Raw genomic sequence first — 144,179 nt, forward strand, 5'->3', positions numbered from 1 at the left:
GGTAAATAGCCTTTTAAATCAGCGAGAGGGGATGTCCAGCGCCCATGTGAAAATGCCCTGCATGCTCAAGCAGCAGCAGCGCCGGCCCCATTGAAAACATAGGGAGAAGATGCGCTCCTCTGCCACAGCTATGGCAGGGTATTCCTTCATGCCTATGAGGAGTCCCCTCATCGCTGAACACTGCTGCTATCGCCCCATTGAAAGCAATGGTATGAAGGCACTGTTCTCCTTCATTTCTTCTGGCCTGGGATTGAAAAATCCCCGCTTCCTGGAAGCGTTGTCTCTGATTGGCTGAGTGCTGTGACCAATCACAGCCATTTGTGTGAAGCGATGCAACAGAGAGCAAGGCTCCGCTTAAAAAAAACGCTGTCCTATCTTTTACAGGTGCGAATTTTAAGCGCTTCTAAAAAAACAGACATGTGACCGCTTTCATTGGCAAGCTTTGGCTCTAATACCGGTAAAAAAAAATTAGCTCGTGTGACTGAGCCCTTCAAAGTAGTACAGCAAAACATATGAATTTGGTATCTTCATGATTGTACTGAACCACAGAATACAGTTATCATGCCATTTTTGTAGCAGTGTACGCTATAAAAACAAGACCCCACACAGATGGCAGAATTATGTTTTTCCCATTACACTCCACTTAGAAAAGAAATTTTCAAATGTTTTTCAGTACATTAAATAGGACTAGAAAAATACAACTCATCCTGCAAAACTCGAGCCCTCAGACAGCTGCGTTAACGGAAACATAAAAAAGGAGTTAGTTTTTGAAAATGAGGAGGAAAAAACGAAACATGAAAAAAGTCTGCATCACTAGTGCCGGGTTCACACGAATGTATCTGTGCAGCATAATACGCACACAGTATTTGCCCACGCCATATGCAGTAATTAGGACACACTGATTTTGATGGGTTCATTCACATGAACACATTTTGGTTACGCAAAAAAATTACGCAACATGTTTTGCTTTCTTGCACATTTGCGCGGAGAAAGAGAAAATATTGAACTAATTACACTAATTGCCCACCTCAATGAATGGAAGCATGGCTGCGTACAGTAAAACACATATGCTCACGCAAATACGCTATGCCCATTGCACAAATGCACTTATGCCTGTATGACACGAGACTAAGGGGTTACAGGGGGATTCAGCTGTTTGGACCCCATTGTTTCTGAGATTTCACCCCTGACACATCCCAAAGTCATGGCAGCAGTGAATGAGTTACAGTCTGGAGCAGGTTAGGAGCCTCATGTTGTACCCAAACAGACAGATAGCGTGGTCAAGGAAAGCCAAGGGGCAGTAACGAAGTGGTATATCTTGCAGTACAAGAGAGCAGGCAGGTAGCGTAGTCAGGAGTTAACCTGAGGTCGGTAATAGGTAGCAGCAGTTGTGTAGGGAGCAGCTATAGGTAGTAAGCTTGACTAAAGGCACAGAGCACAATAATCTCACAATAGTGCAGTAGAAGACACAGGCTTATATGGGAAGTCCAATCAGGAGCAGGGCGGAGCCAAGACAGTGAACTGGCTCAGGGGTACAGGAACCAGGCCAAGGTCCAGCAGAGGAACTGTCCAGAAGGCTGGATAACTCAGCAGGCAGAGCAGCCGCTTGGAGCACTGGAGCTCCTGGGTTCAAGCCCTGACAGACTGATGCATCTAAATGAATGTGTGGCCGTCACTCCCATGACCTTGGGATGCACTGCGGGTGATATCCCATGATGGATCCACCCCTTTACATATTTCAAAGTGTAACATAATACCATATTAGCTGTAAAGTGTGTAACCATGGATTGTGCATCTAGCCTGACATCCTTCAGTGAACTTCTCCACCACCTGGAATACCGAGTGTCCTTCCCAATAGTTCTACCGAGACATTAATTATCGTGGACATTGTTCAATTGTTAGAGTTTACATAATTAAAATAATTCACTTAATGAGAAAATACTCTTTGTATTGCTGCTTGTTAACAAAAAAAAAAGGAGCTGCTGATATTTTCTAAGAAAGCTTAATCTTCTGGCCACATGTAGAAAAGGCTTCACAGTCTACTAATTTCCTGGCTTGTAACATGAAAACAGCAAAGTAACAGTCTGTAACATCGACCACAGAGCAGCTTTAGTGGTTTTGTGCTAAATGTGCATCTAAATTCTCCCAGTTGTTTTCAAGTTGCTGCAGCTACCCAGCCAGTCATGTCCCTAGACCCGTGTCCCCTGAGGCAGGCTGGGGAGCAGGGAGGCATGAGCCCTCTATGCCGATAACCTAGCAAACATTTCGGGCCTTCAGGGCCATTATGCCCATTGAGATGAATTGGTGATATAGAGTCGCGGTGCGGCCACGGTGCATTCAGCAGCCTCATTCACTACTGTCACTGTGCAACGTCACTCTTTGTTTGCCTCCGTTCTGTCTGTCTGTTCAATGCCTTGCAATGCTTGAATACAACACTGCAAAGCGTCATTACTATCACAGTCAGCAGAGCGTGTATTCGCCCTTTCCTACTAGCTCAGGGCTGTTCTTGTGGCCTGTGAGTGTCCAACCCTACAAGTGGCTGGCTGGGACTCAGGAGCAGGAGCTAAAGAGGCCGGCTCAGAGATCGTGGGCTGAGTCCCTGCACCACCCTGACAATAGAATGTAATTTAAAGTAATAAAAAACGAAACATTATAGAACACACAGACTTAGAGGAGTTCCCAAAGTTAAATAAAAATGTCCAGAAGGGTTAAAAATAAGAAACTGCGGTGTACTCACTGCTCTGGTCCAGCGCCGCTGCTCCATTCCTCACCCCCAGGTGTTTTGTTTATTTGGCTGCACCAATGACGTTCTGTCACACACATGACTACTGCAGCCAATCGCTGGCCTCAGATGTATACAGCTGAAGACCGCTGAGGAGAGTGATTGGCTACAACAATCACATGTATGTACAGTGCAATAATTCCATTAGTTAATCTAGTTGCCCACATTGTCACAATGACACATACTAATTATTTTTCTGTTCATTAGTTCAGGGTCAGGCTGCGGTGACGCGACTATTATAGTAAGGCCTCCCTCACACAGACGTTTTTGTACAGTGTCTAGCTGTACAAGGCTCCTATTCAATTCAATGGGGCTGCTCACACAAGCGTCAAAACGCAGCGTATCCAACACTGCTTTGACAGCGATGCATGTTCTATCTTTGCCCGTTTTCGGCTCTGCGTTACTTTTTGAAATGAATGCGTAGCGGTTTTAGCTCTGCTAAAAATGCGGCAAAACTTGGTACCTCGTTTTTGGCAGCTCTACACTGCCTAGCTAGACTACCTGAGAAAAAAAAATCGATACTCACCTACCTGGTGCTATCGGGGTGCCCGCTGGTGTTCTCTGTAGTTCTGGGCCAGCTGCTGAGCACTTGTCAAGCCGGCAAAGCATCTATTGCTAGTGATGGGGATTTAAATCCCCCCTCCCAGCGTGAGATTGCTCTGATTGGCTGAGCCGGCTAACTGACAGCTGGCTCAGCCAAATCACAGCCAGCGCTGGATGCACCAATCACAGCCATTCCACCCAGTGCTGGCTCTGATTGGCCTTGCCAGCTGTCACTCAGCCGACTCAGCCAATCAGAGCAATGTCTTGCTAGAGGCAGGGTCTTCAAACCCTGTCACTAGCAAAAGATCCTGAGTCGGCTTGACAAGTGCCCAACAGCCGGCCCAGAATAGATTTTTTCTTTTTCTTGCATACTTGGTTGCGTTTTCAGCTTTGCTGAAAACGCAGCCAAAATGCTGGCTGGCATAATGCATGCTAGTGCTGCTGAAACCACAGTGAACGCAACGTTGAAAAATGCTGCGTTACTACAAGCACATGTGTGAGGGAAGCCTAAAACGGTGACCTTAATGGTCACATGCTATACTGATTGCATCATGGTTCCCATCGCTGAGCAGTGATGCCAATAGACCAGCACATGTCCATTGTGGCCCCTGATACAGAAACAAAAATGGGGAGAGCTCGGTGCTGATCCCAAAATGAAAGCAACACTACCAGCCATTATCTCTTAAAGATTTAAAACCCGGTACTCTGAGGGCTCCTACACACTTGCATTTTTTAACGCTGCGTTTTTCTAATGCGATTGTCAATGGGACTTTCTAATGTTTAAAAACGCATCGCAAGTTGGCGCTTTGCAATTTTTGTGCGATGCGTTTTTAACATTGGAAAGTCCCATTGACAATTGCGTTTAAAAAAAGCAGTGTTAAAAATGGGCCAGTGCTGTGTGCTTGCTCCCCCAGGCTAAAACTTGCCAGCCACCGCCTGTGTGTCTACCCAGACTTTTGTGGAGCCAGGCCAGGAGGTGTACATAAGAAGCCAGCACTAAGAATTATAGGAAGCTTTTCCCAACACATGGTGAGTTTCTATGTTTCAGGGGCATGAAAAGCATTTCCAGGAGTTGGAAAATATTTTTCAAGTTTGAAGATGACCTGTCATGTCGTCTAATTATCAAGGCCGGGTACATAACTTTGCAGCTGCAACCCCACTGACTATCACACCACTTCTTTTCTTTGTACACTCCACCTGCCTGTTCTCCTGCATGACTTCTGTCAGATGCTTCCAACTATTTGAATCTATCAAGTGGGTGGTCTCTTCCACTCATGGTCAATGAGCAACATTAGGCTTCCTCCACCAACTGACAACGATTCACAGTCAGCGAAGGAGGCTGCCCACTTAGGGTGCTTTCACGCCTGCACTGGAGACTATGCTTTCCTGCTCCGTACGAGGACGGATTCCACCGGCCGAATGGTTTTGTCTCTGGACGGAACTGAACAATGCTGGGCATAATAATAATAGTCTGACACTTCTTGTGCATACATGGAAGTAGCAACAGCATTGAGGACATTATAGAGAGGTACTGGGCAGCACAGGTGATTCCAGTAGCTGTAAGACAAATGAAACACTTACTATTAGCTGTAGCAGCACGTACTGGTTCTCTTTCTATCTCTCAGGGCTGAAACAGATGTGCATGATTTTGTCCCATAATGCCACCTATTGATATTACTACTTTTGTTTCCACTATCGGGATTCCCGGGCATTACTACGCGCGAGAAAAGATAGGGCTTGCCCTATCTTTCTCGCACGTAGCTAATACTACATATGAGAAAGATGGAGCAGGAACTATTTTCCTGCTTTTTTTCAAACTCGCGCACAATAATACAGAGTTTGAATAATCCGAAAACTATCAAAACCTGGTTCATGTGCTAAACGCTCCGTGGCGGCGAGTGTATTAGTGCACGCGCCCATGTGTTTTTGCCCTCACTCACTTGTCTTCTCCTCTATCCTCGCTTTCACCTTCCATAGACTTCTACTGGCAGCATGCAATCTGACCTATCCATGAGCTGTTAGTCCATCTTATATACCAAGATAGATCTTAGCATTCTTTGAGAATCAACATTTCAGGCCACATTCACAACTTTGGTGTTTTCTGTTTGAGGATTCCATTTTACAAATGTGAATATGCCCTTAGAAGGGAGCGTGGGGAGAGGAAACGAGCCTGATAAGTAGGGAAAGTAGTTTTTATACTTTCTTATATTCGCCACCACTATTAATATATGCAGAGTTTGTTGAAAGTTAAGTGACTATTAAAATACCAGAGAGGGTGTTGCATCATTTATATGCAATGTAATGGTATGTTTTTGGCTTTGGGTAGAATATTATTTTCCCTAAAGCCAAGTGAGAAATTTTAGAACTTCAGACTAGTTGCCTGCAAAATAAGCAGCTCATATTTTCCATTACAAATGTAAGCGGTCTAGTATACATTATGCTCAGACTAGTAGTCTTAAAAAAAAAAATCAAAAAACTGTCCCCTCCACATGTCAGAATGGATGGTCTTACGCCAAATCACTTCATCAAAAGTTTTTCCAAAGGGCACCGTGTGTCAGGCAGGAAATTGTGGCTTACCAGTTAGCTGAGTGCCAGGACGGAGCAGATGAACAGCCTGCAGCCTTACATAAAATTTTCATTCAACTTCCGCTGTAGAAAAAAATACGGCATGGCAGACAACCGAAATATTTTTTTTGTGTCATTGAAAAGATAAAAAACACAGACCACACATAAGGGAATTGGGGTTAATGGGATTTTCTCACCTTTAACATTTTGCTAGGATATAGTTCCAACTTTTGAGACACATTTCCAAGATTTGAGGCATGCAGTTTTTCTTCGCTATAACCTAGTGAAAAGTACAAATCGTGGTCAATGACAGCCAAACTGCCTCCATTCACACTGCCAGCACAGTCCTCCCCGTATAAACAGTCAAAGCACAACCTCCTCTGATTAGTTCAAGCAGAATGACCCCTATACACAATAACACAAGGGTCATTCCAGGACAAATCACCCAAGGGGTAATAGCAGACCCTCGACGGGTTTTTATGAAACTTTGCACATTTGTTTGTTACTAAAATATATCTAAAAGTCTTGGGGTCAAGAAATACAGATGGGGGTGGGGTGCGGGGGATTTTCCGCAGGTCACTGATATAGGGAGATAAGCAAGGTATCATTCTTTTCATACTAATATGTAGATTTATAACACTTTTTCTAACGCTGTAATTCCAAGTTAAACTAAAATTGGAACAAAATGCAAACTTGTTTTTTGGAACTTGGTGACTCCAGAAAAAGAGATGTATATACCGTACGTGCCCCGTACATTAAAGTGTCTTACCACAACATTGCAGGAAGGCGTTCTTCGTAATTTTTAAGAAAACAATTCTTGCTGGTGACCAACGTTATACTGACAACCATATACTGGTATCAGATAGAGCCAAACACACCGGAATATGCTTCAGATTAGGAGTTGGGTGAGAAATCTGCCTTTGGGCATACACTTTGTTCAACTCAGCTAAACAATCATTTATTAAAGCAATTTCTTTTATTATTATTTACATCAATTCTTGATGTAATTAATGCCATTTCTGTCTGATGGATCTGAAAGTTGAGATTTTTATTAAAATGTGCAAAGTTTTATAAAAATCAGAGCTGGTCGGGTGTTACCCCTTGCATGATTTGTCCTGGAATGACCCATGAGCAAAGTGCTGCACATAAAGGGTGCCAAGAGAGTACCCCAATAAAGGAAAGTATCAATAGAGGGACCGGCATGAACTGTGCTAACACACATTCCCCTGCATATATCTACATAGAATGGTGAGGTCCATTGGGGTACAGAGACTGAGGGGGAGTTAACACCTTATTTTATACTACAACCACAAGTTTGGTCACAGGTTGCCATCTGGATCGACGACAACGGCATCCAGACAAATCCTGGACAGAACTATAGGCTTGCATTGCTCAAACGGAGACCAATGACAACTGTGTTTGAGGTCCATAAAGCTCTGGAGAGAATTACTACACTATTATCTATGGCACAAATGCCAGAAAGGAACGGAATCCTGCTCTAATAGAGACCTTATGGGTTCCTGGTTCTGCCTGGATCCAGATAGAAGCCAGGGATGTAGTAAAGATGGGGAATGGACACTCCCTGCATGTTTGATATAACCTCTGTATACGGCTGCAGAATATGCCGATGCCATATAAGCAACATAAATACATGCACTAATAAAGCCTTATATATAAAAGGTACGGTGTATTGACGACGACTCACATCTTAAGAATATCCACATGTAACAGGCAGATTTTAATATAGATTTACCCCGTCATTTGCATTGTTAAAGCCTACTGCCTAAAAAAATCTGCGTCACAGTCCGCACGCAACACGAGGGTTTGGGTGCAGAATTTCATAAGAATTACCCCTCCTCATATCAAAAGGTCTGTCTCGTGCAGGACCTGAAGGGGCAGTGCCAGAGCTCATGCATTAACCCCTTCGGTGGTAGGTTTATTATTACCATAATATTACCTCACAGGGCAGGTTTTTTAAATGAGTCAACAATGCAATTAATTGACACATTTTTTTTTAGTTATTTACGAGTTTAAAAAAATTCACTTTTTTATTAGCAATTTAAATTCTATTATTTTTTCTGAACTTGGGAGTGTAAAGTTTAAAAAAATATTTAGTATAGTTTAGGAGATATGATGCTACAGCCGCCGGTCCCATTGAAAGCAATGGGACGCAGGCAACCCCAGCAGTGATTTTTTAGGGAAGGGCTTGGAATATAAGCCCTACCCTGAAAATCATCCCCAGCTTGTGTAAAAAATAAAATTATATTATATATATATACACACACTTACCTCTCCAGATGGTACCCTCAAAATCCTCCCTAGCTTGTCTAAAAATATTTAAAAAATAAAATTATACACACACACACACACACACACACACACACGTCGCAGCCTGGGTCCAGCGTATCGCCACTTGGCATCCCGGCTCTGTACTAAAGCTCTTTCAGCAGGCGCGGATTTAAAATCCCCGCCTGCTGAAAGAGCTGTGTCTGATTGGCTGAGCGCTTGGCCAATCACAGGCAGTACTCAGCCATTCCTTGAATGACAGCTGAGTACTGCCTGTGATTGGCTGAGCGCTGTGACCAATCACAGGCAGCGCTCAGCTGTCAGTCAATGAATGGCTGAGTGCTCAGCCAATCGAACACAGCTCTTTCAGCAGGCAGGGATTTTAAATTCCCGCTGGCTGAAAGATCTTCAGGACAGAGCCGGGGAGGCCAAGTGGCAAGACCCACTGGACCCCAACAGCAGCAGAGAGGGGAGTATATATTTTAATTTTTTTACACACGTTTGGGATGATTTTCGGGGAGGGGGTTATATTTGAAGCCCCACCCCCCCCAAAAAAATCATTGCTGCGGGGAGTTCCCTCATCACTGAACTCTATGACAGCACTGTCACAGTGTCCCATGATGAGGGGACTCCCCGCAGGGGTGAAGGAATCCTCTGCCACTGCTGTTACAGCAGTGGCAGCGGATTATGATCATTGCCCATTGTTTTTTAATGGGGTCCAATCTGCTCTAGCGCGTCACATGGCATGCATCAGAGACAAATTAAATTTTTTTCTCCCGAATGCATGCCTGAGGACGGAATCAGGCAAGGGGTTAAAACCCAGGAAGATTTCAGATGACAGCTCGGTGCTCTGCACTTTTCAGCACTAGAGCTGTCCACGGAAATCTTCCAGGGTTTAAGTGCATGGTCAGTGCAGCAAGTCCTAAAGGGGTTAAGGGGGTTATTCAGATTGGAATTATTTTTTTATAAACAGACCCAGAGAAGTGGAATAGCATAGAAAACCCAATGCCACCTTTCTGTAGCTTGGATCCACTAGTGCCTGGTCCCCACTGGTCTTTACTAGGATCTGCAGAGTACTGATATTCCAAATAGGACAAGTGACTGCTGCAATTAATCACTTGTCCAAGTGAGCCAGGCAGTAGTGTTGCTGATGTCACTACTGGCTCACTGAAGCAGGAGGTAAAGCCCAGCTAGGAACTATGCACCGCCAGAATGGGGACAGCGGGAGGTGATTATGACGTCTATTACATAATTCCACTAATCTAGGCTTGTTTTTAGAAACTGTCCTCCCTGGATCATCCCTTTAAAGGTTTTCTGACACAAGGCTCAATTTACAAGTACTGCCTATTTTAGCACTGATGTTGCTAATAAACACTCCTGTTACTTAATCAGACATCAGCACCCGCAGCTCCATGTTTAGGTTTACATACATGACATCCTGTTGTGTCATTTCCACATTCTCCGGCATCTGAGCATGTGCAGTTCCTGTTTGAGATGGCAGGACTATGCTGCAGCGGACTGCTGTCAGTTTTCGCTCCTGTCCACCTGTTCCTCTGATCAGTGTTCAGCTTGGGCATGACAAGCTATGGAGAGGACCGGAAGGCCAAAGCATGGATATGAACTCAATGGAAGGGCGAAAAGTGATTTATAATCGGGTCATATGATGGACGCTGGAAGAAGCAGGTTGGCGCAAAATAGGTGCAAGCAAGCTTATTGATGACATCTTAAATAATCCTTGTTATGTTTAAAGGGATAGTATTTAAAAAGTACAGGAATACCCCTTTAAGTCCCTACATCATGCACCCCCACACCCCAAGACCTGCACTAGGCAAAGGACAGTTTTATTCAGGGGTTTGGACTAAAAACGTCCCATTGGGGGGGATTTTACTGCCACTTTTTTCTGCTGTTTTTTTACTAATTGAAAGGGGATGTTGTGCAGTTCTTGACCAGCAGGGCGTGAAAAGGTGAGTGGAGGGTGTGTTATTAATTGGGGTTGTACCAAGATAAACCTATAACCCCTATTATCAGTGGGGTCCTGATCCCAAAAACAAGGGTCCATTGTCCCCCCTCCTACTCACTGCAGGCTTTTTGCACCCCTTGCAGTGAGGAGGAGATTGAATGGTGCAATGGCCGCATATGACTGGTGCTGCTCCAGTCATTCTCAATGGGCCTGCCAGAGATAGCTGAGTACAAGCGCTCGGCTCTATCCATGAGCCCCATTGAAATGCATGGAGAGGCGGTCACACGCCCAGCAATTGCTGCATTTAATCTGTCATCACTGCAGGTGGGAGCATACTTACAGTGTCAGAAAAGTGGGACGAGGGACCCCCATTATCAGGATCGCTGGAGACCCCAGTGGTGAAACCCCCTCTGATCAGTCTTTTATCATCTACCCAATGGATAGGTGATAAAAGTCTATCTTGGGGCAGCCCATTTAAAGGGAACCTCTCACTGCTTTCATGCTGCTCGAGCCATGGAAAGATATGCTGTCTGCCCCCGTGTATGGGTTATTCTGGAACCGCTCTCCCCGCCCGCAGCATATTCACTGACCGCTCTCTACCTGCTTGTGAATAGGGAAAGACTTGTCAGTCCTGCGAACATTTAGTCACCAAACACTCGGTCCATGTAAACCAACCATCAAAGGAACTATGTATAATATATCAGGGGTCAGTACAGAGATCTCTCCCATCATCTATTATACCCAGGACTGTAACAAGGGGGCGCTCTAATAACTATGTATAGATATATCAGGGGTCAGTACAGAGATCTCCTCCATCATCTATTATACCCAGGACTGTAACAAGGGGGCGCTCTAATAACTATGTATAGATATATCAGGGGTCAGTACAGAGATCTCTCCCATCATCTATTATACCCAGGACTGTAACAAGGGGGCGCTCTAATAACTATGTATAGATATATCAGGGGACAATACACAGATCTCTCCCATCATCTATTATACCCAGGACTGTAACAAGGGGGCGCTCTAATAACTATGTATAGATATATCAGGGGACAGTACAGAGATCTCTCCCATCATCTATTATACCCAGGACTGTAACAAGGGGGCGCTCTAATAACTATGTATAGATATATCAGGGGTCAGTACAGAGATCTCTCCCATCATCTATAATACCCAGGACTGTAACAAGGGGGCGCTCTAATAACTATGTATAGATATATCAGGGGTCAGTACAGAGATCTCTCCCATCATCTATTATACCCAGGACTGTAACAAGGGGGCGCTCTAATAACTATGTATAGATATATCAGGGGACAATACAGAGATCTCTCCCATCATCTATTATACCCAGGACTGTAACAAGAGGGCGCTCTAATAACTATGTATAGATATATCAGGGGACAATACAGAGATCTCTCCCATCATCTATTATACGCAGAACTGTAACAAGGGGGCGCTCTAATAACTATGTATAGATATATCAGGGGACAATACAGAGATCTCTCCCATCATCTATTATACCCAGGACTGTAACAAGGGGGCGCTCTAATAACTATGTATAGATATATCAGGGGACAATACAGAGATCTCTCCCATCATCTATTATACCCAGAACTGTAACAAGGGGGTGCTCTAATAACTATGTATAAATATATATCGGGTCAGTACAAAGATCTCTCCCATCATCTATTATACGCAGAACTGTAACAAGGGGGCGCTCTAATAACTATGTATAGATATATCAGGGGACAATACAGAGATCTCTCCCATCATCTATTATAAGAGGGCCTGTAACAAGGGGGCGCTCTAATAACTATGTATAGATATATCAGGGGACAATACAGAGACCTCTCCCATCATCTATTATACCCAGGACTGTAACAAGGGGGCGCTCTAATAACCATGTATAATATATCAGGGGACAGTACAGAGATCTCCCCCATCATCTATTTAAGCTGCCTGTCCACGGGCAGGTTTTCATTGCGGCGATAATCTGGCCACGGGGAACGCAGTAAAAGCTCTCCATAGCGTTGCTTGCCCCCTGTCCGCGAGCAGAGAATCATTGCGATTCTCCGCTTGCGGACGGCAAATTGCAGCATGCTGCGATTTGCCACGATTCTCCGCGGTCAGCCTACTTGTCAGATAGGCTGACAGTGGAAATCTGTCTGCCGGCTCCTGCTCCCGGGCGGCCGGATCTCCGCCGGAGGATACCGTAACGCCCGTGGACAGACAGCCTTATACCCAGGACTGTAACAAGGGGGCGCTCTAATAACTATGTATACATATATTGTGGGATGATACCGTGTTTCCCTGAAAATAAGACAGTGTCTTATATTAATTTTTGTTCAAAAAGGTTTAACTTTTTTACATGTATAGCTGCCTGGACACTATTTAAATTGACTTTTTTAATTAACTGTTAGCAGGGCTTAATTTTGGAGTAGGGCTTATATTTCAAACATCCTCAAAAAGCCTGAAAAATCATTTTGCATCTTCAAAAATTCTGGAAAATCATGCTATGTCTTATTTTCAGGGAAACAGGGTACAAAGATCTCTCTCATCATCTATTTATACCCAGGACTGCAACAAGGGGGCGCTCTCTACCTCTATAGAAAAGCAGATTTCTCCACCGACATAGAAGGGGGTTCTTTACTGTAAGAGCAGTGAGACTGTGGAACTCTCTGTCTGAGGATGTGGTGATGGCAAATTCGATAAAAGAGTACAAGAGGGGCCTGGACGCCTGAGTGATACAATATTATGTTATGGTCATTAATAACTGCAGGAGGGTCGGTGACCCGGGGATTATTCTGATTGCCAGATTGGAGTCGGGAAGGAATTTCCCCCCTTGCGGCTGCATCCACACGGCCTACAAACCATCGCCACAATGTGGGGCTCACGGTGTCCAATGGGTTCTTTACATGAGATGTTTTGTACCCTGATGAACCCAGCGGGCACCCTGGGCCTCACATGGTAGCCATAGCGGGCACCCTGGGCCTCACATGGTAGCCATAGCGGGCACCCTGGGCCTCACATGGTAGCCATGCTTTGTAGCCCGTGTGGGTGCTAAATGGGGAATATTGGCTTCTACCTCCTTGGGGTTTTGTTTCCATCCTCTGGATCAGTATTTCGGGTACCCGGCTGCACTGGAGGGACATGGGGCTTTTTCGGCCTTACACACTATGTTACTACCAGCCGATGGACGGGCACACTTGTTCATCCTCTGACCGGCTTGTACATACCCCTACTGTCTGACGGGCGGTGCGCCGCCCCATGTGAACAGGGGAGCTGCACGGTCGGCCTACGGGGACGGCACCTGCATCAGCGATCGCTCGCCCCAAAACTCGATTATTGGACCATGCGAAAGAAAATGCAATGAGCGCCGATCATACGAGTTACCATTGGCTGAGCATACGCAGAAAAAACCACCGGTGTGGGCGTGGCCTGAAACCACCGGTGTGGGCGTGGCCTGAGGCTCACAGACGCTCTGTACAGCGCTTCAAACTCAGCGCTAAACTCTAATTTCAATGCGGCTTCGCAGGCTGCGCCCAACACTAGAAACACCGCAAATTTGGGGCGGTCTGCTGTATTTTTGTGCGTTTTAGCTTTTTACTGCACCTCATCGCCCTCCACAATGATGGGGGGAGGGGGACCACTAAAACCACCGCTGAATGCTGTAGTAGGCAGTCAAAAACACTGTGCAAATCCGCGGTAAGACGTTGCGGTTTCGAACACGTGTGGGACAGCGGCCTGAACTTGCTTTCACCAGCGGCGGCCATGCTGCTGTGATCACAGGACTTCAGTAACCCTCTGTGAGGAGATCTGCATGGCGCTCACACCTGGATGAAATGCTTTACGGTACCAGTCCTGTAGCGCCATATTTGTGGATCACGGTTTACGAGAGTCTGAGGTAAATCAGGATCACAGCTTCAGGTTTAACAGATGTCAGGGATGAATAGCAAATAAGGGCAAGTAGATGACATAGCGAGGTAACCCATCAGGGAGCGGACTAATGTCAGCGCAGGCATTTACCCCAGTGTATAGACCTCGCCATGGCTGATAACACATCCTCGTCCGGTTACCTCAGGAAGGCATGCGCGCCAGGTCAGAAACGCGCTTCCCGCTCTCCAGCACTTGGACACGTGACGTGACGGGTCACGTGACGTGCCGCTGAACCTCGCACCTGCACAGACCTCTCCGCGCTTTCATCTACATCTATTTCTAGCAGGTGGGCGTGGCGAGCTGACGTCACGCTTCTCGCAGGGAGCGCTCTGCACTCGGCGACATGTCACCATGAAGTTGGGGGCTCGCCCAGTGTGGAGCATCCTCATTGGCTGAACTGCCTGACGATCAGGGATGAGAGGTATGTGAATGGGCACAGAATGACAGAGGAGAGGCAGAGGTGAGCGGGGAGGACCGGCGAGCCATCATTAGTGGTCGTTACTGCTGCAGCATCCTCACCGCAGGCACTACATACAGGTAGGTGTCAACGTGTCAGTGCTCTACCGCAGACTGCATCTATCAGATATCTATCGAATACATGTAATACATGTCATATCCATCTATCTAATATATGTCATATCTATCTATGTATCCAATATCTGTCATATCTATCTATCCAATATATGTCATATCTATCTATCCAATATATGTCATATCTATCTATCTATCTATCTATCTATCTATCTATCTATCTATCTATCTATCTATCTATCTATCTATCTATCTATTTATCCAATATATGTCATATCTATCTATCTATCCAATATATGTCATATCTATCTATGTATCTAATATCTGTCATATCTATCTATCTATCTATCTATCTATCTATCTATCTATCTATCTATCTATCTATCTATCTATCTATCTATCTATCTATCTATCTATCTATCCATCTATCCAATAGCTGTCATATCTATCTAATATCTGATATCTGTCATATCTATCTAATATCTATTTAATACATGTTCTATCTATCTGATTGTCTATCTATCAACCAGCTCCTGGCACTGGTGGCATGTACCCGGATTTATCGCTCTGTGCCCTATTTACATTTGCTAGTAAACCTTCACACCTTGGATGCTTATGGGAGTAAGTGCAGTCTGTAAAGCACCCAGTCCGCGCTCGCAGTGCCCCTCTTACTGCCCGCCCAGTGCCCTGCCATAGTTGCCAGCTACATGCCCCCAGACCCATGCCAGCTTGAAGCCCTGGACCTACATGGACCTCTAACCTGGCATTGCCTTCCTCAGTCCTGGCATCATAATGACAAGCACCTGCTTTTCTGTGCGTCAGCTCCTCTTCACTTTTTAGATTTCTTGCTGTCAGTGAATGGGAACATCCCCATTCATTTCAAGGAAAAACCTACGGACCCATCTCTTGTCACAGCTGAGGATTTGTTACATTGTATTCAGTGTAGACAATCCTCTGAGCTCCACAGATCAGCAGCACAAATCTCTGATACAATGTATCCGCGCAGGTATAACATAAACTGCTGGAAGAAGTGTTAGATCTGTACTGTTTACAGCCTATTGAATGTCCCCCATCACTGACAGCAAGCGGAGATCTGGAAATGGTGAGGAATTGTAATGCCAAGTACTGTTCGTATATAAGTATGTGATAAGACCCTCCAGCCCTCCCCCGCTTGCTGTGGTCTGTGACTCACCCTGCGATGTGACAAGGCACATGTAATAAGGGATTAGATCAGGTCGCCGCTATTACTCATCTCATACTGGGAAGTTCACAGTGGGAGTCACGTAGGGGTCAATAAACCCTTATTCCCCTTGGTTCCAGGTAGCAGTTATAGCTATACAGGATGCACTTGGGCACCGCAGTAATATAAGTGGGCAGCGTGGACGTGGCACAGTAATGTAATAATGCTGGAAGCTATCTAATCCAGAGATATGAAGATAGAGAGATACAGGGCCAAATTAAAGGGGTAGTGCAGGATTAGAAAAACAGGACTGCTTTATTCCTAAAACAGCGCCACACCTGTCTACAGGTTGTGTGTAGTAATGCAGCTCAGCCCTCTTCACTTCAATACCAGATACAACCCATGGACAGCTGTGGTTCTGCTTCTAAGAGAAAGCAGACATTTCTTTCTGTTCCTATAAACCCCTTTAAAACCGCCCTCCGGTCCCAGGACAGAGATTTGAGGGAGTTGTATTAGTGCCATGATCCTTTCCCTTCATCCTGCCACCGATCCGCTTCTTTCTAGTCCTCTTCTTCATTTTTCGATGTGGTTGTGGCACTCCTGTCATTACTCACTGTGCATCAGTAGTCAGATCCTTAAAGGGGTATTCCAGCAATTTGGCATTGGATGGGTGAAAACTGATAGATCAGTGGCGGTCCAAAAGCTGGAACCCCCACCAATCCTGAGAATAGATAGCCCCGTTAGCCATACTTCCGGTCATTACTGCATCGCAGTACCAACTTGAGTGAATCAAGTGTTGGCCGCGCATGCGCAGTGGCGCTCCATTCATCTTGGCTATTTACATTAGCTCCATTGAAATGAATGGAGCAGCTCTGCACATGCGCAGATGGCTCTCGATTCAGCATTGAAACTGGTGTGATCAGAAAAGTGGTAAACCGGGCTACCCAATCGGTGGGTGAAAACTAAAAAAAAAGCCACATTGCCGGAACACTCCTTTAATGCTGCGTTAGGAGTGGCCAGCGCTGCCTGCCAATCAGAGCAGCCTGTAATGGCCTAGACTACCGATGCACCACCAGGACTCGGTGTGCGTCTGGTGGTCCCTGGGTCCCTTTAACCTTAGTAGGGTTCCTGATAGGTCTTCACGTGTCCTTACACGATATCAACCACAAGCCTCTGGTCATGTCCGGCCCGTGGGAGCGGCGCATGCGCAGAGGACAGCTGCTGCGTTCCTTTTGCCCTGTGGTGGGCGCAGGCACCAGATTTCCGCTGCGCATGTGCGGCCCCTGATGTCCAGTGATGACAAGCAGCTTGTGGATGACTTCATCTACTTCCTCAAAGGAACAGGGCGGCTGAGGGGGAATACAAGTCGTAGCCTTCGCAGTCTGGATCCGCCCACCGGACTACTGAGAGCTAATGAGCATATGGCACAGGACTTCTAGAAACGACTTTACCAAAGATACGCAGGACTTCTAGATATACATTTGGAAATGCGCTTTACTGCTGATAACATGGCGGCAATGGTGCGGTAGGGCGAAAGCTGAGGACGGGTTCCCTTTAAATGCTACCTGAACCCATCTTCCTCTGCTGTGAGCTCTTCTTCCTCCTTCTGTGTCTGGGGCAGGAAGTGGCTGTTACCATTGTCTGTCATGCCAACTCTTTGTTATCACATGGCCGTCCCCTTCCTCCCTCTGTTAGGTCTGCCTGGTAGTCAATCACAGTGAGACAAACCTCCTAACGTCTCCAGACCTGCTTGATCTGATATCGCTGACCAAATACTTAGATGTGCTTTAGAGGTGTGACCAGAACATTCTATATAGAAGATATGGGTAACAGAATTATACAGTGAATGACCCCTTTATTGGAGCCCCTGTTCCTCTCACAATTGGCGCTTCCCTGTATGGTAATTCTCCCCGTGACCCCGGAGCATAAAATCACGTGACCAGTTTTCCGTGGATCAGTTTCAGTGTGAATCCACAATAGATGGGAAAATCCAGCGATCTGAGCAACTTCCAACGAGGCCCGGTCATCGGTGCTGGAGTAGCCGGTCCGGGATGTCACTGCCAAGCGTGTTTTTTTCTTGTAATGGTGTGGAGCGTATACAGAGAATGGCGCAATCGAGGAAAAACATCTAGCGAAAAGGGGATCCTGTGGGTGGAAACAACTCATCACCGAAAGGGGTCAGAGGAGGATGTCAGGAATTGTTATGACCATCAGGCACAGAGCAGCTGAATACAGCGCTGGATCTCCAAGTAACATGTCTGACCGAACAACTCGCCGTTCCTCCGCACGGATGGGCTATAACAGCAGATGACCAGTTCCAGCGCCATTGTGTCTGAGCAGCGGAAAAACATCCCCTGGTCAGATGGATCCAGATTTTTGCTGCCCTGTGCTGATGGGAGGTCAGAATTTGGCACAAGCAGCATGACTCGCTGACCCCTTCCTGTCAGCTGGTCAGAACATGTCAGCATCTCCATCTAATCTGCAGCAACTACAAGAAGCTTCCTGTCCGCAGGGGCCGATATTTCCGCAGAACGATATCATCATCCATGGAATCTAGACCATGATGAATTGCTGCGATTCCAAACGCCAAAACGTGCTACTAGATGGGGTCTCTAATAAAGGGGCCCTTCAGTGTAGATACGCTAATACACCCACCTCCGCCCCTCGGAGAACACTTCCTGGAAAAGATGCATCAGATTTGCACCCGGCTGCCCCATTCCAGCTGACGATCCGAAGCGGAATAGGGTGTATCGCCCCCCTCTATCTGATTGGTGTCTCTGAGACATTAGTGAACCCCCTTAATAAGCAGTAATGATATATATATCCCCCGTGGATGGCGCGTCGGGTGAGATGTGTAACACACGCTGAGAGGATGTCACACATCCGCCGAGGTGCCAGGGAAGCCCCTCATCCTCGGGACTGGCGCAGCTGCGGAGGAGAAGACGTCCTTTTGTTCTCTTACTAGGCACAACCCGTCTGTCCCTGCAGACAATGCCAGGAGGTATTAACCCTTTGTGACTGTCAGTCCCAGTGAGTGACACATCTCTGTTACATTGTATCATTGATTATGGTGCGTGTAATGTAGGTCAGCGCTGGTTGGCCGCAGGATGCAGTGCTGCATCTCCCCCCGTTACGTATGTAGCGCTGGGTACGTTACTACAGTATTTAGGGCTTATGTCCCCTATGGGGTGGAGCGGTCGGCCCCGACGGGGCTCTCGGAGGCTCTATGGTTGCTGTCTGCATTAATCTCACGGTCCTCGTCTGATGGGCAGTGCCAGGAGATCCCCGGCTCGCTGATTAGCTCTTCCCTGGCAGTTGAGCATCGTATGATGATGCCAGACGGCGCCCGCCTCCACCGGAAGTCTGATGGCTGCAGGTTACTGTCGGTCAAGCACCTGCCCCTGTGAGATCGCACCGCTGCTCCTCGGTATGATGGCAAGGGCTAAGGACGATTCATTTTAATAGAAGGGGAAATGTATAAAAATAAGAGAGGAAGGAGGATGAAATGATTGTATCTTGTTATAGTCATTGTGATGCCGCTGTATCTAAGCTGAGGATGTGTGACTGTGTGCTGAGCTGTGTATCTAAGCCAGACAGTGCCCCTATCATGTAACAGTATTGACTGTAATGAATGGCCGCCTGTCACACTGGTGTATCCAAGCCGTGTGTGATACTTTGTGCTGAGATAGCGTATCTAAGCCTGTCATTCTTTCTTTAATTCTCTCTGTTGAGCCGTGTATCTAAGCCTTTATTGTGTGATACTGTCTTCTGAGCTGATGTATCTAATCGTATGTGTTACCGTCTGATGAAGTGCTGTATCTAATCCTATCATGTGTGATACTGTCTGATGAAGTGCTGTATCTAAGCCTTTAATATCATGTGTGATACTGTATTATGAGCTATGTATCTAAGCCTTTAATGTATGATAGTGTATGATGATTTGTGTATCTAATCCTATCATGCGTAATACTGTCTGCTGAGCCGTGTATCTAATCCTATAATGTGTGATACGGTTTGCTGAGCTGGTGTATCTAATCCTATCCTGTGTGATACTGTCTGATGAGCCAAGTGTCTAATCCTGTCATGTGTGATACTGTCTAATGAGCCATGTATCTAATCCTGGCATGTGTGATACTGTCTGCCAAGTCATATATCTAATCCTGTAATGTGTGATATTGTATGATAAGCCATGTATCTAATCCTATCATGTGTGATACTGTCTGATGAGCTGGTGTATCTAATCCTATCATGTGTGATACTGTCTGATGAGCTGGTGTATCTAATCCTATCATGTGTGATACTTTCTGATGAGCTGGTGTATCTAATCCTGTAATGTGTGATACTGTCTGAAAAATACGCTCGTTATACATAGAAAAAATACACTCGTGTGAGCCCTTAAAGGGGCGTTACCACAGCGGGCCATCGTTAGGATGTGGCATCACTTCATGACTCTCTTCTGGGATGCCAGTTGAAAGGATGGAGAGCAGAAAGCTGTTTGGCCCTCCGGCCTCCCGCTGTGCATGGACCCCAGGGTGCAGCTACAGAGGGGGATCAGGTCCTAGTCACTCCGTGGCCCTGGTGCCCGGAGGGGCCTGAAGGCCTGTCTACCAGCTGAGAAGTGTTATATATGGCATACGGTTGGTACAGGTCCTACACTGGAGCTCAGGGCAAAACCTCTATCTGGGAAACCGCCCTAAACCCCCTTCCGCCCCAGGGGGTAAATGTACGCTCCAGGTGGGAAAGGATGGAAATGTCCCACCTATGGATGGCGTGGGCCCAGAAGCTGACCTGCGCCATCCGCCGCGGGAGTCGGCTCAGACTGACAGCCAGGCTCCTGCTACCACAGTGGGGGTCTAGTTCTGCCTAGACTCCTCTGTAGGACGTGAAGATGGCAGGCGAAGCCCCTCCATCAGGAATGTGGAAGATGGAGCAACGCCGGATTTATGAACTCGCATTTACGGGGTAAAACATGCAACAACAGTTTGTGAAGGAATCCTCTGGGCATCACCCAGCCGTAATCGCGTCGTACCCGAGAACCTCGCGTGGCACAGCGCCCGCCATGTGCTTTCTGATCTCTTTGGACCGATCTCTTTGTCCGTGAAAACTGCTTAGAATGGGATATGCCGCAGTTTTGTCCTCACGGACCGGCAGCCGCACTGGGAAGTAATTTGCCGCAGTTCTGCTAAACGGAAATTGCGGAATCCCTGTGTGATAATTGGTATTGGGGTGCGTCGCGTGCAGCGGATTGTGGCGGCGGATCAAAATCCACAGCAAATATGCATCGCGAATTTGGCTGCAAAACTCTACCAAAATTTGAACCGTTCGGTGCAGTTTTTGAAGTGGATCCGCAACTTATTTCACCCTTTTAGTCTAACTTCACAGGGGCGAGCGCGATATGGGCTGTGAATCGCGCCCCCATATCGCGCATCACCATGTGAATTCCCCAGCGGGGTTTTCATATCAAAAATCAGATCTTCCTGCGCGGCTGTGGAAGATCCATACCAATTTTTCTAGATGTACCTTTAAATGTGTATTTCCCTCTGATCCTCTGCTACGGATATGCCATAGCGCTGACGGATGCGGTGCCGCTACTGTAACCCACATCTGTGGACCTCTGGCCCCACTGCCCCTAACCCGAAAGAATGTGTTCGCTAGGGGTAGTGAGGACTTATGGAACCAGCTGAGTGTGCTGCCGCAGAAGATACACTGTATCCATCACTGTGCTACACTGCTTCTTTATCTCCCATTGACTTCTATGAGAGTTACGGAAACGCGGTCGCTTGTGTCCGTACGTCTTGAGCACTTTGTACAGCTGCGTGGGGCCAGAACTAGGGATAGGTGAAGGTCCCAGAGGTGGGACCCCTTTCACAGCATATCCTGCGCATGTGTCCTAGAATTCCCAGGTAGTACTATCCCTTTAAGTACCTTTTTTTTTCACGTCGGCTGTTGCTGAATTAGACATTTCTATTGTTTTGCAGATCGCTGATCACTATAGAAACCGCACAGCAGTCAGGTCTCTAAAACTTAGATAACCGTATAGCGCCACGGACTATTTTTACCCGGCGCGTGTCAGACGTCCATTAGTGTTACATGTTACAATAAAGCTCATCAGCTCCATTGTGCTGCATGTACGCAGCGATAAAAGTGAGTGCCGAACGTAAATTAGGGGTCTGGTCGCGCCGGAGAGAGCGGCGTGCGCACTTCCTTCTGGGCAGGCGGGTCTGATCTGAGATACAATTTGGCGCAGTTCTGAATTTATATATTTCAATGTGGAGGAGAAGGGAAGACGCTACTCCTATGGGGGCACAAGGTGATGCCCAAGTGCATCGTTACCCCCTCCCCGCCAGACTATGAAAAGGGCAATCATGCCGCCATATGGGCACCAATATTATTTCATTAAAGCGCCATTAACCCCTTCTTCTTTTTTTTTGTTTTTTTATTTTTTCTCCCACTTCCCAAAAAATCCTAGCTCCATGTATTCCCGACGACATCGCCGTATGCGGGCTCGCTGCTTTGCGGGAAGAGTTATATTTATCAGACAGCGCCCACTGTCATATCCGGGATACACCGGGGTCGGAGCGGAAGCCTCTGCTCTGACCTGTATGTAGCGTCCGGCGCTTGTAATTGCATGCTGGGGTCTCATTGAAATCAGTGGCGTCCCCGCTACCTGAAAAACCTGAAAAGGACACGGCCCCATCGCCGCAGCTGTCTGCGCGTTATTTTTGGTGGGATGAAATCTATTTTTCAGTGGTACTATTATGTGGTACATTAAATGGTACCTATATTATATGTAATGTACCATATAATGCACTAAAAACGTTTAAAAAAATTCTAAATGGAGTAAAAAATGGGGAAAAAAAAGCGCAATTCCGACAACTTTGGAGGGGTCTTGTTTTTGCGGCGTACAGCTCTGGCAAAAATGACACCATAACTTTGTTCTGTGGTCGGTACGACGGCAACAAGACGAAATATTTATATATATAATTTTTTTTATTTTTTGTTATACTACTTTAAAAAAATGAAATCTCTTTTGAAAAATATAGAATTATTTTCTGCCGCCATCTTTTGACAGCCATAACCTTTTTATTTTTCTGTTGTGTGGCGGCTTGTTTGGATTTTTTATTATAAGTATGGGGAAAGTTTTTTTAATTTTTTTTTTTGTTTTTTTTAAACTTTTATTACCTTTTTATTTTTTTTATTAGTAATAAAACTTTTTTAAACTTTTTTTTACATTTTTTTTATTTTCGTCTCCACAGGTGACTTGAACTTGCAGTCATTTAATCGCTCCTGCAGTGTAATGTAATACCATAGTATTACTTTATACCGCAGTCTGACAGGCACTCTATCAAGCCACGCCACAGGCATTGCTTCATAAGGCACCTTCAATGGCAGCTATGGGGCCTTTAGCGTCTTAGTCAGCCGACACCCGCATTGTATGGAGCAGGAATGACCGCTGATCCTGCACCAAGCAAACCCTGTAAATGTGCATCATAGAGTGCTTAAGGGGTTAACACTTATAATGCACTGAAAAAGTTTTAAAAATTTAAGGTAGAATGTAGAAAAAAGGTTGTTTTTACAGCTTACATAGCGCAGGCAAAATAACATGGTAGCCTTGTTCTGTGGGTCGTACCATTATAGCAATACCAAATGCGTTTTTTTATTATTAGTACTAAATATCTTTTTTTAATGACTTTCTATCGCCGCGTCCTGGCCATAACTTTTTTCCTTCGATGGGGTTCCATAAAGACTTTGAAGAAGACTATGACGTTTTTTGCGAGTTGAGCCGTAGTTTCTATTGGTACCATCTTGGAGTACAGGACTTTTTGATCTCTTTTTTTATTACGTTTACTCTTGGAGACGGGGGTGACCAAAAAAGCGCAATCCTGGCGCTGCGTATTATTTTTTCTGATTGCATTCACTGTGTGGAATAAATAAGGTGTTATTTTAATGGATGGGAAGCAGCAACCCCACATATTTTAAAAATATGTTAAAAATGGGGAGTGTTTTTTAACTTTTTAAAGACTGTATGTAGTTCACTCACATCACTTACCTAAACCACTTTTAGTCCCCGGAGGAGACTGAAACTAGCGATCATCTGATTACTTATACAATATACTGCAATACTTCAGTATTCATAGAATCATAGAATGGTAGAGTTGAAGGGTCCTCCAGGGTCATCGGGTCCGACCCCCTGCTCAGTGCAGGATCACTAAATCATCCCAGACAGATGTCTGTCCAGCCTTTGTTTGAAGACTTCCATTGAAGGAGAACTACCCACCTCCTGTGGTAACCTGTTCCACTCATTGATCACCCTCACTGTCTAATATCTAATCTGTGTCTCCTCCCTTTCAGTTTCATCCCATTGCTTCTAGTCTTTCCTTGTGCAGATGAGAATAGGGCTGATCCCTCTGCACTATGACAGCCCTTCAGATATTTGTGGACAGCTATTAAGTCTCCTCTCAGCTAAACATTCCCAGATCCTTTAACCATTCCTCATAGGACATGATTTGCAGACCGCTCACCATCCTGGTAACTCTGCTCTGAACTTGCTCCAGTTTGTCTATGTCTTTTTTATAGTGTGGTGCCCAGAACTGGACCCAGTATTCCAGATGAGGTCTGACTAAGGAAGAGTAGAGGGGGATAATGATCTCCCGTGATCTAGACTCTATGCTTCTCCTAATACATCCCAGAATTGTGTTTGCTGTTAGGTCTGCTACTCGTGTCTGCCGCCCTCTTGCGGTTCCGCGTAGATGCGAGCCTCACTCTGATCCTCCTGTGTGTATGGACTCTATATGTCTGTTTTCTTCCAGTACTGAAAGAATTAACTACTGTTTCCCTGAAAGTAGGTCCTACCCCAATAGTAAGCCCTACATTGGGTTTTGGGGGAGGCTTGAAATATAACCCCTCTGAAAATAAGACCTAGCAAACCTGCCTCCGCGCCCCCCCCCCCCCCAAAAAAAATCAATACTTATCTGGTCCGCTGCATCCCGATGGTCTCTGGCGGCGCTGTGGCAAACTGAAGAGTCCTCCCCGTCTGCCATCTCAGCTTCTTCTAGTGACAGGGTTTTGAATACCCCAATTACAGCCAGCACTCGATGAGCCAATCACAGCCATTAAGTGATGTCATTCACTGAGTGGCTGTGAGTGGCTCATCGAGTGCCGGCTGTGATTGGCTGCTTGCGCTCAATTAGCCAATCACAGCGCTCGCTTTTCTAGAGGCGGGGTATTCAAAGCCTCGTCACCAGAAGAAGCTGAGATGGCAGATGGGGAGAACTCTGCAATGTGCCGCAGCGCTGCCGGAGACCATCGGGACGACGTGGACCAGGTGAGTATAAGCCCCCCCGAAAATAAGACACTGTGTCTCTTTTGTGGCAAAAATTAATATAAAACCAGTGTCTTACTTTCTGGGAAACACGGTAGTTCTTTGTCCCTCAGCCCAGCTGTGGGGTTAAGAAAGACTGTGGGGCCGTTCTTATCAGGACATCTACCCTGCTTATAGGCAGGGGTTCCCCTTATTTCCCTTACTAACACAGGGCTAAATTTCCCATCTGACTGCCAGGGGTCAGCTACCAGCCACACCCGGAGTAGCCGAAGGCCAAACCGGTCGGGGGGGGGGGGTCTTTCCGTAACATTTGCCTTTTTTGCTGCTGCATCACACTGTTGACCCATGTTCAGTCTGTGATCTATTAGTATACCCAAGTCTTTTTCACATGTGCTGCTGCTTAGTCCAATTCCTCCCATTCTGTAAGTGCCTCTTTCATTTTTCTTGACCAGATGTAGGACTTTGCATTTCTTTGCATGTAGGACTTTGCATTTGTCCTTATTAAATACCTTTCTATTAGTCACTGTTCAAGCTTTCCTAGGTCTTTTTGAATCCTCTCCCTCTCTTCCCTAGTGTTAGCTATCCCTCCTAGCTTTGTGTCATCTTCAAATTTGATCGTTTTTTCCTCAATTCCCTTCTCCAGATCATTTATAAAAAATGTTAAAACAATACTGGGCTATCACAGAGCCGTGTGGCCCCCCCGTTGATACATTCTTCCAATTGGATGTGCAGCTATTTATGACTACTCTGAGTATGATCACTCAACCAGTGGTGAATCCTTGTTGATCCCATATTTGGTCAGTTTTTTCACTAAGTATAGTATGAGATACTTTGTCAAATGCTTTACTATGGTCACAATATACTATATCTACCACATTTCCCTGATCAACCTAGTTTTTGATTCTGTCATAGAAGGAAATTAGATTCTTCTGGCATGACATGTTTGTTACAAACCCATGCTGGCTCTGGTTAATTACTCCATTCTCATCCAAGTATTTGCATACATGCTGTTTAATAATTTGTTCAAAGGACTTTCCCAGTATAGAAGTCAGGCTCACAGGTCCGTAGTTTCCTGGATCTACCTTCTGCCCTCTTTTGAAGATGGGGACAACACTTGTCCTTTTCCAATTTTCTGGGACTTCTCCTGTTCTCCAGAATGTTTAAGGATTATAGAGAGTGCTTCAGCAATTACCTCCGCTGCTTCCTTTAGTATCCTAGGATGTCATTAATCTGGACCTTAAGACTTAAATTTTTGTAAGTTAACCAAGTGTTCCCTCACCATCTCTCTGTTTATAGATAGCCTGCATTATTTTATTCCCCCAATAGCAAAGGGAAGATCAGTTGATGTTACATCTACTTTCAGAGGAAACAGATATAAAGCAAGAATTTAAAAGTCCGGCCTTCTCAACATCAATTCACCATTTTCATCCTGTAAGCATCCTATAGCATCTTTGGCTGTTCTTTTGCTTTTGACTTACCCCCAAATCCCCTTTTTTATTGCTGTTGGCCTCTGTTGCCTCAATTCATTATTAGCTTTAGCTTTTCTGACACTTGCCCTACAGTTTCTTCAAGCTGCATTACATTCTTCTTTAGATATTCCACACACCCCCACACGCTTTTTATTTGATAAACATAGTTTACTTTCTTGTTCGCATGTGGGTAAGTTCTGTGTTCATCCATCCGGGTCTCTTTAAATGCTTCCCATTCTTCCTTCTTTTAGGGATTGTTAAGGACTGTGCTTTGAGAATCTCATTTTGCAATATTTCCCAACCTTCTTGGACATTTCTGTCCTTAAGAACATCCAGCCATTGGATTCTTCCTCTTTCTGAGTTCATTAAAATCTGCCTTACTGAAATCCAACCTTGAGGTCTGAGTTTTCTCAGGTCTTCCTCCACTTGTTATCTAAAGTTCAAGGATATCATGCTCACTGCCTCCTGAGGTCCCAGCCACCTGCACTCCCTCAACCATTTCCTCCCTGTTGGTAAGAATTAGGTCCAAGATAGCAGATCCCCTTGTTTTCTCTTCTACTTTTTGGAAGATAAAGTTGTCAGCGAGAGCGGATGAGAATTTGTTGGATCCATTACTTTTACCTGAGAGATTCCCAACAAATGTCTGGATGGGTAAAATCTCCCATGATCACTGTGTTGGGCTTTATGAGAACTTGGCCATCTGAGGTAGAAAGAATTTATCCATATCTTCTGCTTGTCCAGGTGGCCTATAGTAAATGCCTACAATGGCGTCCTTTCTGTTGTTCTCTCCTTGTATTGTTACCCAAACAGTTTCTACAGAACCCCCAGCTCTGAAGCTTGAATCTCTGTGGAGATGAATGTTTTCCTAACATACAACACAACACCTCCTCCCCTTTTATTAGGTCTGTTTCTTATAAATAAGTTGTACCCTTCAAGCCTTGTATTCCAATCATGTGTATCATCCCACCCAGTTTCGATGATGCCTATGACATCCTATTTCTCTTTTTGTGTTAGGAGCTCCAATTGTCCTTGTTTGTTCCCCATGCTCTGGGCATTTGTGTAGCCACATGTTAGTTTGTGATCGGTGTCTCTTGCTCCTCTACTTTCCTTCTGAATTTTTTGTCTCTGTTCTCTCTTTCCACTTCTAATAGCGAGGTTCCCAAATGTATTAATTAGCTGTATATTTTTACCTGGCCTTTCACTTCCCTTCCCATATTGTTCTAATTTAAAGCTTTAACAATATGTAAAGGGAAGTGAAAGGCCTGGCAAAAAGTATACAGTATTTTTGTATTTAATATTGCAGTCTATTGTATCTCTGTAGACATTTTATTAAGCCCTACCACAGGCGGAATAGGCAGAAATACATGGCATTCCTGTGAGGCCTTCATGAATGGTCCACTGAGGTCTCATTGTGGGGAAGGGTCTTCAGGAGACAGAGTTCCCTCTCTCTTTCGCACCATTTAAATGCCACTGTGCCATTGTCCTCTTGCAGGAAGTGGTTAATCAACATAGACGTTTGGACCTAAAATATACACGTTCATGAAAGGTGGACTCTTACTTTATGCTCAGGTATCAAAGATGCCCTTTAAAGAGGACCTTTTTTGAAAATTGCAGTCCAATCTGCAGGCAGCTTACTATAGAGCAGGGGTCGCTGAGCAGATTAATGTGTAGTTTGTTGGGAAGAGCTTCAATAGAACTTCTAATTTATGCATTGAAACCTCTGTTCATGCTGAGCTTAGGAGTCCGGTGGGCGGTCCTAATAACTAGGGCTGTCCTCTGGACTCCTAAGTCGAGAATGAGCTTTAAATGAATAAAACACAAGTTCTGCTGCATCTTTTTCCACAAAACTATATATTAATCTGCTCAGCTCTTGCTCTATAACATGCTGTATACACATCGGAACGCATTTAGAATGTGATGGGTTCCTTTAAAAGTCAGAGCAGAGTCTTGGTGAGGCATTCTAACATCCCTATGATAATATATTTCTTGTCTTCTGCTCTTCCACAGGTGATATTTTTGGCTCCTTCTGAAGTTTTTGGACCATTTATCCCCGCGGTGACAATAAACCCCCCACCCCAGAGTGTTTCATTGTGAAATGCCCCAACATCTCTCTCCAGAAAGTTCCTTCCATTCCAAGCAAGAACTGCTCTGTTTCTCTGAAACTTCTGGGACTGTCAGCGACTATGACCTGGCCACTCCCGACAGCAGTGACCAGGTTGATGCCTTGCTGTCAAAGACGCCCCCAGACTCTTACATTGACCCACTATACAAGGAGACCTCTACCAAGAAAGCATTGTACGATGAGGACCCTTGCGAAATTAAATTTATCCCATCGGAAAACGACAACTTATGCGGCTGGGGAGCGCTCAAACCGTCCTTCTTACAGGTCTTTAACACATCCAAAGGCGTGCTCTTCTTCCTGTGCGTGGCCTCTTTTCTCCAAGGCATGGTGGTCAACGGCTTCATCAATACCGTCATCACCTCCATAGAGCGGAGGTTCGACCTGCACAGCTACCACACCGGACTGATTGCAAGCTCTTATGACATCGCAGCTTGCTTGTGTTTGACTTTTGTCAGCTACTTTGGGGGGAACGGTCACAAACCTCGGTGGTTGGGCTGGGGGGTATTAATTATGGGAATGGGTTCCTTGGTGTTTGCACTACCACACTTCACCACTAGTGTGTACGTCGTGAGCCTGGCAGAGGACACTGGAGTATGTTACTCTAATTATTCTCACCAGGTCGCAGAAAGTGCCTCGAGTCTGTCCAACTACAGATACGTCTTCATGTTGGGACAGTTTCTTCATGGGATTGGCGCCACGCCGCTTTACACACTGGGGGTCACTTACTTAGACGAGAACGTTAAATCCAGCTACTCCCCTGTGTATATTGGTAAGGATCCATGTAAAGATGTGTTTTGTGTTTGTGCCTACAGCGATGTGTCTTGTCCTTTTTGGAATCTTATCGATGTCTGTACTAATTTGTAAGGCGAACATACTTTATATACACTGCTCAAAACCATCTGGGGAACACTTGGACATGGCTGTATAACCCAAAGTCGCCGACACTTCAGGGCAATCTGTGCGGTCAGGAAGCAGAAGTGATTGGGAATCCATTTCACCTGCTTTGGTGCAAATGAAAAGGGCAGCATGAGAGGAGACAGCAGGACACCCCAAAAAAGGGACTGGAGACAATTCCATTCTCTTTCTCCAGTTCTGCGTGTTACTGGTGTCCTTGTCATTACCGGTATATGAGACGCTACCTGCAGCCCCATCCGGTTGTACAGGTGGTCCGGCTCCTCCAGGATGGCACAGCTATACGTGTCGGAGCAAGAAGGTTTGCCATGTCTCCAGGCATAAGAGCTTGGAGTAGATACCAGGACACGGCCGTTAGATGAGAGCTGGACAGGTGGGCAACAGTTTGGAACCAGGCCCAGAGGAACAGGAAGAGCTGCCAGAGGCCTGCAAAAGGCCCTCCAGCAGCTACTGAGCCAACTGTTATACACAGACTCCATGGGGGTCCGACGTCCTGTAGTGGGACCCGTGCACACAGCCAGCACTGGGGAGCCCCATTGGTATTTGCCAGAGAACACCAGAATTGGCAGATCCACCATTGGTGCCCCATTTTCAACCTAGTTGAGAGCAGGTTCATGCTTTCACCCTTAGACGGGAAAGAGTCTGGAGGCGACGGAGATCAGCGAGATCCGATGTGTAATTTAAAGGGAAGCTGTCATGTCCCCAGTGGACAACAAATATAGTTATGGTGCTGTTGGGGGAGGTGACGGGGAGCCCGGTGATGTATTTTTTGTACTCACCCGCGATCCAGCAGTGTTCCCCCTCTAAAGACCGCACAATAGCTGGAAATCTGACTTTTTTTTAGAGTCTTTGGGCACGGTCTCCTATGCAAGAGAGCGTGGACACGGGATTCTGGAAAGGGTGAGATTTTCGGCCAGCATGCGGACTTCCGAGGGGGAACACTGCTGGATTGCAGGAGTGGGCGAGTATAAAAAATATATCACCCAGTTCCCTGTCTGCTTCCATAACCGCACCGTAACTTAGATTATGTGCCATGGGGACGTGACAGGTTCCTTCTAAGTGTTCCCTTCATTTTTTTGAGCAGTGTGTATGTGTAGGGTTATATATATATATATACGCACACACAGGGGTCCAGACTTTTTTTTTACGTTCTTATGTTGTGTCCTTGTATAAATTAAAAACAAAAATGAAAGTTTTCCCATCATTCTGCACTCAGTGCCCCATAATGACAAAGTGAGAACAGAATGTTAGAAATTTTTTGTGTTGACATAAGTATTCACGGCTTTCATGTCTCTTACTGAGGAGGCTTCTTTCTGGCCGCTCTGCCGTAAAGCCCAGATTGGTGGAGGCTGCAGTGATGGTTGACCTTCTGGAAGTTTCTCCCATCTGCACCCAGGATCTTTGGAGCTCAGAGTGACCGTTGGGTTCTTGGTCACCTCTCTTACCGAGGCCCTTCTCCCCCGATCACTTAGTTTGGGGGGTCGCCAGCTCTAGGAAGACTCCGGGTTGTTCTTCCATGTAAGTATTATGGAGGCCGCTGGGCTCTTGGGAACTTTCGGTGCAGTAGAAATGTTTTGTAGCCTCCAGATCTGCGCCTCCACACAATCCAGTCTCTGAGCTCTACAGGCAGTTCTGTCCTCCTCATGGCTTGGTTTTGGCTCTGATATGCATTGTGAGCTAATTTAATACAGGGAAAGCGATCCAAAGGTCCACAATAGGCATTAGATTTATATGAAGGTGACTCACCCGGTGTGAACAGCCTATCCTCCTCAGGGATGGCTGTCACACCTTGATCCAAGATGGCGTCGAGATCAAAATTAATCCACTTTTGGTTGGAACCTCTCGTCATACTTGGGACATCCAAGGATGCGGAGTGTCAATGGAACTGCCTGGGTGGAAGCCACCCCGGATGAGTATAAACAAACAAAATTAAAAAGAGGAAAAAAGTTCCAGCGCTCTAGAGGTTATGTAGATGATATATATATATATATATATATATATATATATATATATATATATATAAAAAGGTGGCATGCAAAGGAAGGCAATGACACTTACATTTTTGGGGGGGTCCAAGATCAAGAATCATCCTAAATCCCAGATGTGCTTTGGAATCGGTCACTGAACGGATGAACTCCACAATAACCTCTGGAGCGCTGGAACTTTTTTCTTCTTTTTGTCCATGTATTGTGAGCTGTGAGGCGTTATACAGGCAGCTTGGGGGGTCTATTACAGCCAGTCAACTGAACTTCCCAATCAAGAAGTAGAAACATCTCAAAAATGATCAAGAGAAATAGGAGGCTCCCAGAGCGAAACTTCAAATGTCAGACCAAAGGGTGTGAATACTGAGGTCAACGCAAAATGTTAGATGATCATTTTAAAAAAATGTCCACCGACGTCTACCATCCTGCTGTCACTATGGGGTACTGAGTGCTGGGGGACGGGGAAAACTTGGATTTTTTCTTTTTACATTTGCACAAGGCCACAACATAACAGAAAAAAAGTTAAGGGTCTGAAGACTTCCCGGACCCCCTGTATATTGTATAATATTCTGTATATACACCTTCATCATAGTATTAAGTGAAGATCATGTCATGATATCACCCCTTACTTGACCAGTAGAATGGCGGGGACGCTGACTTTTGGGAAAACTACACTTACCCCCTCCGCTGATCATACTTTATCAGGAGCCCCCAAACTAGCACTACAGACCATATGTAAATGAGGCTAGAATGGTCGAGTAGATGTTCCATGACTTGAAAGTAATCCATGGCTTCCTACATTTAGCGATCCTCATCCTCCCCCCTCTGCTCTTAATTGACTGCTAGCATCATACTTGAGTCATCAGGCAAGAGCCACAGGGAGGGATTGACAATCACATAATGCAGAAAGTCCTTGATTAAAGCCTCTTCCACATGGCCGTAGGCATTATTACGTGCGCCCGCCGGCGCCGTAAAAACGTGTAAATGGGCGCACAAATCTAACGGCTGGAAAGATAGTTGCAGGACTGTCTTTGTGGCCCGGCGCGAAAGAGCCCTAAGGCCCATTTAGACACAATGATTATCGCTCAAAATTCGCTCAAAAGCAGTCTTTTGAGCGATAATCGTTGGGTGTAAGTGTGTCCATCCTTCACTTTTCAGCTAATAAGCAGGACCGCAAGCTGTGTTCTTCCCAGGGAGCGCTGATAACAGCTGATTACATTGTCTCAGCTGTCAGCCCCGCAGCAGAACAAAGGGAATGTATTCAGGGAACAGCGGGTGGTCTGTTCCCTGAATACAGCTCCTGGCAGCTTACACGCTACTAATTGGTACTAATAGACATTAGTACCAAGTAGTAGTTTATGCAAAATGATCGCTCAAAAGCCATCTTTTGAACGATCATCTTTGTGGTATAAAAGCATAAATAACAAATGCACACTCTCTAAGAACGGACCGCCCCTCGGACTGTTCTAGCCTAATTTACATACAGTCTGCTACATACATCCTAATTTACATAAGTCTTGAGGGTGCTCATGAAGTGTGAGCAGCGGAGGAGCTCGGTGTAGTCTTCCCACATGTCAGCCTTCCTGCCATGCCACTGGTTGAGCAGCCAAAGACGCGGGGTGATACATAAATAAAACACTAATCTTGGGGTTCCTGATGAAGTATGAGTAGTGGAAGACGTCCGATGTAGCCCGTCCCCCATGTCAGCATCTTTGCCATGCTATGGGTTTGGTAGCCGCAGGGACACACTGGCAGATGTGCCTTAAAGGAATGTTTCCGAGCCATTCGATGACTGCGACTAAGTAAAATGCCACTTTTCACTTCCTGTAAACTTCTAGCTTTGAGCCAGAGGGGGTTGTGCCAAGAATGAAAGTGCTTTGGATTGGGACCACTATCTAATCAGTGGTGGTCCGATTGCTGGAACCATCACAGATCAGAAGAACAGGGGTCCCGATTATCCTGCAATGAATGGAGTGACGGTCACACATGTACAATACCCCTCCATGCATTTCCACGAGACTGCCTGAGAAAGCCGAGCGCTTGGACTTGGCTATTCCCGTTTGTTCCATTAAAATGGATGGAGCTGGAGCATTCATGCTTGACCGCCACTCCATTCATTGCAGAACTCTCGGGACCCTGTTCTCCTGATTTGTGGGGGTCCCAGCGGTCAGACTTCTACCAATCATATAATTATCCCCTAACCAACTTTCAATCTTGACATAACCCCTTAATGATCTGTATAACGAAGAGCTCTACAACTTGTAATATACTTTGTCTTACAGTTCTTTACTATTTAGATCCCTGCATGCTGTCAATGAATGGAAACTGGCAGGTCTGCTTGCAGGGGATGAATACCTCTGCAGATCTAACACGTCTTATAAATGAGTATTCGCTACGATTGTATCCACTCTAGAAAAGCTAAACCGCCTGCATGATACATTGTAGCAAACTATCAGAACAGGAGAGAGAGAGGGGGGTAACTGTAAGGGGCCTTTCACACGGGACGGAAGAGGCTGCACGACGGACCGCAGTAACCTTCACACCAAATCCGTAGGCTAGCTGCAGATTTTGATGCAGAATTAAAAATGCCTTGAACCCTGCTTGCAATTTGCTAAAATTTGCGATATTGAGAGCGTTTCTGCGCTTACATTCGCCTGAAGGAGCCCTTAGACCTGCGGATTTGGCCGCGTCCTGCGGCGTACTTCCATCCCTAATGGGTGCGGAGGAGGCTGTATCACCCGGCCATGAAGCCCTCTGTTACGTTACGCTCTTCTCTAGTCACATCCACAGCTGCAGCTAGAATCTTGCAGCCTTGGGAACGGCAGGTTATCTACGTTTACCACAATTACTATCTTATAACAGAAGCTCTGCCCGCAGCGCCGGATTTGAATGGAGGAAAAAAAAAGAGAAGCATCATGCAAAACCAGTGCAAACATTTACAGCCGCTGTGGTGTTATCTGCCGCCAACCGCAGAACTTCACAGATGACTCATCGGGGCTTATTTCTAGAAGCCGTGGAAGGAAGCAGCCAGTAATCAGCCCTGAATGTGCAGCGGTGGGTGACCGAGGGGAACAGAGCTTATCTCCACAGGTCCCAGACACAGAATCAAGCGTCGCGGCCTTAGTGTGGTATGAACTGACATAAGCTGAAGTCCTCATAACTATGGCGCTCTGCCAGGTGCCAACATGCTCTTTAATCCCTTCCTGCCCCGGGACGTAAATGGATGTCCTGGCTGGGAAGCGGTTCCCGTGCATGGACATACTTTTACGTCTTATGGATGGCTGAGCCAGCACCATCCGCATTGGGAGCCGGCCTCCCTCTCCAGCAGCGAGGATCGGTCAGTTCACTGATCCTTGCTGTTAACACCTTACTGACCACAGTCAATGGTGGCCGTGGCATGTAAAGGGTTGACAGAGAGGGTTTTCACGCCCGGACGATATACGTTGTCTCTTTCAGCAGGGAAAGGAGGAGGCTGGACAGGAGCAGTGCACTGAGCTCCCGCCCCCTCTCCGCCCCTTGTCACTGTTTACAATGAGAGGGGTGGAGCTAAGTTCCTCACCTTCCCCCGTCCCGTCCCACCCCCTCCCATTGCAAATAGTGGCGAGGGGCGGAGAGAGGGCAGGAGCTCAGTGCACTGCTTCCGGCCCGGCCCCCTGCAGAGAGGGACAGCGTATATCATCCGCACGTCAAAACCCGGCCGATATACGCATATCTGAATAAGCCCTAAACGTGATCAAAAAAGCTGTATGTATCATACCATGGTACCAAATAAACGTAAAGCTGGTCATGCAAGAAACAAGCCCGCACCGAGCTCCGCCCATGGAATATAAAAAGTTATGGGACTTTGAATGCAGCGGTATAAAAAAATATTTCTACATTTTCAAAAAAAAAAGGTGTTTTATTGTGCAAAAGTTGAAAAACAAAAAAAAATATATATATAATTTTGGAATTTTAGTAATCGGACCAGCCTGCAGAAAATATCATCTCGTTTATGCCACATGATTAACGCTCTAAAAACAACACTGGCCGAATTGATGTTTTTCAACACGTCTTCCCCAAAAAATGAATAAAAGCTCTGCAATACATTACATGTACCCAAAAAGCTACAGCTCGCCACACAAACAAACACGCCCTCATACGGCCGCGCCAACGGAAAAATAAAAAAGTTAGGGATTCTGAAAAGTGGATGTGAAAATCTACAAAAAATCGTGACGTCCTTATAGCCAAAATAGGTGGAGTCACTAAGGGGTTAAAGGGGTTTTACAGTTTTATGTATCACATAATGGGAAATTCTGTACATTTCTGAGGCGTATTGATTATTGCCCTGCGGCCTCCTAGCAGTGCAGTGCCCGGGCATCAAGCATCCCTGGACTTTTGGGCATCACTGGGTCACACTCCACCGAGGACACTTAGAGTGGTTTTGCCACGCTCCAGAAATTGGAGGGTTGAAGGCCGATCACAAATATGGCGGCACCCAAGATATGACCCCGGCCCTCGTCATCCGGGGTCGGCGCTGCTGTCGCTGCTCCTCACCACACTGAGACTGCTACCATTAGACTGTCCCAATAACTGCTTTTTGTTTCTGGTCACATGATGTTTGATCAGCGCGTTGGTCCTCCACCTGATGGGGGCGCTCTGCACGTCTCTAACGTCACATCCTTTGCTCTCCTACACATCGTGATACTCAGGAAATAACCCGCAACGGTGACTACACCTCTAATGAGTCAACATTTTATAAAACCTCCGCTTGTTGTCAGTGAACAAACACATTCTGGCTGAGTTAATACTTCTCACAGCTGAGGGTTTGCTACGGTTGTATCCAGTGTAGACAGTCTTCTAAGCACATTACCAACACCAAGTTCTCTCCTGTGCTGATAGTTTGTTACAGTGTATCAGTACAGACATTTTTTAAAGAGACAGTATCACCTATATATTCTTTTACTAATTATAACGAGATAGAATTTAAAAAATCTACAAGCAGAAGATAAAAACGGATTAGAAAAATGTTTTTCTATTAGCTGTATATAGCTATGGTGGCGGCCATCTTGCTGTAGTTAACAGCGTTTAGAGATAGGCCGTGCAGTAGCCTCATGGGCCATAGACACAATGGGCAGGAGGGGATTCACTGGCTTCTATGGGGGAGTGTCGTGGGCATGCTCTGTGACCTGTGCAGGGACGGGGAGGAGGTGAGCTATGATCACTACCCTTAAGACTTCTATAGGAGAGTGTTGTGAGCATGCTCTGTGACCAGGGAGGGGAAGGGGCTGAGCTATGATCACTACCTATAGACTTCTAAGGGAGAGTGTTGTGGGCATGCTTTATGAGCTGTGCAGGGAGGGGTAGGAGGTGAACTGTGATCACTACCTAGAGATTTCTATGAGAGAGTGTTGTGGGCATGCTCTGCAGGGAGGGGAAGCCATGCATCCTGTGTGCCGGAAACTCACAGCTCCATACACTGTGCAGTGGCCTAAAATGGTATTGCAGATGCTATTAGCATTCAAGTTAATGTAAACGTCACCTGCAGTACCGTTGTAGGCTGCAGCACGGTGTACGACAGCTCCAGTGAACAGCTGATCGGCAGCGATCCCCACTGATCAGCTAATGATGACCGACCCTGAGGATAGCTAGAAAACCCCTTTAAGCACTTGCTAGCAATATTTGTGTTAAATGGCCAATCCCACTAATTAGAAACGGGGTGCAAAATCGTTTGTCCGTGTGGTTTATGTGATGACATTGTCTCTGTAAGGTCAGTATATTGCAGCGTGTTCGCTCACGGCCCTCTTCTCTTCATATCCAGGTATATTTTACACGGCGGCCATAGTGGGACCGGCGGTGGGTTACCTGCTGGGAGGATTCTTCCTGAACATGTACACAGAATTCAGCAGCCCGTAAGTAACTGTGCGACTGGCGGCTTCCGCTTTTCGTTTCACACTGAAGCCTCTTCCCCCCCCGGATATCTCCGGCATTACTCAGTCCGGCATCACCTCATCATCTGACGGACGGTCATGGGAAATGTTCAAGAAAGATTAATAAAAATGGGAAGAGGGCAGGAAAGGGTTAAAAAAAACAAACCACAGAGCTCATTCACATGGGTGTATTCACGGACCAAAAACCGCCCATTCCCGGCATATTTCCGCCCTTCTGTGCACTTTTGGCAAAAAAAAAAAAAAAAAAAAACAGGCCACAGAAGGAGCCATTGTTTCATGCTTACTCACTGTGTTTGTACTAGGTAAATAAGGGAGAGGAACAATCCCTCTATTTGCATATTACCCAGAGGAGCATCAATGGCCTTATAAGGCCTCCTGTCCACGGGCGAGGTGTCATTGCGTTACCCGTGGTGATAATCCGGCCACGGGTAGCGCAGTGAACGCTTTCCATAGGCTAACTATGTCCACGAGCGGAGAATCATAGCCATTCTCTGCTCGCGGGATTCAAATGGCGGCATGCTGCGATTTGCCGCGGTGTGCCTGTCTATTAGATAGGCTCACCGCGGAGACCTGCCAGTTCTCCCCCGCAACGGAATATCGCTAGCAAAATTCTGCGTCGGCCGTGGACAGGCAGCCTAAGAGTGCATTCACACGAACGTATATCGGCTCGGTTTTCACGCCGAGCCGATATACGTTGTCCTCATGTGCAGGGGGGGAGGATGGAAGAGCCAGGAGCAGGAACTGAGCTCCCGTCCCCTCTCTGCCTCCTCTCCGCCCCTCTGCACTATTTGCAATGAGAGGAGGCGGGACGGGGGCGGGGCTAAGTGGTGTTAATTAGCCCCGCCCCCGTCCCGCCTCTCCCCATTGCAAATAGTGCAGAGGGGTGGAGAGGAGACAGAGAGGGGGTGGAAGCTTAGTTCCTGCTCCTGGCTCTTCCAGCCTCCCTCCCCCCCCCCCCTGCACATAAGGACAACGTATATCGGCTCGGCGTGAAAAGCCGAGCCGATATACGTTCATGTGAATGTAGCCTAAGTCTCCTCACTCACCTTCTAGGTCCTCTCCTTAAGGAGAAAAGATAGTGTTCCTGATGTATTAGGCAATTCACTTCTATGGCGTATTTTGGGGAGTAATCCGCACAAAATAGCACATGCGTATTTTTTCGCGTAACAGAAAATCGCATCAAAAATACTCTGCAGACAGTGAAATCAATGGGTTCTGTACACTCGGTGTTACTCCAAATCTACGCCCATGTGAATGAGCCTTAAGTCGTGGTCACTGCTTTGATCCAGCGCCGCCGCTCCCGTCCTCGGCGCTGGTCTTGTATACATTGACTGCAGCGGTAACATTTGGTTTACACATGTACCGCTGCCGCCCATCACTGGTCTCTGCAGTCTCGAGCCGAATACCACCAGTGATTGGCTACTAGGCAATATGTAAGAGCTGCAGGAGCATATGATATGTCTCATACAGCATGATCGGGCTCTATTACCTATAGGGCAAATGGTGCCCCAGCATCGGGCCCACCAGGCAGCGGGCATCTGGTGGCAGCACCATTATCATCTGTCCTCTGAACACAGTTGAAAATTTCAGTGAAACTCACCCAATGCCCACCTTCTACCCCTCTTATGTATCTCAGAGCAGCTTGCCATACTTCCGACATGCAGCGCCACCAGCCATTCACATTCTTTGTGCTCCCACTTCCCTGCACATGGCAGGAAGCTTCACGACCCCATTGGCATGGCAATTCAGACTCTGCCACCAGCTGCTGCCACTACTGCTCTCCCCAGCATAGCAGAAGGACATTGTAGAATGGGCACAGAAGGGGGTACACAAAAATGTCTCTACAAGGGGCACTATTTAGGCACTATTACCTTTTTGCAATGTGCTGGAGGGGGAGCTACTCATGAAACCTCCGCACTGGGACCACTGATGTGTTAATACGGCCCCGAAGCACACTATCTACACTACATACATAAAAGTATGTGAACCCCCGACCGTCAGTTAGCTTGTTCGACAGGTTCATTGTTCACATGGCCGCTGCAGCCAATCACTAGCTTCATTACTGATACTGCCATATGATTGGTGAGGCTGGTGATTGCCTGCAGCGGTCCTGTGAACAATGAGCAGTACATGATCACTGCCGGAGCTTTCGGGATCGGAGCGGCCAGTGCTGGAGTAGCTACGTTGGACCAGCGGTGAGTACTGCTTACTTCATTCTTGTCACAAACCAGGCTTTCACACTATGTGACATGGATGCAATCTAAGGGGGTCACTTACTTTCACTTCCTTTGTCCTGCACTCGTTCCAAGATGGAGCATAAGTCACACCCCGACACGGTCCTACATGCCCCAAAAATACTCGTTGCCACGCTGACTACTTTATAACAGGGCAAGTCAGCCACCAAGACGTCAGTAACATACTGGGTACGGGCACTTCCTGCACTCCAGCATTCATGGTACACTCACTGGGTCTATGGGGGGGGGGGGGGTATAGGCCAACAGGGACTGGACTTATTAAAGTTAAAGGCTTTATTACAAAAAGTATCAAGGCTTATAAAGAGGTAATCGGGCATACAGTAGAACACAGTTACAAAAATCAAGGGGCATAAAAGTAGAGTAGCGGACCTTACTAATATAATGACAAATCGTTATTGGCAGAGGAGATCTAATCAGATCAAAGTCACATTCATGACTTGGCCAAGAAACCAATGAATATTGATGAACCTGGCAGGACCTGTGAATGCGATAATATCATATTCCACAAGTTATTTTGTCCCATTCCCTGCCCATAATATATTCTTTTAGCATTCCCATTCACTGGACGTAAGGGGCCGAACCCCAAAAAACTGCCCCAGCCTGTTACCCTTCCTCCGCCAAAAGTTACAGTAGACGTATGCGTGCTGTGCAGGTAGGTAGCATTGGAGTGCAGTGTGTGGGACCTGATGCTAAATAAATAGCGTCCCCCATGCATCATCATTTGCCATCTGTAGTACTTTGCCATGTGGCAGAGGGGTCCTTGGGTCCCTCAGGCATTGAGCGCTGGAGTATCTGCACCTTCTATAGATTATGCTCTGAGCTCTTTTTGTACTGCGCCTTGGAGTCTGGTGATGCCAGTAACTGTTACGTCTATTTCCCATGAAGCTGCTGCCATCCATTTACATAGCTCTTTACTCTATTACAGCACTGATCTGACTCCTGAGAATCCTCTGTGGGTCGGCGCCTGGTGGATCGGCTTCCTGGGTGCTGGAGCAGCCGCGTTTCTAATCTCCTTTCCGATACTGGGTTATCCGCAGCAGCTGCCAGGTACAGCTACTTATCTGCAGCCTTTACCTGTCTGCCCCCTCCCTGTGTTCATAATATATAGAGATTCCTATACGGTGTGAATTCTTATAATCATAGCCTATAATCAAAGCTTACTTCTACTATATTTTTGTTATTAGCTTGGTTCTGGTATTGTATCTATGCACGGAGATTGGTTTGAACTGCGTTTATGTTATGAGTTTGGATCTGGGGCTGTATTTATGGTATGAGCTTGGCTCTCCTAATATATCTATGTATTAAGGTTGGTTTGTGCTGTATTCATGTACTGAACTTGGTTCTGGGGCTGTATTTATGTTATGATCTTGGTTCTGGGGCTGTATTTATGTTATGAACTTGGTTCTGGGGCTGTATTTATGTTACAAGCTTGGTTTTGTGGCTGTATTTGTTATGAGCTTGGTTCTGGTATTGTATCTATGCACTGCGGTTGGTTTGAACTGCATTTATGTTATGAGTTTGGATCTGGGGCTGTATTTATGCTATGAGCTTGGCTCTCCTAATATATCTATGTATTGAGGTTGGTTTGTGCTGTATTCATGTACTGAACTTGGTTCTAGGCCGTATTTATGTTATGAACTTGGTTCTGGGGCCGTATTTATGTTACAAGCTTGGTTCTGTGGCTGTATTTGTTATGAGCTTGGTTCTGGTACAGTATTTATTCACTGAACTGTTCCAGTGTAGGTATTTTTGAGGATTTTTTGCTTATGACCCCCTTACACAGCATGTCACTGATTGTAAAGGGGGATTCCCGTCGTGTGAATCCTATTTAATTGTGCTTGAAATCACAAAACCACGCTCTCACCCGTAAGATGTCTATTTCCAAAATGCTCCGTTCTCCTGATATTGCAGATATTGATTCCTCCACCCTCTGGTTGTTTACTGCTCGTTGCCAGGGAAACCGACCACCTCTTCAATGGAAAGAAGTGGGATGAAAGAAGTACGCAGGCGCCGGCCTCCTCTACTACCATATTCCCTTCCATTGAAGAGGCGGTCCGTTTTCCCGGCAACGAGCAGTAAACAACCTGAGGGCAGAGGAATCAATACCTACAATATCCAGAGAACGGAGCATTTTGGAAACATCTTATGGGTGAATACATTGTTTTATGATTTTGAACACATTGAGAAAGGATTCCCGAGATGAAAAAACACCCTATAACAGTGGTGGCGAACCTATGGCACGCGTGCCAGAGGCGGCACTCAGAGCCTTCCCAGCTAGCACTCGTCGCCGTCGGCCGCTCACCACATTAGTAAATACCGGCAGGGGTGCCACAGCTCTCCTGCTGGTATTCACTCAGCAGCGCTGCTAGAGGCGCTAATCCCGGCGCACACTGTGATGTCAGTGTGCAGCTGGGATCCTCCTCTCCCCTCCTCCTCTGACGTCTCCTACTTGGTTCTGCGAGAACAGGGGAGGGGAGAAGGTGTCCGGCAGCACGTCACATTGTGCTCCTGGGATCGGTGGCAGCAAGCAGAGGAGGTGGGGGGGGGGGGGGGGGGGGAATTTGGGTCTCAGAGGGGAAGCGCTATTACTACAAGGGCCACTATGGCATGTCGCTATTACTACTGGGGGCCACTGTGGGATGTCACTATTACTACTGGCTACTGTGGTATGTCGCTATTACTACTGGCTACTGTGGGATGTCACTATTACTACTGGGGACGCTGTGAGGTGACACTCTTACTACTGGGGGCTGCTGTGGGATGTCACTATTACTACTGGGATGATGTGGGATGTCACTATTATTACTAGGGCCACTGTGAGATTTCACTATTACCACTGAGACCACTGTGTGGTGTTACTATTACTACTGGGGGGCCACTGTGGGAGGTCACTATTACGACTGGGGCCGCTGTGCAGGGTCACTATTACTACTGGGGCCACTGTGGGTTGTCACTATTACTACTGGGGCCACTGTGAGATGTCACTATTACCACTGAGACCACTGTGGGATGTCACTATTATGACTGGGGCCACTGTGGGATGTCACTATTATGACTGGGGCCATGGTGCGTTGTCACTATTACCGCTGGGGCCACTGTGCGGGGTCACTATAACCACTAAAGCCGCTCTGGGGGTCACTATTAGCACTGGGGCTGCTCTGGGGGGGTCACCCTTACTGCTGGGCCCGCTCTGGGGAGGGGTCAATATCACTGCTGGGATATGTTTACACGAAGTGGAAATGCAGCAGAATGTCCTCAGGGCGAAGTCCACAGCATTTCCGCATTCAAAAGACGTCAAAATCTGCACCCAGTCTATTTTGAAACAGCCTTGTCCTTTTATGAAAGACGGGGGTAAAAATCATACGTGGTGATAAGCCCCGCCCCCTGAAGTGTTGGCACTTTACAATAAATAAGTGGGTTTTGGGTTGCAGTTTGGCCACTCGGTCTCTAAAAGGTTCACCATCACTGCCCAATAACATGGCTTCTTTCAGGCTCCCAGCGCTACGTGGTTATGAGAGTGTCGGAGGCTCATCAGGTGAAGGACGAGGCGCACAAATCAGACCCCGATTTTGGAAAGACAATTAAAGATCTGCCAAAGTAAGAGATTTCCCAAGATATTCCTGGCCATGTAAATAATTCTCAGTCTGATATTAAAGGGGTTCACCAAGGAGGGAGAGTGCCTGACCGATCCAGTCCAGGTCCGGCGGTGTTGGAGCTCCCACTCCCAGCTTGGTTTTGACATATACTGACATGGTATGGCTCTTCCGTTGCCCGTGACATCATAGCAGCGGGTTGACGGTTCGGTTCATTTCAATGACTAAGCCCGCCTCCTCTTTCACTGTATTGGGTGTGACGGAGAAGGGGGCCGGCTTAGTTATTGAAATGAGCCGAACAGCCAGCCTCCTGCGACAAAGTCACGGAAGGACTATACCATGTGACCCAGTGTCAGAATTGGTCTGGAAGTGGGGGATCAGACACCGCTGGACTGTGTTAGGGTCCCCATACACTTTACAGTTTAGTCGTCCGAACCCACTGATAGCGGCTGGAAGACTCTCTAATGTGTTGGGGGCGCTTCAACTTTACCCCGACTGACGATGTTGGAGGAAAGAAGGATCGGGGGTGCTGAATTTAAAAATTACTACATTGATGGCCTATTCTTAGGATACAATATCAGATCAGTGGGGGTTGTACCAAAATTTACTTTAATCACCAATCCATAGGGTAGGTGATAAAAATCTAATTGGTGGGGGTCTCACCTCTGAGACCCCCACTGATCCCGAGAATGGAGGTCCCATGTCCCCCTCTTCACTTTCTCACAACGACGTGGAGTTGAATGGAGTGCTGGTTGAGTGTGCGTGATGCCACTCCATTCAATGGAGGTGAAGGAAATAGCCGAGTACAAGCGCGCACCTGTCTCCGTCAGTCCCATGGGAGATGAATGGAGCGTCACCGCGCATGCGCAACCACTCCTCCATTCAGTCTCCTCCTCACTACACCAGGGGGTTCAGTGAGCCCTCAGTGAGGAGGAACGGGGACCCCGCTCTTGGGATCAGTCTCAGCCCCCTATCTGTTATAGATAGGTGATAAATGTATGTTTTGGTACAACCCCTTTAAAGGAACCCTCCGGTCTGGGTTATATTACCTGCCGTCGGGTTTTAATGCTGTTCTCCCTCTAATCTGCTGATTTCAGGCCCCGTTTTCAGCTATTCAAAATGGCCACTGAAACTACCTAGTGCACACTGTACGCTGCTCTGTGATTTGTCACTGCTGATCACGTGACGAGCACTGGCCAATCAGAAAGCAGGTGCAGTGAATAGCTATCCTAACACACGTCCAATGCACTGTGAGGAATGGGTAGTCAAAAGATTGTGGCGGCCATCTTGGACAACTGAAGTTGAGGCCAAAAACATTGGACCTGTGCGACAATGGCGCAGAAGAGCAGCGGCAGGTAATATAGCAGCCCCTTCCGGTCCCCGGACAGAATTATGTGCTGGGACTTGAAGCTCGCTTTACCTAAAGGGACCTTTCACACGGGACGGAATGCGTCACGATGTTTCCCCTATGGGGGTGGAATTCTGCACCCGTTAATATCGGCGCTTCTTTACCTCAAAACCGCGAGATTAAATTCCGTAGAGAAAAGCTTTTTTCTGCAGAAATAAGGACATCTTGTGGAATAGTTGCTGCGGATTTCTAACACAGGAGATGGAAATCCACAATTTAGGTGTACAGAACAAAATGCAAGAAATTCCGCAAGACGTCCCGCAGAACGCAGTTAAAACCGCAACAAAATCCGCTAAAATTGACAAAATCCACGTCTGCACCGCGTCCTGCGGACAATTTCGTCCCGCGTGAAGGTCCCTATGGAGTTACCTCAGACACACTGGGATTTGCTGCTAGTTTTCACCGTCCAGCAGGGCGGGGGGACATATGATTGGTCCGTCAGCTGAGATAAGACCTCTGCTTGCTTCGGAAGATGCGAACGTGGATCTGCTTCCCCTTAACCGACTCTCATCCGTCTTACCGATAGGTCGGTGTTGATGCTTCTCAAGAACCCAACGTTTATTTTCCTGTGCTTAGCCGGCGCCACGGAAGCGACTCTCATCACGGGAGTCTCTACATTTGGGCCGAAGTTTCTGGAGTCCCAGTTTAGTCTGAGCGCCTCGGAAGCCGCGACGTTTTTTGGTAAGTCGGATCCTGCTGTCAGTTCGCAGTCAGTCTGTGAGAACAGGATGGCGTGAGAAATCGAGGTCAGAAATGTTTGTCGTGCTGCATGATTTCCTGTGAAGTCGGCGGCTGAAACCACATAGCAGAAACCGAGCTGCGGGCGGAAATATCAGCCGAGCGCGAGAGATGACGATACGAAGGCTGCAGCTAAACGCCGGCCTCCATTGTAAGATGAGCCACATTTAAAGGGATTGTCCAGGGTTACAAAAGCATGGCCGCTGGCTTTCAAAAGGTTCGGTGTTGTAAATCCGCCCTGTTGAAGTTGGGGGGGTTCTGGGATTCCAGTATTGATAAGCTCTTCGCAGGATAGGTCACCAATATATGATCAGTGGGGGTCCGCCACTCAGGATACCCACCGATCGCTCTTGGCATCCACAGTGCATCCTGGGTAGAGTGCCGTACATTGTATAGTGCCTCTGCCTGGTATAGTAGCTCAATCCCGTTCACTTATATGGGACTGAGCTGCTCTTAGGTCATGTGACCAATGGCTTCTCCAATCAGATGATTGTGGGATCCCAAGCGGTGGATCCCCACCTATCAGATATTGATGCGCTTTAGCACATCAATATTAAAGCCTGGGAAAGTCCTTTTGAAGATGCTCTCTGCTTTCGGAGCAGCGCTGGTGAATATGAGAGCAGTTGTAGTGCAGAGGGCATTCGGAGAAGTGGTACGGCCATTTTGGAGGACTAAAAAGAGGTCTTGGAGGACCAAGAGCAGGTCCTATTTTTTCACACAACCAAGAAATGCGCACAAAGAATGCGACAAAGGAGAATGAACACGTTGACATCCATGGGCGTTATTCTCTGCGTATTGCGCCCACCATTTTGGCATGTGCCACTACGCCTGTCTGGAGGAGCCCTTAAGCAGCTCAACATTTCGGACTTGGAACATACTTGCTGTGTAGAGACGGAGATTCGCTTTACTGATTTTACTAGACGCCAACCGCATCTCCTAATCGGCCATCCAGAATGCCGTATAGACGCCGTACAATACCGCCTCCGTCAGCGGCGTCCCATACCGGTCGGGTGACTTATCGAGGGGACGTCCGTCTGTTTGCTCCTTTGTGCGGCTCGGAATGTATCTGCCAGTCCTTGAGGTGGGCGCCGAGGGCACAAAGGACTTAGCGGAGCGCGGATGCTGACGCCGTGCGGCTCTACGGACCGAACAATCGCCTCTTTATTCGGTGGCTGAGCAGCTCAGGGTTGCCGGCCGTCCTCTACAGGATCATCACTGTGCCAGAACACACGGGAGGAAACATTACCTCAACGGTCAGCCGAGAAGACAGAAGGAGGCCATATATCTTACTGCTCGTTAACCCCTTAAGGAACAGACACTTTGGGGATTTCACACCTTTGCTGGTTTTACTGCCCCATTTTTTTTCCTTCAGCTACTAAAATTATTTTTGGCTGTGTTTTTTTTCCAGGACATAAAGGGCGATTTTTTAAAATATCTTTTTCACAGATTTTTTTTCATGTTTTTTAGTTTTATTGGGTGTAAAAAGTGAAAATATATATATATTGTGAGTAGAGATGAGCGAGCATTGCCCTTAGCGAGTACCTGCCCGCTCGAGAGAAAAGGTTCGGGTGGCGGCGCGGGTGAGAGGTGAGTTGCGGCAGTGAGCAAGGGGGAGCGGGGGTGGAGAGAGGGAGAGAGAGATCTCCCCTCCGTTCCTCCCCGCTCTTCCCCGCCGCTCCCTGCCCGCCGCCGGCAGCCGAACCTTTTCTCTTGAGCGGGCAGGTACTCGCTAAGGGCAATGCTCGCTCGAGCAATTGTCCTTAGTGAGTATGCTCGCTCATCACTAACTGTGAGCATATCTACACCTACGCTCGTTTACCGGAACCCTGAATGTTGCTGCAAGTATCTACACGCCAAAAAAACCCATCACCGCCCGCGGGACTGTGCAGATACGCATTGAATACACGTGCTACATGCATATAGCGCATAAAGTCAATGACAACTGCTTGCGTGTATTTTTTTTTTGCGCACGTGAAAAACGCAGGTATCGAGCTCAGAAACACCAGGCTCTATAAATAAGGGGTTAATAAAGACATTTATTATATTGACCGCTACATAACTGTCCTCTCTTTTCTTTTCCCTGGCACAGGGTATCTGGTGGTCCCCGCTGGCGGTGGAGGAACCTTCTTCGGGGGGTTTATAGTCAATAAACTGAAGCTTCACTGCTCAGGGGTGATCCGCTTCTGTGTCTTATGTACCCTCCTAAGTCTGATGTCAATTTTCATCTTCCTAATCAGCTGTCCCAACATGCCTATGGCCGGAGTGACGGCGCCCTACCCCGACAGGTATGAACACTGATATAATCAGGCACCGGCGGTTTTATACAAAATAGGGCTCTGGGCAGCAAATAAAGTTTGGTCATCCCCCCAGGTCCATGTTAAGAGTTCTGCTAACTATAAGTTGTACATATTAACTACAGATACATACGGTATGTACCTGATACCCAAACATGTGATATAGGGGGCCAAGCAATACTGCCATGCAATGCTTAAATAATACCTTCTTGCACGCTAACCATCAAAGTAACACTCTGCCATATATCCTACACAATACTGACAATCAGTATTAGAAGAATTCCACTATACTGTGTCTAAATAATACCTCCATATAGTGTCTGATCTAAATAACACTACTGTATAATGCCCATATAACACTGCCATATATCCTACACAATACTGACAATTAATGCTCAAATAATACTGACATACAATGCCTAAATGATACCTTTATACAGTATCTAAATAAAACTACCATATAACACTGCCATATTTCCTGGATAATACAGTGTTCATATAATTCCACCATACAATGTCAAATACCTCCCTGTGGTATCCAAATAACACTACAATATAGTGTCAGTATAACACCGTCATATATTATACACATTGCTGACAGTGTTCAAGGAATACTGCCATGCAGTATCCAAATAATGCAATCCATACAATGCCTAAATAATACCCTCATACAGTACCTCCTCTGGATAACACTACCATTCAATGCCCATATACCACTGCCATATATCCTAAACAAAACTGACAAAATAATACTGCCATACAATGCCTAATAGAGATGAGCGAGCGTACTCGGTTCGGGTGTTTTTGGACTCGAGCACCGCTTTTTCCGAGTAACTGACTACTCAGACGAAAAGATTCGGGGGGCGCCAGGGGGCGGGGGGTGGCGTGGTGGAGCAGGGGGTAGCAGTGGGGATCAGGGGGGAGCTCTCTCTCCCCCCCCCCCCACTCCCCTCTGCAACCCCCCGCGCACCCCCGGCGCCCCCTGAATCTTTTCGTCCGAGTAGCACTGCTCGAGTCCAAAAACACCCGAACCGAGTACGCTCGCTCATCTCTAATGCCTAAATGATACCTTCATACAGTATCTAAATAAAACTACCATATAATGGCCATATAACACTGCCACAAATAAGACTGCATACAATACTTAAATAATAGTTTCATTCAATACCTAATTAACACTACTACATAGTGCCTATAAAACACTGCCATATATACCCTACGCAGTCCTGCCAATTAGTGGCCAAATTATACCACCATTCAGTGACCAAATAATACTGCCATATAATGCCCACATTACACTGCCATATACTTCATAGACAATGCTGCTAATCAGTGCCAAAATAAAGTTGGTATTCAGTATCCAAATAATGCAGCCATACAATGCCTGCATATTACCTTCATACGGTCTCTACAGTTAAAAACACTGTCATATAGTGCCCATTTAACACTGCCATATATATCATACACAATACTGCCCCAAAAAAACCACCATTCAGTGGCCAAATAATACTGCCATAATGCCTAAATTATACTTGCAGACATTTTCTAAATAATACTACCATATATTTCCTAGACAATGCCAAATAAAACTGCCTTTCAGTATCCAAATTATACCGCCATATAATGCTTTAAATGTGAAAAAAAATCATATCCATATTATTTTTATGGGAAGCTGTGAAACAATAAAGCGCCCTCTATCGCTATGCCACTGGTTGCCATCAAGGTTTTCCAGCCTCCTGAATGGCAAGCCTGCCCAGTTGTATGTAATATCACTTGATCCACTTAGTTTGGAGGTCTGAAAAGTAATGCTTTCTGCCCTTTTCCTGCAGCGCCCTCTATGGAAACAGCCCCAACCTGTCCGCCGCATGCAACACCGACTGCAGCTGCATGCAGGATCACTATAGTCCAGTCTGTGGAGCGGATGGCGTCATGTACTACTCCGCCTGCTACGCAGGGTGCTCAGGAAAGTACTTGGAGCGCCACAATGGGAAGAAGGTATTGTCAGCCCTGTGTGGGGATAGTTCTGGTAATCACATGTTGGAGATGCCACATGGCGCCATGTCTGATATCAGCAATGCTTTTCATAAAGGGGATGAGGTTAAAGGGGTAGTACGAATTTACAAAAACAAGCCTGCTTTGTTCCAGAAACAGCGCCACTGTTGCCTACTGGCTGTATGTGGTATTGCAATGCATTTTCAATATCAGTCACAACCATACACAAGGGTGACATCACCAATGGGAATAGGGGCATCTTCCAATACAGCGGGTACCTTGGGTCCAGGGTGCTGCGGGTACCTTGGGTCCAGGGTGCTGCGGGTACCTTGGGTCCAGGGTGCTGCTGTTAAAAAGTCGAAGGGACCGCAGCCGCTTCATTCTAAGTATCGGTGGCGCCACCGCCAGACATTGTTGGAGCGCTACATCTATGCAGAGGGGGAATTAACCCTTCAGTCTATTAGATTCATACTGTACAGACTCTAAGCTGTGATTGGGACGCTGTCAGTCTACCTGTGGCCGTATTTACACGGGCAGGCACAACATCAATATGGCGTTTGCAAAAATGCAATTTTCACTGCAAGCACAATGCGATTTGCGAGAAAATCACATGGCATCGCTGAACACGTATGAAAGTCACATGTTGTTTCAGAATTCATCACACTCGCATGTACGTTTAAGTGTGACGCGAATGTGATGCCCTTTTTTAAACTCGCCCGTAGGGAATAACGGGTGAGTTTTCTGCGAAATCACAGAAAAATAGAACTTGCTGCAACCTTTCTATCTCACTGCATCGCTGCGACAGATAAGTCGCCATGTAGTCACACCCGTCCAAATAATAGGTTGTATTTACATGCATCTCGCGATGTCAAAACTCGCGCGACAATATCTGCCGTGTAACTGCGGCCTTGTACAGATGTAGCAAACGTTAACTTGACACTTTATGATAATTTAAAGGGGTATTTCAGCAGTTTTTTCAGCAGTTGATGGATGGGGATCCGCCGCTCAGGACTCCCGTCCATCAGCTGATCGTCCGGCCCGCTATCAGCGCAGTGCGACACGGATGTCATCATCATCGGACAGGGGAGGAACTGCGGGCGCCGGCGTCACCCCTGTTGAGATTTATGTGAGCGCGCACTTCTATTGGACTTCCTGTTATGGACGAGAGCGGATCTTCTGATCTTAATGAGGAGCAGGAAGTGCAATAGAAGTCAGTGTCCGCACTACCTCCCATGTCCGATGAAGAGGGCGTCCGGCCCGCTACACTGAAAAAAGGCCAGAATACCCCTTTAACTACAATGTACTACAATGCTGTAAGTTGAGATATCACAAGGTGCCCGTCATGTTAAAGGGGTTTTCCAGGGAAATACTATGGATGACCTATTCCGCAGGATAGGTCATCAATAGTTGATCAGCCGGGATCCGTCACTTGGGACCCCGACCGATCAGCTGAGCAGGCGCATGCTGTCAGCGCCACAAATACACAGAGGTCAGAGTGAAAGCAGCAGAAGTCTCAGCGCCGATCTCCATGTAGTGGCCAGTGCTTGTAACTGCAGGTAAGCTTGCGTTGATTTCAATGAGAGGCATGCCTGCAGTTACAAGCACCGGCCACTTTACAGAGATCGGCACAGAGACTTCCACTCCAACTTCTATTGCACTTCCTGCTCCTCATTAGGGCAGAAGATCCAGTCGCGTCTGTAACAGGAAGTGCAGTAGAAGTGCGCGCTCACATTGATTTCAATGGGGGTGAAGCCGGCGCCCGCACTGAAGATGCCGCGGTTTCCAGCGATGTTTAACGGAACGCATGTGTGAGGCGGCCTAAGAGCACGGATCTACATCTGATCGGTTTCTTCTAATCTAAGATCCTCCTGCATTTCTTTTCCAGGTTTACCAAAACTGCAGCTGCATCGTTGCATCCAACATCTCGGCGGCGGACGCGCGGGCCGTATCGGGGAAATGTTCGTCTTCCTGCCAGAAGATGTCTCTGCTCCTAGTCTTCACCTTCACCGTCATATTGTTTACATTCCTGTGCAGTATTCCTGCGCTGACCGCCACGCTAAGGTATCTGCATGCGCAAGAGATAAGTAACTATTATGTATGAGGACTAAGGGGCCGCAGGATAGATGTAAGCCTTAGTTACCTGGGAGATAAGCAGCGCCATAGGTAGCTGGCAGCCATTTATCCTTGAGTCAAGCTGAAAGTGCAAATGTAGGAGGGGTATGAACCTGCATGTTCTAGATGTAGTTGACCTGCACTGAGTGACCCCTTTATTGGAGCCCCCAGCCCTTTATTAGAGCCCCCAGCCCTTTATTAGAGCCCCCAGCCCTTTATTAGAGCCCCCAGTCCTTTATTAGAGCCCCCAGCCCTTTATTAGAGCCTCCAGGCCTTTATTAGAGCCTCCAGCCCTTTATTAGAGCCCCAGCCCTTTATTAGAGCCCCCAGCCCTTTATTAGAGCCCCCAGCCCTTTATTAGAGACCCCAGTCCTTTATTAGAGCCCCCAGCCCTTTATTAGAGCCCCCAGCCCCTTATTAGAGCCCCCAGCCCTTTATTAGAGACCCCAGTCCTTTATTAGAGCCTCCAGCCCTTTATTAGAGCCCCCAGCCCTTTATTAGAGCCCCCAGCCCTTTATTAGAGCCCCCAGCCCTTTATTAGAGCCCCCAGCCCTTTATTAGAGACCCCAGTCCTTTATTAGAGCCCCCAGCCCTTTATTAGAGCCCCCAGCCCTTTATTAGAGCCCCCAGCCCTTTATTAGAGACCCCAGTCCTTTATTAGAGCCCCCAGCCTTTTCACGATTGGCGCTTCCCTCTATGGCAGTTCTCCCCGTGACCCCGGAGCATAAAATCATGTGACAAGTTTTCCATGGATCAGTTTCAGTGTGAATCCACATTAGATGGAAAATCCAGCGATCTGAGTGATTCCAACAAGGCCGGGTCATCGGGGCTAGACTATCCAGGGTCAGAATGTTACTGCCAACCGTGGGGAAGGGGGGGGGGGGGTTCTCATGCAGCAGTGTGGATAATATACAGAGAATGGTGTGAGCGAGGAAATGGGATCCTGTGGACTGAAACAATCACTGAAAGGGGTCAGAGGAGGATGTCAGGAATTGTTCTGACCAACAGGCGCTGCACAGTCAGGAGCGGCCGAATAAAATGCTGGAGCTCTGACTAACATTCCTAACATAACCAACACACAACTTGCCGTTCCTTATTACAGATGGGTTATAACAGCAGATATAACCAGTTCCAGCGCCATTAAGAAAAGCAGAAAGGTGGGAAAAAGAGACCAAAACTTGTATCAGTGATCAGTGTAAAAACATCCCCTGGTCAGATGGATCCAGATTTCTGTTGCTGATGGGAGGATAGAATTTGGCACAAGCAGCATGAATCGCTGACCCCTTCCTGTCAGCTCGTCAGAACATGTCAGCACCGCCATCTAATCCGCAGCAACTACAAGAAGCTTCCTGTCCACAGGGGCCGATATTCCTGCAGAATGATTTAATCACCGAGTGGGATCTATGCCATTACAAATTACTGCATTCTGACGGCCAGAGGAGTCCAATGCGCTACTAGATGGGGGGGGAGGGGGGCTTAGTGTACAGTCCTTGTGAGACAATGTAAGGTTAAGATTTGAAATCCATACCTAATTACTTATCCACTCCGAGCGTCCTGTATGTGTTGTGTAGGAGGACCGTATGCGTTTAAACCTTCCCCTGTACGTACCGTAAAGTCACATGGATGAAGAATAGCCGCGATCAAGTCGCGACCTTAATTAACGTATTCTTGTCCATTCACATGCATATCAGCAAAAATGTACGCCGCTGCACAGAAATCCTCGGATTGACCAATAATGGTTAAATAGCGCCAGCTGCCTTCTTTTCCCGCCGCTGGACGCAGCTAAACTCCCCCCCTCCCTTTTTTTACCACTTCCATAGAAGTCTATGAGAACTTCCAGCGTATCTCAGCAAGATCTATCTTTGGACGCAGCGTATAAAATCGGTCACCGTTTTTGGTTGCCGATGCGCTATTTTTCCCGACGCTCCTTTTTTTTACATGCCCAAAAATCATTCATCTGAATACGTTGGAATCCATTGCTTCAGATGGCTGCGATTTTTAGACGTGGCTACGATACTGCGTATATACGGCCGTGCGAATAAGGCCCCAGTGGGAGGATACGGCACTGCTCTGTGCCGTGTGACTCCCAGTCATGCCACGACTAACAGCTCCTTCACACCAGCGTATTTGCGCTCGCAGGACGCAGAGAATAAAATCCGTTGATTTTATGGGTTTGTTCTCATTTCCCGTTTTTCCTGTACGCACAATATTAGGGTATGCGCAAATCTCATGTGAAAGCGGCCTAGAAAAATAAAAATATTTAAAAAATCTGGCATCACCGTAATCGCACCAACCCGTAAAACAAAGGTCATAGGGCGCTTTTACTGCACTGTGAATGCTGTTAAGACCTCTCAAAAATGGCGCAATTGCATTTTTTTTTTTTTCATTTCTCGCTACTTACAACTATTACAAAGTTTTTCTGTACATTATCCGGTTCATCAAACATACAACTCGTCCTGCAGAACACGAGCCCTCATACCGCCATGGCAGTGGAGAAACGAAGACATTATGGCTCTTGGAAGGCAGGGACGAAAAGACGAAAGTAAAAACTCGATAACTCTCTGGTCTTGAAGGGGTTAATCTTAAGACACATTAAAAAATGGAAAATTCCTTTAAATGCTGTCGGTTGGCTGTGCCCATTAACCCCGTGTTCTCCCCGCTTGTGTATTCTAGGTGTGTCTCAGACAGCCAGCGCTCCTTCGCACTCGGGATCCAGTGGATATTAGTGCGGACGCTAGGTACGGAGGAGCAGAAGCACTTCCACTAATGGACTCCATATCCTTAATTACAGACTCAGCACTTCCTGCCTTTTATTCTCCCAGCAAAGTGCTCTCCGCTAAGTGAAAGGCCGGGACGTTACCGCGCCATTTCCATCTCCACTAGTAAAGAGCCGCCTGTCCCGTAGCCAGCTGTACCTTTACTGCTAGGACGGGCAGCGCTGATGGCGTGACGCCGGCATGGCGCTGCGACGAGGCTGCATCTTGTACTGCGATGGTGGCTGGTAGATAAAACGCACCGATGTAAGGCCACACGGGCGATAAAAACGGACAGGTTCTATGCGTTGGCGGGACGCACACAACTTGTGCGCTGTGAAAAAACATTTATAATAGGTGTTTGCATAGGAGGTATTCTCTCGCAACGATGCTGCAAGAGAGAAAGATCGCAGCACGCCCTATTTTTGGGGTGATATCACGCTCACCCGTGTACAGTCGAGACGGAGAATCTAGGGTGTGACTCACATCGCAAAGAACACAATAAGGCTGCCTTCACACGGCCAAGAAAGTGGCGTAAGATTTGTGTGTTGCGAGCCGCACAAATGTGATCTCCATTCTTTTGAATAGGGTCATACACATGAGCGCTCCCCCCCCCACATCGCGGCGCAGGAAGATATCGCAGCATGTGCTACTTGGGGTGTTTCCTTGGAATGCTTCACATCGCCCATTTTCAATGGGTTCTACAAAGTATGGCAAAGTGTGCGAGGGGCGTGCGAGTGCGATGCGAGGTTACCCTATTGAAAACAATGGAAAACACTTGACGACTAAAAGCTGCGGCGAAGGATCGCTACTTCTCTGATGTGATGCAGGGTGTTTTTAACAGAAAGCGCCTCGCATCTGTGGGGACATCGCATTTTGGTGAGTGCGATATTGGGATGAGTTTCACGGCGTAATATCGCACTCGCCTGTGTAAAGTTAGCCAATGGGCTTATTCACAGGAGCGTATATCGGTTCTCACGGCCGGCCGGTATATGCTACCGTTTCAGCTGGCTTTCCTCTCGACGTCTCTCTGCCACTCTCCTTCCCTCCGGTTGTTTGCAGTGGGAGGGGGCGGGACAGGGGTGGAGCTAAGCTCCCGCCCCTTGTCCACAGCCAGCTATGGGCGGGGCAGAACTCAGCTCCGCCCTCTCCCATTGCAAACAGCGGAGGGGAGGAGAGAGGCAGAGAGTCGGCGAGGAGAAAGGAAGGGTAAAGACAACTCAGATGACAACTCAACCGGCCATGAAAATGGTGGCCAATATACACTCCTGTGAATAAGCCCTAAAAGTGATAATAAAAAGCCATTTGTACCCCAAAATGGTAGCAATAAAAAAAACAGCTCATCACGCCCTGACAGAGCTCCGCCCACGGAAAAATAAAAAAGTTATGGGACTCTGAATGCAGCTGAAAAGCTGTTTCAAACACCTGCCAAATGGCACGAATTTTGAAGCACTCTTTCCGGTTCGGAAATCTTGCTGAATTTCCGTGCGGTCCCGCTGTGGACATTCCGCGAGATTTCTGTCCCACGCCTTATATAATGCATTATATGGACCAAAAAAACTACAGCTCACCACACAAAACACAAGCCCTCGTACGGCCGTGTCGGCGGGGAAAAAAAAGTTGTCAACTTTGGCTCATTCGCCAGGCTGCTGCACTTGCGTACAGAAATTAATTCTGCAGGAAACAAACAGCTCCATTCTTACTGTAGTGGCCAGGCTTGGTATTACAGGCCAACTTCCCATTGAAATGAATGGGAACTTTGCCTGCAATACCAAGCTTGGCCACTGCAGTAGGAATGGCGCTGTCTGCTTCCTGTAGAAATCAGCTCAGTTTACAAGCCTGGCAAACAGCTGATCGGTGTGGTCTAAGGCAGCGGACCCCTCCCAGTCTATTATTGATGATGTATCCTGAGAAAAGACCTTTAATAGTTTACAACCGGACAATGTCATGCGTCCAAAGTCTCCTTGTAGCCCTAGCCTCATAGGAATGTAGCAGAGCTGAATTAGTTCTCTGTTTCATGTGTGCATCACTGTTATGCTCAGTAGCGCAGTCCCATATATAACCTCAGATAACCCATCCTGGCAGCCCAGGAGGTGTACCAAAGGACAAACTTGTCTCTGCTGCATCTGTACATTAAGACTTGACACGGAGGATTGCATGTATGACCCTGGCTGCCTACATACATGTGTTCTCTGTCTATGATCATGACTTGACTACCTCCTTCTCTTCCTTCCTCAGGTGGCATCCCTGGACCCATCGCCTTTGGCTCCATGATTGACATTTCGTGCCTCCTATGGCAAAACCAAAGCGGAGAGAGGGGGTCGTGCTACATGTACCAAAATTCTGCTATGAGCAGCTATATGCTCATAGCGGGTCTCGTTTACAAGGTGAGCGCCATTATATGCCCTACGTGGGACATAGCTCCTCCCCTAATTTCACATTGTAAGACATTGCAGGCTATATAGAGCCCTGGCCTAAAGTATAATCGGAGGAGTGTCTGAGGATCTGCCCGCTCTCCTGACATGTCTGTGGTAGGAAATACTTCTATTCCCCGTGAAATAATTCTTAGACGCCTGTGTTGTTACTTTCCTCTGTTATTCCTCCTGGAAATGTCTGAATGAATTGGCCTTACAGCACGCCCCTTAATACACCCCCAACTCCAAAAAAGTTGGGATGCTGTGTAAAATGTAAATACAAAAAGTACGCAAAGATTTGGAAATCTCATCTAACCATATTTTGTTCCCAGTAGACCATAGAAAACATATCAGAGGGGGGAGGGGGACATTGTTCCATTTCATTAAAAAAATGAACTCCTTTAGATATTGATGGCAGCAACACATCTGACAATAGTTGGGGGGGCCGTGTCTACCATTGTGTAGCATCTAGAGATGAGCGAACACGTTCGGCCCCGCCCCTTTTTCGCCCGAACACCGAACCTTGCGAACACTTCAGTGTTCGGGCGAAAAAGTTCGGGGGCCGCCGTGGCAGCGCGGGGGGGTGCGGCGGGGAGTGGGGGGGAGAGGGAGAGAGAGAGGGCTCCCCCCTGTTCCCCGCTACTGCCGCCCGCGCCGCCGCGCATCTCCCCGCCCCCCGGCGGCACCCGGACACTTACGCGCGAACACTGCAGTGTTCGGCAAAGCGGGTGTCCGGGTGCGGATGTGTCCGTAACGGACACGTTCGCTCATCTCTAGTAGCATCACATCTCACAATAGTTGGGCGGGGCCGTGTCTACCATTGTGTAGCATCACATCTCACAATAGTTGGGCGGGGCCGTGTCTACCATTGTGTAGCATCACATCTCACAATAGTTGGGTGGGGCCGTGTCTACCATTGTGTAGCATCACATCTCACAATAGTTGGGCGGGGCCGTGTCTACCATTGTGTAGCATCACATCTGACAATAGTTGGGGCGGGGCCGTGTCTACCATTGTGTAGCATCACATCTCACAATAGTTGGGCGGGGCCGTGTCTACCATTGTGTAGCATCACATCTCACAATAGTTGGGCCGGGCCGTGTCTACCATTGTGTAGCATCACATCTCACAATAGTTGGGTGGGGCCGTGTCTACCGTTGTGTAGCATCACATCTCACAATAGTTGGGCGGGGCCGTGTCTACCATTGTGTAGCATCACATCTCACAATCGTTGGGCGGGGCCGTGTCTACTATTGTGTAGCATCACATCTCACAATAGTTGGGCGGGGCCGGGCCTTGTCTGCCATTGTGTAGCATCACATCTCACAATAGTTGGGGTGGGGCCGTGTCTACCATTGTGTAGCATCACATCTGACAATAGTTGGGGGGGCCGTGTCTACCATTGTGTAGCATCACATCTGACAATAGTTGGGGCGGGGCCGTGTCTACCATTGTGTAGCATCACATCTCACAATAGTTGGGCGGGCCGTGTCTACCATTGTGTAGCATCACATCTGACAATAGTTGGGCGGGGCCGTGTCTACCATTGTGTAGCATCACATCTCACAATAGTTGGGCGGGGCCGTGTCTACCGTTGTGTAGCATCACATCTCACAATAGTTGGGCGGGGCCGTGTCTACCATTGTGTAGCATCACATCTGACAATAGTTGGGCGGGGCCGTGTCTACCATTGTGTAGCATCACATCTCACAATAGTTGGGCGGGGCCGTGTCTACCATTGTGTAGCATCACATCTGACAATAGTTGGGGGTGCCGTGTCTACCGTTGTGTAGCATCACATCTCACAATAGTTGGGCGGGCCGTGTCTACCGTTGTGTAGCATCACATCTCACAATAGTTGGGCGGGGCCGTGTCTACCATTGTGTAGCATCACATCTGACAATAGTTGGGCGGGCCGTGTCTACCATTGTGTAGCATCACATCTGACAATAGTTGGGGCGGGGCCGTGTCTACCATTGTGTAGCATCACATCTCACAATAGTTGGGCGGGGCCGTGTCTACCATTGTGTAGCATCACATCTCACAATAGTTGGGCGGGGCCGTGTCTACCATTGTGTAGCATCACATCTCACAATAGTTGGGCGGGGCCGTGTCTACCATTGTGTAGCATCACATCTCACAATAGTTGGGCGGGGCCGTGTCTACCATTGTGTAGCATCACATCTCACAATAGTTGGGCGGGGCTGTGTCTACCATTGTGTAGCATCACATCTCACAATAGTTGGGCGGGGCCGTGTCTACCATTGTGTAGCATCACATCTCACAATAGTTGGGCGGGGCCGTGTCTACCATTGTGTAGCATCACATCTGACAATAGTTGGGGTGGGGCCGTGTCTACCATTGTGTAGCATCACATCTCACAATAGTTGGGGCAGGGCCGTGTCTACCATTGTGTAGCATCACATCCCACAATAGTTGGGGCAGGGCCGTGTCTACCATTGTGTAGCATCACATCTCACATTAGTTGGGGCGGGGCCGTGTCTACCATTGTGTAGCATCACATCCCACAATAGTTGGGGCAGGGCCGTGTCTACCATTGTGTAGCATCACATCTCACATTAGTTGGGGCGGGGCCGTGTCTACAATTGTGTAGCATCACATCTGACAATAGTTGGGCGGGGCCGTGTCTACCATTGTGTAGCATCACATCTGACAATAGTTGGGGCGGGGCCGTGTCTACCATTGTGTACCATCACATCTCACAATAGTTGGGCGGGGCCGTGTCTACCATTGTGTAGCATCACATCCCACAATAGTTGGGGCGGGGCCATGTCTACCATTGTGTAGCATCACATCTGACAATAGTTGGGGCGGGGCCGTGTCTACCATTGTGTAGCATCACATCTCACAATAGTTGGGCGGGGCCGTGTCTACCGTTGTGTAGCATCACATCTGACAATAGTTGGGGCTGGGCCGTGTCTACCATTGTGTAGCATCACATCTCACAATAGTTGGGGCGGGGCCGTGTCTACCATTGTGTAGCATCACATCTCACAATAGTTGGGCGGGGCCGTGTCTACCGTTGTGTAGCATCACATCTGACAATAGTTGGGGCGGGGCCATGTCTACCATTGTGTAGCATCACATCTGACAACAGTTGGGCGGGGCCGTGTCTACCATTGTGTAGCATCACATCTCACAATAGTTGGGCGGGGCCGTGTCTACCGTTGTGTAGCATCACATCTCCCAATAGTTGTGGTGGGGCCGTGTCTACCATTGTGTAGCATCACATCTCACAATAGTTGGGCGGGGCCGTGTCTACCATTGTGTAGCATCACATTTGACAATAGTTGGGCGGGGCCGTGTCTACCATTGTGTAGCATCACATCTGACAATAGTTGGGCGGGGCCGTGTCTACCATTGTGTAGCATCACATCTCACAATAGTTGGGCGGGGCCGTGTCTACCGTTGTGTAGCATCACATCTCCCAATAGTTGGGCGGGGCCGTGTCTACCATTGTGTAGCATCCCATCTCACAATAGTTGGGCGGGGCCGTGTCTACCATTGTGCAGCATCATCTCACAATAGTTGGGCGGGGCCGTGTCTACCATTGTGTAGCATCACATCTCACAATAGTTGGGGCGGGCCGTGTCTACCATTGTGTAGCATCACATCTGACAATAGTTGGGCGGGGCCGTGTCTACCGTTGTGTAGCATCACATCTGACAATAGTTGGGGCGGGGCCGTGTCTACCATTGTGTAGCATCACATCTCACAATAGTTGGGCGGGGCCGTGTCTACCATTGTGTAGCATCACATCTCACAATAGTTGTGGTGGGGCCGTGTCTACCATTGTGTAGCATCACATCTCACAATAGTTGGGCGGGGCCGTGTCTACCATTGTGTAGCATCACATCTCACAATAGTTGGGCGGGTCGTGTCTACCATTGTGTAGCATCACATCTCACAATAGTTGGGCGGGGCCGTGTCTACCATTGTGTAGCATCACATCTCACAATAGTTGGGCGGGGCCGTGTCTACCATTGTGTAGCATCACATCTGACAATAGTTGGAGCGGGGCTGTGTCTACCATTGTGTAGCATCACATCTGACAATAGTTGGGGTGGGGCCGTGTCTACCATTGTGTAGCATCACATCTCACAATAGTTGGGGCAGGGCCGTGTCTACCATTGTGTAGCATCACATCTCACATTAGTTGGGGCGGGGCCGTGTCTACCATTGTGTAGCATCACATCCCACAATAGTTGGGGCAGGGCCGTGTCTACCATTGTGTAGCATCACATCTCACATTAGTTGGGGCGGGGCCGTGTCTACAATTGTGTAGCATCACATCTGACAATAGTTGGGCGGGGCCGTGTCTACCATTGTGTAGCATCACATCTGACAATAGTTGGGGCGGGGCCGTGTCTACCATTGTGTAGCATCACATCTCACAATAGTTGGGCGGGGCCGTGTCTACCATTGTGTAGCATCACATCCCACAATAGTTGGGGCGGGGCCATGTCTACCATTGTGTAGCATCACATCTGACAATAGTTGGGTGGGGCCGTGTCTACCATTGTGTAGCATCACATCTCACATTAGTTGGGGCGGGGCCGTGTCTACCATTGTGTAGCCTCACATCTGACAATAGTTGGGGCGGGGCCGTGTCTACCATTGTGTAGCATCACATCTCACAATAGTTGGGCGGGGCCGTGTCTACCGTTGTGTAGCATCACATCTGACAATAGTTGGGGCTGGGCCTTGTCTACCATTGTGTAGCATCACATCTCACAATAGTTGGGGCGGGGCCGTGTCTACCATTGTGTAGCATCACATCTCACAATAGTTGGGCGGGGCCGTGTCTACCGTTGTGTAGCATCACATCTGACAATAGTTGGGGCGGGGCCATGTCTACCATTGTGTAGCATCACATCTGACAATAGTTGGGCGGGGCCGTGTCTACCATTGTGTAGCATCACATCTCACAATAGTTGGGCGGGGCCGTGTCTACCGTTGTGTAGCATCACATCTCCCAATAGTTGTGGTGGGGCCGTGTCTACCATTGTGTAGCATCACATCTCACAATAGTTGGGCGGGGCCGTGTCTACCATTGTGTAGCATCACATCTGACAATAGTTGGGCGGGGCCGTGTCTACCATTGTGTAGCATCACATCTGACAATAGTTGGGCGGGGCCGTGTCTACCATTGTGTAGCATCACATCTCACAATAGTTGGGCGGGGCCGTGTCTACCGTTGTGTAGCATCACATCTCCCAATAGTTGTGGTGGGGCCGTGTCTACCATTGTGTAGCATCCCATCTCACAATAGTTGGGCGGGGCCGTGTCTACCATTGTGTAGCATCATCTCACAATAGTTGGGCGGGGCCGTGTCTACCATTGTGTAGCATCACATCTCACAATAGTTGGGGCGGGCCGTGTCTACCATTGTGTAGCATCACATCTGACAATAGTTGGGCGGGGCCGTGTCTACCGTTGTGTAGCATCACATCTGACAATAGTTGGGGCGGGGCCGTGTCTACCATTGTGTAGCATCACATCTCACAATAGTTGGGCGGGGCCGTGTCTACCATTGTGTAGCATCACATCTCACAATAGTTGTGGTGGGGCCGTGTCTACCATTGTGTAGCATCACATCTCACAATAGTTGGGCGGGGCCGTGTCTACCATTGTGTAGCATCACATCTCACAATAGTTGGGCGGGGCCGTGTCTACCATTGTGTAGCATCACATCTCACAATAGTTGGGCGGGGCCGTGTCTACCGTTGTGTAGCATCACATCTCACAATAGTTGTGGTGGGGCCGTGTCTACCATTGTGTAGCATCACATCTGACAATAGTTGGGCGGGGCCGTGTCTACCATTGTGTAGCATCACATCTGACAATAGTTGGGGCCGGGCTGTGTCTACCATTGTGTAGCATCACATCTGACAATAGTTGGGCGGGGCCGTGTCTACCATTGTGTAGCCTCACATCTGACAATAGTTGGGCGGGGCCGTGTCTACCATTGTGTAGCATCACATCTCACAATAGTTGGGCGGGGCCGTGTCTACCATTGTGTAGCATCACATCTGACAATAGTTGGGCGGGGCCGTGTCTACCATTGTGTAGCATCACTTCTCACAATAGTTGGGGCGGGGCCGTGTCTACCATTGTGTAGCATCACATCTCACAATAGTTGGGCGGGGCCGTGTCTACCGTTGTGTAGCATCACATCTGACAATAGTTGGGCGGGGCCGTGTCTACCATTGTGTAGCATCACATCTCACAATAGTTGGGCGGGGCCGTGTCTACCATTGTGTAGCATCACATCTCCCAATAGTTGGGGCAGGGCCGTGTCTACCATTGTGTAGCATCACATCTGACAATAGTTGGGGCGGGGCCGTGTCTACCATTGTGTAGCATCACATCTCACTATAGTTGGGGCAGGGCCGTGTCTACCATTGTGTAGCATCACATCTCACAATAGTTGGGCGGAGCCGTGTCTACCATTGTGTAACATCACATCTCACAATAGTTGGGCGGGGCCCTGTCTACCATTGTGTAGCATTACATCTCACAATAGTTGGGCGGGGCCGTGTCTACCATTGTGTAGCATCACATCTCACAATAGTTGGGGTGGGGCCGTGTCTACCATTGTGTAGCATCACATCTCACAATAGTTGGGGCGGGGCCGTGTCTACCGTTGTGTAGCATCACATCTCACAATAGTTGGGGCGGGGCCGTGTCTACCATCGTGTAGCATCACATCTCACAATAGTTGGGGCGGGGCCGTGTCTACCGTTGTGTAGCATCACATCTCACAATAGTTGGGGCGGGGCCGTGTCTACCATCGTGTAGCATCACATCTCACAATAGTTGGGGCAGGGCCGTGTCTACCATTGTGTAGCATCACATCTCACAATAGTTGGGGCGGGGCCGTGTCTACCATTGTGTAGCATCACATCTCACAATAGTTGGGGTGGGGCCGTGTCTACCATTGTGTAGCATTACATCTCAAAAGTTGGGCGGGGCCGTGTCTACCATTGTGTAACATTACATCTGACAATAGTTGGGCGGGGCCGTGTCTACCATTGTGTAGCATCACATCTCAGAATAGTTGGGGCGGGGCCGTGTCTACCATTGTGTAGCATCACATCTGACAATAGTTGGGGCGGGGCCGTGTCTACCATTGTGTAGCATTACATCTGACAATAGTTGGGGCGGGGCCGTGTCTACCATTGTGTAGCATCACATCTCACAATAGTTGGGGCGGGGCCGTGTCTACCATTGTGTAGCATCACATCTCCCAATAGTTGGGGCGGGGCCGTGTCTACCATTGTGTAGCATCACATCTGACAATAGTTGGGCGGGGCCGTGTCTACCATTGTGTAGCATCACATCTGACAATAGTTGGGGCGGGGCCGTGTCTACCGTTGTGTAGCATCACATCTCACAATAGTTGGGGCGGGGCCGTGTCTACCATTGTGTAGCATCACATCTGACAATAGTTGGGGTGGGGCCGTGTCTACCGTTGTGTAGCATCACATCTCACAATAGTTGGGCGGGGCCTTGTCTACCATTGTGTAGCATCACATCTCACAATAGTTGGGCGGGGCCGTGTCTACCATTGTGTAGCATCACATCTGACAATAGTTGGGCGGGGCCGTGTCTACCATTGTGTAGCATCACATCTCACAATAGTTGGGCGGGGCCGTGTCTACCATTGTGTAGCATCACATCTCACAATAGTTGGGGCAGGGCCGTGTCTACCATTGTGTAGCATCACATCTCACATTAGTTGGGGCGGGGCCGTGTCTACCATTGTGTAGCATCACATCTCACAATAGTTGGGGCAGGGCCGTGTCTACCATTGTGTAGCATCACATCTCACATTAGTTGGGGTGGGGCCGTGTCTACCATTGTGTAGCATCACATCTGACAATAGTTGGGGCGGGGCCGTGTCTACCATCCTGTAGCATCACATCTGACAATAGTTGGGCGGGGCCGTGTCTACCATTGTGTAGCATCACATCTGACAATAGTTGGGGCGGGGCCGTGTCTGCCATCCTGTAGCATCACTTCTCACAATAGTTGGGCGGGGCCGTGTCTACTATTGTGTAGCATCACATCTCACAATAGTTGGGCGGGCCGTGTCTACTATTGTGTAGCATCACATCTCACAATAGTTGGGCGGGCCGTGTCTACTATTGTGTAGCATCACATCTCACAATAGTTGGGGCGGGGCCGTGTCTACCATTGTGTAGCATCACATCTCCCAATAGTTGGGGCGGGGCCGTGTCTACCATTGTGTAGCATCACATCTGACAATAGTTGGGCGGGGCCGTGTCTATTATTGTGTAGCATCACATCTGACAATAGTTGGGGCGGGGCCGTGTCTACCGTTGTGTAGCATCACATCTCACAATAGTTGGGGCGGGGCCGTGTCTACCATTGTGTAGCATCACATCTGACAATAGTTGGGGTGGGGCCGTGTCTACCGTTGTGTAGCATCACATCTCACAATAGTTGGGCGGGGCCTTGTCTACCATTGTGTAGCATCACATCTCACAATAGTTGGGCGGGGCCGTGTCTACCATTGTGTAGCATCACATCTGACAATAGTTGGGCGGGGGCCGTGTCTACCATTGTGTAGCATCACATCTGACAATAGTTGGGGCGGGGCCGTGTCTACCATTGTGTAGCATCACATCTCACAATAGTTGGGCGGGGCCGTGTCTACCATTGTGTAGCATCACATCTCACAATAGTTGGGGCAGGGCCGTGTCTACCATTGTGTAGCATCACATCTCACATTAGTTGGGGCGGGGCCGTGTCTACCATTGTGTAGCATCACATCTCACAATAGTTGGGGCAGGGCCGTGTCTACCATTGTGTAGCATCACATCTCACATTAGTTGGGGTGGGGCCGTGTCTACCATTGTGTAGCATCACATCTGACAATAGTTGGGGCGGGGCCGTGTCTACCATCCTGTAGCATCACATCTGACAATAGTTGGGCGGGGCCGTGTCTACCATTGTGTAGCATCACATCTCACAATAGTTGGGGCGGGGCCGTGTCTGCCATCCTGTAGCATCAGTTCTCACAATAGTTGGGCGGGGCCGTGTCTACTATTGTGTAGCATCACATCTCACAATAGTTGGGCGGGCCGTGTCTACTATTGTGTAGCATCACATCTCACAATAGTTGGGCGGGGCCGTGTCTACTATTGTGTAGCATCACATCTCACAATAGTTTGAGATGTCTGAGAGGTGAGGAGACCAATTACTGGGGTTTTGGGATGAATGTTGTTCCGTTCTTGCCTGATGTAGGATTCCCGCTGCTCCGCAGTCCTCGGTCGTCTTTGCCAGGACTTTTGCTTCATAGTGCGCTAAATGTCTTCTATTGGTGATTGGTCTGGACTGCCGGACGGCCGGTTCACCCCGGACTCTTCTACCGTGAAGCCCTGCTGTTGTGGTGGATGCAGTATGTGGTTTAGGATTGCCTTGCTGAAACATATAAGGTCTTCCCTGAAGGAGACGCTGTCTGGATGGGGCGTATGTTGTTCTATAACCTCTATATACAGCTCAGCACTGATGGCGCCTGTCAGGATGTGTAAGCTGCCCGTGCCATAGGCACTAATGCCATCCCAGAGATGCAGAACTGTGCACTGATAACAAGCTGGATGGCTCCTCTCCCCTTGAGTCCGCGGGACACGTTGTCCGTGGTCTACAAAAAGAGTATCAAATTCTGATTCATCTGACCACAGAACAGTTTTCCATTATAAATGCGCTTTGGCCCAGAGAAGACGCCGGTGCTTCTGGAGTGTGTTGCTATATGGCTTCTTCTCTGCATGATACTGCTTTAACCTGCACGGCGAACTGTTCACAGACAATGTTTTCTGGAGATATTCCTGAGCGCATGCAGGGATTTACACTACAGAACCATGCCTGCTTTACTGCAGGGACGCCTGAGGGCCATAGACTGTCATCCAATATTGACCGCCAGCCTTGCCCAGTGCGCACATGAATTTCTCCAGATTCCCTGAATCTTTTAATGATCTAATGTACTGTAGTTGTTGAGATATTCAAAGTCTTCACAACTTCACATTCAGGAACATTTTTCTGAAATTGTTCCACAATTTCTTGACACAGTTTTTCAGATTGGTGAACCTCCGACCATCCTTGCTTCTGAGAGACTCAGCCTCTCTAACATGCTCTTTTTATATGTCATGTGACTCAGTAGACAATTGACCCTCCAGCCATTTTTCATTAGTACCAGTTACTTTTCCAGCCTTTTCTTACCTCTGTCCCAACTTTTGTGATCTGTGTTGCTGCCATCAATTTCTAAATTTTTTTTTTTTAATGAAATGTAAAATGTCTCCTTTTCCCCTGTTTTTTGTCCGCTGTTCTATTGTGGATTAAAGATGAGATTTCCAAATCATTTCAATCTTTTTTTTTTTACATTTTATACAGCATCCCAACTACCATCGGGGTGGTAGTCTGATACTGCGCAAATCAGTGCTAACAGTGCCAGAGTATGTATGAACACACCTCGATCATAATGGGAAGGGTAACACCCTGCTGTCAATTTATTCACTAATTTCCAGGAGGAATAAAGGAGGGCTGAAGCAATCCAGAGTCCTACGGTGCACCAGAATTATGGAGAAATGGAATAATGGAATGCCAGGGGAATGTCCTACATTAGGGGCCCATTCACTTGGGGTATTTTCTATCCATGTGCTGTCCATATTTTTTTTACTGACTGAATACGGGCAGCACACGGGTCCATTAAAGTAAACATGAATATTCAGACGTGTTTTTTTCTGTGCAGACTGATGTTGTACACTATTGTTAAAAGTATTGGGGCGCACATATAAAGTGATAAAATTGGATTTTATTCCCATTTTTAAGTCCAGTGTCTGGCCGCCTTTCTCCTCATTGACTGGCCCTCCTAGACTACTTCCCATCAAATTCCCATAGATGTGTGGAGGGATTTGCCCCAGATTCCTCAAGGAGAGCTTTAGATGTGGGGGATGATAGCGTGCATAGATACAGCGTTCTAGTTCATCCCACAGATGCTCGATGGGATTGAGATCCGGACTGGTCAATGGAGTTTGCAGATATTCTGCTCCTCAGACCAAGCCTCAACCCTGCATACTGTAGGACATGGTGCTCGGTCATGTTGGTAGAGACACGGAGCTGTACCAGAGTATTACCACAGGACAGGTGATGCCACATTGTCCTGAGTGTCTCGGTACCCGTTGACGTTGAGGATGGACTTCACTATAACCAATGGCCCTCGTCCTTCCCAGCAGAAACGCCCAACGCCATAACCGAACCTCCTCCAAACTTCAATGTTGGGACGATGCAGTTGTGTAGAGGCAACCGTCACACCCAAGTGCGTCCATCCGATGGGAAAATATTGTCCTGTGATTCATCTGTCCACAACACTTTCTTTCATTCATTAACAATCCGATGCTCCGAGCCCCATCGCAGGCGCCGCTGTGCATTCCCTACTGTGATGCTGTGTGCAGATGCTCGTCCATAGTAACCCTTCACATGCCATTGCCTACAGGTTCTGGTGCTAATGGATGCTCCAATGTCCTGTGAGACCCCCTGAGCGAGGGCAGACGATGTGTGTGATGTCTTCACAGCTCCTACAAGACTTCGTTGTCCATGTTCTGTCAGTTTATGAGATTTCCCTGAACTTGGCGGCACCGCACACACCGGATGGTCTCCACCTCCCAATAACATGGCCAAGCTGTGATGTCCCATACTGATTGGTTCATGACATCCCCCCACCAAACCCCGTTGTCAGCTCTACACCTGGTGGCATACCCCCACCAGACCCCATTGTCAGCTCTACACCTGGTGGCATCCCCCCACCAGACCCAGTTGTCAGCTCTACACCTGGTGACATCCCCCCCAACAGACCCCGTTGTCAGCTCTACACCTAAAGACATCCCCCCACCAGACCCCGTTGTCAGCTCTACACCTAAAGACATCCCACCACCAGACCCGTTGTCCGCCCTACACCTGGTGACATCCCCCCCACCAGACCCCGTTGTCAGCTCTACACCTGGTGGCATCCCCCTACCAGACCCCGTTGTCAGCTCTACACCTGGTGACATGCCCCCCCTAGACCCAGTTGTCAGCTCTATACCTCGTGACATCCCCCCACCAGACCCTGTTGTCAGCTCTACAATTGGTGACATCTCTCCCACCAGACCCCGTTGTCAGCTCTACATCTGGTGACATTCCACCACCAGACCCCATTGTCAGCTCTACACCTGGTGGCCTCCCACTGCCAGATCTCGTTGTCAGCTCTACACCTGGTGACATCCCCCCACCAGACCCCGCTGTCCGCACTACATCTGGTGACATGCCCCAAGCAGACCCCGTTGTCAGCTCTATAACAGTGGGCATCCCACAATCAGACCCCATTGTCAGCTCTACACCTGTTGACATCCCACCACAGGACCCCGTTGTCAGCTCTACATCTGGTGACATTCCACCACCAGACCCCATTGTCAGCTCTACACCTGGTGGCCTCCCACTGCCAGATCTCGTTGTCAGCTCTACACCTGGTGACATCCCCCCACCAGACCCCGCTGTCCGCACTACATCTGGTGACATGCCCCAAGCAGACCCCGTTGTCAGCTCTATAACAGTGGGCATCCCACAATCAGACCCCATTGTCAGCTCTACACCTGTTGACATCCCACCACAGGACCCCGTTGTCAGCTCTAAACCTGGTGATATCCCCCCACCAGACCCCGTTTTCAACTCTACACCTGGTGGCATCCCCCCACCAGACCCTGTTGTCAGCTCTACACCTGGTCACATCCCTCCACCAGACCCCGTTGACAGCTCTACACCTGGTGACATCCCACCACCAGACCCTGTTGTCAGCTCTACACCTGGTCACATCCCACCAGCTGACCCAACTGTCAGCTCTACACCTTGTGGCATCCCACCAACAAACCCCTTTGCCAGCTCTAAACCTGGTGACTTCACCCTACCAGACCCCGTTGTCAGCTCTACACCTGGTGACAGCCCTCCACCAGACGCCGTTGTCAGCTCTACACCTGGTGAAATCCCACCACCAGACCCCATTGTCAGCTCTACACCTGGTGACATCCCACATCCAGACCCCGTTGTCAGCTCTACACCTGGTGACATCCCACCACCAGACCCCATTTTCAGCTCTATACCTGGTGGCATCACACCACCAGACCCCATTGTCAGCTCTACACCTGGTGACATCCCACCACCAGACCCCGCTGTTAGCTCTACACCTGATGGCATTCGCCCACCAGAACCTGTTGTCAGCTCTACACCTGGTGACATCTGATGGTTTCTGTACTGGGATCTCCTGTGTGATCCTCTCCTTTATACCTAACTATCTGATATGCCCGGCTTCGCCGGAGTTACTTTGGTACAGGTGGAACAGATTTACCTGTTGTTTGCATGGAAAAATTTATGAAGTCATGGTTACTTAAAGGGGTTGTCCCGCGAAAGCTAGTGGGTCTATACACTTCTGTATGGCCATATTAATGCACTTTGTAATGTACATTGTGCATTAATTATGAGCCATACAGAAGTTATTCACTTACCTGTTCCGTTGCTAGCGTCCTCGTCTCCATGGTGCCGTCTAATTTTCAGCGTCTAATCGCCCGATTAGACGCGCTTGCGCAGTCCGGTCTTCTTTTCTGAATGGGGCCGCTCGTGCCGGAGAGCGGCTCCTTGTAGCTCCGCCCCGTCACGTGCCGATTCCAGCCAATCAGGAGGCTGGAATCGGCAATGGACCGCACAGAAGCCCTGCGGTCCACCGAGGGAGAAGATCCCGGCGGCCATCTTCACCAGGTAAGTAAGAAGTCACCGGAGCGCGGGGATTCAGGTAAGCACTATCCGGTTTTCTTTTTTAACCCCTGCATCGGGTTTGTCTCGCGCCGAACGGGGGGGCTATTGAAAAAAAAAAAAACCCGTTTCGGCGCGGGACAACCCCTTTAAGAGGAACCGAGGAATAAAATATGTATACACATAGAAGAGCGCTAGATTCTCCTCAGGCTGCATGTACTGATATCCCTATGCAGAATATACCACTCCTCCTGCTCTCTTCACTTATTACCCTTAAAGGTAACATCCCTTTTTATACAAATTTAACCCCAGACTGGAGGTTGCAGCCCCTTCTTAGCCTTATAGGCATTCTCTATCCCAGCAGTCCATGGCCACTTCCTTATGTACTTAATAGCCTTTCAGTGTATGCACATAGAGGTGAGGTAGATTCTCCTCAGTATATACACATAGAGGTGAGGTAGATTCTCCTCAGTATATACACATAGAGGTGAGGTAGATTCTCCTCAGTATATACACATAGAGGTGAGGTAGATTCTCCTCAGTATATACACATAGAGGTGAGGTAGATTCTCCTCGGTATATACACATAGAGGTGAGATAGATTCTCCTCAGTATATACACATAGAGGTGAGGTAGATTCTCCTCAGTATATACACACACACAGGAGGTGAGGTAGATTCTCCTCAGTACATACACATAGAGGTGAGGTAGATTCTCCTCAGTATATACACATAGAGGTGAGGTAGATTCTCCTCAGTATATACACATAGAGGTGAGGTAGATTCTCCTCAGTATATACACATAGAGGTGAGGTAGATTCTCCTCAGTATATTTATACACAGAGGTGAGGTAGATTCTCCTCAGTATATACACATAGAGGTGAGGTAGAGTCTCCTCAGTATATACACATAGAGGTGAGGTAGATTCTCCTCAGTATATACACATAGAGGTGAGGTAGATTCTCCTCAGTATATACACATAGAGGTGAGGTAGATTCTCCTCAGTATATACACATAGAAGTGAGGTAGATTCTCCTCAGTATATACACAGAGAGGTGAGGTAGATTCTCCTCAGTATATACACAGAGAGGTGAGGTAGATTCTCCTCAGTATATACACAGAGAGGTGAGGTAGATTCTCCTCAGTATATACACAGAGAGGTGAGGTAGATTCTCCTCAGTATATACACAGAGAGGTGAGGTAGATTCTCCTCAGTATATACACAGAGAGGTGAGGTAGATTCTCCTCAGTATATACACAGAGAGGTGAGGTACATGTTCCTTATTATACAAACCATTTCCCTAGGCTTTATGGTTTCTGCGGATTCTCGCACAGTTTTTAATGTTTAGAATTGAATAATCAAGTTGTGACCCCTATACTTTTCCTTTTTATTACCTTAAGAATGGTCATGCCAAATTTTAAGTTTGTACGACACCGGGAAGTTAGAGAATTAGTGGTGAGTGAGTCAGAAAGATAGTGAGGGCTTTTGCCTTTTTATATATATATATATATATATATATATATATATATATATATATATATATATATATATATATATATATATATATATATAGATCGGTGGGGGGCCAATACTTTTGTCAACATTGTGTATCTCTTATAATGGCACTTGAACTCCTTTCAGTCCGGGAATGACATGGCGCTCTCTCTCTCTCTCTCTGACAGATATTAGGGTTGGTCTTCTTCCTTCTCGCTCTGTTACTATATAAACCTCCGCCGGTTTCCCCGGTGAGTAGTGTGGACAAAGCAGCCGCCAACGGGCATTCAGTGAAAGGCCGTCAAGGAGAAACTTTGGTGTCTTCATCGGGCAATCCATCCTGAGCCCCCCTACCCGCTCACTGTCTGCACTCGTCCTCCACCGCCTTCATGCATCACACGGCATCTCTCCGGTCATCGCTGCAGCGCTGTCGCAGGTGACGCTTTTCTACCGACCTCGTGAAAGGGCTACGCCTCGCACTGCGATGACATCACAGGACGCTGGACAATACAGACGCAGATCAGACCGCTCCTGTTTCTTTACCACTTAGTTCAGTGTAATATTATATGTTCAGGCGCTAAAACTATTTATGTTAATATTTTATTATAGTTTACCGAAATGTTATTTATTTAGTGACTTATAATGGAAGGACTTTCTGGTTTGATGCAGATGAAGCTCGTTCACCGAATAATGAAGAGTTCTACAACTTTCTAGTATTCAGAGGGGTCTCAGAAAGATGGACCAAATTTCAAAGCAGTATATTTCACGCTGGTAACATGGGGTGGCCGAACCTGCAGCCACCACTAGAGGGAGCTCACTGCATACAGATTTATATGGCAACCACTAGGGTCCGCTCACTGCACACAGATTTATACAGCTACCATTGGGGGGGGGGGACACACTGCACGCAAATTTATATACAGCCATCACTAGTGGGAGCTCACTGCACACAGATTTATATGGCCATCACTAGAGGGAGCTCACTGCACACAGATTTATATGGCCACCACTAGTGGGAGCTCACTGCACACAGATTTATACAGCCACCACTAGTGGGAACTCACTGCACACAGATTTATACAGCCACCACTAGTGGGAGCTCACTGCACACAGATTTATATGGCCACCACTAGTGGGAGCTAGTTCATTGTACACATAATTATTCAGCCACCACTAGGGCAAGCTCACCGTACACAGATTTATATGGCCATCACTAGTGGGAGCTCACTGCACACAGATTTATATGGTCATCACTTGTGGGAGCTCACTGCACACAGATTTATATGGCTACCACTAGTGGGAGTTCACTGCACACAGATTTATATGGCCACCACTAGTGGGAGCTCACTGCACACAGATTTATATGGCCATCACTAGTGGGAGCTCACTGCACACAGATTTATATGGTCATCACTTGTGGGAGCTCACTGCACACAGATTTATATGGCCACCACTAGTGGGAGCTCACTGCACACAGATTTATATGGCCACCACTAGTGGGAGCTCACTGCACACAGATTTATATGGCCATCACTAGTGGGAGCTCACTGCACATAGCTTTATATGGCCACCACTAGTGGGAGCTCACTGCACACAGATTTATATGGCCATCACTAGTGGGAGCTCACTGCACACAGATTTATATGGTCATCACTTGTGGGAGCTCACTGCACACAGATTTATATGGCCACCACTAGTGGGAGCTCACTGCACACAGATTTATATGGCCACCACTAGTGGGAGCTCACTGCACACAGATTTATATGGCCATCACTAGTGGGAGCTCACTGCACACAGATTTATATGGTCATCACTTGTGGGAGCTCACTGCACACAGATTTATATGGCCACCACTAGTGGGAGCTCACTGCACACAGATTTATATGGCCACCACTAGTGGGAGCTCACTGCACACAGATTTATATGGCCACCACTAGTGGGAGCTCACTGCACACAGATTGATATGGCCACCACTAGTGGGAGCTCACTGTACACAGATTTATATGGCCATCACTAGTGGGAGCTCACTGCACACAGATTTATATGGCTACCACTAGTGGGAGCTCACTGCACACAGATTTATATGGCCGCCACTAGTGGGAGCTCACTGCACACAGATTTATATGGCCATCACTAGTGGGAGCTCACTGCACATAGCTTTATATGGCCACCACTAGTGGGAGCTCACTGCACACAGATTTATATGGCTACCACTAGTGGGAGCTCACTGCACACAGATTTATACAGCCACCACTAGTGGGAACTCACTGCACACAGATTTATATGGCCATCACTAGTGGGAGCTCACTGCACACAGATTTATATGGCCATCACTAGTGGGAGCTCACTGCACATAGCTTTATATGGCCACCACTAGTGGGAGCTCACTGCACACAGATTTATATGGCCATCACTAGTGGGAGCTCACTGCACATAGCTTTATATGGCCACCACTAGCGGGAGCTCACTGCACATAGCTTTATTTGGCCACCACAAGGGGGTGCTAGTTCATTGTACACATAATTATTCAGCCACCACTAGGGCTAGCTCACTGCAGACAGATTTATACAGTCACCACTAGGAGGAGCTCACTTTACTCAGATTTATGGAGCCCACTGTACATAAATTTATATAGCCATCACTAGAAAGAGCTTAATGTATACAGGTTTATACAGTCACCACTAGAGGGAGCTGACTACACTTAGATTTATACAGCTACCACTAGGGGGAGCTCACTGCACACAAATTTATATGGCCAGAACTAAAGTAAGCTAACTGCATACAGAATTATACAGCCTTCCACTAGAGGGAGCCAATTGTACACAGATTTATAGAGCCACCACTAGAGGAAGCTCACTGCACACAGATTTATATGGCCACCACTAGAGGGCGCTCACTGCATATAGATTTATACAGCCACCAGTAGGGGGAGCTCTCTGTACACAGATTAATACAGTCATCGCTAGTGACTACATGAATCTGTGCAGGTTTTCACTCTCAGTGTGCAGATAGAAATATCCACATTCACTGCCAGCAAGCAGAGATCTTGATAATGGGGACAAAATTGAAATGCAAAGTATATTAGAAAGTTGCAGGACTTTTCATTCTGCAGTGATTACACTTCAGTTACATAATACAGGAAAACCCTTTAAATATCTTGTGTTTCAAGTGATAAGACTGTGTGGTAGGGTTTGGGCACACACCTATTAGGCATAGGTGATGAGCCACTCTTTCCTTGCATGGCACACATGCCAATCCCACATTCTTTGCTGCCAAAGCTTATATGGTTCCGAGCTCCAGCAGGGTTGTACATGTGAACTTCACTTCCTAGATTGAATCTCTTCTCATGACTTAAAAGGGTTCAGTTGTAAACTATTGATAGACCGGTACACTCGTGCGCTGAACTGATTTCTGCAGGAAACAAATAGCTCCGTTCCCACTACAGTGGCCAGGCTTGGTATTGCAGACTTTGTCCTATTAATTTTTAATGGGAACTTGCATGCCACAGGCACACCTTGATAGACGATCATTCATGGCAGCCCTGGGGGACCTTCAGAAGGCAGCAGGCATGCACCGTACATGTACAGCGCATGTCAGGAAGGGATTAAAATTACTTACAAATCACATCACAACTTGCATTGACTTCTATGAGATTGGAGGGCTTCACTATAATCTTTCATCGCATGGTCCCAGTTTTGGCCAAAGTCACTGTCCAGCCCTGCAATCCCATAGAAGTCAATGCAGGTTGTGATGTCGCCCCCAAGTAATTGCAGTCGTGATCTGCAGATTGCAAATAATGTAAAGGGTTCGATTATTTTTCGTTCTGCGCATCCCAGTTGCGGCTACTTGCAAGTTGCACTGTGATTGACGCATTGCTGCGCTACATGGTGCTCTTTGGTCATGCGACCCCTGTCATTGCCAGAGTTGCCGTGCAGCGCTAGCCTTAGGGCTCCTTTACATGGGTGTGTTTGCGCTCACCAAATTTGTGTGCGCAATACGCAGGGAATTGAATCCATTGATGTTAATCAGTTCGTACGCATTTCCCATTTTTGCATGCATTTGCGCACCACATGTCCCCATAGAAGTCAGTGGGATGTGCGCAATCTGCAGCGCAATTCAGGGAAAAAAAGAATGCATCTGGAATTTGTTATAGCCATTTAAATCAGGGTGGGGGGGGGGCGAACAAAAAGGACTGTTAACTACGCGGCACACGCACAAATTAACTTCGTTCATAGCACACATACGTTGCACATAAGCTCATGTGAAGGAGCCCTTAAAATGCGAATTTAAAATGATCGCAGGTCGCTTTTACAATGCCGAATATTTCCCACGGCGTGTGGATGAGATCCCCAGAAATCACATCCGCTCTGCTGCTGCAGGAAAAGGATGCCGATTTTTCGTGTCCAGTTCTGCTTTGTGCAGACGGCCTTTAAGAAGAGTCCATTCAGGTAAGAAACTGAGAATCTACAGAGATATCGCGATTCCAGTTTCCTGCATTGCTAGAAAAATCTGATTATTAACCCTTTGCAATCCAATTTTGGATTCAGGGTTTCCTAGGGGGTTTTCTCTTTCTGCCGTTATACAATGGCGTCATCTGCTGGCTAGAGCCAGTACTGCGGTAAGGGACATTCTGGAGAGGCCCCCGACAACAGAGCGGCCAGTAATATACAGTAAGATTAACCTGCGGGACGTCTTCCGACATCGGAGCTGTACAGCCTTCAATCAGAATGTCTTCAGACGTCAGACAGTGGATTGGAAAGGGTTAAAGCAGCTTGATATAAGAAAAAGCCTGGCCTAACTACTGACAGGGGCGCCATATTAATAGACGGTATAAAAGAACCATTTGTGAGCCAGCCGGGCAGCAACCCAACAGGCATTCAACTCACCTCCCTGTAGTTCCAGTCCGGTAGCCTCTGCTATAAGAAACCTCTCCCTTGGTGTCTGCATTTCTTGGGGTCATTATTACTACTGGGGCCGGTAACAGGGTAAGTATCACCACTGGAGCCACTAACAATGTCACTGTTACTACTGGGGCCCCTTAGGGGCTCAATGTCACCACTAGGGCCACTTAGGGGTTCGCTGTCACCACTAGGGCCCCTACCGAGTCTCTATTACTACTGGGGCCACTAATATTGTCACTATTACTACTGGGGACACATAGGGGTTCACTGTCATCACTGGGGCCACTACCGGGTCTTTATTACTACTGGGACCACTAACAGGGTCATTTCTACTATTGGGGCCACTATGGGGACACTTACTATTGGGACCACTACTTGTGGCTCTCTTACTCTATCGCTTCAGACAAACTCAATGGTTCAAATATGCGTTGGGTATCTTATACATTCCCGCTTTAAATGCCTGTACAATGAGTGTGTTTTTGCAGAGTAAGGGGGGGGGGGGGGGGAGAGGTGGGTACTATTTTACACTTTGTCTCAGGCAGCATAAAGGCTTAGGGCTCCCCTGACTACTGACAACCTTCTTCTCTTCCCCACTACAGCTGCTCATCTCAATGCAGAGTCTTGTCTGACAGTCTGGTTGCTATAGTTATACTACCTGACAACCAAAGTCTTCACTATGTGGTTGCTAGGCAGCCTGTTTCCCGGTAACCAGTCTGTCTTGGGGCATGGAGACTCCACTTTACCGAAACCAGGCGTTTGTCTGCCCCATACTGCCGTATTAATCGGATTTTTGGAACAAGTGAACCCCTTTAGGGCCGTGATCCACATTTGATAATGTTTCTCCTTTAAATGTATATGATGCAATATTTTAACCATTTTACAAACAGGTCCAATTGGCGGACGGCTATAGAGGCGGTCAGAAGCACAGCGATCGGCGTACCGACATGCACTAGGTGCGATCTGGGACGTGTTGTATCTTCTATGTAGAAGGCAAGGAAAACCAGTATATCTATGCAGAGTTTTATATTCCCAGTATTTTCTGAACATGTGTTACTATGTGTGTGTATATAAGTATCTATATATATAGGGGTTATCACCTACTGTATATGCATTTATTATGTTACAGCATAGCATACAGTAACTGTTCATGGTTTAAATTTAAACCTTATGTTTATGTGTATAGAGTTAATATACACAAAAAGTTAAGTCACTGTGTACATACATTACTGATCCTGAGTTACATCCTGTATTATACTCCAGAGCTGCACTCAGTATTCTGCTGGTGGAGTCACTGTGTACATACATTACTGATCCTGAGTTACATCCTGTATTATACTCCAGAGCTGCACTCAGTATTCTGCTGGTGGAGTCACTGTGTACATACATTACTGATCCTGTACTGATCCTGAGTTACATCCTGTATTATACTGCAGAGCTGCACTCACTATTCTGCTGGTGGAGTCACTGTGTACATACATTACTTATCCTGTACTGATCCTGTTACATCCTGTATTATACTCCAGAGCTGCACTCACTATTCTGCTGGTGGAGTCACTGTGTACATACATTACTTATCCTGTACTGATCCTGAGTTACATCCTGTATTATACTCCAGAGCTGCACTCAGTATTCTGCTGGTGGAGTCACTGTGTGCATACATTACTGATCCTGTACTGATCCTGAGTTACATCTTGTATTATACTCCAGAACTGCACTCACTATTCTGCTAGTGGAGTCACTGTGTATATACATTACTTATCCTGTACTGATCCTGAGTTACATGCTGTATGATACTCCAGAGCTGCACTCACTATTCTGCTGGTGAAGTCACTATGTACATACATTACTTATCCTGTGATGATCCTGAGTTACATCCTGTATTATACTCCGGAGCTGCACTCCCTATTCTGCTGGTAGAGCCACTGTGCACATTACTTATTCTGTACTGCTGCTGAGTTACATGCTGTATTATACTCCAGAGCTGCACTCACTATTCTGCTGGTGGAGTCACTGTGTACATACATTACTTTTCCTGTACTGATCCTGAGTTACATCCTGTATTATACTGCAGAGCTGCACTCAGTATTCTGCTGGTGGAGTCACTGTGAACATACATTACTTATCCTGAACTGATCCTGAGTTACATCCTGTATTATACTCCAGAGCTGCGCTCACTATTCTGCTGGTGGAGTCACTGTGTACATACATTACTTATCCTGTACTGATCCTGAGGTACATCCTGTATTATACTCCAGAGCTGCACTCACTATTCTGCTGGTGGAGTCACTGTGTACATACATTACTTATCCTGTACTGCTCCTGAGTTACATCCTGTATTATACCCCAGAGCTGCACTCACTATTCTGCTGGTGGAGTCACTGTGTACATACATTACCCATCCTGTACTGATCCCGAGTTGCATTCTGCCTTGGAAACAGCTTGTCCACACATACACCCTAAACACCTTCCCATGCCGCTATTCTCTGGAGCAACTTTATACAGACATTGAACAAGTAGGGAATTCTAAATGATTTGAGGTCTGAAGACTCCACCAGCAGAATAGTGAGTGCAGCTCTGGAGGAGCAGTGCAGGATAAGTAATGAATGTACACAGTGACTCCTGCTTCTTTGTATACATTATATCTACATGTATAATGGTGTACAGAGGTGAATTGGTCCTTAACGCTTACTTATTGTGTTTCTGATGAAGCCCTGGGCATTACACACGTGTATCATGAACTGTGTACAGTAGATAGATCGGTGTTATTTATGTATTGTGCAGGTTGGTGAAGAATGAGAAGTCACAACTTTTTTACTTTTGATTATTTCTCTTGTATTTATCATTTTGTAAAGTTTTGTATCTTATAAAAAAGTTCTGAAATGAGTTTTCAGTGTGTTTGGTTCTGAAATACAGAAGGATCGAGGTCTATAGAACACCTTGCACTTAATTGTTTATAGATAGATATGAGATAGAGAAAGAGATAGATATGAGTTAGATAGTTATGCAATAGATGGATACATATGAGACAGATAGATATGAGATGGATATATATATACAGAGAGAGAGATGAGATAGATAGATATAAGATAGCTGGATATGCGATAGATAGATAGATATGAGATAGATAGATATGAGATAGATATGCAATAGATAGATAGCTATGAGATACATAGATATGAGATAGCTAGACAGATAGATAAGAAGAGGTGCTTGTAAGTATCAGACTGGTATCATTGACAGATCTACTGCTATGAAAAGTAAAACAAGGTGTAAATATTTCCAGTATAAATCTGGTAAACAATTTAGCAATATCCATGAAGCAGATTTTTGCTGCCATCAATGAACTAATACCATGTTTCATGAAAAATAAGACCCTGTCTTATATTACTTTTTGCCCCAAAAGAGGCACTAGGTTTTATTTTTGGGGGATGTCTTATTAAACTTACCAGGTATGGTCCAGGTCACTCACGCTGCTCTCCGGAACACCAACTCGCTTCTTCCAGTCCTCGGCCGCCCACAGAAGATCACTTCCTTGTTACGGGATTCATAAATCCCGCCTCCAGGAAGCACTGGCTCTGATTGGCTGAGTAGCGCTCGAGAACCAATCAATGCAGCACTCGATGAACCAATGCAATGGCTGAACCAATCGCAGCCATCGCGTTGTGGAGGCGGGATTTATGAATTGGCTGAGCCGGGGCATTGATTGGCCAATTCACAAATCCCATCTCCACATCGTGATGGCTGTGATTGGCTGAGCAGTGGTCGAAGAACCAATCAATGCAGCACTCGATGAACTAATCACAGCCATCGCATTGATTCATCGAGTTCTGCATTGATTGGCTGAGCAACGCTCAAGAACCAATCAGCTATCGCTTCCTAGAGGTGGGATTTATGAATCTCGTAACCAGGAAATGATCCTCTGTGGGCCGCCAAGGACTGTAAGAAGCACATCGCAGCTGCGGAGAGCAGCGGGAGGAACATGGACCGAGCCTGCTAGGTAATGTATTCCTTTTTTCTATGTAATGCAGCTAGGGCTTTTTTCAGGGTAGGTCTTATATTTCAAGCCTTCCTGAAAATCCCCCCCAAGTCAGGGTAGGGTTTATTTACAGAGTATGTCTTATTTTCAGGGAGACAGGGTATATATAATTCCAGAAAACTCATCCTGCAATGCCCCTGACCCAATCTAAAGGATTCAACTATAAACCACTATCAAATGCCATTACATTATCCATGGTTTCTGTTTTACCTCTTTGGCCTCACTAATCTTAAATGTTGAGGCTCCCATCGAGTCTATCTTCCTCACCATTACTATGGGAATTGTGAATCATCGAGAGATTCTGAATCCTCTCAAGAACTTCATTAACAAAATGTGTTCCCCTGTCACCTTCTATAACGTCAGGTGGTGCCATATTGATATACTACCTCAGGCAATAGCTTCTTTGCCATATTCTAGCTGTGGTCACAACCAAAACAGAGATCAAAGCAGACAAGAATACACTCATATCGGCCACCTCTGCCAGTTGGAGGAAGCCTACTTGCAGTCCCTGAAGATGGTCACACAGCATATTGGGCAGGTACCTGAACTATGGCAATGCCGATTGTTGAACCCTGGAGCAATCCAAGCAGAAGACACCACACATTACCTTCTTTGACTGTTGCCCCATCATGGGGTATATGACTCGTAGGAGGCAAGTCCGTCTACCTCTGCTCCAGATGCCACCATCTCCCTATTCATCTGCTTTTGCTTTTCACTCCTCCACCTCCTTCTGTGGCGCCTACAAGACAGATAACAAGGAAAGGTCCATCCCCTTCCAGGGGTTGCTGGAGCAGCCACCATTATCTCAGTCAGAGGCAGCAGAGCTGCAGTCTTAGCAGCTCTATTTACCCTCCTTTTTCCTCTCGGCTCTGGTGTGATCTCTTTGGTGTGAGCTTGGACTTGGATGATTGCAACCTGTTTGGGTAGAGTTAGTGCCAGCAACAATTCTAATACAGCTTCTGCATTTCCGATTGGGTTGCCCGAGGACCCTACAAATCTCCTACTACACCAATGGGCCCATAATTGTGGGTGATGCTCAAAGAGTACCTAGACCTTGTGTGAAGCTTACAGTCTTACCTCCAGCCATCTGCCTCAGTGAGTGCCTTCATCTACACTTCTAGGCTGACATCCTAGGTGAGAGTGGTGGTCCTAGTAGTACGTCACGTTGCATGATCAGTGCCATGCATGACCCGTTTTTGTTCTATCTGAAGCCACCTACAAAAAAACCTTAAAAAATATCTAAGTAATGGAATTCCCATTGACATTTCTTAATTTTTTGATCTCATGAGTTGAAGACGGTTGTCATTACCATCTCTCTACTTACTCTCGTCTTCCTTTCCCCCAATGTGGACACATGTACCGTGTTTCCCCGAAAATAAGACAGTGTCTTATATTAATTTTTGTTCAAAAAGGTTTAACTTTTTTACATGTATAGCTGCCTGGACACTATTTAAACTGACTTTTTAAATTAACTATTAGCAGGGCTTAATTTTGGAGTAGGGCTTATATTTCAAGCATCCTCAAAAAGCCTGAAAAATCATTTTGCATCCTCAAAAATTCTGGAAAATCATGCTATGTCTTATTTTCAGGGCATGTCTTATTTTCAGGGAAACAGGGTAGGTGGGTTCAACGCAGAACATTTCCTAATCGTGAGATTAAATGAGATTAGGAGAACACCCTTGTATTTAGTGAGTCTGGCAGCAGAGAGGTATTTAGTTTGTGTCTGATGAAGAACTTCTTGAACTCCATTAAGGAATTAAATCCTATTCCTGGATCATATCTGTGACTTCATCCGTGAGAGATGCAAGAGCCACTATGGCACTAATACAAGAAAAGGGCCAGTATCTACATATACAGCAATAACCCCCCTCTCCGCCCCTTGCCACTATTTGCAATAGGAGAGGGCGAGACAGGGGCGGAGCTAAGTAACGTCACTTAGCTCTGCCCCCGCCCCACCCATTGCAAATAGCGGCAAGGGGCGGGAGCTCAGTTCCTGCTCCTGGCTCTTCTATCCTCCCCCCCCCCTGCAGACAAGGACACTGTATATTGGCTGGGCGCGAAACTGCAGCCGATATACGGTCATCTAAATAAGCCCTTAAGGTGCATGTACACGGGTGAGTACCATATCGGTCTGAGAAACTCGAACTGATATCACACTTGCAAACTCCTAATTTTTATGCGTTTTGCAACAAAATCGCTTCACACTTTCACGCATGTGAAAATCTCCCATTATTCCCTATGGGAGTAAAAACACGTTGCATCACATGAGCATGAAACGCGCACGTACATAGAAGCACAATGAATTTCTTTCTGCTCCCATATGGAAAAATGGGAAATTCTTCAACCAAATCACCCAAAAAAGGGCGTGCTGCGTTTCTTCATTCGCATTGTTTCTTTTCGTAGCTCTGTTAAAAACAATGGGCTCTTTTCCTGCGCATCGCGCAACACACAGAAGTCGTGCAGGAAAGTCGTCTGTGTAAATGTACCCATAAGTAATGTATGAGCAGAGCAGTGATGTAATGGGCCGTTCCCCCTGTAGTGCATTGATGATGATGATGATGATGATGATGATGCTGGAAGGCCCTGGAGTTTATTACTAGATCGCAGCTCATCTATACAGACGCTGGAGATCTGCTGCCATCTAGTGGAAAACTGCAATAACTCTAATCCGGTCTTAATTTGCAAGCCCACTCTTTTCAGGATTCTCTTCCCGAAATATAAAACAAAGCTAAATGTAAATGATCCTAAATCCTGTATGCAGCATTTATAGGACAGCAGTACTTTAATACAGCAAGGCCACTCTCACGCACCGTGATTTAGATTTTACTGCCATCTTGAGACGCAGGTTACTGCACCCGACAGCAATTTTTAACGCACGCCATCATTGTGATGGGTGATGAGGTGCGTTAAAAAGTGCAAAAACGTGGCAAATTAGAGAAGACGTGGCGAAATGCTGCAGTAATCGCTGTAAAAAGCTGTGTGAGAGCGGCCTAAAACTGTACTGAACATCCGGGTACCACATGGCAAATCAATGATGCAGCTGGTATATCCGTGCAGAGTGCTGTACGGTGCCAATAGTATCAGCAGGACACATAAATACAACCCCAACTCCAAAAACATTGAGCTGCTGTGAAACGGACGGCCGATATGCGCTCGTGTGAAATACTGAATTCTCAATCACATCAAGGTAAAATCAGTTGTTTCAGATGTCATGTATTAGTAAATTAACATTAATGAAGGAAAACTATTATATCATTGGATAACAATCTATTAGCTCGTTAACATACAGCGCCTCCAGGGATTCCAAACACAGTCAGACCTATCAAGGTTGTTGTTTGATCTAGCATAAATGTTCTTATATATGTACCGCTCAGCTATCATGTCGAGTAGTTTCTCAATGCCGGGGTGGGAATATGTCTTCCACCTCCTAGCTATAGGGGGAAGGCAGTATAGCACCAACTTATTCCGCAGCACTTTCAGGTAATTTTATTTATTACCCCCCACTAAGCTGGGTGCTCATTTTACCTATCTCAGAAGAATGGAAGGCTGAGTCAACCTTGAGCCGGCTACCTGAACTGGGGATTGAACCTGCAACCTTCAGGTCATGAGCGAGAGCTTAGAACTGCATACTGCTGCCTTAACACGTGTGTTTTCCCGAAAATAAGCCCTAGCTAAACTACATAAAAAAACAGCAATACTCGCCTAGCCCACGGCGTTTAAGTCCATTGCGCTGGTTTCCGGTGCTGCGGCACCGGAGGCGAGTATAAGACACCCCCCCCCCCCCCCCTCTGAAAAAAAGACACTGTGCCTCTTTTGGGGCAAAAATTAATATCAGACAGTGTCTTATTTTCGGAGAAACACGGTAATAGAAAAAGGTAAGTCCATTTTCGATATTGTCGGGGTATGGAGTCACATCCTAGAAGAGGCAGGGCTAAGTGTGGGCTGCGGATTTGGGCAACACCTGTAATATCTTGAATGTACCAGAACACTTCCCTTCAAAACCATTGTAATTGGGGGCGTCGCAGAAAATGTGGTACATTGTGCCTTCTTGACCATGGCTCCTCCAACATTCTCTACTCACTGCAGGAAAGCTTCTTGCTGAGTTAGAGGGCATGTAGTACCCCCCCCCCCCCCCCAGTCAGGACCTTATGGTGGGTTTGTGATAATGTATCATTTATTACAACTGTAGCGATACCAAATAAGTTTGAAGGTTTGTTTCCTTTTGATTTTTTTAAATTATAAATATGGAGACGGTTTCACTTTTATTCTCCTTTCCTTTTTACAATAATAAGAGTCTTAGTTTCACTGGTTTTCATCATTTTTGAACTTGCGATCGTTTGATCGCTCATAGAGTATTGAATTCTGCAGGCTTCAGGACACAGCCATGGCTTAATAAGCCATCAGCAATGGCAGCCCTAAGGGGCTTCAGAAGGCCCACAGCTGGCATGGCAACTGAACGGCACCACAGATCTCAGCAGGGCCCGGTCATTCAGGACTCCCGAACTGTGATCATGGCATTTACATGCCTGTGGCAGACTTGACAGCAGCACTTGAAGGGTTAACAGTAGAGATGAGCGAACGTGCTCGGCCCCGCCCCTTTTTCGCCTGAATACCGCGATTTTCGAGTACTTCCGTACTCGGGCGAAAAAATTCGGGGGGGCGCCGTGGCGGCGCGGGGGGTTGCAGCGGGGAGTGGGGGGGAGAGGGAGAGAGAGAGGGCTCCCCCCTGTTCCCCGCTGCTACCCCCCGCACCGCCGCGCCTCTCCCCGCCCCCCGGCGCCCCCCGAATCTTTACGCACGAGTACTGAAGTACTCGAAAATGGCGGTACTCGGGTGCGTAAGTACTCATTACGAGTACGTTCGCTCATCTCTAGTTAACAGCCGTGATCAGTGTGAGCGCTGATCGCGGCCGTTGCCAGCAGGTGTCAGCTGACAAAAACAGCCGGCACCCGCCGTGTATGGAGCAGGATCGGCTCCTGATCAATACAAACCCTGACACTGTACATCTATGCCCAAAAGCATCAAGGGGTTGAAGCGGTTTACCAGGCAGCACCAGCTGTCAGTGTCGTATACACCGGGGTCTTGGCAGGTGACGCTTTTAATTGCAGGCTAGGGTCTTATTGATATCAACGAGGCCCCATCCTGGAATGACGAGTGTCGGCCGCTATACAGGGGTCGGAGGAGCAGCTTTTGCTCCAACCTCAATGTATCCAGACACTGACAGTGGGCGCTGCCTTGAAAGCCGCTTTAAGTAATTTATAGGACCCACTGTGTCCTAGTAATAAAATAATACACTCACTTACCTCCATCTGCTATTTCATCCTCTGGCCACGACTGTGCAGAACAATGCAGACAGCGCAGTGACATCATCGCACCGCCTGCATGACAGAAAAGGTGGAGGAACAGAAAGCGTGCGGCTAACGACACAGATACAATTGGTTTCAAAGAACAAGGACAGGACTGAGCGGGCCCCTCCAAGCTCAACGGGCCCCTGCACTTAGTCAGGGTTTGCCGGGTGCTGATGCCAGCCCAGTATAATTCTGCTGCCAATAAAGGCAATTCCACATTTGTCCACTAGATGGCAAGCTTACTCTTCTAATCTTTCATCCATTGTCATTGGAGTTTGGGAATGAAGGCAATAAGGCACAATGATGGATGTCTGGAGACCTGACCTCTGCTGAGGGTTGTGAGCTGTGCCCCCAGGGACAGCAGAGTGGATGTGATTAATGGCTGCAGCTCTGACCACAGCAAACCTAGACAGCTAGATTAGGGAACTGCATAAAGAGCAGGCGCAGAATATATGCTCAGCATTAAACCGAGCCTGCTGCGCGGCGGGCACAATGGGGGCGCAGGGGTTAAAAGCAAATAATATCATCTGCATGGAGTACATGTTCTCCCCTTGCCGCTTGGGGTTTCCTTCCCATTGCGGGCAGAGACTTGTGTGAATGTACAGCGCTGCAGAATATGTTGGCGCTATATAAGCAACAGGTAATAAATCATTGTACTGACGGGATGGGGGGCAGCGGATGGAGATGGCCTCAAATCTTATAGTCCGGGGGTCTCCGCTTCCTTGCCCCCCACAAGGATCTAATCAAATAGTAGCCATAGGAAATCATTTAGTAACTACGCACTGTTATACTATATGGCAGTATTACATGTTCACTATATGGTAGTATTATGTGTTCTATATATGGCGGTATTATGTCAGCACTATATGGAAGCGTTGTGTCCTTTGGAAGTGGTAGTATTATGTGCTCACTATATAGCAGTGTTATGTCAACACTATATGGAAGTATTGTGTGCCCTATATATGGCATTATTATGTGAACACTATATAATAATAATAATCTTTATTTGTATAGCGCCAACCTATTCCGCAGCGCTTGCATAGACAGGGGATACAGAAAGACGATGCAAACATTACAGAACCACGGTTACATAGTAATCAGCTGATGGAAACATTAGGGGTGCGGGTCCTGCTCCAACAAGCTTACATACTACAAGTAATGGGGTGATACAGAAGGTAAAGGGGCTGGAGATGTGCACAGTATGGCGAGGTGGAGAGTGAGGGATGCTATACACATAGACAATGGTCAGATATTTGGCCGTGTGACGGCAGAATCGTTATGACTGCAGGAGCGGTTTATGATGGCTAGCAGGGATTGCAGTCAGTAGGTCAGGGAGCATGTTATCAGGCGGAGTACAGAGGGGTTTGTTTAGGGAATGCCGTATGCCTCCCTGAAGAGGTGCGTTTTTAGTTCTGCGAGTCCTGGATTGCTCGGGTAGCCTTTGGTAGTGCGTTCCAGAGGACCGGTGCTGCTCTGGAGAAGTCTTGGAGGCGGGAATGAGAAGTTCGAATTAAATGGGCGCTCAGTCTGGTTTCATTAGCAGAGCGGAGAGCCCGGGCTGGGTGATGGATTGAGATGAGGGAGGCGATATAGAGGGGCGCTGCACTGTGGAGGGCTTTGTGGATGAAGGTGGCGAGTTTAAATTGAATTCTGTATTTAACGGGCAGCCAGTGCAATGACTGGCACAGGGCAGAGGCGTCCGAGTAGCGGCTGGACAGGAAGATGAGCCTGGCTGCCACATTCATATATGAAAGTATGATGTAGTCTAGATATGACAGTATGGTAGTATTTTGTGCTCGCTATATAGTAGTATTATGTGAACACTATATGGCAATATTATGTAATGTATATGGAAGTATTGCGTGAAAACAATGTAGCATTTTTATGTGATCACAATATAATACTATTATATGGAAAGCTATATAGGAGTATTACATGGCAGTATTATGTAAACCGGATATGGCACTATTAGGTAAAAACTATAAGAAAATATTATGTGCTCTCTATATTGCAATATTATGTGAACACTATATGGGAGTATTATGTAAACACAGTACGGCATTATTAAGCAAACAGTATATGGCAGTATTATGTGAACACTATATAAAAATATTCAGTGTGGCAGTAATATCTGGACACTATATGGCGGTATTTTGTACTCTCTATAGTAGTAGTCTGTGCTCACTGTATGCCATTATTATGTAAACACTGTATGGTATTACATACACTTTATATGCTGGTAGTATGTAAGCACTATATAGCCGCATCATTTACTTTACATGTAAGCATTATGTGAAAACAATATGGCTTAATCATGTGAAAACACTTTGGGAATGTCATATGGCAGTATTATGTGAACACACTATGGCACTATTAAGGGAAAACGATATGGCAGTACTATGTGAACACACAGTATGGCAGGAATATTTGGACACTGTGGTACTATTTTGCGTTCTCTACATAGTAGTGTTATGTGAACACTATATGGCAACATTATGTATATGGAAGAATTACGTAAAAACAGTATGGCATTTTAGTGTGAACACAATATAACATTATTATGTGGATGCTACATGGGAGTATTATAAACCCGATATGGCGCTATTAGGTGAAAACTATATGACAATAGTATATTCTCTATATATTGCAATATTATGTGAACATTATATGGCATTATTAAACAAACACTTTATGGCAGTATTATATGCTCTTTATATGCTGGTAGTATGTAAACACTATATAGCCACATCATTTACTCTACGTGAAAGTATTATGTAAAAACAATACGGCTAAAGGCCCATTTACACGGAGTGATGATCGCTCAGAAGTGATCGTTTTAGCGATAATCATTGCGTCTAAATGCGCACCCATCGTACACTTTTCGCGCACTGTTAGCTGATCGTTAAATTCAGTCCAACCTAAAAATCATTGTTCAGCCTTATCAGCAGTTCTCCACGGGTAGTGCTGATAGCATTGTTTCCCTGTGGAGAACAAAGGAACTGAAAGCTGATTAGAGCCCTCTGGCTATTACCTGCATTCAGCTAAAGGCTTCATTTGCACACATAATTGCTCTTAAGTAGCTACCTAATAGTTTATGCAAAATGATCGCTCAAAGCTGTCACTCAGACTGTTGTTTAAGCGATCGTCGGCTGGTGTAAATGGGCCTTATATCATGGGAATACACTCTATGGCATTATTATGTAGACAGTATGTGGAAGCTTTACACGGCAGTACTATGTGAACACAATATGGATGCATTATGGGGCTCCTCCATGAAAGCTTTTAGGGCACTCAACGGAATAAAAAAGTCACACATTTTTGCTGAAATGGGTATTTAAAAAATATTTGCAACTTTTTAGCTTTCTGTGCCGACACTTTTTTCACAAAGTGGACGGGGCTTGTCGGGAGGGGGTGTGGTCCCCCATACCAACAGATTTCTATATCATTTACACCAGAAATTAGCGTAAATTATACCAAAAATGAACACCTGTTTGGACCTGGTGAACATTTCCAAGAAGACGCAAGGAGCTGCCTTAATGCGTCTAAGATATGCACTTCTTCATGTATTGAGCGCACCGTGCGCCAAGGGAAATCATACTCAGCCCAGCGGCACACATGCCAGACTTAGTACATTTCCCCCTACGTGCTCTTTATTTGGCAGTATTAGGTGGACACTATATGATAGTATTATCTGGACACTGTATGGTAATATATCATCTCTATACAGTAGTATTATGTGAACACAATATGGCATTATTATGTGCTCACTGTACATTAGTGCTACAGTTTTTGGCCTCTTTATAATAATATCATTCATTATTCAGTTACTGTATTTAAAGTAGTTATACGGGACTTTTGGGACTTTTACTATTCATGAGTTATCCTGAGGATAGGTCATCAATAGTTGATTGATGAGGGTCTGCCGCTCGGGATGCCCACTGATCAGCTGATCACCTGTCAGTACGGACAGTGCTGGAAGCAGATAGCGCTGTCCATATTGCAGTGACCCGGTTTAGTACTGCAGTCACAGCTCATTGAATTCAGTGCAATACCACCCTGGGCTGCCACAATGCTGACAGTACTATCTGCTTCCAGTGCTGTCCGTACTGATCAACTGATCGGTCGGGAACTCGAATGACGGACTCCTGCTGATCAACCATTGATGACCTATCCTGAGGATAGGTCATTATTAGTAAAAGTCCCGAAAGTCCTGGACAACCCCTGTAGGCAGTATATGGAAGACGGAAATATACTTGACTCATACTCCCGTTATCTCCAGTGACCTTCATCCGGCTCTGTGCATATAGGTTTATCCAAGTGCCCTATTGCATCACTTCTGCTCCAGCATCCCTTATGGCAGTAGGGGCACAATATGTTCTCATAGCGTGACTTGGATGGAGTACGGCTGGCACGGCAGTACCCTCCTCCTCCTTGTACTTGTCCTGGGGGCAGTGCTGAGCTGTCTACATACACTACACTATACTGAATGAAGCAGCGCAGACAGTCCGGGAGCTCTTGCTGCAGCGAGATGCTGATGGTTGGAGCTGGGAGTCAAGCTCGGAGTCGCTGTATGTCACAACCACCATGTTCCCCCCAAGAAGACTTAAGAGACAATATCGGCTCCCGGCTGCTTCCTGACTGGTGATGACAACAATTTTGTTTATGCCTAAAACGAGCATAAATGTGAGCGGAGGGGGGTTAATAAACTTCTAGGTGACCCCTAAGAAATGATGAATGTAACGAGACGGCAGGGGCTTGTAGAGGAATCCCAGGGAGCGACTGCCACATTATAGGAGCATGGGTCGCACTATATCATACACCTGACCGCGTGCCGCGCCATTCACTGCCGGGGCTTATACTGTATATAGTGAACGAGCCCCTCATCTAGTAGCACATTCAACCTCCTTTGGCCTTTAGAACCGCAGCAAGCCATCATGGGATCCATCCTCAATTCTTCGATGACTCGGGGCGTGCCTGGAAATATTCGGAGGATCATTACTGCACCTCCAGCAGCAGGAAGGGGTCAGCGATTCATGCTGCTTGCGCCAAATTCTGACCTCCCATCAGCAACAGTAATCTGGATCCATCTCACCAGGGGATGTTTTTTCGCTGCTCCCTGATACAAGTTTTGCGCTCTCTGCTTTCTGTTTCTCTTAGACACAATGGCGCTGGAACCGGTCGTCTGCTGTTATAGCCATCCGTGCGAAGGAACAACGATTAGTGCATTCACCCACATTACTTGGAGCCCCAGTGATGTATCCGCCTGCTCCTGACTGTGCAGCGCCTGCTAGTCAGGATGATTCCTGACATCCTCCTCTGACCCCTTTCAATGACTAGGTGTTTCCCTCCACAGGATCCCCCTTTGCTGGATGTTTTTCCTCAATGGCGCCATTCTCGGTATACTCTACTTACCATTACATGAGAAAATCCCACGTGGCTGGCAGTGACATCCCGGCCCCGGCAGGCCTAACCCCGATGACCGGCCTCGTTGGAAGTCGCTCAGATCACTGGATTTTCCCACCTAATGTGGATTCACACTGAAACTGATCCACGGAAACCTTGCCATGTGATTTTATGCCGCACTCCGGGGAAAATCTCCATACAGGGAAGCGCCAATCGTGAGAGGGTCGGGGCTCTAATAAAGAGTCTGAGGGTCTACTGAAGGGGCCATTCAGTGTACATAGCCCAAATAAATAACACTGTGCTGCTGAGCGGTGTATCTAAGCTTTGCATATGTGATACGGTCTGCAGAGCTGTGTATCTAAGGCCCTCAGAGAACGTCTTCCAAGGTGTTTCTGAGTTTCTCAGTTTTTTTCAGGAGTCTCATCAGTTCCGAATAAGCGTAAAGGAGATGGTACTACGTGTTCGCTGCACAGCATAATGTGCTGAGTACATAACGCGGCGATACGGTTACGGGGTGATTTGTTCTGTGCCTGTCAGCTTCTATAATGAGCGCTGAGAAGAATATGTGCTGTCTGCTCGCAGTCATCTCGAAGACAACTCTTTTGTAGCCTTCTCTTGGAGACATGATAAAAAGAATGTCGGCCCCAGGAGAGAGCTAAGGAATACCGGAGAGTTCTGCACCCAGAGAGCAGCGTGATCCTGCTGTCTGATGGGGCTCATTCACACAAGCGTATTTGCATTGCGTATTCCATGCGCGATGTGCGCCCATATAATACATCGTGGTAATTCAAATGCATTGATTTTCACGTATCCCACTCATACTAGCGTATTTCATTATGTATAATACGCATATAAAAAAGAACACAGCATTTTCTATTCTACCATGTATTAAGCACAATAGAGCCCATTGTTCTCTATGGGTGCGTAATGAATGCCGCACTTACTCATTACATTGCATATGTGCAGCCCTTAATATGCGACACCGCTAAGAGACTGAGAGGGGACTTTAAAAAGTCCCTGCATGAGATCCGCTGTCATTGCTGACCTATTCAGCGATATCCGACACACACGGCGCTAAAACACTGCGTGTGAATGAGCGCTAAACCACACGATTACTAACCATCACAGATCAGTCACAGCTGCACCACAGACTAACGGATCTCATCACGCTTTAGTGTTTGTTTAGCGAACATTAAAATTTAATTTGAAGATTAAGCCCCGTGGATTGTAGATTTTATTCCAGCAGCCGTGAGACGATCCACAAGTAGCTGCAGCAGCACATCAGTGTGAGGCTCCGTGCTGCTATCACCTTCCAGTGGTTCCCTCTATGGACATCTATGATCAGGATGGCACAGCACTCATTTTTCTGACTTTTTGCTATTCGTCTTTATGAATCTATGCTAGTTTTGGGATTCAACTAAGTACAAGAAATTACTACTATAATACTGCCCCCTATATTGTTTTTGTCGTTAGTCGTATAGTCGTTCACGACCCTCAGCAACCCTAAAGCCGAGCTCCCTTAATGTTTTTTGGTTTTGCTTCTTTCAGTTCTGTCATATCCATGACAGTATCAGCCATCGGGTTCCTTAGTGGACGGCTCTTCTTTTGCCACTGATCTGTCCAAGCATTATAGATTTTTCTAGCGACTAACTACTATAATACTGCCCCCTATATACAAGAATATAACTATTATAATACTGCCTCCTATGTACAAGAATATAACTACTATAATACTGCCCCCTATGTACAAGAATATAACTACTATAATACTGCCTCCTATGTACAAGAATATAACTACTATAATACTGCCCCCTATGTACAAGAATATAACTACTATAATACAGCCTCCTATGTAGAAGAATATGACTACTATAATACAGCCCCCTATGTGCAAGAATATAACTACTATAACACTGCCCCCTATGTACAAGTATATAACTACTATAATACTGCCCCCTATGTACAAGAATATAACTACTGTAATACTGCCCCCTATGTACAAGAATATAACTACTATAATACTGCCTCCTGTGTACAAGAATATAACTACTATAATACTGCTCCCTATGTACAAGACTATAACTACTATAATACTGCCTCCTATGTACAAGAATACAACTACTATAATACTACCCCTATGTACAAGAATATAACTACTATAATACTGTGTCCCCTATGTACAAGAATATAACTACTATAATACTGCCCCTATGTACAAGAATATAACTACTATAATACTGCCTCCTATGTACAAGAATACAACTACTATAATACTACCCCTATGTACAAGAATATAACTACTATAATACTGTCCTCTATATACAAGAATATAACTACTATAATACTGCTCCTATGTATAAGAATATAACTACTATAATACTGCCCCCAATGTACAAGAATATAACTACTATAATACTGCCTTCTATGCACAGGAATATAACTGCTACAATACTGCTCCCAATGTACAAGAATATAACTACTATAATACTGTCCCTTATGTACAAGAATATAACTACTATAATACTGCTTCCTAGGTACAAGAATATTACTACTATAATACTGCTCCCTATGTACAAGAATATAACTACTATAATACTGCCCCTATGTACAAGAAGATATCTACTATAATACTGCTCCTATGTACAAGAATATAACTACTATAATACTGCCCCCTACGTACAAGAAGATATCTACTAAAATACTGCCCCTATGTACAAGAATATAACTACTATAATACTGCCCCCTATGTACAAGAATAAGCCTACTATAATACTGCTTCCTATGTACAAGAATATAACTACTATAATACTGCTCCCTATGTACAAGAATATAACTACTATAACACTGTCTCCTATGTACAAGAAGATATCTACTATAATACTGCCCCCTATGTACAAGAATATAACTACTATAATACTGCCCCCTATGTACAAGAAGATATCTACTATAATACTGCCCCTATGCACAAGAATATAACTACTATAATACTGCCCCCTATGTACAAGAAGATATCTACTATAATACTGCCCCTATGTACAAGAATATAACTACTATAATACTGCCCCCTATGTACAAGAATAAACCTACTATAATACTGCTTCCTATGTACAAGAATATAACTACAATAATACTGCCCCCTATGTACAAGAATAAACCTACTATAATACTGCTTTCTATGTAAAGGAATATAACTACTATGATACTGCTCCCTATGTACAAGAATATAACTACTATAATACTGCTTCCAATGTACAAGAATATAACTACTATAATATTGCCCCCTATGTACAAGAAGATATCTACTATAACACTGCCCCTATGTACAAGAATATAACTACTATAATACTGCCCCCTATGTACAAGAAGATATTTACTATAATACTGCCCCTATGCACAAGAATATAACTAATATAATACTGCCGCCTATGTACAAGAATAAACCTACTATAATACTGCTTCCTATGTACAAGAATATAACTACTATAATACTGCCCCCTATGTACAAGAATATAACTACTATAATACTGCCCCCTATGTACAAGAATAAACCTACTATAATACTGCTTCCTATGTACAAGAATATAACTGCTATAATACTGCCCCCTATGTACAAGAATATAAATACTATAATACTGCCTGCTATGTACAAGAATATAGCTACTATAATACTGCCCCCTTTGTACAAGAATATAACTACTATGATACTGCCCCTATGTACAAGGATATAACTGCTATAATACTGCCCCCTATGTACAAGAAAAAACCTACTATAATACTGCACTTATGTACAAGAATATAACTACTATAATACTGCCTCCTATGTACAAGAATATAACTACTATAATACTGCCCCCATGTACAAGAATATAACTACTATAATACTGCTCCCTATGTACAAGAATATAACTACTATAATACTGCCCCCATGTACAAGAATATAACTACTATAATACTGCCTCCATGTGCAAGAATATAACTACTATAAAACTGCCCCCTATGTACAAGAATATAACTAGTATGATACTGCCCCCTATGTACAAGAATATAATTACTATAATACTGCCCCCTATGTACAAGAATAAACCTTCTATAATACTGCTCCCTATGTACACAAATAAAACTACTATAATACTGCCCTTTATGTACAAGAATATAACTACTATAATACTGCTCCTATGTACAAGAATATAGCTATTATAATACTGCCCACTATGTACAAGAATATAACCACTATAATACTGCCTACATGTGCAAGAATAAAACTACTATAATACTGCCCCCCATGTACAAGAATATAACTACTATAATACTGCCCCCTATGTACAAGAATATAACTACTATAATACTGCTTCTATGTACAAGAATATAACTACAATAATACTGCCTCCTATGTACAAGAATATAACTAGTATAATACTGCCCCCATGTACAAGAATATAACTACTATAATACTGCCTCCTACGTACAAGAATATAACCACTATAATACTGCCCTATGTACAAGAATATAACTACTATAATACTGCCCCTTATGTACAAGAATATAACTACCATTATACTGCTTCCTAGGTACAAGAATATTACTACTATAATACTGCTCCCTATGTACAAGAATATAACTACTATAATACTGCCCCCTATGTACAAGAAGATATCTACTATAATACTGCTCCTATGTACAAGAATATAAGTACTATAATACTGCCCCCTACGTACAAGAAGATATCTACTAAAATACTGCCCCTATGTACAAGAATATAACTACTATAATACTGCCCCTATGTACAAGAATAAGCCTACTATAATACTGCTTCCTATGTACAAGAATATAACTACAATAATACTGCCCCCTATGTACAAGAATAAACCTACTATAATACTGCTTTCTATGTACAGGAATATAACTACTATAATACTGCTCCCTATGTACAAGAATATAACTACTATAACACTGTCTCCTATGTACAAGAAGATATCTACTATAATACTGCCCCCTATGTACAAGAATATAACTACTATAATACTGCCCCCTATGTACAAGACGATATCTACTATAATACTGCCCCTATGTACAAGAATAAGCCTACTATAATACTGCTTCCTATGTACAAGAATATAACTACTATAACACTGTCTCCTATGTACAAGAAGATATCTACTATAATACTGCCCCCTATGTACAAGAAAATAACTACTATAATACTGCCCCCTATGTACAAGAAGATATCTACTATAATACTGCCCCTATGTACAAGAATAAGCCTACAATAATACTGCCCCCTATGTACAAGTATAAACCTACTATAATACTGCTTTCTATGTAAAGGAATATAACTACTATAATACTGCTCCCTATGTACAAGAATATAACTACTATAATACTGCTTCCAATGTACAAGAATATAACTACTATAATATTGCCCCCTATGTACAAGAAGATATCTACTATAATACTGCCCCTATGTACAAGAATATAACTACTATAATACTGCCCCCTATGTACAAGAAGATATTTACTATAATACTGCCCCTATGCACAAGAATATAACTAATATAATACTGCCGCCTAGGTACAAGAATAAACCTACTATAATACTGCTTCCTATGTACAAGAATATAACTACTATAATACTGCCCCTATGTACAAGAATATAACTACTATAATACTGCCCCCTATGTACAAGAATAAACCTACTATAATACTGCTTCCTATGTACAAGAATATAACTGCTATAATACTGCCCCCTATGTACAAGAATATAAATACTATAATACTGCCTGCTATGTACAAGAATATAGCTACTATAATACTGCCCCCTTTGTACAAGAATATAACTACTATGATACTGCCCCCTATGTACAAGGATATAACTGCTATAATACTGCCCCCTATGTACAAGAATAAACCTACTATAATACTGCACTTATGTACAAGAATATAACTACTATAATACTGCCTCCTATGTACAAGAATATAACTACTATAATACTGCCCCCATGTACAATAATATAACTACTATAATACTGCCCCCTATGTACAAGAATATATCTACTATAATACTGCTTCTATGTACAAGAATATAACTACAATAATACTGCCTCCTATGTACAAGAATATAACTACTATGATACTGCCCCCTATGTACAAGGATATAACTGCTATAATACTGCCCCCTATGTACAAGAATAAACCTACTATAATACTGCACTTATGTACAAGAATATAACTACTATAATACTGCCTCCTATGTACAAGAATATAACTACTATAATACTGCCCCCATGTACAATAATATAACTACTATAATACTGCCCCCTATGTACAAGAATATATCTACTATAATACTGCTTCTATGTACAAGAATATAACTACAATAATACTGCCTCCTATGTACAAGAATATAACTACTATAATACTGCCCCCATGTACAAGAATATAACTACTATAATACTGCCTCCTATGTACAAGAATATAACTACTATAATACTGCCCTATGTACAAGAATATAACTACTATAATACTGCCCCCATGTACAAGAATATAACTACTATAATACTGCCTCCATGTACAAGAATATAACTACTATAATACTACCTCCTATGTACAAGAATATAACTACTATAATACTGCCCCCATGTACAAGAATATAACTACTATAATACTACCTTCTATGTACAAGAATATAACTACTATAATACTGCCCCCTATGTACAAGAAGATATCTACTATAATACTGCCCCTATGTACAAGAATATAACTACTATATTACTGCCCCCTATGTACAAGAAGATATCTACTATAATACTGCCCCTTTGTACAAGAATATAACTACTATAATACTGCCCCCTATGTACACGAATAAACCTACTATAATACTGCTTCCTATGTACAAGAATATAACTACAATAATACTGCCCCCTATGTACAAGAATAAACCTACTATAATGCTGCTTCCTATGTACAGGAATATAACTACTATAATACTGCCTCCTATGTACAAGTATATAACTACTATAATACTGCTCCCTATGTACAAGAATATAACTACTATAATACTGCTTCTTATGTACACGAAGATATCTACTGTAATACTGCCCCTATGTACAAGAATATAACTACTATAATACTGCCCCCTATGTACAAGAAGATATTTACTATAATACTGCCCCTATGTAGAAGAATATAACTAAAATAATACTGCCGCCTATGTACAAGAATAAACCTACTATAATACTGCTTCCTATGTACAAGAATATAACTACTATAATACTGCCCCCTATGTACAAGAATATAACTGCTATAATACTGCCGCCTATGTACAAGAATAAACCTACTATAATACTGCTTCCTATATACAAGAATATAACTACTATAATACTGCCCCCTATGTACAAGAATTTAACTACTATAATACTGCCCCTATGTACAAGAATAAACCTAGTATAATACTGCTTCCTATGTACAAGAATATAACTGCTATAATACTGCCCCCTATGTACAAGAATATAAATACTATAATACTGCCTGCTATGTACAAGAATATAACTACTATAATACTGCCCCCTTTGTACAAGAATAGAACTACTATGATACTGCCCCCTATGTACAAGGATATAACTACTATAATACTGCCCCCTATATACAAGAATAAACCTTCTATAATGCTGCTACCTATGTACAAAAATATAACTAGTATAATACTGCCCTTTATGTACAAGAATATAACTACTATAATACTGCCTCCTATGTTCAAGAATATAACTACTATAATACTGCCGCCATGTACAAGAATATAACTACTATAATACTGCTCCCTATGTACAAGAATATAACTACTATAATACTGCCCCCATGTACAAGAATATAACTACTATAATACTGCTCCCTATGTACAAGAATATAACTTCTATAATACTGCCCCCATGTACAAGAATATAACTACTATAATACTGCCTTTCATGTGCCAGAATATAACTACTATAAAACTGCCCCTATGTACAAGAATATAACTAGTATGATACTGCCCCCTATGTACAAGAATATAATTACTATAATACTGCCCCCTATGTACAAGAATAAACCTTCTATAATACTGCTCCCTATGTATACAAATAAAACTACTATAATACTGCCCTTTATGTACAAGAATATAACTACTATAATACTGCTCCTATGTACAAGAATATAGCTATTATAATACTGCCCTCTATGTACAAGAATATAACCACTATAATACTGCCTCCATGTGCAAGAATATAACTACTATAATACTGCCCCCCATGTACAAGAATATAACTACTATAATACTGCCCCCTATGTAGAAGAATATAACTACTATAATACTGCTCCTATGTACAAGAATATAACTACTATAATACTGCCTCCTATGTACAAGAATATAACTACTATAATACTGCCCCCATGTACAAGAATATAACTACTATAATACTGCCTCCTATGTACAAGAATATAACTACTATAATACTGCCCTATGTACAAGAATATAACTACTATAATACTGCCCCCATGTACAAGAATATAACTACTATAATACTGCCTCCATGTACAAGAATATAACTACTATAATACTACCTCCTATGTACAAGAATATAACTACTATAATACTGCCCCCATGTACAAGAATATAACTACTATAATACTACCTTCTATGTACAAGAATATAACTACTATAATACTGCCCCCTATGTACAAGAAGATATCTACTATAATACTGCCCCTATGTACAAGAATATAACTACTATATTACTGCCCCCTATGTACAAGAAGATATCTACTATAATACTGCCCCTTTGTACAAGAATATAACTACTATAATACTGCCCCCTATGTACACGAATAAACCTACTATAATACTGCTTCCTATGTACAAGAATATAACTACAATAATACTGCCCCCTATGTACAAGAATAAACCTACTATAATGCTGCTTCCTATGTACAGGAATATAACTACTATAATACTGCCTCCTATGTACAAGTATATAACTACTATAATACTGCTCCCTATGTACAAGAATATAACTACTATAATACTGCTTCTTATGTACACGAAGATATCTACTGTAATACTGCCCCTATGTACAAGAATATAACTACTATAATACTGCCCCCTATGTACAAGAAGATATTTACTATAATACTGCCCCTATGTAGAAGAATATAACTAAAATAATACTGCCGCCTATGTACAAGAATAAACCTACTATAATACTGCTTCCTATGTACAAGAATATAACTACTATAATACTGCCCCCTATGTACAAGAATATAACTGCTATAATACTGCCGCCTATGTACAAGAATAAACCTACTATAATACTGCTTCCTATATACAAGAATATAACTACTATAATACTGCCCCCTATGTACAAGAATTTAACTACTATAATACTGCCCCTATGTACAAGAATAAACCTAGTATAATACTGCTTCCTATGTACAAGAATATAACTGCTATAATACTGCCCCCTATGTACAAGAATATAAATACTATAATACTGCCTGCTATGTACAAGAATATAACTACTATAATACTGCCCCCTTTGTACAAGAATAGAACTACTATGATACTGCCCCCTATGTACAAGGATATAACTACTATAATACTGCCCCCTATATACAAGAATAAACCTTCTATAATGCTGCTACCTATGTACAAAAATATAACTAGTATAATACTGCCCTTTATGTACAAGAATATAACTACTATAATACTGCCTCCTATGTTCAAGAATATAACTACTATAATACTGCCGCCATGTACAAGAATATAACTACTATAATACTGCTCCCTATGTACAAGAATATAACTACTATAATACTGCCCCCATGTACAAGAATATAACTACTATAATACTGCTCCCTATGTACAAGAATATAACTTCTATAATACTGCCCCCATGTACAAGAATATAACTACTATAATACTGCCTTTCATGTGCCAGAATATAACTACTATAAAACTGCCCCTATGTACAAGAATATAACTAGTATGATACTGCCCCCTATGTACAAGAATATAATTACTATAATACTGCCCCCTATGTACAAGAATAAACCTTCTATAATACTGCTCCCTATGTATACAAATAAAACTACTATAATACTGCCCTTTATGTACAAGAATATAACTACTATAATACTGCTCCTATGTACAAGAATATAGCTATTATAATACTGCCCTCTATGTACAAGAATATAACCACTATAATACTGCCTCCATGTGCAAGAATATAACTACTATAATACTGCCCCCCATGTACAAGAATATAACTACTATAATACTGCCCCCTATGTAGAAGAATATAACTACTATAATACTGCTCCTATGTACAAGAATATAACTACTATAATACTGCCTCCTATGTACAAGAATATAACTACTATAATACTGCCCCCATGTACAAGAATATAACTACTATAATACTGCCTCCTATGTACAAGAGTATAACTACTATAATACTGCCCTATGTACAAGAATATAACTACTATAATACTGTCCCCATGTACAAGAATATAACTACTATAATACTGCCTCCTATGTACAAGAATATAACTACTATAATACTACCTCCTATGTACAAGAATATAACTACTATAATACTGCCCCCATGTACAAGAATATAACTACTATTATACTACCTTCTATGTACAAGAATATAACTACTATAATACTGCCCCCTGTGTACAAGAATATGACTACTATAATACAGCCCCCCATGTACAAGAATATAACTACTATAACACTGCCCCTATGTACAAGAATATAACTACTATAATACTGCCCCCTATGTACAAGAATATAACTACTATAATACTGCCTCCTATATACAAGAATATAACTACAATAATACTGCCCCATATGTACAAGAATAGAACTACTATAATACTGCCCCCTATGTACAAGAATATAACTACTATAATACTGCCCCCTATTTACAAAAATATAACTACTATAATACTGCCTCTTATGTACAAGAATATAACTACTATAATACTGCCCCCATGTACAAGAATATAACTACTATAATACTACCTTCTATGTACAAGAATATAACTACTATAATACTGCCCCTTATGAACAAGAATATAACTACTCTAATACTGCCCCTATATACAAGAATATAACTGCTATAATACTGTCTCCTATTTACAAGAATATAACTACTATAATACTGCCCCCTATGTACAAGAATGTAACTACTCTAAAACTGCCTCCTATGTACAAGAATATAACTACTATAATACTGTCTCCTACGTACAAGAATATAACTACTATAATACTGCCCCCTATGTCTAAGTTTTTAAGTACTATAATAATGCCTCCTATGTACAAGAATAAACCTTCTATAATACTGCTCCCTATGTACACAAATATAACTACTATAACACTGTCCATTATGTACAAGAATATAACTACTATAATACTGCTCCTATGTACAAGAATATAACTACTATAATACTACTCCTATGTACAAGGATATAACTACTATAATACTGCTCCTATGTACAAGAATATAACTACTAGAATACTGCCTGCTATGTACAAGAATGTAACTACTATAATACTGCCCCCTATGAACAAGAATATAACTACTATGATACTGCCCCCTATGTACAAGAACAAACCTACTATAATACTGCCCCCTATGTACAAGAATAAACCTTCTATAATACTGCTCCATATGTACACAAATATAACTACCATAATACTGCTCTTTATGTACAAGAATATAACCACTATAATACTGCCTCCTATGTACAAGAATATAACTACTATAATACTGCCCCCTTTGTACAAGAATAGAACTACTATGATACTGCCCCCTATGTACAAGGATATAACTACTATAATACTGCCCCCTATATACAAGAATAAACCTTCTATAATGCTGCTCCCTATGTACAAAAATATAACTAGTATAATACTGCCCTTTATGTACAAGAATATAACTAATTTAATACTGCACCTATGTACAAGAATATAACTACTATAATACTGCCTCCTATGTACAAGAATATAACTACTATAATACTGCCCCCATGTACAATAATATAACCACTATAATACTGCCTCCATGTGCAAGAATAAAACTACTACTATAAAACTGCCCCCTATGTACAAGAATTTAACTACTATGATACTGCCCCCTATGTACAAGAATATGACTACTATAATACTGCCCCTATATACAAGAATATAACTGCTATAATACTGCCTCTATCTACAAGAATATAACTGCTATAATAGTGCCCCCTATGTACAAGAATATAACTACTATAAAACTGTCTCCTATGTACAAGAATATAACTACTATAATACTGCCTCCTATGTACAAGAATATAACTACTATAATTCTGCCCCCTATGTACAAGATTATAACTACTCTAATACTGCCTCCTATTTATAAGAATATAACTACTATTACACTGCCCCCTATATACAAGAATATAACTACAATAATACTGCCCCATATGTACAAGAATAGAACTACTATAATTCTGCCCCCTATCTACAAGAATATAACTACTATAATACTGTCCCCATGTACAAGAATATAACTACTATAATACTACCTCCTATGTACAAGAATATAACTACTATAATACTGCCCCCTATGTACAAGAATATAACTACTCTAATACTGCCCCTATATACAAGAATATAACTGCTATAATACTGCCTCTATGTACAAGAATAAAACTACTATAATACTGCCCCCTATGTACAAGAATATAACTACTATAATACTGTCTCCTATGTACAAGAATATAACTACTATAAAACTGTCCCCTATGTACAAGAATATAACTACTATAATACTGCCTCCTATGTACAAGAATATAACTACTATAATACTGCCCCCATGTACAAGAATATAAGTATTATAATACTGCCTCCTATGTTCAAGAATATAACTACTATAATACTGCCCCCTATGTACAAGAATATAACTACTATAATACTGCCCCTATATACAAGAATATAACTGCTATAATACTGTCTCTATGTACAGGAATATAACTACTATAATACTGCCCCCTATGTACAAGAATATAACTACTGTAATACTGTCTCCTATGTACAAGAATATAACTACTATAATACTGCCCCCTATGTACAAGATTATAACTACTATAATACTGCTTCCTATGTACAAGAATATAACTACTATAATACTGCCCCCTATGTACAAGAATATAACTACTATAATACTGCCCCCTATGTACAAGAATAAACCTACTATAATACTGCTTCCTATGTACAAGAATATAACTGCTATAATACTGCCCCCTATGTACAAGAATATAAAAACTATAATACTGCCTGCTATGTACAAGAATATAGCTACTATAATACTGCCCCCTTTGTACAAGAATATAACTACTATGATACTGCCCCTATGTACAAGGATATAACTGCTATAATACTGCCCCCTATGTACAAGAAAAAACCTACTATAATACTGCACTTATGTACAAGAATATAACTACTATAATACTGCCTCCTATGTACAAGAATATAACTACTATAATACTGCCCCCATGTACAAGAATATAACTACTATAATACTGCTCCCTATGTACAAGAATATAACTACTATAATACTGCCCCCATGTACAAGAATATAACTACTATAATACTGCCTCCATGTGCAAGAATATAACTACTATAAAACTGCCCCCTAAGTACAAGAATATAACTAGTATGATACTGCCCCCTATGTACAAGAATATAATTACTATAATACTGCCCCCTATGTACAAGAATAAACCTTCTATAATACTGCTCCCTATGTACACAAATAAAACTACTATAATACTGCCCTTTATGTACAAGAATATAACTACTATAATACTGCTCCTATGTACAAGAATATAGCTATTATAATACTGCCCACTATGTACAAGAATATAACCACTATAATACTGCCTACATGTGCAAGAATAAAACTACTATAATACTGCCCCCCATGTACAAGAATATAACTACTATAATACTGCCCCCTATGTACAAGAATATAACTACTATAATACTGCTTCTATGTACAAGAATATAACTACAATAATACTGCCTCCTATGTACAAGAATATAACTAGTATAATACTGCCCCCATGTACAAGAATATAACTACTATAATACTGCCTCCTACGTACAAGAATATAACCACTATAATACTGCCCTATGTACAAGAATATAACTACTATAATACTGCCCCTTATGTACAAGAATATAACTACCATTATACTGCTTCCTAGGTACAAGAATATTACTACTATAATACTGCTCCCTATGTACAAGAATATAACTACTATAATACTGCCCCCTATGTACAAGAAGATATCTACTATAATACTGCTCCTATGTACAAGAATATAAGTACTATAATACTGCCCCCTACGTACAAGAAGATATCTACTAAAATACTGCCCCTATGTACAAGAATATAACTACTATAATACTGCCCCTATGTACAAGAATAAGCCTACTATAATACTGCTTCCTATGTACAAGAATATAACTACAATAATACTGCCCCCTATGTACAAGAATAAACCTACTATAATACTGCTTTCTATGTTCAGGAATATAATTACTATAATACTGCTCCCTATGTACAAGAATATAACTACTATAACACTGTCTCCTATGTACAAGAAGATATCTACTATAATACTGCCCACTATGTACAAGAATATAACTACTATAATACTGCCCCCTATGTACAAGACGATATCTACTATAATACTGCCCCTATGTACAAGAATAAGCCTACTATAATACTGCTTCCTATGTACAAGAATATAACTACTATAACACTGTCTCCTATGTACAAGAAGATATCTACTATAATACTGCCCCCTATGTACAAGAAAATAACTACTATAATACTGCCCCCTATGTACAAGAAGATATCTACTATAATACTGCCCCTATGTACAAGAATAAGCCTACAATAATACTGCCCCCTATGTACAAGTATAAACCTACTATAATACTGCTTTCTATGTAAAGGAATATAACTACTATAATACTGCTCCCTATGTACAAGAATATAACTACTATAATACTGCTTCCAATGTACAAGAATATAACTACTATAATATTGCCCCCTATGTACAAGAAGATATCTACTATAATACTGCCCCTATGTACAAGAATATAACTACTATAATACTGCCCCCTATGTACAAGAAGATATTTACTATAATACTGCCCCTATGCACAAGAATATAACTAATATAATACTGCCGCCTAGGTACAAGAATAAACCTACTATAATACTGCTTCCTATGTACAAGAATATAACTACTATAATACTGCCCCTATGTACAAGAATATAACTACTATAATACTGCCCCCTATGTACAAGAATAAACCTACTATAATACTGCTTCCTATGTACAAGAATATAACTGCTATAATACTGCCCCCTATGTACAAGAATATAAATACTATAATACTGCCTGCTATGTACAAGAATATAGCTACTATAATACTGCACTTATGTACAAGAATAAACCTACTATAATACTGCACTTATGTACAAGAATATAACTACTATAATACTGCCTCCTATGTACAAGAATATAACTACTATAATACTGCCCCCATGTACAATAATATAACTACTATAATACTGCCCCCTATGTACAAGAATATATCTACTATAATACTGCTTCTATGTACAAGAATATAACTACAATAATACTGCCTCCTATGTACAAGAATATAACTACTATAATATTGCCCCCTATGTACAAGAAGATATCTACTATAATACTGCCCCTATGTACAAGAATATAACTACTATAATACTGCCCCCTATGTACAAGAAGATATTTACTATAATACAGCCCCTATGCACAAGAATATAACTAATATAATACTGCCGCCTAGGTACAAGAATAAACCTACTATAATACTGCTTCCTATGTACAAGAATATAACTACTATAATACTGCCGCCTAGGTACAAGAATAAACCTACTATAATACTGCTTCCTATGTACAAGAATATAACTACTATAATACTGCCCCTATGTACAAGAATATAACTACTATAATACTGCCCCCTTTGTACAAGAATATAACTACTATGATACTGCCCCCTATGTACAAGGATATAACTGCTATAATACTGCCCCCTATGTACAAGAATAAACCTACTATAATACTGCACTTATGTACAAGAATATAACTACTATAATACTGCCTCCTATGTACAAGAATATAACTACTATAATACTGCCCCCATGTACAATAATATAACTACTATAATACTGCCCCCTATGTACAAGAATATATCTACTATAATACTGCTTCTATGTACAAGAATATAACTACAATAATACTGCCTCCTATGTACAAGAATATAACTACTATGATACTGCCCCCTATGTACAAGGATATAACTGCTATAATACTGCCCCCTATGTACAAGAATAAACCTACTATAATACTGCACTTATGTACAAGAATATAACTACTATAATACTGCCTCCTATGTACAAGAATATAACTACTATAATACTGCCCCCATGTACAATAATATAACTACTATAATACTGCCCCCTATGTACAAGAATATATCTACTATAATACTGCTTCTATGTACAAGAATATAACTACAATAATACTGCCTCCTATGTACAAGAATATAACTACTATAATACTGCCGCCATGTACAAGAATATAACTACTATAATACTGCCTCCTATGTACAAGAATATAACTACTATAATACTGCCCTATGTACAAGAATATAACTACTATAATACTGCCCCCATGTACATGAATATAACTACTATAATACTGCCTCCATGTACAAGAATATAACTACTATAATACTACCTCCTATGTACAAGAATATAACTACTATAATACTGCCCCCATGTACAAGAATATAACTACTATAATACTACCTTCTATGTACAAGAATATAACTACTATAATACTGCCCCCTATGTACAAGAAGATATCTACTATAATACTGCCCCTATGTACAAGAATATAACTACTATATTACTGCCCCCTATGTACAAGAAGATATCTACTATAATACTGCCCCTTTGTACAAGAATATAACTACTATAATACTGCCCCCTATGTACACGAATAAACCTACTATAATACTGCTTCCTATGTACAAGAATATAACTACAATAATACTGCCCCCTATGTACAAGAATAAACCTACTATAATGCTGCTTCCTATGTACAGGAATATAACTACTATAATACTGCCTCCTATGTACAAGTATATAACTACTATAATACTGCTCCCTATGTACAAGAATATAACTACTATAATACTGCTTCTTATGTACACGAAGATATCTACTGTAATACTGCCCCTATGTACAAGAATATAACTACTATAATACTGCCCCCTATGTACAAGAAGATATTTACTATAATACTGCCCCTATGTAGAAGAATATAACTAAAATAATACTGCCGCCTATGTACAAGAATAAACCTACTATAATACTGCTTCCTATGTACAAGAATATAACTACTATAATACTGCCCCCTATGTACAAGAATATAACTGCTATAATACTGCCGCCTATGTACAAGAATAAACCTACTATAATACTGCTTCCTATATACAAGAATATAACTACTATAATACTGCCCCCTATGTACAAGAATTTAACTACTATAATACTGCCCCTATGTACAAGAATAAACCTAGTATAATTCTGCTTCCTATGTACAAGAATATAACTGCTATAATACTGCCCCCTATGTACAAGAATATAAATACTATAATACTGCCTGCTATGTACAAGAATATAACTACTATAATACTGCCCCCTTTGTACAAGAATAGAACTACTATGATACTGCCCCCTATGTACAAGGATATAACTACTATAATACTGCCCCCTATATACAAGAATAAACCTTCTATAATGCTGCTACCTATGTACAAAAATATAACTAGTATAATACTGCCCTTTATGTACAAGAATATAACTACTATAATACTGCCTCCTATGTTCAAGAATATAACTACTATAATACTGCCGCCATGTACAAGAATATAACTACTATAATACTGCTCCCTATGTACAAGAATATAACTACTATAATACTGCCCCCATGTACAAGAATATAACTACTATAATACTGCTCCCTATGTACAAGAATATAACTTCTATAATACTGCCCCCATGTACAAGAATATAACTACTATAATACTGCCTTTCATGTGCCAGAATATAACTACTATAAAACTGCCCCTATGTACAAGAATATAACTAGTATGATACTGCCCCCTATGTACAAGAATATAATTACTATAATACTGCCCCCTATGTACAAGAATAAACCTTCTATAATACTGCTCCCTATGTATACAAATAAAACTACTATAATACTGCCCTTTATGTACAAGAATATAACTACTATAATACTGCTCCTATGTACAAGAATATAGCTATTATAATACTGCCCTCTATGTACAAGAATATAACCACTATAATACTGCCTCCATGTGCAAGAATATAACTACTATAATACTGCCCCCCATGTACAAGAATATAACTACTATAATACTGCCCCCTATGTAGAAGAATATAACTACTATAATACTGCTCCTATGTACAAGAATATAACTACTATAATACTGCCTCCTATGTACAAGAATATAACTACTATAATACTGCCCCCATGTACAAGAATATAACTACTATAATACTGCCTCCTATGTACAAGAGTATAACTACTATAATACTGCCCTATGTACAAGAATATAACTACTATAATACTGTCCCCATGTACAAGAATATAACTACTATAATACTGCCTCCTATGTACAAGAATATAACTACTATAATACTACCTCCTATGTACAAGAATATAACTACTATAATACTGCCCCCATGTACAAGAATATAACTACTATTATACTACCTTCTATGTACAAGAATATAACTACTATAATACTGCCCCCTGTGTACAAGAATATAACTACTCTAATACTGCCCCTATATACAAGAATATAACTGCTATAATACTGCCTCTATGTACAAGAATATAACTACTATAATAGTGCCCCCTTTGTACAAGACTATAACTACTATAATACTGCCCCCTATGTACAGGATTATAACTACTATAATACTGCATCCTATGTCTAAGAATATGACTACTATAATACAGCCCCCCATGTACAAGAATATAACTACTATAACACTGCCCCTATGTACAAGAATATAACTACTATAATACTGCCCCCTATGTACAAGAATATAACTACTATAATACTGCCTCCTATATACAAGAATATAACTACAATAATACTGCCCCATATGTACAAGAATAGAACTACTATAATACTGCCCCCTATGTACAAGAATATAACTACTATAATACTGCCCCCTATTTACAAAAATATAACTACTATAATACTGCCTCTTATGTACAAGAATATAACTACTATAATACTGCCCCCATGTACAAGAATATAACTACTATAATACTACCTTCTATGTACAAGAATATAACTACTATAATACTGCCCCTTATGAACAAGAATATAACTACTCTAATACTGCCCCTATATACAAGAATATAACTGCTATAATACTGTCTCCTATTTACAAGAATATAACTACTATAATACTGCCCCCTATGTACAAGAATGTAACTACTCTAAAACTGCCTCCTATGTACAAGAATATAACTACTATAATACTGTCTCCTACGTACAAGAATATAACTACTATAATACTGCCCCCTATGTCTAAGTTTTTAAGTACTATAATAATGCCTCCTATGTACAAGAATAAACCTTCTATAATACTGCTCCCTATGTACACAAATATAACTACTATAACACTGTCCATTATGTACAAGAATATAACTACTATAATACTGCTCCTATGTACAAGAATATAACTACTATAATACTACTCCTATGTACAAGGATATAACTACTATAATACTGCTCCTATGTACAAGAATATAACTACTATAATACTGCCTGCTATGTACAAGAATGTAACTACTATAATACTGCCCCCTATGAACAAGAATATAACTACTATGATACTGCCCCCTATGTACAAGAACAAACCTACTATAATACTGCCCCCTATGTACAAGAATAAACCTTCTATAATACTGCTCCATATGTACACAAATATAACTACCATAATACTGCTCTTTATGTACAAGAATATAACCACTATAATACTGCCTCCTATGTACAAGAATATAACTACTATAATACTGCCCCCTTTGTACAAGAATAGAACTACTATGATACTGCCCCCTATGTACAAGGATATAACTACTATAATACTGCCCCCTATATACAAGAATAAACCTTCTATAATGCTGCTCCCTATGTACAAAAATATAACTAGTATAATACTGCCCTTTATGTACAAGAATATAACTAATTTAATACTGCACCTATGTACAAGAATATAACTACTATAATACTGCCTCCTATGTACAAGAATATAACTACTATAATACTGCCCCCATGTACAATAATATAACCACTATAATACTGCCTCCATGTGCAAGAATAAAACTACTACTATAAAACTGCCCCCTATGTACAAGAATTTAACTACTATGATACTGCCCCCTATGTACAAGAATATGACTACTATAATACTGCCCCTATATACAAGAATATAACTGCTATAATACTGCCTCTATGTACAAGAATATAACTGCTATAATAGTGCCCCCTATGTACAAGAATATAACTACTATAAAACTGTCTCCTATGTACTAGAATATAACTACTATAATACTGCCTCCTATGTACAAGAATATAACTACTATAATTCTGCCCCCTATGTACAAGATTATAACTACTCTAATACTGCCTCCTATTTATAAGAATATAACTACTATAACACTGCCCCCTATATACAAGAATATAACTACAATAATACTGCCCCATATGTACAAGAATAGAACTACTATAATTCTGCCCCCTATCTACAAGAATATAACTACTATAATACTGTCCCCATGTACAAGAATATAACTACTATAATACTACCTCCTATGTACAAGAATATAACTACTATAATACTGCCCCCTATGTACAAGAATATAACTACTCTAATACTGCCCCTATATACAAGAATATAACTGCTATAATACTGCCTCTATGTACAAGAATATAACTACTATAATACTGCCCCCTATGTACAAGAATATAACTACTATAATACTGTCTCCTATGTACAAGAATATAACTACTATAAAACTGTCCCCTATGTACAAGAATATAACTACTATAATACTGCCTCCTATGTACAAGAATATAACTACTATAATACTGCCCCCATGTACAAGAATATAAGTATTATAATACTGCCTCCTATGTTCAAGAATATAACTACTATAATACTGCCCCCTATGTACAAGAATATAACTACTATAATACTGCCCCTATATACAAGAATATAACTGCTATAATACTGTCTCTATGTACAGGAATATAACTACTATAATACTGCCCCCTATGTACAAGAATATAACTACTGTAATACTGTCTCCTATGTACAAGAATATAACTACTATAATACTGCCCCCTATGTACAAGATTATAACTACTATAATACTGCCTCCTATGTATAAGAATATAACTACTATAATACTGCCCCCTATGTACAAGAATATAACTACTTTAATACTGCCCCCTATGTACATGAATATAACTACTATAATGCTGCCCCCTATGTACAAGAATATAACTAGTATAATACTGCCTCCTATATACAAGAATATAACTACTATAATACTGCCCCATATGTACAAGAATAGAACTACTATAATACTGCCTCCATGTACAAAAATATAACTACTATAATACTGCCTCCTATGTACAAGAATATAACTACTATAATACTGCCCCCATGTACAAGAATATAACTACTATAATACTACCTTCTATGTACAAGAATATAACTACTATAATACTGCCCCCTATATACAAGAATATAACTGCTATAATGCTGTCTCCTATGTACAAGAATATAACTACTATAATACTGCCTCCTATGTACAAGAATATAACTACTATAATTCTGCCCCCTATGTACAAGATTATAACTACTCTAATACTGCCTCCTATGTATAAGAATATAACTACTATAACACTGCCCCCTATATACAAGAATATAACTACAATAATACTGCCCCATATGTACAAGAATAGAACTACTATAATTCTGCCCCCTATCTACAAGAATATAACTACTATAATACTGTCCCCATGTACAAGAATATAACTACTATAATACTACCTCCTATGTACAAGAATATAACTACTATAATACTGCCCCCTATGTACAAGAATATAACTACTCTAATACTGCCCCTATATACAAGAATATAACTGCTATAATACTGCCTCTATGTACAAGAATATAACTACTATAATACTGCCCCCTATGTACAAGAATATAACTACTATAATACTGTCTCCTATGTACAAGAATATAACTACTATAAAACTGTCCCCTATGTACAAGAATATAACTACTATAATACTGCCTCCTATGTACAAGAATATAACTACTATAATACTGCCCCCATGTACAAGAATATAAGTATTATAATACTGCCTCCTATGTTCAAGAATATAACTACTATAATACTGCCCCCTATGTACAAGAATATAACTACTATAATACTGCCCCTATATACAAGAATATAACTGCTATAATACTGTCTCTATGTACAGGAATATAACTACTATAATACTGCCCCCTATGTACAAGAATATAACTACTGTAATACTGTCTCCTATGTACAAGAATATAACTACTATAATACTGCCCCCTATGTACAAGATTATAACTACTATAATACTGCCTCCTATGTATAAGAATATAACTACTATAATACTGCCCCCTATGTACAAGAATATAACTACTTTAATACTGCCCCCTATGTACATGAATATAACTACTATAATGCTGCCCCCTATGTACAAGAATATAACTAGTATAATACTGCCTCCTATATACAAGAATATAACTACTATAATACTGCCCCATATGTACAAGAATAGAACTACTATAATACTGCCTCCATGTACAAAAATATAACTACTATAATACTGCCTCCTATGTACAAGAATATAACTACTATAATACTGCCCCCATGTACAAGAATATAACTACTATAATACTACCTTCTATGTACAAGAATATAACTACTATAATACTGCCCCCTATATACAAGAATATAACTGCTATAATACTGTCTCCTATGTACAAGAATATAACTACTATAATACAGCCCACTATTTACAAGAATATAACTACTATAAAACTGCCTCCTATGTACAAGAATAAACCTTCTATAATACTGCTGCCTATGTACACACATATAACTACTATAATACTGCCCTTTATGTACAAGAATATAACAACTATAATACTGCTCCTATGTACAAGAATATAACAACTATAATACTGCCTCCTATGTACAAGAATATAACTACTATAATACTGCCCCCTATGTACAAGAATATAACCACTATAATACTGCCTCCATGTGCAAGAATATAACTACTATAATTCTGCTCCCTATGTACAAGAATATAACTATTATAATACTGTCCCTATGTACAAGAATATAACTACTATAATACTGCCTCCTATGTACAAGAATATAACTACTATGATACTGCCCCCTATGTACAAGATTATAACTACTATAATACTGCTCCTATGTACAAGAATATAACTACTATAATACTGCCCCCATGTAGAAGAATATAACTACTATAATACTGCTCCTATGTACAAGAATATAACTACTATAATACTGCCCCCATGTAGAAGAATATAACTACTATAATACTGCCTCTTATGTACAAGAATATAACTACTATAATACTGCCCCCATGTACAAGAATATAACTACTATAATACTGCCCCCTATGTACAAAAATGTATCTACTATAATACTGCCTCCTATGTACAAGAATATAACTACTATAATACTGCCCCCTATGTACAAGATTATAACTACTTTAATACTGCCTCCTATGTCTAAGAATATAACTACTATAATACTGCCCCCTATGTACAAGAATATAACTACTGTAACACTGCCCCTATGTACAAGAATATAACTACTATAATACTGCCCCCTATGTAGAAGAATATAACTACTATAATACTGCCTCCTATATACAAGAATATAACTACAATAATACTGCCCCATATGTACAAGAATAGAACTACTATAATACTGCCCCTATGTACAAGAATATAACTACTATAATACTGCCCCCTACGTACAAGAATATAACTACTCTAATACTGCCCCCTATGTACAGGAATGTAACTACTATAATACTGCCCCCTATGAACAAGAATATAACTACTATAATACTGCCTCCTATGTACAAGAATATAACTACTATAATACTGCCCCTATGTACAAGAATATAACTACTATAATACTGCCCCCTATGTACAAGAAGATATCTACTATAATAGTGCTCCTATGTACAAGAATATAACTACTATAATACTGCTGCTATGTACATGAATATAACTACTATAATACTGCCCCCTATGTACAAGAATATAACTACTATAATACTACCCCTATGTACAAGAATATAACTACTATCATACTGCCCCCTATGTACAACATTATAAGTACTATAATGCTGCCTCCTATGTACAAGGATATAACTACTATAATAATGCCCCCCATGTACAAGAATATAACTACTATAATACTGCCCCCTATGTACAAAAATATAACTGCTATAATACTGCCCCCTATGTACAGGACTATAATACTGCCCACTACGTCAGGCTGGAATGATCCCCAGCTGCTTGGCCCCCATTTACTAGTGATGATCATTCTTGTGGAAAAGCACAGGAACAAATTATCGCTGTTACGACCTATATTGTATCTGCGCCCGACAAGTCTACTCGCGTAGAAGCGCCCTAACTGTATTACCGCCTCCTAGAATATAGCTTGAATGTATTTTGCTTGTGAGGAAATTAAGGTCTTTGATATGTGGAAAAGTTTTCCTAACTTATCTGTGAGATCAAGTGAAAAGTTTGTGTGCGGCAGTCAGCCAGCGAGGGCCATTAATCTAAGATTGGAGACTACTGTGTCGCTGCTCTTCATCAGTCGGCTGAGCTCAGTAAATAGCAGTCAGCTTGATACCCTCAGGGGTTATTTATTTAGAGGCAGCAGTAACGCCTCCGACAGACATAAATTGTTTAGCCGCTCTGCACTTGCACCTAATTTAACAGTGAAGTAGCAGGATGGGTAGAATTTGATTCTTAATTGTTGAGAACCAGCAGAGCGAGATCACAGGTTATCCTATTAATTAGTCTGTGAGGAAGTCATCACTGGAAGAAAACAACAAAGCTTCCGTTATAATTATTATTTGTACCCCGGGAGAGAAATCGTTTGACGCTCCTTCATAAATATATGTAGGAAAATGTTTTATATTCATATTTGAATATCTAGAGTCGCCTTCAGCAGGGGCGCCAAACTTCTGTACTTGGAATATGTCCTCCTCTCTTTCAGGCTCTATGAAAATGTTCATAATCACCAAGTAAATGAATGCAAAAGGAAGGGGAGGAGGGGGATGCAGCTGCAGTACTTCTTCCTTATTGCGAGTCATAGTGAGGAGGGAGGGGTTAATAGGTCATGCAATGCTCTCTGGGAAAAGATATGCAAATGAGTGATAGAATTATCCTCCTCAGCGCCACCTATTGGAGATGGCCTCTCACCTAGTCAGACAGAATCCTGGTGAACAGCTGATTTTCCTGGGGAATACCACAGCCAGCTTGAGTGTTCCCTTACTTCGGTCCTCTTTTTGGCTATCCAACATGGCTGCAGCAATTTTCTAACTACTTAATGCACACTGTGTTCTGCTCTCTAATTGGCCAGTGCTGATCACGTGAGCAGCTCTGGCCAAATTGAGCAATTATATTGCATTAACAGTATAAGGCCAAGTCTGTATGTGGAATTCTGCCGTGGAAATGAGTTTCAGCATCAAGAATGACATGTTACTTATTGGTGCAGAAACTTGGGGAAATGCGATTTTCCGTTTCGCCTCCATTGACTCTAACAACTATTGCTCCTGTGTAATTCACAGGACCAATGGTTGGATGGTAGTCCGTAGGAGGGCGGTTGGGCACTTATGCATCCGGCGGTTGTCCTGTGTAAAGGCACCCTAATCTGATTAATCTAGAAGTGCTTTGGACCTCCTCTGGCTTTCAGAACTGCAGCAATTTGCCATGGCGTCCATTCACCAAGAGTGTACCAAGAAAACCATCTCATCCATTCTATGGCATGCCAAGCTATGTGTTCGGATATGTTATTGGAGCACCAGCATTGTATTCGGCTATCCCTGATTATGCAGCTCCTGTTGGTCAGAATGATTCCTGACATCCTCCTTTGACTCTTTTCAATAAATTGCTTCCGTCCTCAGGATCCCCTTTCGCTGGATGTTTTCCTCAATTGCACTATTCTCTGTATACTCTAGGTACTGCTTCACCAGAAAACCCCAAGTGGTTGGCAGTGACATCCCCGCTCCGTCTAGTCCAGCACCAATTACCAGACCTCGTTGGAAATTGCTCAGATCGCTGGATTTTCCCATCTAATGTGGATACACACTGAAACTGATCCGCAGAAAACTTGTCATGTGATTTTATGCTGCACTCCGGGGTGACTGGGATATTTCCATACAGGGAAGCTCCAAACGTGAGAGGAACAGGGGCTCTAATAAAGGGGCCACTCAGTGCACATACAGTTGAAGTCAAAATTATTTACCCCCTTTGGAAATTAGGTTTGCAATAAACAGTCAAACAAGAACAATGTGAATGGTGCAACACAATTTAGTGGCTTCTCCAAATTCAACCATGTGATCTTTAATGACTACTGCAGTCTCAGAATTATTCAAACTCCTAAAGAGAATCCCTCATAACATATTTGCAAATCAGCTGTTATCTTAAGCACACCTGATGCAACTAATCAAGGGCTTGAGATAATACTAAGGATTCTTGGTGTCCGGATCCTGGATTGGGCGAGCACAGTTAAGTACTCCCACACTTGGTCTGTGTTTTTTATATAGTGCTGCTGAGTATATATATTTTTTGGACTGCTTCACCGAGCCGCCGCCATGCTTTACTGTAGCGTCACCGAGCCACCGCCATGCTTCACTGTAGCGTCACCAAGCCACCGCCAGGCTTCACTGTAGGCAGGGGGTTCTTTTCAGCATCTGCATCATTCGTCCTCCTCCAGACATACGGCTGACCAATAGGCCCATAAAGTTCCAGTTATTTCATAAGAGCTCTGTGTTTTATGTATATGGTTTTCGAGCCGACTCTTCTTGAGCTTTTGGGTCAGTGGAGGTGTACTCTATGTCTTGGAGTTCAGATATGAAGACCTTCAGAGTTTAATATGCATCTCACTGTAGAAATGGAAATCTCAGCGCTGCTACCAGATCTTGCTGCAGGTCTTTTGCAGTGACCGAAGGGTTTCTGAGCACCTGCCTCCTCAGGAATCTGGTGGCAGCCGGTGATAACTTCCTCTTTCCGCCACAGCCAGGTAATATAGACAGGGTTCCTCTGACGTTGTGAACTGCTTCTAGCTGTATCTCTATTTACGTATAATCTGCGAGATCTTACCACTCGTTGGGCCAAACGTGCTTGCAAAGGGTATTCTGGTTAGTTGATTGCTCATATCCCTATTACCAGTCAAAAGGGTATTTCGATCACAGCCCTTCGCTTGATCGCTCAACTGAGAGACTAAATCCACTGGATAGCCTCTATCCACAAACTTCTGACACATTTGTTTAAGGCGACCATCAATATGCTCCTCATTCACAATTCGTCGAACCCCTAATAACTGGCTCCAGGGGAGTGATCTAACCATCCTAGGAGGGTGAAAGCTATCATAACGCAGTATGTTTTTGCGATCGGTAGGTTTAATGAAAAGATCAGTACCCAATCTACCCTTATTCTTTGTAATCAGTACATCAAGGAACTGTACCTGAGTAAAAGAATGCGTCAAAGTGAACGTGAGTCCAGGATGGATGCTGGTGAGTCCCTCAAGGAACAATATCAGTCCTCCTCAGGGCCCGTGCAGATGAACAAAATGTCATCAATATACCTCCACCAAGACTGGACCGAAGTCCAGAATGGGGAGGTATATATACACAAGACTCTTCCACATCCGCCATATATAAATTGGCGTATGGGGGGCCACATTGGACCCCATAGCGGTCCCTCTCTTTTGTCGATAGATGTATTTTCATACAAAAAGTAGTTCTTAAGTAGGACCTCCTCCAATAGAGACAACATGAAAATCAAACAACTATTGGACAGATTGGTACTGACCAACTTCCTCCTGACTGCATCCAGACCTAGTTTGTGATCAATGTTGGTGTATAATGAAACAATATCAAAAGAGCACAAGATGGCACAAGAATTGACCGTGAGCTCTCTAATATTCACCAAAAAATCAGAGGTATCACGAATGAAGGATCTGGATTCACATCGGGGAAGTGGCTTAGTACACTCATGCGCAGTTACACTGTGGGACGCTATCATGACGGGATGGGAGCCATTTTCCGGACGCCTCTCCATGGATTCACATGTGAGTTTTATTACATGTAATTTTATTGGTGTTTCTGTTATTATTTAAGGGGTGTGTATATCTGCATGTATAAGCTTGACAAAGGCCACAGTTAGTTGGTCGAAACGTCGTCTGTGAACATGTCGGATGTTTTGGAATAAAGCATGGAGTTTTCTTTGACTTTTGCCTGGTCACTCCTCTGATTCCTTGGTGCTACAGTGAAGCATGGCGGTGGCTCGGTGATGCCACAGTGAAGCATGGCGGTGGCTCGGTGATGCTACAGTGAAGCATGGCGGTGGCTCGGTGATGCCACAGTGAAGCATGGCGGTGGCTCGGTGATGCCACAGTGAAGCATGGCGATGGCTCGGTGATGCCACAGTGAAGCATGGCGATGGCTCGGTGATGCTACAGTGAAGCAAGGCGGTTGATCGTGTTGCTACAGTGAAGCATGGCGGTGGCTCAGTGATGCTAAAGTGAAGCATGGCGGTGGCTCAGTGATGCTACAGTGAAGCATGGCGGTGGCTCGGTGATGCTACAGTGAAGCATGGCGGTTGATCGTGTTGCTACAGTGAAGCATGGCGGTGGCTCGGTGATGCTACAGTGAAGCATGGCGGTGGCTCGGTGATGCTACAGTGAAGCATGGCGGTTGATCGTGTTGCTACAGTGAAGCATGGCAGTGGCTCTGTGATGTTACAGTGAGTCATGGCGGTGGCTTGGTGATGCTCTGGGGCTGCTTTGCTTCCTCTGGCAAGATAGATAGAAGACTGAATAGACAGATTTAAGGAATGCCAGGGAAGTGCCAACATGGGTAAGAACTAGATGATTGAAAGTTTGGTACTTATAGCATTAGAATGGGTCATCACTGTAGGAGGTGAAACAACACCCACTCAGCCAACGTCTGACGTACGGTGCGGTGGCATGTTCAGAGGAAATAAAGCCAAAACATTGTTACAATTCTCCTCTGAATCTGTCACCAGGGGTGATACATTTGTGGTTGTGGTAGCTGAGTGGTTATGGAGTGCAGATCCTTTGTGCTCTGCTTGCATAGGTTTGAATTACATCCTTGTTGTCTTCTTCCATCTTGGAAACTTTGCAAATTCTTTATTTTCAGCGCAAGCAATGGATGCCCCAATCATGAATATTTACAATCCCCATTCGAGAAGGCTGCTATCGAAGCTTGGAAGCTATTTGTATGCATTATGTGGTGTATCAGTCAGGCAATAGTGAGTCCGCTGCTTTAAACTGTCATGCTTGATGCCAGCCTGCATTTTGTAAAAAGTTGATAACATCTTCTTGTTAAAAACGGAGCCAGAGCGGATTCTTCCTAGGGTTGTGGGACAAGGAACATTGATGTCCGTCTCCCTTTTATGATAAAAAGCTCAAAACTAAGGAGAACAAGAGAGGAAGGCACTGCTGAGAGCCGGAGCTAGACAGGCGCGTTGGCCAACTAAGCATTATGTGAGCTGAGTCTTGAAAAGCCAGATACATGGCATGGATAATACATTCCTCTGGAACTGCAAACCTGCAGGATGGAGGGCAAGATGAATTCAATCATACCTCAGGAAATCCGAGGAGAAAACGTCACGCCTTCTGTGAGAAAGCTGAAGCTTGAGCACCATTGGACCTTCCAACAGGACAATGATGATCTCCACAGACCTCACCGTCCACCAAGGCTTGGTTTCTGAAGAAGTCCTGAAGATTTTAGAGTGGCATCACAGTTGCCTGACTTGAACCCCTTACTTTGAAAATCTTTGGTAGAATGTGAAGAACACAAAGCCAAGAACATTAGTGACCCAGAGGCCATTGTCCATAAGGAACGGGGTAAGACTCCTGAGAAGCTGTTGCCTGGTGATGCGCTCTACTAAGTACTAAAGATGGCGATCATGGGTGGTGGGATAATTCTGAGTATGCAGTTGTAACAGGCTGGAGGTACATGTGTGGTGACCGAGACACAAGGCACACGCTGAAGAGCTGGTGGGGTACAGATAGCACTTGTCACGGTGGCTCTACCAAACTCCTATAACGCCGCTCCTGAACAGACACCCACACTGTGGGACACAGGATTATACCAGGCCTACAGACTCGGTTAACTGTAAGGCTCCGCTTCTGGACAGACACTCCGGAGGTGGTAAGAACACTCCGCTGACACTCACTTGTAGGAATAACTCTGCACGGCAGGCTCCTTGCTTCCACTCACTCCTTAAGGATGGTTCCTGGAATTGGAGACCTCAGGATACCTCTGCTCAGCTTCCATCTCTTCACCACATAAGGGTTGAAGGTACTCCCATGTGGCCGTCACTCTCACTCTGTTGAAGAACATGGACCTCACTCCAGCCTTCAGACATCCCTCACTCACTCATATTTATAGCATTCATTCATCACGTGACTAGACAAACTCGTTACATTTCCCAGACATATCCCAGACATTCTCAGACATTAACCTCTTGCATGCTGCAGCTGTGCAATACATATAACTAGAGACAAGACACTTTGCACAGAGCATCCACACTGAAGACATGACATGTATGACAATTATGGAGGGGCCAGATACATAGACTTCGGGCACTACACATGCCCGGTGTTGTAGGTGGTAATGTAATGTATGGCATAGTGGTGACAAACGGAGGGGAAGGCAGCTTATGTTTTTTATAAAATAAGCTTTACTGAATGAACTGGTAATAATTAATGTTTTCGCTCTGTAGGAGGGTATTCAGTACTTGAACATTGCATGCTAGCCTTAACAGGAAGTCACACAACATATAGTGTTTTCGGGATTGCAAAGCACTCGACCCACACTTGCCTCAATGCATCTCCGTCGTTGTACTTCACCTTTTTTTTCCAGGTCTACGTCATGGCGATATTACAGCCTCAATGCACTGTAGCTGCCTGAGTACATTTCTCAAACCGCACAGAATGTGGATCCTAATTTCCTTCTGTCTACCATAACTTCCCGTTGGTGCATGGCGCCTCTGTAAAGTGCTTCCCCCCCACCCCATGCATACATTTTATACGACACATCATTTACTATTTCTAGCACTTAACTGCCATATACCCAGAATAACATATCACCGCATATAACCTACAACCTGATAATACATCTATCATAGTCTATAAAATGTGCGCACACTTAGTCGTCGGAGACCGGCCGCACATGTCTAACAGCATTACCTTTATCCCAGCTTGGGTCTATGCTGCTGTCCTCTTCCAGGACTGAGTTCCATGCGGAAAATGAGCCTACCTCTCCTTCCACGTGGCTTGTTGCTTTTGGCCCTCAGCGTCATTAGGTCCCTTTTGTCATCTGGTCATCAGCGCTCAGACATGCCGCTCACCAAGTCTCTGCTGCGTCTGCTTTTGTACAAATCCCCCACATACGCTGCTGCTCACATTCTTCTCTGCTGCGTCTTTCTGCTCTGAAGCTGTGACGCAGCTCTATATTCCATGGCCAAGATAGTCACCAGCCATATCCCACTGGATGGGGCTAAGGTGGGGACTAGCCCTGTCCTGTATGTTATCCCCACGTATATATTGTATTTCAGCCGCACTTCAGTAGCGGTGAGCGATTCCAGCGACCTCATTGGTTGTTGGGTACACACCCCCCTTTGGAGATGTGCACGAGTGCTACTTCACGAGACCAGCGGGGGGGGTTAGGGTTTAGGGTTAGGTTTAGGGTTAGGTTTAAGGTTAGGGTTTAGGGTTAGGTTTAGGGTTAGATTTAAGGTTAGGGTTTAGGGTTAGGTTTAGGGTTAGGTTAAGGTTTAGGGTTAGGTTTAGGGTTAGGTTTAGGGTTAGATTTTAAGGTTAGGGTTTAGGGTTAGGTTAAGGTTTAGGGTTAGGTTTAGGCTTAGGGTTTAGGGTTAGGTTTAGGGTTAGGTTAAGGTTTAGGGTTAGGTTTAGGGTTAGGTTTAAGGTTATGGTTTAGGGTTAGGTTAAGGTTTAGGGTTAGGTTTAGGCTTAGGGTTTAGGGTTAGGTTAAGGTTTAGGGTTAGGTTTAGGCTTAGGGTTTAGGGTTAGGTTTAGGGTTAGGTTAAGGTTTAGGGTTAGGTTTAGGCTTAGGGTTTAGGGTTAGGGTTAGGGTTTAGTTTAGGGTTTGGTTTAGGGTTTAGGGTTAGGGTTTGGCTTTAGGGTTTGGGTTAGTTGCCGACCCTCCTATGGCTCTGCTGCTGCCTATTTAATGGTCCGACCACTCGTGCGCATCTCCAAAGGGGGGTGTGTACCCAACAACCAATCAGGTCGGTGGAATCGCTCGACGCTACTGAAGTGCGTCTGAAATCTCAAATATGCTATCCCCACTGGGGCTCCATCTTTACAGCACTGGCGCGCGAATCGCATCAGAGCTGCATCATCTAGGCGGTGGAGCCTTATGTATTTCGTCTCACTTGAGGTGTCAACATAATGGCACGTCCCGAACCTGACATCAACACTTCCCTGCGCTGCTTCAGCTTCCCGCGGCTGGTCTCTGACAGGGGAGCGGTGCCTCTTACTGTTCCTTCAATATGACTCAACCTGTCGTGTAAATGCCAGTCAAATGTTTATTGCCAGAGGTTACCAGCCCTGACCCCTTCCATGAGGGTTTATTTTACATTTTCTTTTATTACCAAATTTAAGAGGAACGTTAGAAAAAATGAAATTCAAAAATAATAAATTTTTTTTTTTTTTTTAAAGGGTAGATGAATTCCTGCGGTATCAGCAGAGCCGTCGTTTTCCCCTTCCTACGTGTTGTCTTTCACCTGAGCAGCTCCCTTGCCGCAAGGCAGAGCCGGAGCTGTTTGAAGAAATTCGTTCCAATTCATCGAGTTATTACATAAAAAAAGGCACAAAAAGAGAGGAAAAAAAACTTTTTTGGAATCAAAAGTATTTAAAACTTGAAAGAGCCCCGTCTGCCACGGCAACAATTCCCAGCCGCGCTCCGTATGCACCTTGAATTTCTTTGCTTGACCTTGATGAGTTCAGAGTCGGAGATGGAGCAGATTAGAAATAATTTACACAAAGGGGTTAAACCTTTGTTAACCCCTTCCTGTCCGGTTATCTTAAAGGATGTCTTCTGATTTTCAAGGCTTCAACTTGGCAAATAAAATGAAAACCGTAATCGCTAAGGCGCTATGTGCTGCAGCGTAACGGAAATGGCATGAATCAAAAGGCGAAAACTGGAAGAGCCGCTGAGTACATGCAGTTGGCCCTGTAGGGGGCGAACTTGTACCCAGATGGAGCCAATCACACTGAACAGTATTTACTATCGATGTTTATGTGGTAATTCTCCGTTGCATGTAGAAGGCTCAGCTCCGGGCGTCATCCAGGATGGGAGCAGATTGCTAAGTGGCAATGCAGATGTGCGCCATTAAAATTCAGATCCTCTTCCTTTCTTCATCCATCACCACAGCGGATACAGAATCATGTTGTGGCTTTCTGAGTCATACAAGTGATAAATATAAAGAAACATTTTACATCCATCTTTGTGTAAAATGCAGTTTATCTAAGCGTTGAGCGTGGTGGGGGGATTAAATACTTTTACCTTCAGATTACTGATTTGAACCAAAATCAGAAATATTGGAGAGGTTGTCCAGTTGCAAACTACTGATTGGTGGGGGGTCTGCCACCTGGGATCCCCACTGATCAGCCGTTAGCCAGGCTGGTGTGCTTTGTGCACTGAGTTGATTTTTGCAGGAAGCAAACAGCTCTGTTCTTACTGCAGTGGCCAGGCTTGGTATTGCAAGTTCCCATTGAAGTGAATTGGTGTAAAACCAAGCCTGGTCACTGCATTGCGAACGGAGCTATCTGCTTCCTGCAAAAATCAGCTCAGCGCACAAGCGCTTTGACCAAGTGAACAACTAATTAGCAGGGATGCTGGGTGGTAGACCCTAACTGATTTTCTGTTCTGAATACTATTTACTACTACGAATAGAATACCAATAGTTTACAACTGGACAACCCCTTTAAAAGAGTATAAGGAATTATATGATAATCTGGCATTGTAAGATATGGGGTAGCGTCAATCAGACCTCCTAAGTGTCCCGGATCCAGCAGGACAGTCCTGGATGTCAGGTGCTATCCCATTGTCCCAGGAGGTCTACTCATGTTCTGCTAAGTCAAGGCACTTAGCCAGAACTATATGGTGACATAGCATCAAACAAACCTCTCAACCATCCTGGACCCAGCAGGACAGTCCCAGATTTCTGGTGCTGTCCCATTGTCCTGGGAAGTTTTCCTCATGTCCTGCTGGGTACTGCTCTGTCACGGCACTCAACCAGAACGTGGGGTGGTGCAAATTCTCCATCATGAAGTGGATAGGAGAGTGACAATTCAGAGGAGACAAGGGAGTCACTACATTTACAGCATGCTGGTGGGATCAAGAGGACAAGACAAGACAGGCTTACTGAGTGGAAGGAACTGTCAATAGAAAACGTAACCCTGTGCAATCCAATTTTGGATTCAGGGTTTCCTAGGGAGTTTTCTCTTTCTGCCATTATACAATGGCGCCATCTGCTGGCTAGAGCCAGTACTGCGGTATGGGACATGCTGTAGAGGCCCCTGACAACAGAGCGGCCAGTAAGAATACCCTGCCGGACGTCTTCCGACATCGGAGCTGTACAGCCTTCAATCAGAATGTCTGAAGACATCAGACAGTGGATTGGAAAGGGTTAATCCCATGTACAAGGAAAGGGGAATGGATACTAAAGGGGTTGTACCAGAATTTCAAGTTATCTCCTCTCCACAGAATAGCCACAGGATAGGGGATAACTTGCTGATCAATGGGGGTCTTACCGCTGAGACCCCACTGATCTCAAGAACGGCACTCAGCCAGAACTGTTTAGTGGTGCAAACCCTCTTCCCTCCAGCTCCCTTGTCTCTCCTATTGCTGCCTTCTCCCCGCATGAGGGGGATAAGGGTGCCGCAATTTGAAGGAGACAACATAGTAACATAGTATGTTAGGCAAAATGAAGACAATGTCCATCTAGTCCAGCCTGTTTATCCTCCTATGTTGTTGATCCAGAGGAAGGCAAAAACCCCAAGAGGCAGAAGCTAATTAGCCCATTTGGGGGAAAATTCCTTCCTGACTCCCTAATGGCAATCAGACTAATCCCTGGATCAAACTTTGATAGTTCCTACCTAAATATAAGACCCCGAACAACAACCCCGCTATGAAGCCACTATATATTACAGCGTGGCAGTGCCATCAGGAGGCCAGGACAAGGCACAAGCACTGAATGGTAGGAATGATCAGTACAATGGAAGTATAATGGTGGCCATATTGGTTGCCACCCAGCTTTTCTAGAAGCAGATATATAACGGGCACAAGGTGCCCCGCTCTAACATTGAAAAGTTTCCCTTAGCCTCAAACCAACTTTTTGAGTTCCAGTCAATGGATTGGGATCCGTAAACACTGATTTATGAAGACTTGTCTCAATCCAAACAGTAAATATGACGGTTTCTTCAGTCATCGTGATTCCAGTTATGGGATGACACATTGTAACAAACATCAGCTGTGTGAGTCAGACTAGGTCAGAACAACTCACATCCTACTCTGATAATACTTCAGGGGACTGATTCTTATGGCCGTAACACAGGATAATCTTTGAAGTTGCTCCAAATGGTCGATAATCTGTAATTTCTTACTAGTCTGTTACGTATTTACTTGAAAAACAAGAAAATTCTCTGCAGATGGAAACCACAACATGTAATTCTCCGGCGCACAAGTGCTGTTTTGGGAAATAAAATGTGCTTGTTACGTTGTTACCGTGGTTACTGTTGTGCAAGTGCCTATTAATGTGACAATAGTGACAGTTCTGCATCACTTCACCTGCTCTTCCGTTAACGTCACCCACATTCCACAGCTGTATACAGTTACATTGTGTCACCCACCAAATCCAGGAGACTCGCCATGTAATTCAGCAACATATTAAGGTTTTGTGGGGAGAGTTCAGCGTACGGGACAGAGTAGGCAACGCAGCTCAGTGTACAGAACACGGTGAAGGACAGGGGCTGAGACCAAGGGTGCCGGAGCAGAGAACAGATACAGGATGCGCAACACAGGCACAGTACAGAATACAACCTGCAGGATCAGGTTTTAGGGTTGCAAAATAGGAGACCGGTATTATAGTAGTTATATTCTTGTACATAGGGGGGCAGTATTATAGTAGTTATATTCTTGTACATAGGGGGCAGTATTATAGTAGTTATATTCTTGTACATAGGGGGTAGTATTATAGTATAGAGATGAGTGAACACCAAAATGTTCGGGTGTTCGTTATTCGGAACGAACTTCCCGCGATGTTCGAGGGTTCGTTTCGAACAACGAACCTCATTGAAGTCAATGGGCGACCAGAGCATTTTTGTATATCGCCGATGCTCGCTAAGGTTTTCATGTGTGAAAATCTGGGCAATTCAAGAAAGTGATGGGAATGACACAGAAACGGATAGGGCAGGCGAGGGGCTACATGTTGGGCTGCATCTCAAGTTCACAGGTCCCACTATTAAGCCACAATACCGGCAAGAGTGGGCCCCCCCCCCTCCCAACAACTTTTACTTCTGAAAAGCCCTCATTAGCATGGCATACCTTTGCTAAGCACCACACTAGCTACAACAAAGCACAATCACTGCCTGGATGACACTCCGCTGCCACTTCTCCTGGGTTACATGCTGACCAACCGCCCCCCCCTCCCCCCCACAGCGCACACCAAAGTGTCCCTGCGCAGCCTTCAGCTGCCCTCATGCCACGCCACACTCATGTCTATTTAGAAGTGCGTCTGCCATGAGGAGGAACCGCAGGCACACACTGCAGAGGGTTGGCATGGCTAGGCAGCGACCCTCTTTAAAAGGGGCGGGGCGATAGCCCACAATGCTGTACAGAAGCAATGAGAAATAGAATCCTGTGCCACCGCCATCAGGAGCTGCACACGTAGGCATAGCAATGGGGAACCTATGTGCCACACACTATTCATTCTGTCAAGGTGTCTGCATGCCCCAGTCAGACTGGTAATATGCACCTTAACAGTAACCGCGTTGGTGGTAATGTGGTGGTGACTGCGGACCTAGTACCACGGTTGTATTTTGTTGGTTTTCGGAATGCGGCCAGGATTAAGTGGGCCGTGGCGGGGGGATGGTGTGGGGGCTCTCTTGTTGTGTCGGTAAAGGTGAAATTCTTGGACTGCCACCAGACAGACCAATGCAAAGGCATTTGCCAAGAATGTTTTCCCTGTTGGAGGAGGAGGGGGATGTTTTTGAGGCACTACGTGTCCTCTCCACGTGTCCGTGGTTATATGCACCTTTACAGTAACCGCGTTGGTGGGAAATGGCCTCGCCGCCATCATGTCTTTGGGAAGCCTCTGTTTCCACACCCCAGAGACATACCATTAGCAGCGGTATAGGCAGAGCCCAGAATTCGTAACATTTCGGCCGTAGCATTAGGACAGGCCCCACTAACATATCACTAGCAGCATTATAGGAGGAGCGCAGTCTTCGTTCCATGTCAGCAATAGTAGCACTCAAGACAGGCCCCAGTAACAATTCCGAAGCAGCAGTATAGCGGGAGCGCAGTCTTCGTTCCATGTCAGCAATAGTAGCACTCAAGACAGGCCCCAGTAACAATTCCGAAGCAGCAGTATAGCGGGAGCGCAGTCTTCGTTCCATGTCAGCAATAGTAGCACTCAAGACAGGCCCCAGTAACAATTCCGAAGCAGCAGTATAGCGGGAGCGCAGTCTTCGTTCCATGTCAGCAATAGTAGCACTCAAGACAGGCCCCAGTAACAATTCCGAAGCAGCAGTATAGCGGGAGCGCAGTCTTCGTTCCATGTCAGCAATAGTAGCACTCAAGACAGGCCCCAGTAACAATTCCGAAGCAGCAGTATAGCGGGAGCGCAGTCTTCGTTCCATGTCAGCAATAGTAGCACTCAAGACAGGCCCCAGTAACAATTCCGAAGCAGCAGTATAGCGGGAGCGCAGTCTTCGTTCCATGTCAGCAATAGTAGCACTCAAGACAGGCCCCAGTAACAATTCCGAAGCAGCAGCATAGCGGGAGCGCAGTCTTCGTTCCATGTCAGCAATAGTAGCACTCAAGACAGGCCCCAGTAACAATTCTGAAGCAGCAGTATAGTGGGAGCGCAGTCTTAGTTCCATTTCAGTAGCCTTAGTATAGCCAAGGCCCAAGTTACATTTTTGTAGCTAAAGTGTAGGCCAACCCCACACACCTTTCTGTACCATGAGTGCAGGCGAAGAACATACAAATTGCTATGATTACACTGTAGGTGAGGGCCCCAAAAAATTGGTGTACCAACAGTACTAATGTACCTCAGTAAAAATTGGCCATGCCCAACCAAGATGGCAGGTGAATCGCTTTGGTTAATGTGGCTTAAGTGGTAACTAGGCCTGGAGGCAGCCCAGTGTAACGAAAAATTGGTTCAAGTTAAAGTTCCAACGCTTTTAAGCGCATTGAAACTTATAAAAATTGTTCTGAAAAATTATTTGAGTGAGCCTTGTGGCCCTAAGAAAAATTGCCCGTTCAGCGTGATTACGTGAGGTTTCAGGAGGAGGAGCAGGAGGAGGAGGAGGAATATTAGACACAGATTGATGAAGCAGAAATGTCCCCGTTTTGGATGGTGAGAGAGAACGTAGCTTCCATCCGCGGGTGCAGCCTACGTATTGCTTAGGTATCGCTGCTGTCCGCTGGTGGAGAACAGAAGTCTGGGGAAATCCAGGCTTTGTTCATCTTGATGAGTGTTAGCCTGTCGGCACTGTCGGTTGACAAGCGGCTACGCTTATCCATGATGATTCCCCCAGCCGCACTAAACACCCTCTCCGACAAGACGCTAGCCGCAGGACAAGCAAGCACCTCCAGGGCATACAGCGCTAGTTCAGGCCACGTGTCCAGCTTCGACACCCAGTAGTTGTAGGGGGCAGAGGCGTCACCGAGGATGGTCGTGCGATCGGCTACGTACTCCCTCACCATCCTTTTACAGTGCTCCCGCCGACTCAGCCGTGACTGGGGAGCGGTGACACAGTCTTGGTGGGGAGCCATAAAGCTGGCCAGGCCCTTAAAGACTGTTGCACTGCCTGGGATGTACATGCTGCTCGATCTACGCACATCCCCTGCTACCTTGCCCTCGGTACTGCGCCTTCTGCCACTAGCGCTGTCGGCTGGGAATTTTACCATTAGCTTGTCCGCCAGGGTCCTGTGGTATAGCAACACTCTCGAACCCCTTTCCTCTTCGGGAATGAGACTGGGAAGGTTCTCCTTAAAGCGTGGGTCGAGCAGTGTGTACACCCAGTAATCCGTAGTGGCCAGAATGCGTGCAACGCGAGGGTCACGAGAAAGGCATCCTAACATGAAGTCAGCCATGTGTGCCAGGGTACCCGTACGCAACACATGGCTGTCTTCACTAGGAAGATCACTTTCAGGATCCTCCTCCTCCTCCTCCTCCTCCTCAGGCCATACACGCTGAAAGGATGACAGGCAATCAGCCGGTGTACCGTCAGCAGCGGGCCAAGCTGTCTCTTCCCCCTCCTCCTCATCCTCCTCATGCTCCTCCTCCTCCTCCTGAACGCGCTGAGAAATAGACAGGAGGGTGCCCTGACTATCCAGCGGCATACTGTCTTCCCCCGCCCCCGTTTCCGAGCGCAAAGCAGCTGCCTTTATGCTTTGCAGGGAATTTCTCAAGATGCATAGCAGAGGAATGGTGACGCTAATGATTGTAGCATCGCCGCTCACCACCTGGGTAGACTCCTCAAAATTACCAAGGACATGGCAGATGTCTGCCAACCAGGCCCACTCTTCTGAAAGGAATTGAGGAGGCTGACTCCCACTGCGCCGCCCATGTTGGAGTTGGTATTCGACTATAGCTCTACGTTGTTCATAGAGCCTGGCCAACATGTGGAGCGTAGAGTTCCACCGTGTGGGCTCGTCGCACAGCAGTCGGTGCACTGGCAGCTTAAAGTGATGTTGCAGGGTGCACAGGGTGGCAGCGTCCGTGTGGGACTTGCGAAAATGTGCGCAGAGCCGGCGCGCCTTTACGAGCAGGTCTGACAAGCGTGGGTAGCTTTTCAGAAAGCGCTGAACCACCAAATTAAAGACGTGGGCCAGGCATGGCACGTGCGTGAGGCTGCCGAGCTGCAGAGCCGCCACCAGGTTACGGCTGTTGTCACACACGACCATGCCCGGTTGGAGGCTCAGCGGCGCAAGCCAGCGGTCGGTCTGCTGTGTCAGACCCTGCAGCAGTTCGTGGGCCATGTGCCTCTTATCGCCTAAGCTGAGTAGTTTCAGCACGGCCTGCTGACGCTTGCCCACCGCTGTGCTGCCACACCGCGCGACACCGACTGCTGGCGACATGCTGCTGCTAACACATCTTGATTGCGAGACAGAGGAGGAGGAGGAGGAGGAGGGTGCTTTAGTGGAGGAAGCATACACCTCCGCAGATACCACCAACGAGCTGGGGCCCGCAATTCTGGGGGTGGGTAGGACGTGAGCGGTCCCAGGCTCTGACTCTGTCCCAGCCTCCACTAAATTCACCCAATGTGCCGTCAGGGAGATGTAGTGGCCCTGCCCGCCTGTGCTTGTCCACGTGTCCGTAGTTAAGTGGACCGTGGCAGTAACCGCGTTGGTGAGGGCGCGTACAATGTTGCGGGAGACGTGGTCGTGCAGGGCTGGGACGGCACATCGGGAAAAGTAGTGGCGACTGGGAACTGAGTAGCGCGGGGCCGCCGCCTCCATGATACTTTTGAAGGACTCCGTTTCCACAACCCTATACGGCAGCATCTCAAGGCTGATGAATTTTGCTATGCGGACGGTTAACGTTTGAGCGTGCGGGTGCGTGGCGGCGTACTTGCGCTTGCGCTCCAACAGTTGCGCAAGCGACGGCTGGACGGTGCGCTGAACTACACTGCTGGATGGGGCCGAAGACAGCGGAGGTGAGGGTGTGGGTGCAGGCCATGAGACGGTAGTGCCTGTGTCCTGAGAGGGGGGTTGCATCTCAGTGGCAGGTTGGGGCACAGGGGGAGAGGCAGGGGTGCAAACCGGAGGCGCTGAACGGCCTTCGTCCCACCTTGTGGGGTGCTTGGCCATCATATGTCTGCGCATGGTGGTGGTGGTGAGGCTGTTGGTGTTGGCTCCCCGGCTGAGCTTTGCGCGACAAAGGTTGCACACCACTGTTCGTCGGTCGTCAGGCGTCTCTGTGAAAAACTGCCAGACCTTTGAGCACCTCGGCCTCTGCAGGGTGGCATGGCGCGAGGGGGCGCTTTGGGAAACAGTTGGTGGATTATTCGGTCTGGCCCTGCCTCTACCCCTGGCCACCGCACTGCCTCTTGCAACCTGCCCTGCTGATGCCCTTGACTCCCCCTCTGAAGACCTGTCCTCCTGAGTAAGCGTTGCACACCAGGTGGGGTCAGTCACCTCATCGTCCTGCTGCTCTTCCTCCGAATCCTCTGTGCGCTGCTCCCTCGGACTTACTGCCCTTACTACTACCTCACTGCAAGACAACTGTGTCTGATCGTCATCGTCCTCCTCACCCACAGAAAGTTGTTGAGACAGTTGGCGGAAGTCCCCAGCCTCTTCCCCCGGACCCCGGGAACTTTCGAATGGTTGGGCATCAGTGACGATAAACTCCTCTGGTGGGAGAGGAACCGCTGCTGCCCAATCTAAGCAGGGGCCCGAGAACAGTTCCTGGGAGTGTTCCCGCTCCTGAGCAGGTGTTATTGTAGTGGAGTGAGGAGGCTGGGAGGAAGGACGAGCAGCAGACAGAGGATTCGGATTGGCAGCAGTGGACGGCGCAGAACTGCGGGTAGACGATAGGTTGCTCGAAGCACTTTCTGCCATCCAGGACAGGACCTGCTCACACTGCTCATTTTCTAATAACCGTCTCCCGCGTGGACCCATTAATTGGGCGATGAATGTGGGGACACCAGAAACGTGCCTCTCTCCTAATCGCGCAGCAGTCGGCTGCGACACACCTGGATCAGGAGCTCGGCCTGTGCCCACACCCTGACTTGGCCCTCCGCGTCCTCGGCCGCGTCCACGTCCTCTAGGCCTACCCCTACCCCTCAGCATGCTGTATTACCAGTGATTTGATTTCACAGGCAGCTAATAAATTGGCGCAAGACTGCAGGCCAAATATAATTTTTTCCCTTTTTTGAAAACGAAAGGCCCCACTGCCTCTAGTGAATGAATAATCTAAGTTTAATAACTGTGCTGTGTCCCTGCTAATGTGTCACAGAACGTGAGGGTAGCAGAGTTATTAACTGTGGCAGAGCAGGTATTTTTTTTCCCAATTAAGGAAAGCAAATGGCGAAGCCAGGAGTAAAACGTAGCTGGGTGTGTCTGATTTTTAAAGGTTGCAGACGCAGCCGACACGTGTCCACCGCCCTTAGGACGGACAGAGGCAGGACAAATAGAATTATTTTCCGTTTTTTTGCACCAAAAGGCAGCACTGCGTATATTCTATGAACATGAGAAGTTTAATAACTGTGCTGTTTTCCTGCTAATGTGTCACAGAACGTGAGGGTAGCAGAGTTATTATAACTCTGGCAGAGCAGGTATTTTTTTTCCCAATTAAGGAAAGCAAATGGCGAACCCAGCAGTAAAGCGTAGCTGGCTGCGTATGATTTAGCAATGTTTTTCACGCAGCTCACACGTGTCCACAGGCGTAAGGACGGACACAGGCTGGACAAATAGATTTGTTTTCAGTTTTTTCCCACCAACAGGCAGCACTGCGTATATTCTATGAATAATAACTGTGTTGTGGCCCTGCCTATACAATTCTTTCCCTGCAGTATCAATGGAGGGTGCAATGCTCTGCAGAGGCGATTTTGAGAAGTAAAAAAAAATGCAGCACAGCCAACAGCAGCCTGGACAGTACTGCACACGGATAAATATGGCCCTAGAAAGGACCATTGAGGTTCTTGAAGGCTACACTCACTCCTAACACTCTCCCTGCCTATGCAGCACTTCTGTCCCTAATGCCAGGTGCAACGCTCTGCAGAGGCGATTTTGAGAAAAAAAAAATTGCCACTGCTAACAGCAGCCAACACACAGCTATCAGTGGTCCTAATAAGGACCTTTGGGGGGTCTTGAAGCCTACACTAACTGCCAATTCTTTCCCTACAGCAGCTCCGATACAAACAGCACTGTCCCTCATCTAACTCACACGGCATCTGAGGCGAGCCGCGGGAGGGGCCGACTTTTATATTAGGCGGACACCTGATCTTCCCAGCCACTCACAGCAGGGGGGTGGTATAGGGCTTGAACGACGCAGGGGGAAGTTGTAATGCCTTCCCTGTCTTTCAATTGGCCAGAAAAGCGCGCTAACGTCTCAGGGAAGGAAGTGAAAGTAACCCGAACACCGCATGGTGTTCGTTACGAATAACGAACATCACGAACACCCTAATATTCGCACGAATATCAAGCTCGGAAGAACACGTTCGCTCATCTCTATTATAGTAGTTATATTCTTGTACATAGGGGGCAGTATTATAGTAGTTATATTCTTGTACATGGAAGCGGTATTATAGTAGTTATATTCTTGTACATAGGGGGTAGTATTATAGTAGTTATATTCTTGTACATAGGAGCAGTATTATAGTAGTTATATTCTTGTACATAGGAGCAGTATTATAGTAGTTATATTCTTATACATAGGCGGCAGTATTATAGTAGTTATATTCTTGTACATAGGAGGCAGTATTATAGTAGTTATATTCTTGTACACAGGGGCAGTATTATAGTAGTTATATTCATGTACACAGGGGCAGTATTATAGTAGTTATATTCATGTACATAGGGGGCAGTATTATAGTAGTTATATTCTTGTACACACGGGCAGTATTATAGTAGTTATATTCATGTACATAGGGGGCAGTATTATAGTAGTTATATTATTGTACATAGGGGGCGGTATAACAGTAGTTATATTCTTGTACGTAGGGGGCAGTATTATAGTAGTTATATTCTTGTATATAGGGGGCAGTATTATAGTACTTATATTCTTGTATATAGGGGGCAGTATTATAGTACTTATATTCTTGTACATAGGGGACAGTATTATAGAAGTTATATTCTTGTACATAGGGAGCAGTATTATAGTAGTTATATTCTTATACATAGGGGGCAGTATTATAGTAGATATATTCTTGTACATAAGGGGCAGTATTATAGTAGCTATATTCTTGCACATAGGGGGCAGTATTATAGTAGCTATATTCTTGTACATAGGGGGCAGTATTATAGTAGTTATATTCTTGTACATAGGGGGCAGTATTATAGTAGTTATATTCTTGTACATAGGAGCAGTATTATAGTAGTTATATTCTTGTACATAGGGAGCAGTATTATAGTAGTTATATTTTTGTACATAGGGGGCCGTATTATAGTAGGTATATTCTTGTACATAGGGAGCAGTATTATAGTAGTTATATTTTTGTACATAGGGGGCCGTATTATAGTAGGTATATTCTTGTACATAGGGGGCAGTATTATAGTAGTTATATTCTTGTACATAGGGGGCAGTATTATAGTAGTAATATTCTTGTACATAGGGGTCAGTATTATAGTAGTTATATTCTTGTACATTTTTGGCAGTAGTATAGTAGTTATATTCTTTTACATAGGGGGCAGTATTATAGTAGTTATATTCTTGTTCATAGGGGTAGTATTATAGTAGTTATATTCTTGTACATAGGAGGCAGTATTATAGTAGCTATATTCTTGTACATAGGAGGCAGTATTATAGTAGTTATATTCTTCTACATAGGAGCGTTATTATAGTAGTTATATTCTTGTACATGGGGCAGTATTATAGTAGTTATATTTTTGGACATAGGGGAGCAGTATTATAGTAGTTATATTATTGTACATAGGAGCAGTATTAAAGTAGTTATATTCTTGTACATGGGGGGCAGTATTATAGTAGTTATATTCTTGTACATGGGGGCAGTATTATAGTAGTTATATTCTTGTACATAGAGGGCAGCATTATAGTAGTTATATTCTTGTACATAGGGGCAGTATTATACTAGTTCTATTCTTGTACATAGGGGCAGTATTATAGTAGTTATATTCTTGTACATAGGAGGGCAGTATTATAGTAGTTATATTCTTGTACATAGGAGGGCAGTATTATAGTAGTTATATTTTTGTACATAGGGGCAGTATTATAGTAGTTATATTCTTGTACATAGGAGGCAGTATTATAGTAGTTATATTCTTGTACATAGGAGGGCAGTATTATAGTAGTTATATTCTTGTACATAGGAGAGCAGTATTATAGTAGTTATATTCTTGTACACCGGGGGCAGTATTATAGTAGTTATATTCTTGTACATAGGGGGCAGTATTATAGTAGTTATATTCTTGTACATAGGGGGCAGTATTATAGTAGTTATATTATTGTACATAGAAAGCAGTATTATAGTAATTATATTCCTGTACATAGGGGGCAGTATTATAGTAGTTATATTCTTGTACATAGGGGGCAGTATTATATTAGTTATATTCTTGTACATAGGGGGCAGTATTATAGTAGTTATATTCTTGTACATAGGAGGCAGTATTATAGTAGTTATATTCTTGTACATAGGGAGCAGTATTATAGTAGTTATATTCTTGTACATAGGGGGCAGTATTATAGTAGTTATATTCTTGTACATAGGGGGCAGTATTATAGTAGTTATATTCTTGTACATAGGGGGCAGTATTATAGTAGTTATATTCTTGTACATAAGGGACAGTATTATAGTAGTTATATTCTTGTACATAGGGGGCAGTATTATAGTAGTTATATCCTTGTACACATGGGGCAGTATTATAGTAGTTATATTCTTGTACATAGGAGGCAGTATTATAGTAGTTATATTCTTGTACGTAGGGAGCAGTATTATAGTAGTTATATTCTTGTACATGGGGGCAGTATTATAGTAGTTATATTCTTGTACGTAGGGAGCAGTATTATAGTAGTTATATTCTTGTACATAGGGGGCAGTATTATAGTAGTTATATCCTTGTACATAGGAGGCAGTATTATAGTAGTTATATTCTTGTACATAGGGGGCAGTATTATAGTAGTTATATTCTTGTACATAGGAGGCAGTATTATAGTAGTTATATTCTTGTACATAGGATCAGTATTATGGTAGTTATATTCTTCTACATACAGTAGGGGGCAGTATTCTTGTAGTTTAGAACATTTATTTCCTTCTTTACTTTTTCTAATGATCACATAGTCAGACATATAATAAGCAGAGGGATTATATTGTACTGTCTCTGGCCTTTGTGTGAATAAACTTCTGTGCATCAAAACTTTTTATAGACACATTTTCTATGTTGCTAGGAGTTGAGGTTTATCTGGTGACGGGAGGGGGGATCTTGCGGCTCTTCTATTGTGTCTCCATGTATCGCACACTGTGATGTATTCACATGGCCTTGACTTCCACATGTAGCTGCAGAGCTGTGATTCATCATGGAGCTGCTTTCTTGTTGTGTAACTGCAGACAGTCTATATCATCTTTATGTGTCATCCTCATATTAGTGATTTAGTCTCGGCATTTAGATCTCAGTTGTTTCTATAACGTCAGTGATACATGTAGAGACAATGACACATTAGTGTAAAAATGGAGCAAATTGTAGCAAAGGGTCATGCTAGGAGAGTACAAATACTTTGGTGCATTTCCAGTCATTTGAGTTTCTCCAATCCAAGTAACCCCCCAAAACTGCAAAATCCATGCCAGGTACCTCTCTGTCTTATGGTACCAAGAGTGGTGAAGTACCACATCTATTATGGGGGTTGGGCATGGAATGTGTGGAGTGCACATTTACATTTTGGAATTGGAGTATTACCAGTGTCCCTGTGAGGGGTGGTGATGTGACAACCAGTTCAGGATGGCGCAGCAGCTGACCGACGGAGCCCAGATTTTAAAAAAATAAATAAACTTTTTCTGAACTAAAACCAGAATACTCATTTTGCTGCACAGGAGGGCTCGGTACTTGAACGTTGAAGTTAACCAGCATTTGCCATTAACAACATGTCTAATCCTCAGAACGGCAAGGCACCTTCATCTCTCTGGTTGCTGCCAATCTTCAAACTACTTCTGCATACTTCATTTCCGGAGGTCCGCGGCACACACTGGCATCAATGCACCGTTATGGTTTGTATGATGTGCAGACAGCACCTATCTCCCATTATTTTTGAGCTCCGCCTTTTCGCGGATTCCCTGCACCATAAGTGCATGAGGTGTATCAAATAGGTATATCAAATGCAGCGAAACCAAAGGCGGTACATCACTTCCACCACATAACTACTCTATGTGCATAGTGCCACTGTGAAATGCCCTGCCATCCCTTTACATAGCCAACATTTACCCCTCACAACTAGCACATACACAAGGTACTGGTGTACCTTGACACCACCAGAAGCTAGGGGTTTGACAGAAGGAATGCCCCTGTCACGTTCCTAGCTCTCGACTAGCAGATTTGTGAAGCCTGCTAGCAGCAGCATCGGCATGTTATTTTGCCTGCACCTGGAGTGTTAGGCTGGGTTCACACGGGGCGTATTCCCGCCGGAAATCCCGTGGTTTGGCCACAGCAGAAACCGCAAGATTTCCGCCGGGAGAACCGCCGTGGAAAAACCCGCGGCGGCTTTGAAGCGGCCCGGCCGCTCGCTCTTCCGCTGCGGCCGGCGCTCCCATAGAGGAGAGCGCGGCTGCGGCGGAAATAAAAAAAATAGACATGCTGCATATTCTGAAACCACGGCTGCGGCGGCCGCAGCCGTGGTTCCGGCCTGATTTGCCGCAGCGGATTTCTGTGAAATCTCGTCCACATGGCTGGCTAATGCTGAGATTAGCGGCCGCAGGCAGATTTTTGTCGCGGCGAAATTCCGCGGCAAATCCGCCCTGTGTGAGCCCAGCCTTAGGGTAAGGGTTTGTTTTTGTAATATACAAAATAGGAAAATAATCCCTTACCCTAACACTCCAGGTGCAGGCAAAACTCAGTACAGACGCTGCTGCTTACGAGCTGTGCCTCTCCTGCCACCGGGTGTCCTCCTGCTGGTGCCGCTGCTAGCTGCTCTCTGCAGTAGCCACCGCGGCCAGCGGCTCTGTCGTGCTTCTGCCTGCGTTGACACTGCTCCTGCAGCCGATGCTGCCTGTCCTCATGCCGCTGTCGGCGCTGCCTCCCAGCTGTGCTTCTGCCGTTTCTGAATGGCAATGGCTGCTGTAGTCCGGCGCCTCTGCCTGTGGTCCGAGAGTCATGGCTGTGCTCCTGGTGGCGGCCCTGCCTGTGGTCCCAGTATCAGTGCTGTACTCTTGCCCTCAAATCTGCATTCGTCTGTGTCCCCACCCTCGGCGCTGTGATCCTGCCTCTGGCTCTAGCTTGTAGCTCCCAGTATCGGCATTGGCACGGCTCCTGGGGATTGAATACGTCCCCAGCCAATCAGCAGCTGGGGGCGTTAGTTGCTATTTTTGACAGCTGTATTATGTCGCCACCCCTTACTTCCGGTGGCGACATAATACACCAGTACCCATACACACTTAACCCCAACTATATCAGTGTACAACTCAAAGCCATAACAACTCGTCACATCCATCCCTCATACTCCACACATACTCCAGTGTATGCAGACTTATGAGACCGGTCTCACATTTCTGATATCTTTATCCCGACTAGTGTTGTCCTTATCTAGGACAGAGTCCCATATGGGTAGGGAGCCTCCGCCTCCTTCCAAGCGGTCTGGGTATTCTATTATAATGCAACTGCAAAAGCTTTTATACTGTCCTGCAGACCTAATTGTGATCCTGCAAGAACTGGCACTGGTGTGGGCTCAGCACTACATTATTCCTTATGGAGGGGGCTGATCTTCTGGGCAGGGATGTGCTAGTCATATCACTCCCTGAATTATCATAGGGGCAGGACCCCTCTCTGTAGCCTTGTGCGACGCAAAGTGGTGCTCACGGCACTTGCAATAGTTCTCCTTCACCCTCCCTGGCCATGGCTCTGGCTGAGAGAGGGGCCGTCAGGTGCACAGCACCTCTCAGACCAGCGCTGGCAAAGAGACAGCATCTTTTCTTGCGCTTCCTGGCCAGGTACCAGACCAGAAGGGGCAGGACTTAACGTACGGCGCTCCTGGCTGCTCAGTGCAGCAGCAGAGCTGCTGCTATCTGTAAGGGCACCCCTCCTTACACACCCATAATAGAACCAACCTATAAGGGTGGCCCCTAAAAGAACCAGCTTATAACCCCAGTCTCATGAATCAATGGATTACATATCCCCATAGCAGGACCAGCCTGAAGCAGTTCCCCGATAACAGAATCAACCTATAGTAGGCCCCCCATACCAGAGCCAGCAGACGGTGCCCCCATTAGGTCCTATTATCACAGTGTATTCACCAATAGTGATAAGCGATTAGTGGAATAATCGGTTTGTGTCTGAATTGGGCTGATTTCATGAAAATCATCATGAATTGGGATGGCCTCTTCCAATTCCCAAGTAAATTGGAGTAAAAATTGATTTCACCATTTTGCCCTTCAGAAGGACCTCAATGAAGTTAAAGCCTCCCAATTTGCATGGGAATACAGCCACACATCTGGGGGAGAATGTGCTCTTCCAAAAAATTGGTAAAATACTGTACCCTGGTGTAGGGGTCAATTGTAGCACAGGGTGTCACTGAAAACAGAAGAAGAACCACATAGGGTCTCCTAGATCAAAAATTGTGCCAAAGAAGACAGCAAGGTGAACACAACACTCAAGCACGGAGCTGCTCCAAGGAACACCCATAGAGCTACCAAGACAAGGTGGGCCAGGTAAATACAACACTCAGGCTTGTACCCTTGTGAGCTGACCCTGTTTGGCGCAGCATCATTGAATTCTGCAAGCCCCAAAGACTGCTTCGTATAGGCACATAAATGTGATGCAGCAACTTTTTCTGCTCCCTCCAATATAACCTAGTATACAAGCTTCCACACCAGCAGCTATATATCCTCTGCAGAATATCTGTCCCTAACAACAGATCACATGCTATATAGGCATAGAAATGTCATACAGCTTCTTTGTCCTTCGCTCAACTGTAAAATGACCGCTGGTTACACAGTGCCTAGGTTATATATGGCTAGGTCATGTGATTCAAGCGTCCAATGAAATGGCTGAATATATTCAAGCTGGAGGACACATTTGGGGACATCATCAAGGCACCCTGGTTGCTGATTGGCTGCTGTCCTCTGCAGCAGGCATTATGGGAAATTCAATTTTCCCGTTATTGTCACCAAGAATCGGTTCAGACTTACCTGATTTAGCTAAAATTGAGGTGATTTTATCACCTGGTTGATTAAGATGAGCAACGCTATTCATCAGCAACAGCTGAACACCGCCCAGTTACCCACCCACAGTTCTACTGAATGCAAAGGACGTCAAGTTTAAAGAAACGGATCCCTGGGAATGTAAGTGTTGCATCCACATTATGGTCACCAAATTGCGCCAGTATTCTGCCCATGTGAAATCGGAGTTTTGAGTCCAAAGTGGATATCCAGGTTTTGAAAATCAAGGGTGTTTTGTTGTTAAAACAGTGCCACATCTGTCCACAGATATTAAGTTGTATTGCAGCTCAGCACAATTACCTTTAATGGGTCTGAGTTGTAGTACTGGACACATCCTGTGGCCATGTGTGGTGCTAGTCATTGGAGGTAGCGGCAGGATAGGAAGACTTTGCAGAGACGAATTGTGGCTAAGAGGAGTTTTTATGGTGGTCTGGACCCGGAAAGAGAAGAAAAATGGACGTCACCAATCAGAGGAGACGTTACCTGTAATCACTGGAGTTAACTGTACTGTAATCACTACCACTGGAAGTACCTGCACTGTAACCACTATTACTGTGTAGCGCTGTTATCTGACCATCATTTAGAGTTATATTGGTACTGTGAGACAGTCACTGAGAAGCATTATTACTGTAAGAGGGCCACCGAGGGGCACTATCACTGTAAGGCTGTCACTAAGGGGCATTATTACTGTGAGAGGGCCACTGAGGGGCACTATCACTGTGAGGCTGTCACTGAGAAGCATTATTACTGTAAGAGGGCCACCGGGGGGCACTATCACTGTAAGGCTGTCACTGAGAAGCATTATTACTGTGAGAGGGCCACTGAGGGCCATTATTATTGTGAGAGGGCCACTGAGGGGCACTATCACTGTAAGGCTGTCACTAAGGGGCATTATTACTGTGGGGGGTCATTGAAGCACACTATTAATGTGAGGATGTCACTGAGGGGTCTATTACTGTGAGAGGGCCACTAAGGGCCATTGTTACTGTGAGGAGGTCACTGAGGGCACTATCACTGTAAGGCTGTCACTAAGGGGCATTATTACTGTGAGAAGGACACTATTACTGTGAGGGGGTAATTGAGAAGCAGTGTTAATATTATGGAGACACTACCGGGCACTATTACTGTGAGGGGTACACTGAGGGGCACTATTAGTGTGAGGGGGTCATTGAGGGTCACTATCA

General features: G+C 44.6%; 1 protein-coding gene across 1 annotated transcript; it reads left to right on the top strand.

Moving 5' to 3' along the window:
* The first annotated feature begins 14,500 nt into the window (after positions 1 to 14,500).
* Positions 14,501 to 73,440, top strand: SLCO4A1 (solute carrier organic anion transporter family member 4A1). The gene is made up of 12 exons (XM_066586300.1): positions 14,501 to 14,612; positions 28,585 to 29,468; positions 37,391 to 37,481; positions 40,701 to 40,822; positions 43,267 to 43,372; positions 45,303 to 45,457; positions 47,604 to 47,799; positions 49,638 to 49,803; positions 51,686 to 51,861; positions 54,586 to 54,650; positions 56,904 to 57,052; positions 72,586 to 73,440. The coding sequence occupies exons 2-12, from the start codon at positions 28,673 to 28,675 to the stop codon at positions 72,739 to 72,741; spliced, it is 2,178 nt and encodes a 725-aa protein (XP_066442397.1). The 5' UTR covers positions 14,501 to 14,612; positions 28,585 to 28,672; the 3' UTR covers positions 72,742 to 73,440.
* Positions 73,441 to 144,179: the final 70,739 nt, after the last annotated feature.

This window comes from Eleutherodactylus coqui, chromosome 13, assembly GCF_035609145.1.
Source record: "Eleutherodactylus coqui strain aEleCoq1 chromosome 13, aEleCoq1.hap1, whole genome shotgun sequence".
NCBI lineage: Eukaryota > Metazoa > Chordata > Amphibia > Anura > Eleutherodactylidae > Eleutherodactylus > Eleutherodactylus coqui.

What these genes read in the sequence shown, in the direction of transcription:
- SLCO4A1 (XM_066586300.1), top strand. Translation starts at nt 28,673, where the DNA reads ATGCCCCAACATCTCTCTCCAGAAAGTTCCTTCCATTCCAAGCAAGAA. An exon ending in TTATCCGCAGCAGCTGCCAG is followed by an intron (nt 40,823 to 43,266) that starts GTACAGCTACTT and finishes GGCTTCTTTCAG; the next exon opens with GCTCCCAGCGCTACGTGGTT. An exon ending in TAGCGGGTCTCGTTTACAAG is followed by an intron (nt 57,053 to 72,585) that starts GTGAGCGCCATT and finishes TCTCTCTGACAG; the next exon opens with ATATTAGGGTTGGTCTTCTT.